Source organism: Engystomops pustulosus, chromosome 10 (assembly GCF_040894005.1).
Source record: "Engystomops pustulosus chromosome 10, aEngPut4.maternal, whole genome shotgun sequence".
NCBI lineage: Eukaryota > Metazoa > Chordata > Amphibia > Anura > Leptodactylidae > Engystomops > Engystomops pustulosus.
The window spans coordinates 70,585,510-70,710,387 of NC_092420.1; the positions used below are offsets into that span (position 1 = coordinate 70,585,510).

The 124,878-nt window shown below is 43.0% G+C and overlaps 4 protein-coding genes across 10 annotated transcripts; 1 reads left to right on the forward strand and 3 right to left on the reverse strand.

The window, feature by feature from the left end:
* Positions 1-1,553: 1,553 nt before the first annotated feature.
* Positions 1,554-5,517, reverse strand: RWDD3 (RWD domain containing 3). 2 transcript variants are annotated; one of them, XM_072127742.1, is made up of 4 exons: positions 5,364-5,517; positions 3,751-4,220; positions 2,194-2,309; positions 1,554-1,827 (listed from the first exon to the last, which is right to left on the reverse strand). In XM_072127742.1, exons 1-4 carry the CDS (start codon positions 5,446-5,448, stop codon positions 1,716-1,718), a joined length of 783 nt encoding a protein of 260 aa, XP_071983843.1. In that variant the 5' UTR covers positions 5,449-5,517; the 3' UTR covers positions 1,554-1,715. The 2 variants fall into 2 exon arrangements, with proteins under 2 accessions (XP_071983843.1, XP_071983844.1); XM_072127743.1 differs by having other exon boundaries at positions 5,292-5,394.
* A 16,046-nt stretch (positions 5,518-21,563) lies between these two features.
* HCCS (holocytochrome c synthase) lies at positions 21,564-28,452 on the reverse strand. Of its 3 annotated transcripts, XM_072127432.1 has the most exons (8): positions 28,281-28,452; positions 26,201-26,271; positions 25,943-26,065; positions 25,518-25,663; positions 24,602-24,750; positions 22,714-22,833; positions 21,971-22,057; positions 21,564-21,890 (listed from the first exon to the last, which is right to left on the reverse strand). In XM_072127432.1, the coding sequence occupies exons 3-8, from the start codon at positions 26,058-26,060 to the stop codon at positions 21,692-21,694; spliced, it is 819 nt and encodes a 272-aa protein (XP_071983533.1). In that variant the 5' UTR covers positions 26,061-26,065; positions 26,201-26,271; positions 28,281-28,452; the 3' UTR covers positions 21,564-21,691. The 3 variants fall into 3 exon arrangements, with proteins under 3 accessions (XP_071983533.1, XP_071983532.1, XP_071983534.1); XM_072127431.1 differs by lacking the exon at positions 26,201-26,271 and having other exon boundaries at positions 28,281-28,449; XM_072127433.1 differs by lacking the exons at positions 26,201-26,271; positions 28,281-28,452 and adding an exon at positions 28,124-28,274.
* A 9,991-nt stretch (positions 28,453-38,443) lies between these two features.
* TLCD4 (TLC domain containing 4) lies at positions 38,444-90,549 on the reverse strand. Of its 4 annotated transcripts, none has more exons than XM_072127585.1 (7): positions 90,470-90,549; positions 70,423-70,583; positions 66,063-66,152; positions 62,250-62,308; positions 59,204-59,298; positions 48,775-48,848; positions 38,444-45,914 (listed from the first exon to the last, which is right to left on the reverse strand). In XM_072127585.1, the coding sequence occupies exons 2-7, from the start codon at positions 70,575-70,577 to the stop codon at positions 45,599-45,601; spliced, it is 789 nt and encodes a 262-aa protein (XP_071983686.1). In that variant the 5' UTR covers positions 70,578-70,583; positions 90,470-90,549; the 3' UTR covers positions 38,444-45,598. The 4 variants fall into 4 exon arrangements, with proteins under 4 accessions (XP_071983686.1, XP_071983684.1, XP_071983687.1 ...); XM_072127583.1 differs by lacking the exon at positions 90,470-90,549 and adding an exon at positions 85,920-86,189; XM_072127586.1 differs by lacking the exon at positions 90,470-90,549 and adding an exon at positions 81,169-82,563.
* Positions 90,542-107,532, forward strand: ALG14 (ALG14 UDP-N-acetylglucosaminyltransferase subunit). The gene is made up of 4 exons (XM_072127587.1): positions 90,542-90,772; positions 91,701-91,852; positions 94,140-94,262; positions 107,011-107,532. Exons 1-4 carry the CDS (start codon positions 90,568-90,570, stop codon positions 107,239-107,241), a joined length of 711 nt encoding a protein of 236 aa, XP_071983688.1. The 5' UTR covers positions 90,542-90,567; the 3' UTR covers positions 107,242-107,532.
* The last annotated feature ends 17,346 nt before the right edge of the window (positions 107,533-124,878 follow it).

Here is a 124,878-nt window from a genome sequence, read left to right on the forward strand (position 1 = left end):
GACACTTTTTTTTTTTTAAATGCGGCGGTTTTTCCGAATCTGTCAGGTTTTCGTTCAGCCACACCAGCAATACAGGGAAAATTGAATAATTCGGTTAACCCGTCGCAAAAACGCGAATTGGGCCCTTAGTAAATGATCCCCAATGCGTTTTGATTGCACTTTCATACACATTAGAACAGCTGAGGAGCGGTGATTTGCCTAATTACATTATTGTCAAACTTGCATTTACAAATGTGATGTTATTGCACGTGTTAACAATGTGTTTTTGTTAACATAATGTTAACACAAGTGTTAAACACATGCATTGACACATTGGGGCTCATTTACTAAGGGTGCGTACGTCGCACTTTCGTCAGGTTTCCCAAATATTTCTATTTTGCGCCAAATTGCCCCGGGATTTTGCCGCACGTGATCGGATTTTGGCGCTTCGGCGCCGGCTTGCACGTGACAGAAATCGGGGGGGGGGGGGGCTGGCCGTTGGACAATCCTTTAAAAAAGGATTTTTGTCACAAGATGAAGCACTCACATGCACCAGGAAGAAGCAGGTGAACTCCGGCAGACCTTGGCACAGCAGCGACACATGCAGGAACTCGGACACACGATCTTAGTGAGTTGCGGCAGACCCAAATCCACGTGGGACAACGCACCACGGGATTGCGATGGGACCAGGTAAGTAAATCTGCCCCATTGTTAACATATTCGTTAATAGTGTATAGGAAAATCACCTCTCCGCATCTGTTCTAAAGTGTTTCAAAACTGGCCCTTTAATCAGTCCGTTGATTTCCTCAGCGCGGAGTAGACACAGGACATTTGTACTTATTATTATTATTATTATTATTATAAGGGTTGTAGATCTAGATGGCGGCCATCTTGGTGATAACTCCGCCTACATTAGAAAGCCCATAACATTTTGTGAATTATAAAAGCAAACTATTTAAGCTCTGTCCTGTGACCTATGACATTGAGTTTTGTTATATTCATTTATTTTTATTTATATGGGTTTTAGTATTAGACGTTCATATTCCCAAAATACCCCTTTCAGTCTTTACCGTTCCATAAATATAAATACAAGGTGCATAGTTTCAAGCAACAATGTGTTTAAAGTGCAACACACTTTGACTTTGTCAAGATGTGGTCTGCAGATCAGTCACCATGTACATGTCTGCTCAGCTCCTCCTGCTCTATAACACGCCGCTTGTTGATAGAAGATTAATTGTAATTATAATCTCTTCAGCTCCTCCTGTTCTATAACATGCTGCCTGCAAATTGTACATAGTATCCCATCTGCAGACAGCATGTTATAGAGTAGGTGAAGCTAAGCAGATCGTAATAAGCGTCCTATGTACAGGCAGCATGTTATAGAGCAGGAAGAGTGGAGAAGATTGTACATAATGTACTGTACTATATGTAGGAGCATGTTATAGAGCAGAAGTCACTGAGCAGATTGTACACAGTGTGCTATGTGGACAGCTGCTCTATATCAGGCCGCCTGCAGTTTGCCTAAATACTCGGTTAAAGGTGCCTAGAAATTTCTGAGAAAAAAAAGACAATGAAAAAATTCCTTTTTTTTATTTCCACAGACTTTTTCCATTCATTAAAATGCCCCATACAACAAAATTATAGCAGAGAGAAAGGAAAGAAAGGTCTCCCGTCTCCCACTGTTGCCCAGTCCTGGATATGACTTGAGGGTTTATTTCTTTAGTCATCAGTTTCTTCTATAATAAACCAAGTACAAATTCTGTGAAAAGCGTAGAGAGCCCGGCCAGCGCAAAATCTCTCTCCAATTCACTGGCTGCAGGGTATTCCTTCACTTCAAATGTTGTCAATCTGTAACACGAGACAAATAAAATGGCGTCATCTGCATTTTGGGATGTGGAATTACCCAACATGCCTAGGACTTTGATATTGATGATGTTCAGCTGACTCCATCTCGACCAGAATTACAACAAGAGAGGCTCAAAGTTACAGCACCATTCTCCTTGTAGTGGCTGACCCCTAGAACTGCAGCCCCAGTTTTACAGAAACCTCTCGTAGCAAACTCTGAAATAGAGAAGGGACCTTCACTCCACGCTTAATCTGGCCCCTCATTTGTAGTAAACTGCATAATCTATAATAAATAAGATTTTTTTTGGGAGGGGGGCACGTCTTCCGGCCACAGCAGGTGCTATTAGTTGAGCCTTGTATAGGACATACCTTTGGTGTTCAGGAGATAATTTCATTTCGCACAATACACTAATCATTCTTTCTTTACATTTCTTTCCAGTGGAATCCACATCAACTTTACAGGTTTTTTGCAGGACTAAATATTCCTGAAAAAAAAAAATCCAAATATTAAAAAAGCACAAAAAAAACAAGCAGTACATAGACAACTATGAATCTGTGGAATAGCAGAGCTCAGGTGCAAGGTCACAGCAGGGACAGCAGAGAGCGTTCCTTCCTTGGTTGAACTTGATGGACAAAAGTTTTTTTTTCAACTATGTAATAAAAATATATAATTTAAAAAAAAAACACAACAACAAACCATCATCTATTATTTCTTCTTCTTACAATGTGATCCCACAGGTGACAGATAACCCCACATAACCGCGTGCAAAACCCAGATGTGCCTTACCTCTAGCTTTGAAGCTACAGAAGTGAAGCTTACTATTATATTTTCTGTTTGACCCATATACTGATGCAAAATACTGTCCAGAAAAGTAAAAGTGACCTACATTTACGACTCAACTGTAATAAGTTCTCAATTTGGGAAAGTTTTATTTTAACCTGCCTCTCGTGCAGCACTTCACTCGACTGGTAAGGTAGTGTCCACAGTCACATGACCTGCCACAGCAGTCCCAGATGCAGGACAGGTGATGTCACTATTGAACTTCACCTTTCCGGAGTTTTTTTAATCAATACAAGCTGGAAAGCTGGGAACCTCTTTTATAAAAAAAAATATATATATAATAAGTCTATAAGGCACTGGCGGCACGGTGGCTTAGTGGTTAGCATTACAGCCTTGCAGTGCTGGGGACCTGGGTTCAAGTCCCAGGATCAACACCTGCAAAGAGTTTGTATGTTCTCTCCCTGTTTGCGTGGGTTTCCTCCAGGTCCTCCAGTTTCCTCCCACAGATTGTGAGCCCCATTGGGAACAGGCAAGCTCTGTGCAACGCTGCATAATCTGTGTGCACTATATAAATAAAGGAATTATTTATAATTAAGCCATTAAATATACAATCTCTAAGCTTTCAGTGTGCATAAGAGGAGCAGAGTTGTCCCAAGTTTGCTTGACTTTCCCAACCACACATGAGAATGGGTCCCCTAGCAATACAGATAAATAGGGGTCCTGTCCCCACTAATTGATGGGAGTGGCAGGTCAAGCTTGTGTCCTGCTGCTCCAGTGAATAGTATGGGAGTACTGGAAATTGCCAAGCACAGCTTTCTGCTATCTCCAGCACTTTCATAGATGGGTGAATGTGAGGATTAGAGATACCTGAGCGCTGTGATATGCAATTTTCATCACTTTCATACTATTGAATGGAGCAGCAGGACACATGCACAACCTGCTGCTCTATCAACTAGTGAGAACAGGACCAGATTATTGGGGGTCCCATTTGTGCATTCGGTGATGGCCCCCCACCGATCAGCATGTTACCCTCCGATCCACTGGAGAACAAGCAAATTTGCGACAACCCCTTTAAGAATCCACAATCAATTACTGTTCATTCTATCTTTAATAAGATCAGACGGGGCGTTTCCTTTCCTACTCACCCGAATGTCACTCTTGTCTCCTTGCAGAAGGATGAGTATTATCTTGCCCATGAACATCAGTTTCCCAGTCAGCCTCAAATCGGACGTCCATTTTTCTAGCGTTTTGACATATTTGTTCTTGGCTCTCATGTGATCTAAATGTAAAAGTGTTATCCACGTCCCATCGTCCGTCACCGCTGACAGAAGGTGTTTCTCATCTCGGATGGAATTCCCAATTACACTGTTAAAATTCTGCTGCGTCCACAAGACCAGGTCATGTATCATGGGCTGTGAGAGACGCTCCCGGGCCTGGTCCAGTAATTTGTCTCTAAGTACTTTACACTGAGCCCTAGTAAGTTCTTCTGAGCTGACAGACAGATTTGGTAGACAGGATGGATATGTGACTGGCAGATCAAATACAAGACGTAGCCGGATTTCAGATTCGGCAATCCTCCGCACATTGGTCTGAATCATTACGGTTATTCCATTCTCTACAAAACACGGAAACTCAATCAGCGCCAATGTAATATCCTGGAGGCCATAAATCACAGGGAAGGGACACGTTCTGACGCTTCTATGGGATTCCAGATATTAATGTAACAACATCTTGTCAATAATTTTTCTTTAGTGTTTTATTAAACACATTTTTAAAAAAATATAAGATCAGAGAAGGTTGGTAAATATGAAGAGCCTTGGATATGTGACTGCCAAATCCCATTGGACATATACAGAACATTCTAGAACAGCTGCACAGCCAGGACTTTCGGGTCACACCTGCTCAGTAGATAATGGACCATCTCTTTGTAGTAGTGGATATTAGATATATCTAAGTCCTATTGGATCAACAGGGACTGGGGACTGATAACAAGGAAATACAGGGTTAAGACCACCAGTAGATGGCGCACTCTACAGGTGACACCTCAAATGTGGCCAGAAATGTCACTGGTCAAATGGAGGCTGCAGGGGTCACAGGAAGGAGAATGCAGGTCTACATAACATATACCTAATGGCATTGTCTCATTCACACTATTATTTTCCAGTTTGGGAAAGTTGTTTGCCTCCATTATTTGTTCCCCAGATTTTATTTGGACACAATGTATAATATGCACAGTTCCTCCTGCTCTATAACATGCTGCCATCAGATAGAACACTTTTTTTTTACACCTACTCATCTTCTCTTGCTCTACAACATGCTGCCTGCAGATAAGACACTTTGTCAAATCTTTGCAGTTCCTCTTGCTCTATAACATGCTGCTGCATGACAGATTTCACTTGACAGATTTTCTTTAAAGGATATACAAAAAAACCTTCTGTACCAATAGGAGACACATTTCAGCTCTTGCTGCTATAGACTGTATTCCTATGTCCCTGAATGATAGGACTTATGTATCTATTCCTCTTATCATTTACTATTCTAGAATACACCCGGGAGGACATGTAGCCAATAATGGGCCAAATGAAGACGAGAAGTTGTGTCAGTGTAAGGGTCTCCACATCTTGTGTAAAGTGATGGCATTGAGCTCTTTAGACTTTGTTGTATTGAGTATATTAATGGATCTTACAGATAATACAGAGCACGTGCAGCAGTCCCAGGGTGTGTATTCAGATATTACCCCACTACTACAGAGGGTCACCTGAGCGGGAGAGGAGCTGCCATTCCCCCGGGTCACAGTATATGGCTGACAGCACCGATATCTCCTCCAGCGCAGCCTCTGACATCTCTCCGGTACCAGGACCAGGACTGACACCACATCACCGCCCCTTCCGCCTCCTGTACAGCCTGGCCTGCACCGCCAGCAATGTCCACTAGAGGGCGGCAGTGCCTAAGCTTCACCCATAACAGGAGATCCGTATAGAAGAGACATCACTATATAATACAATACAACCCATCACTATAATAATAATACAACACATCACTATAATAATAATACAACCCATCACTATAATAATAATACAACCCATCACTATAATAATAATACAACACATCACTATAATAATAATACAACACATCACAATAATAATAATACAACCCATCACTATAATAATAATACAACACATCACTATAATAATAATAATACAGCACATCACTATATAAGATATAACAATACAACACATCACTATAATAATAATAATACAGCACATCACTATATAAGATACAACACATCACTATATATGATATTACAATATAACACATCACTATTTAAGATATAATAATACAACATGTCACTAAATAATATATTATTATACAACATGTTAAGACATCACTATATAACACATGGAATATATAAGATATCAGTCACTCTATATCAAATGACTATAGAAGAGATTACTATATGAGACACCACTATATAACATCACTATACATGGCATTACATCAGTCATTACATGACTGGATCATTATAGAGGTTATTGCACATATGTATGTGCAGGGATATGCCACATATGTAACCAGATGTATCAGTCATGTTATGTTCACTGAGCCCTTTTAGAAATAACCAATGTGTTTATCTTTCCATTCGGTCTCTGTTCACATTTACATTCGGGTTTCCATTGCAGATTTCCATCATAGATCAGAACTTGTATTGTATTGCTCACAACTAGAGAAGACCTGCCGGAACGAAATATAATGGCTGGGTCTCAAGTTTTGGGTCCCAAAACTCTCTCCACTCCATGTGGCCTGGGGCGTAACTACCGGGGTAGCACGCATAGCAGCTGCTATGGGGCCCACAGAGTCAGGGGGCCCCGACATCTGGGGTATTTGGTGTGAATATGCTATATGTATGTATTTGTGATGTGTATTTGCTCCAAATGTGTTTGCATATGTGATATGTATATGCTGTATGTCTATGTATATGATGCATGGGTATATATGGTAGTGTATATATGTGTGTATATATGGAGTGTATATACTGTATGTATATTTTTAAGTGGTAAGTGGGGCCCCATTCAGAAATCAGCTATGGGGCCCTGCCTTTCCTACTTACGCCACTGCATGTGGCCTTAGGGGTCCCATAAATTGTCTCTTCCCCAAATGCACAGACCAGTGCTTTATACCTGAGGCCTAATGCACATGCACAATTTTTTTGCTGGGGACGTATATATATATATTTATTGCAGCCAGATACGTCCCTATAAACCGCTATGGTGCCCATACATACAGCCTGGACGCCATGCATTGCCTTGGAGAGGGGAGGGGTGAGCAGTGCTCACCAGCACGCTGCTATGTGCTCAGCAACACAGGGCAGTGTGAAAGTAACTAGAGATGAGCGAGCACTAAAATGCTCGGGTACTCGTTATTCGAGACAAACTTTTCCCGATGCTCGAGTGCTCGTCTCGAATAACGAGCCCCATTGAAGTCAATGGGAGACTCGAGCATTTTTCAAGGGGACCAAGGCTCTGCACAGGGAAGCTTGGCCAAACACCTGGAAACCTCAGAAAATGATGGAAACACCATGGAAATGGACAGGAAACAGCAGGGGCAGCATGCATGGATGCCTCTGAGGCTGCTTAATCGCACCATTATGCCAAAATTATGGGCAACAGCATGGCCATGACAGAGTGACAGAATGAAGCTAGATAGCATCTAAAACATCCAATAATTGACCCTGACACTATAGGGGACGGCATGCAGAGGCAGCGGCAGCAGCGGCAGGCTAGAGAGTGGCATGGCGACATACCCTAAATGGACTCAGGCTTCAAACCAATGGGTGGCAGAGAGGAACCAAAGGAGGTGAGCAAGAAGCGCTCAAATAATATCGGTACATGATAAAAGTTTGCCAGTATATTTTGTGGATTACACAGCAGGGTGGCGACAAAGTTAACATGGAAGCCATGAAAACAACCCAAAATTCTGCCTGACACAGCTCGTTTGATAAGGGGACCATGTATGGAGGCAGTGAACTAGTAGTAGATTAAAGGTGCTGCAGTTAAAACTATGTTAGTTGGATCTTGGCATGGAGCTGGCGCTCCGCTGCCAGGCGAGCTTTCGCCAATCCAAGCCCCTGTCTCTAGGCTACTCCCCAAACAGCACTTCTAAGAACCTTTTGTATAAGATCAAGTGTAGTAGCGTTCTTATAAGTTTAGGATATGGCGGGTGAGGGGAATGTAAACAGATGCGCAAGAAGCGCTGAAATAATATCGGTAAATGATAAAAGTTTGCAAGTATATTTTGTGGATTACACAGCAGGGTGGCGACAAAGTTAACAAGTTTGATGTGGAATGCCCTGTAATAGCTCTTGGGCAGTGTGCCTTTTATCGCCTAGGCTCAGCAGTTTGAGCACCGCCTGCTGTCGCTTAGCGACGGCACTGCTGCTGTGCCTAGAGCTACCGACTGATGGCGCCATGGCCACGGATGGTAATTCGGAGGAGGAGGAGGTGGAGGAGGGGTGGGAGGAGGAGGAGGTATACTAGACCTTTGAGACCTGGACCGAGGTAGGCCCCGCAATTCTCTGCGTCGGCAGTATATGACCAGCCCCAGGGTCAGACTCGGTCCCAGCCTGCACCAAGTTAAGTGTAGTAGCGTTCTTATAAGTTTGGGATATGGCGGGTGAGGGGAATGCAAACAGATGCGCAAGAAGCGCATGATGCGCATGGAGCTGGCGCTCCGCTGCCAGGCGAGCTTTCGCCAATCCAAGCCCCTGTCTCTAGGCTACTCCCCAAACAGCACTTCTAAGAACCTTTTGTATAAGATCAAGTGTAGTAGCGTTCTTATAAGTTTAGGATATGCCGGGTGAGGGGAATGTAAACAGATGCGCAAGAAGCGCTGAAATAATATTGGTAAATGATAAAAGTTTGCCAGTATATTTTGTGGATAACACAGCAGGGTGGCGACAAAGTTAACAACTTTGATGTGGAATCCATGAAAACAACCCAAATTTCTGCCTGACACACCTCGTTTGATAAGGGGACGATGTATGGAGGCAGCTATATGGACGACTTTTGGAGGTAGCAATGGAGACAACGTGTGGAGGCTGCTATGGAGACAATTTAATTTGGATAGTGCCTGTATGTGGCAGTCCAAAAAAGTTTTCAAACCAGAGGAGCAGGTAGGTGGCCCTCCAGAAAAATGAAATAGATTGAGTGCCTGTATGTGGCAGTCCAAAAAAGTTTTCAAACCAGAGGAGCGGGTAGGTGGCCCTCCAGAAAAATGAAATAGATTGAGTGCCTGTATGTGGCAGTCCAAAAAACTTTTCAAACCAGAGGAGCAGGTAGGTGGCCCTCCAGTAAAATGGAATAGATTGAGTGCCTGTATGTGGCAGTCCAAAAAACTTTTCAAACCAGAGGAGCGGGTAGGTGGCCCTCCAGTAAAATGGAATAGATTGAGTGCCTGTATGTGGCAGTCCAAAAAAGTTTTCAAACCAGAGGAGCAGGTAGGTGGCCCTCCAGAAAAATTGAATAGATTGAGTGCCTGTATGTGGCACTCCCAAAAATTGTTTAAAACAGAGGACCGGGTAGGTGGCCCTCCAGAAAAATTGAATAGATTGAGTGCCTGTATGTGGCACTCCCAAAAATTGTTTAAAACAGAGGACCGGGTAGGTGGCCCTCCAGAAAAATTAAATGCATAAAGTACTATAGCTAGAGCCAGTGGGCCCTGTCAAAAAATAGCCAGTTTCCTCTGCTTTACTGTACAAAGAGGAGGAGAAGGAGGAAAATGAGGAGGAGGAGGAGTGGATCAATTATTCAGGTTGAGCTTCCTTCACCTGGTGGAGATTGGAAATTATGAGAAATCCAGGCTTTATTCATCTTAATAAGCGTCAGCCTGTCAGCGCTGTCAGTCGACAGGCGTGTACGCTTATCGGTGATGATGCCACCAGCTGCACTGAAAACCCGCTCGGACAAGACGCTAGCGGCAGGGCAGGCAAGAACCTCCAAGGCGTACAGCGCCAGTTCGTGCCACATGTCCAGCCTTGAAACCCAGTAGTTGTAGGGAGCTGTGTGATCATTTAGGACGATGGTATGGTCAGCTACGTACTCCCTCACTATCTTTCTGTAAAGATCAGCCCTACTCTGCCGAGACTGGGGACAGGTGACAGTGTCTTGCTGGGGTGACATAAAGCTGGCAAAATCCTTGTAAAGCGTACCCTTGCCAGTGCTGGACAAGCTGCCTGCTCGCCTACTCTCCCTCGCTACTTGTCCCGCAGAACTACGCACTCTGCCGCTAGCGCTGTCAGAAGGGAAATACTGTTTCAGCTTGTGAACCAGGGCCTGCTGGTATTCATGCATTCTCACACTCCTTTCCTCTCCAGGGATGAGAGTGGAAAGATTTTGCTTGTACCGTGGGTCCAGGAGAGTGAACACCCAGTAATCGGTGCTGGAATAAATTCTTTGAACGCGAGGGTCACGGGATAGGCAGCCTAGCATGAAATCTGCCATATGCGCCAGAGTACCAACGCGTAAGAATTCACTCCCCTCACTGGCCTGACTGTCCATTTCCTCCTCCTCAAACTCCTCCAACTCCTCTTCTTCTGTCCATACACGCTGAACAGTGAAGGACTCAACAATGGTCCCCTCTTGTGTCTCGCCAACATTCTCCTCCTCTTCCTCCTCATCCTCCTCCACCTCCACCTCCTCCGATATGCGCTGAGAAACAGACCTAAGGGTGCTTTGGCTATCAACAAGGGAATCTTCTTCCCCCGTCTCTTGTGACGAGCGCAAAGCTTCCGACTTCATGCTGATCAGAGAGTTTTTCAACAGGCCAAGCAGCGGGATGGTGAGGCTGATGATGGCGGCATCGCCACTGACCATCTGTGTTGACTCCTCAAAGTTACTCAGCACCTGACAGATATCAGACATCCACGTCCACTCCTCATTGTAGACTTGAGGAAGCTGACTGACCTGACTACCAGTTCTGGTGGAAGTTGACATCTGGCAGTCTACAATGGCTCGGCGCTGCTGGTAAACTCTGGATAACATGGTCAGTGTTGAATTCCACCTCGTGGGCACGTCGCACAACAGTCGGTGAGCGGGCAGTTGGAGGCGGCGCTGCGCTGCCCTGAGAGTGGCAGCATCTGTGCTGGACTTCCTGAAATGCGCACAGATGCGGCGCACCTTCGTGAGCAAATCAGACAGATTGGGGTATGTCTTGAGGAAACGCTGAACTATCAGATTTAACACATGGGCCAGGCATGGCACATGTGTCAGTCTGCCGAGTTGCAGAGCCGCCACCAGGTTACGGCCATTGTCACACACAACCATGCCTGGCTTCAGGTTCAGCGGTGCCAGCCACAGATCAGTCTGCGCCGTGATGCCCTGTAATAGCTCTTGGGCGGTGTGCCTTTTATCGCCTAGGCTCAGCAGTTTGAGCACCGCCTGCTGTCGCTTAGCGACGGCACTGCTGCTGTGCCTAGAGCTACCGACTGATGGCGCCATGGCCACGGATGGTAATTCGGAGGAGGAGGAGGTGGAGGAGGGGTGGGAGGAGGAGGAGGCATAGTAGGCCTGAAACACCTGGACCGAGGTAGGCCCCGCAATCCTCGGCGTCGGCAGTATATGACCAGCCGCAGGGTCAGACTCGGTCCCAGCCTCCACCAAGTTAACCCAATGTGCCGTCAGCGATATATAGTGGCCCTGCCCGGCAGCACTCGTCCACGTGTCCGTGGTCAGGTGGACCTTGTCAGAAACGGCGTTGGTCAGGGCACGGATGATGTTGTCTGACACGTGCTGGTGCAGGGCTGGGACGGCACATCGGTCTCTACTAGCCTATAGTGCAGCATCTCCAGGCTAAGCAATCTGGAGATGTGCACATTAAGGGCTTGGGCGTGCGGGTGGGTTGCACTATATTTGCATTTCCGCTCCAGCGTCTGGGGTATGGAGAGCTGAACGCTGGTGGATGCTGTGGAGGATCGTGGAGGCGACGATGGGGTTTTTGTGGCAGGGTCCTGACTATCAGCTGACACAGGGGAAGGAGCAGTGGTGTGCACGGCCGGAGGTGAACGGGCTTGTTGCCACTGAGTGGGGTGTTTAGCATTCATATGCCTGCGCATACTGGTGGTAGTTAAGCTAGTAGTGGTGGAACCCCTGCTGATCCTGGTTTGGCAAATGTTGCACACCACAGTCCGTCGGTCATCCGGTGTTTCCTTAAAGAACCTCCAGACTTCTGAAAATCTAGCCCTCGCTGCAAGAGCCCTCGCCACGGGAGCTTCACTAGTTGACACATTTGGCGCTGATGCACCAGCTCTGGCCCTGCCTCTCTGTCTGGCCCCACCACTGCCTCTTCCAACCTGTTCTGGTCGAGGACTCTCCTCTGTCTCAGAAGCACTGTGTTCACCCGGCCTATCAACCCAGCTTGGGTCTGTCACCTCATCATCCTCCGATCCCTCAGTCTGCTCCCCCCTCGGACTTCCTGCCCTGACAACAACTTCCCCACTGTCTGACAACCGTGTCTCCTCATCGTCGGACACCTCTTTAGACACTTCTTCCACTACGTCAAGAAGGTCATCATCACCCACAGACTGCGACTGGTGGAAAACCTGGGCATCGGAAAATTGCTCAGCAGCAACCGGACAAGTGGTTTGTGAGTGTGGGAAGGGTCCAGAAAACAGTTCCTCAGAGTATGCCGGTTCAAATGGCAAATTTTCCTGGGAGGGGGCAGACTGGGGGGGAGGAGGCTGAGGTGCAGGAGCTGGAGGAGTGGCGATTTCGGTGACATGGGTGGACTGCGTGGAAGACTGACTGGTAGACAAATTGCTCGAAGCATTGTCGGCAATCCATGACATCACCTGTTCGCACTGTTCTGGCCTCAACAGTGCTCTACCACGAGTCCCAGTAACTTCAGACATGAACCTAGGGAGTGTAGCTCTGCGGCGTTCCCCTGCTCCCTCATAAGCAGGTGGTGTCTCACCCCGCCCAGGACCACGGCCTCTGACCCCTGCAGTAGTTGGACGCCCACGTCCCCGCCCTCGTCCTCTACCCCTAGCCCTCGGGTTAAACATTTTGAAAATGAGAGTTATAACTTTAATTTTTTTTTTACTTTTTTTTGTGTTTTTTTGTTTTTTTTTTGTGTTTTTTAGTTTTTAAAACCAAACGATGCTATCCTATTGCTATGGCTATTTTCTAGCCAAGTATGAAAGCACACTACTATGCAAGATGAGATGACACTGAGTTATTAAAAAAATAAACGTAAAATAAAAAAGGAAATGGCAGACTGTGCCTAATTGAAATCAAACCCCTAATAAATTTTCCCACTTCGGTCTTTGCAATGGATATGTGCGTCACTAAGCGCAAAACACAGCGGTCGCAAGTCTCACTACAAATTGCTCACAATTTGCTAGTAGATGCACTGCAGCAAGTACAGCCACCAGCAGATCAACCAGAAATCAAATATATATAACGCTACTGTAGGCGTAAGTAAGCCGTTTGGATTCTCCTATGGTTATTTTCTAGCCAAGTATGAAAGCACACTACTATGCAAGATGAGATGACACTGAGTTATTAAAAAAATAAACGTAAAATAAAAAGTAAATGGCAGACTGTGCCTAATTGAAATCAAACCCCTAATAAATTTTCCCACTTTGGTGTTTGAGGTGGATATGTGTGTCACTAAGAGCTAAACACAACGGTAGCAAGTCCCCCTGCAAATTCCTCACAATATGGTACTAGCTGCAAATAAAAAAAAAAAAGTATAACGTTATTGTAGCCCTAAGAAGGGCTGTTGGGTTCTTGGAGAATCACTCCTGCCTAACAGTAAGCTCATAGAACACCCTAACGCTTTCCCTGACCAGCAGCAGCTCTCTCCCTAGCGGCATCCAGACACAGAATGATCCGAGCAGCGCGGGCAGCGGCTAGTCTATCCCAGAGTCACCTGATCTGGCCAGCCAACCACTGCTATCGACGTGTAAGGGTACCACGTCATGCTGGGTGGAGTGCAGAGTCTCCTGGCTTGTGATTGGCTCTGTTTCTGGCCGCCAAAAAGCAAAACGGCGGGAGCTGCCATTTTCTCGAGCGGGCGAAGTATTCGTCCGAGCAACGAGCAGCTTCGAGTACGCTAATGCTCGACCGAGCATCAAGCTCGGACGAGCATGTTCGCTCATCTCTAAAAGTAACCTAAAGGTGCGGTTACACGAATTTAGAAACTGAATCAATGTGCAAGGGGTCAAGCCGCGGCCCGATCACATATGCGTTTTTTGTATTGTTAAAATGCAAAACACTGGGTGCAGCGCCAATGTGAAAGAGCCCAAAATCACAGCCTCTACGGTTGGCCATAGTGCGCTGGTACAGATTTTGCATTGGGAACCAGTTACGCCGTACAGGGAAACATTACTGAAATAAAAAGGTTCATAATAAGTTATTTCTGATGCTCCTGTGGAGTAAGAGAGGAGTGTGCTGCTCTGTCAGTGTGTGAATACACATTAGGTGAGGTTTAGAGCGCCTGCAGATTTGTCGCACTGTGTTATTTTGCAGTAAATCTGCAGTGTAGTACAGTAGCATTGTAGTACATCGCCCTTCTGAGAAGCCGGCAGCATCGCATATAAAAAACACTAAATAAGAAAGTACAAGGTCAAGTGATGGATTACACGTCTCTCCGCGATGCGGCCACGCCGTGCTTATTGACAGTGCTGGCCACAGCGTGCCTGCAGCCGCTGTCAGTTCGGAGAGACACATCCGGTCAGCACATGGTGAGCAGAAAGAGAGGCTGCAAACTACATGCTATAAGTGATCCAGGGGAAGGGAGAGGCAGGCATATATCTGTGAGATGTAGCAGAGCCCAGAGTGTAACAATGTAATGGTCTGTCAGCCTCTGTGTAATCTCGTGGATCTCTGATCTGTCTCATCTCTCTTTCTATGTGTCAGTGTGTTAGCACAATGTCAGAAGCCAGATGAAAGTGTATATACACCTGTACCCGGATAATGTAACCACATTGTCACCCCACAGATCTAGATGGGTCATAATGTGGCTGCTTAGAGTCCCCATCCACAGCCTGAGATTTTGCCTGAGGAGCCAGATGAGTGATAGGAGCTAAAACAGCAATTAAACTGAGTAAAATTTTAAAGTAAGGGGTAAAATGATATTTATTGTATTAACATCACTAATTGAGATGTGAGAATTTTCTTTCATGGAAAAACCCCTTTTAATGGCGGAGTTACACTATTCCTCATTGTGTCTTCCACCATGGGATTTTCCTGGGTAAAGTATGTTGAAAAGGCGACATTCAGTAGATTGTCCCTTTCCTCATCTCCTTCCACCATGACCCCCAGGTTATTTCTCAGAGGGCCCACACTCTCCGTTTTTAGTCTTATTTATATACTGAAAAAATAATTTAGGATTATTTTTACTTTCCATGGCAATATTCCTCTCAGTCTCTATTTTTGTTGCTTTCATCAATTTTTTTAACATAATTTATTTTTCTCTCTATAATCCTGTAATACCTCATCGCTACCTTCACATTTTATCACCTTAACCACCTCCTTACATTACTGGTTAACCACATTGGCTTTTTCTTGCATCTTTAATGCTTTTTCACATATGGTATGTGTTTCTCACAATTGCGTCCTTTTGTTTTTGAGAACATTGTCCCAGTTTGTGCCTATAAGGCCCTCCCTTTCTGCTGAAAATTTGCCCTCCTGAAGTTTAGTGTTCGTTGCCCCTCTACTAACCATCTTAGTAAAGCATTATATAAAATCATTGATGTTGTGGTCATTATTACCCAGGTTCCCCTAACATGTAATTTTGATATTCTGTCTGGTTACATGTCTTGTCCTCTTATCTGGTGGACAAGGCATATAAAGCCCCATTTCCACCAGTTTTGGTGGTTTTCAGAGCAGTTCCCCATATTTACTATAGATATATATTTGCTAGAGCTGAAATCAACATCGGATCAGATACGGGCTGCAGAGTGCCGTGGGGAATAAAGACGACACAAACGCAAGTCTTAATAGATTCCCTTATTGTGTTTAATTTTTGAAACACTGCAATTGGACAAATCCAACAATCCTTGTTTTGGAGAGTAATCTGCTGCAAAAAAAAAAAAAAAAAATTGTGTAGTGTGAACAGAGCCGTGAAGGAGTTGAGGCCCTCAGCAGACATTGCTAAAACACAAGAGGGAGTCTTTTTTTTTTTTTTACCTACGGCTTGTTCGCATTAAGTTTTGTAAAACATTGCCAACACTTGTTCATTTTATAAATGGCAGCATGTTTTGCATTTTAATATTAACCCCTTCACACTCTGTGCCATACACACATCCACTGCTAGCACCGATTGCGAGTATTAATCCTTGCAATGCTGCCAAATTCATTTAAAAGGCGGCAGTGCACGGTCGCCATCTTACGATCATTGCTCCCCGCAACGTCTTCGGAGAGCGACAATCGGTTGCCATGAAAGCCTCAGGTCTTAATAAGATCCGAGGCTGCATGGCATTGGCAGTTTCGTGGCTCATTGTTACAGTATGTACACCAGGGGTCTCAAACTCGCGGCCCGCGGGCCAACTGCGGCCCGCGGGACAATATTTTGTGGCCCCCACCTGGTCGCGCTGCATGGAGAGGGCTCAGCCGGTAAGTCTTTGCTGCATATTGCAGCAAAGGCTTACCGGCAGTGGCGTACCGATCGCGGTCGCAGGGGTCGCGACTGAGACCGGGCCCATGGTCAGTCAGAGGCCCGCACCTGACCCCTGCGCTGCGCTGATAACTCGGCGCAGCCCAGCGGGCAGATGTTTTAAATTGTGACAGCCGCGGGCCTTCCCGTTACAGCGCACGGACTGTTCTGTATCTGGTCCGTGCGCTGGATCAGGGAGGGCCCGGAGCTGTCCCAATTCAAAATAAGAACGGGCCCCCGATCCGCCCACCGTCCCACCCACCTCAGCGGCCGTTCCCACCCATCGCATCCATAGACGCCGACACGTCTGCCTGCGCCGGGTCTGCTGAGGTACATGACCCGGCACCTGACCTGGCAGACGCGTCATCAGCCGTCGCCTGCGCCGATCTGCAGAAGAGAGAGCGCGAAGAGGAGCGGGATAACTAGGTAAGAGTTTTATTTTTTATCTTGCTTAAGTATATGGGGCCCTGTTTCTATTTGGGGGGGCATAGGTGAAAGTTAGGAAATTTGGGGGGATATTATAATCATGGCTACTGCTGGGGGGGACATTAATTATGGCTACTGGAGGGGGGACATTAATTATAGCTACTGCTGGGGGGGACATTAATTATGGCTACTGCTGGGGGGGACATTAATTATGGCTACTGGTGGGGGGGACATTAATTAAGGCTACTGCTGGAGGGGGGGACATTAATTATAGCTACTGGTGGGGGGGACATTAATTATGGCTACTGGTGGGGGGGACATTAATTATGGCTACTGCTGGAGGGGGGGACATTAATTATGGTTACTGCTGGAGGGGGGGACATTAATTATGGCTACTGCTGGGGGGGACATTAATTATGGCTACTGCTGGGGGGGACATTAATTATAGCTACTGCTGGGGGGGACATTAATTATGGCCACTGGTGAGGGGGGACATTAATTATAGCTACTGCTGGGGGGGACATTAATTATGGCTACTGCTGGGGGGGACATTAATTATGGCTACTGCTGGGGGGGACATTAATTATGGCTACTGGTGAGGGGGGACATTAATTATGGCTACTGCTGGGGTGGGCATTAATTATGGCTACTGGTGGAGGGGGGGACATTAATTATGGCTACTGCTGGGGGGAACATTAATTATGGCTACTGGTGGAGGGGGGGCATTGATTATGGCTACTGGAGGGGGGACATTAATTATAGCTACTGCTGGGGGGGACATTAATTATGGCTACTGCTGGGGGGGACATTAATTATGGCTACTGGTGGGGGGGACATTAATTATGGCTACTGCTGGAGGGGGGGACATTAATTATAGCTACTGGTGGGGGGGACATTAATTATGGCTACTGGTGGGGGGGACATTAATTATGGCTACTGCTGGAGGGGGGGACATTAATTATGGCTACTGGTGGGGGGGACATTAATTATGGTTACTGCTGGAGGGGGGGACATTAATTATGGCTACTGCTGGGGGGGACATTAATTATAGCTACTGCTGGGGGGGACATTAATTATGGCCACTGGTGAGGGGGGACATTAATTATAGCTACTGCTGGGGGGGACATTAATTATGGCTACTGGTGGGGGGGACATTAATTATGGTTACTGCTGGAGGGGGGGACATTAATTATGGCTACTGCTGGGGGGGGCATTAATTATGGCTACTGCTGGGGGGGACATTAATTATAGCTACTGCTGGGGGGGACATTAATTATGGCCACTGGTGAGGGGGGACATTAATTATAGCTACTGCTGGGGGGGACATTAATTATGGCTACTGGTGAGGGGGGACATTAATTATGGCTACTGCTGGGGGGAACATTAATTATGGCTACTGGTGGAGGGGGGGGCATTGATTATGGCTACTGGAGGGGGGACATTAATTATAGCTACTGCTGGGGGGGACATTAATTATGGCTACTGCTGGGGGGGACATTAATTATGGCTACTGGTGGGGGGGACATTAATTATGGCTACTGCTGGAGGGGGGGACATTAATTATGGTTACTGCTGGAGGGGGGGACATTAATTATGGCTACTGCTGGGGGGGACATTAATTATAGCTACTGCTGGGGGGGACATTAATTATGGCCACTGGTGAGGGGGGACATTAATTATAGCTACTGCTGGGGGGGACATTAATTATAGCTACTGCTGGGGGGGACATTAATTATGGCCACTGGTGAGGGGGGACATTAATTATAGCTACTGCTGGGGGGGACATTAATTATGGCTACTGGTGGGGGGGGACATTAATTATGGTTACTGCTGGAGGGGGGGACATTAATTATGGCTACTGCTGGGGGGGGCATTAATTATGGCTACTGCTGGGGGGGACATTAATTATAGCTACTGCTGGGGGGGACATTAATTATGGCCACTGGTGAGGGGGGACATTAATTATAGCTACTGCTGGGGGGGACATTAATTATGGCTACTGGTGAGGGGGGACATTAATTATGGCTACTGCTGGGGTGGGCATTAATTATGGCTACTGGTGGAGGGGGGGACATTAATTATGGCTACTGCTGGGGGGAACATTAATTATGGCTACTGGTGGAGGGGGGGCATTGATTATGGCTACTGGAGGGGGGACATTAATTATAGCTACTGCTGGGGGGGACATTAATTATGGCTACTGCTGGGGGGGACATTAATTATGGCTACTGGTGGGGGGGGCATTAATTATGGCTACTGGTGGGGGGGACATTAATTATGGCTACTGCTGGAGGGGGGGACATTAATTATAGCTACTGGTGGGGGGGGACATTAATTATGGCTACTGGTGGGGGGGACATTAATTATGGCTACTGCTGGAGGGGGGGACATTAATTATGGCTACTGGTGGGGGGGACATTAATTATGGCTACTGGTGGAGGGGGGGGCATTGATTATAGCTACTGGTGGGGGGGGACATTAATTATGGCTACTGGTGGGGGGGACATTAATTATGGTTACTGCTGGAGGGGGGGACATTAATTATAGCTACTGGTGGGGGGGGACATTAATTATGGCTACTGGTGGGGGGGACATTAATTATGGTTACTGCTGGAGGGGGGGACATTAATTATGGCTACTGCTGGGGGGGACATTAATTATGGCTACTGCTGGGGGGGACATTAATTATAGCTACTGCTGGGGGGGACATTAATTATAGCTACTGCTGGGGGGACATTAATTATGGCCACTGGTGAGGGGGGACATTAATTATAGCTACTGCTGGGGGGGACATTAATTATGGCTACTGGTGAGGGGGGACATTAATTATGGCTACTGCTGGGGTGGGCATTAATTATGGCTACTGGTGGAGGGGGGGACATTAATTATGGCTACTGCTGGGGGGAACATTAATTATGGCTACTGGAGGGGGGACATTAATTATAGCTACTGCTGGGGGGGACTTTAATTATGGCTACTGGTGGGGGGGACATTGATTATGGCTACTGGTGAGGGGGGACTTTAATTATGGCTTCTGGTGAGGCGGGACATTGATTATGGCTTCTGGTGGTGGGGGGGACATTGATTACTGCTACTGGTGGATGGTGTTCAATGTTTTTATGCATACTGGGGGGGGGGGGCCCTGTTGGGAATTTTGCCCTGGGGCCCAGAGGACTCTAGTTACGCCACTGCTTACCGGTAACACCCGCGATCAGTGCTAGCACCGATCGCGTGTGCTTTCACAGCGATGGCTGCCGGCAAATAAAAAAAATTATTTTTGTACAGGAGTTTTTATGGAATGGAGTGTCCCTGACTGGGCTCAGTGCGGTAGGAGCTTGGGACCCCTCGGTACACAGGACGCGTTCATAGAGAAAACACGTCTCCCAGCTTGGGGCTTTCCTTGCACTGGGAGACGCCATGACATTTGAATCTGAATAATGATATTTTGTAAGTGCATTTTGTGTGGAAAACTTGATGCGGCCCAGCCTTACCCAGAATCTACCTCCAACGGCCCCCAGGTAAATTGAGTTTGAGACCCCTGATGTACACTGTGTAACAGTGCCATACACTGCAATACAGTAGTATTGCAGTATATGGTACAAAGGATAAGAACATCTAGGGTTAAAGTAAAAAAAAAAAAAAATTCCACTCACCCCCTTTCCCTAGAACCGATATAAAACGTAATAAATGTTAGGTTTCGCCGCATCTCAAAATGCCCAATCTATCAATATATAAAAACGGTTATTCCGGTCCCTTAATGGGTATGACACCAGAACCAGCCTGACACCTCCAGTTCCTTCAGAAACGTACGGTTCCAGGACTCTGCTGAATCCTCATCTCTTTCCCATTTATTTCCCCTCTTCTCCTTGTGACAGTTTTAGGGCACAGTAGGACATTTGTCCAGCTCCACACTGCAGGAAGATGGACTCGGCTTCTCTTCTTTTTGCAAAGCTGGAATTAAATTCTATTACAATTTGAATCTCAGCTCGAGCAGCGAGACAAGGATATTTCTGAAAACCACCTATGGGATCCCTGTCCTGGTGAAGATTAGCTTCCTCTAGGCTTCCTATACCTCCCCAACTTCTACTGTCAGACCTGCTACGTTACCTGACACTTTACTGGTGGTTGAATCAGAAGGTAACTCGTCTTAACATCCATATTTTAAGAGTTTTACCCCATTCACTTCATTGTACCAGAACTTTACAGTTTATTTGACCCGAAGTTTAAAAAAAAAAACCTGAAATGTGGTAACTTTGGGTATCCAATTTAAAAAAAAAAAAAAAAAAAAAAAACTATTTTAGAAAGGGTTCAAAGTGGCGCAAGAAGATTTGAAAATTTATACTGTTAATGTAAAGGTGGGGGCAGGGGTCTGTAATAGCAAATTGTATGGTGGTCGGATCGTTACAGCGTTGGGACTGCTGTTTAGTGGAAAAGAGACTCCTTGCATCATATTTTGATATGATGTAAGGAATCCGGTTTCCAGCCTGTGACACAGGACTCTGCACATGATCATGGACCAACCCCGACTAGTGTGACAAACTGAAAATGTAATAAAAGAGGGAGAAACCGGATTGGGGTCACTAGGACCTGCTCCACAGAATAAGGACATGTTAAGGGTTCAGGGATCTGAAACTAGGAGGCAGGTTTCCCTTTAATCATCTTATGATATACTTGCAAGAACTGCGCCTTTTTATATTCCCCAATTTTTTCTTGGATATAAGATCTTTTCTAGTAAAAGGACAAAATAATTTATGGACATTTATCCAGTTCCAAAATTCGCCTTACATATAGAAGCCATCACTTTACATTCAGAACTCGGCCACATTGCAGGTTTTTTTCATATATGGTTTATATTTTAAAGAACAATGAAAACTCAATTCAATAGTTTTTAAAATGTTTTTTTTCTATATACATCACATAAAATACTGAGTTGCAGTAACATTGGAGATGACACAATCTGGCAGTGCGGTAACAAGTGTTCAGATGTCTGACAAGCATGCCCGAAATAAATTAGGAGGTCCAGCGCCACCAGGTAACTTTCATTCTGTCCCAGACCGCAGTCATGGAGTCAAAAGCAGGGCGGACATCCAAGATTGTGAACTGATAGTTCTTATCCACTTCTCCTCCGTCGTAGTAATCAATAACATAGCGGACATCTTGTCCACAGCGATTTACAATCCAATCGTGACGGTCAAAGGGAAGTTCATAACTGTGGGAGTAAACAGGAAATCTCAGATGGGTTCTGTGACATGTGACCCAGATAAATAAGCAGAGGCCAAAATACTATACCCCATCCATGATCGGATCCTCGCTCTGGGGGATAACTCCTTCGCTTTACCACCAAACCGAACAAGACTCGGGCCACAAGGACATTCTCTGAAAGGTAAGAAAAGAATAAGGAGACATTTACATTTTTTCTTTATAGGTATTGACAGATTTGGGGGTTGCGGTGCTGACTTTGTTAAAGGGGTGATCTCATCTGTGGTGTTTATTGCATTTCCAGAGAAGATGGGGCCTCAGCTGCAACCAAGGCCTATTGCCCAAAAGTCTGATGTGACCAATTCACATCGTGTGCTAGTCGGAACGTTAGTTCAGTTCCAGTCTGGGCGTTCGGGCCAGACTATCCAACAAGAACACGATGCGAGTTTGATGTGAGTTAGTCGCATCAGACTCGCTTGTGGCCAATAGGCCAAAATTACAAATCAAACAAGGCCTCTGGGCCAAATCTATACCAAAACCTTATTTTATGTGGCCCATGAAGTCTTCAGCATGTGAAAACTGGATTTAGCATCAAGACAACCATGTCTGGATCTGCACTGGAGCTCATAAAGCTGTCCTTACACATTACAACTTGTTGGTTGGGTGCAAGTCTTTGTGGAAGAGGAGAATAAAAGGAAATGATGAGAGGAGACTGTTACATACGTAGAGTCTTACAAGTAAAACCTTCCCTTTAAAAGGAAACCTCTCCGCTTATGTGACACTGTGTAATCGAGTTTGACATCCTTGATGTAAGGAAACCCACAAAGTCTTACTTGGCATGGAGAGCTTCCCATTTCAGGATTTCTGTCCAGGCCTGTTCATTGTTCTGATTGTGAATCTTTATTATATTACTCATATCTTCAGGTTTGAGGTCATCTTCCTTCCATTTCCACCTTAAAAACACAAATAATGGTTATTTCTTTCTGAATTTGGAAGATTATCTGCATTTTTCACATAAATCTCCCCTGCACTACCTATATCTGAGTCTTAAAGATGAGCCTGTGTCTATTGCTTGATGCCAACATGATTAGAAGCGACAGCTGACTTTATAAGATGAGGAGGAGTAGAAAAGCCTAGATCTGTAATATACTGTATATACTTGAGTATAAGCCAACACGAGTATAAGCCGGGGAACCTAATTTTACCACAAAAAAACTGGGAGAACCTATTGACTCGAGTATAAGCCAAGAGTGGGAAATGCATTGGTCACAGCCACCAGTCAGTATAAAGCCTGCCAGCCCTCCAGTCATTGTGTGTACAGTGTTATTTTTTTTTTTTATAGACTTTTATATAACTCTGCTTATACTCAAGTATATACGGTACTTAAAATTCAACAAAATCGGGAATAGGAGTTGTTTTTTCTAGCAGAGTTTAATCAGTTTTCTGAAGAAGTAATGCTGCTGTGTAATCTGTTTCAGTGAATCATTGCTGTAAAAGTGAAGAGCGAGCCATTTCATATTTGAAATTAGGAGAGGATATCATCAGGACATTAAATATTTCCTTGGTAGCAAAAGGGTGAAAAGCAAAAGTATACGGATAGCATGGCCAAATGTACGTCAACTCTTGGCAACTGTTCACTACCAGGCTGTTTTAATGAACTGGGGTGTTTATTGAGGAGAGTGGAGCAGTGTATTGAGTTATGAAACTTTAAGGGGCTCTTATCTCTGTTTGTTTTGTCTTTTTTCGTCTGCTAGTATGGTCAACCTCCCTTTTTTTCCTAGTGTCAATTTTATTTTTTGTTTTCAGATCTCTTTTTGCAACATTTGTTACAAATGTCTCAAAAAATATTGCACAAACGTCTCAAGTCATTTCTTTCCATTTTCCTGTAGTATGGCTTTGTCTGGAGTTATTTGCGTCAAACATCTTGAATAAAAGATAAATGTGTCTTTGGCTGCATTCACACCGCCGTGAGAGGGACGTATATACGGCCTGTATACGCCCCCCATAGACTGCAATCGGCACACGTGCGGCACCGTGCCCGTGAAAAGATATGACATGTCCTGTCTTTTCTCGGCATACGGTGAAGTGCGCCATGTTCCTCTATAAATAGGAGCACTGGTGAGCAGCGCTCACCCCCTCCTTCTCCTCACCCCGGCGCCGCCGTGCCACGGTACAGCGGGCAACGGCAGTGTGCATGTAGCCTTACTGACAATAAACAACATTTCACAATGTCCACAAAAAAGGTGCCAAAATTGCAATGTACCAAAAATATGGCGCAAAATAGAGAGAGAAAAATAACAGGAAGAAAATAAAAGATAAATGACCACTAACACTTTGTGCAAGTCCTAGTAAGGGTATGACAAATAATTGCGGAAAAGACTGCGGTGCACATATGAGCATCACAGTCTCCTTTAACTGCTATTTGGATAGGGAGCCCTCAGTTTGCTGTGGTTAGACATTCCTGGTTGAATACAGCAACAATATGATAATAATAATGGGGACTGACAAGTAAATAGAAGTTGAGAATGATGTCAGCTATTGTGTTGCAATACGATGGCCTCAATGGTTCCTAATGAGGAGAAAGGTCTGCCAACTCATGCATTTCCGATTATATTGCTAGACCTCACAATTGCCACAATACTTTCACCCCATAAAGACACACATGGAGATTGCACATGGTTTGCAGTACTGATGCAGCTATAAGAATAATGAGCGACTTACCCCTTCCTGAGCATTGCATTCCAAAACATCTGCTCTGATGGATAAACCCAATTTTTATCTGTGTTTGCACGGGGTATTTTAGATTCTTCTCTGTTTAATGAAAGCGAGAAGGGTTGATCTGGTGCTGGAGTTTGGTTTGGAGGAGGCATCTGGGGAAGCAAACACATATTTACATGTAACTTGATTAGATGGATTTTCCTATGATAAATTATCATCCCCCTATCCTGTATGACATTTCAGGCCACCACTGTTGAAAAGAATTGGGGTTCTATTCCCCTAATTGAGGGATTAGCAGATCGAGCATGCATCCACCTGCTACTGTATGGGACTAGTCAAGCATAAAATAGATGTTATATAAGCTCAACACTATTTATTGGCAAAAATTTAAGGAAATCTACCACCAAAACACATCATGATAAACCAGAGACCCTTACTCATAGATCCAGGCACTGTGACTGTGGAATCTTCCTATATTTGTTATCCATGGCCTCCTTCCTTCTAAAACCAACATTTAACATTATGCACCAGAGCCAGAAGGGCTCTGGGGGGCATTTCCAGAGGGCCTCTGTGCTGAAGATTTACAGGCTGTTACAATGAGCATAGCATGCCTCATCCAACCCCCTTCTCCCCCCCCCCTCTGCCTGTCTAATCTAGGAGAAGCAGGAAGTGAAGGGGTGGAGTGGAGACCTGCTCTGCTCATTGTAACAGCCTGTTAAGCTACAACACTGAGGGGCACTGGAAACACCCACTTCATTAGAGTACATATAAAAGTTGTTTTAGAAAGAAGGTAGCCATGGATAACAAATATAGGAAGATTACAGTCAATGTGCCTGGATCTATGAGTAAGTGTCCCTGGTCTATCATGATAGATTTTGTTACATTCCCTTTAAATATGGAAGACATGGTCCCATCTTACCATATTGCTGGGGTCAATGTCATCTTTCGTGCTCGCTCTCATAGGGCACTGAACAAATTCATAGGCTCTTTCCTGATGAGCTGGACCAGAACAACTCTGGCTCTCTGCATTCTGGGGAACCTCCTTTTGCATAGGACAACCTGGTGCTTTAAATGAAACAAAATTTATACTACATTAATTCATAAAATATAACATCTGATTATAATATCATATACATAAATTATATTTTTATAAACATTCATCACAGTTAGACTCAGTTTACATCTCCAGTAGGTCTCCAGTTATGAACAGATAGGTCCTTCCATTATTTTTTACCTCTGTAGAGTAGCTGGAAAGAAATCACTCCTGGATTTGGATCACAATAACCAAAAACCCAATGGATATGTGAACTGGTCTATTATATATGATAAGAAGATCACAAATACCTTCTGGCTTTTTTTGATGCATTGGACATCCTGACGGGGGCGCTGCAGCAGAATGTGGATTTACTGATATTGTAGGTGGTGTTGGTGGAGTAGATTGGGCTGAGGTAGATGTGCCCATTTTTCCTATGGGAAAAACACACTTCGGTTATACAAAACATGATGTGGCTTGAGACAGGAGAGCTAGACCATAAATGCCTACATTGCTCCTAATAAACATTGTATAAACAATGATGATAACAATGGACTGTGCTGTTACACCTGGAGGGTCTACGGCCAAGAAGACAGTAAGAACAGCTGCACGTCACCGCTCCCTGAGGATTCTCCCAGATCTGGGGGAAGCAAAGAGTCAAATTACTTGTCCTGCAAGGATGAACCTATTGATTCTACAACCATCATCAGATTGGCTAAGACAGTATTGGAGGTGGTGTGGGGATGGGCAATGTGTGCATACAAGATGATCTTTAGTTAGAGGGCAGGGGAGGAAGTGCTCTATCTATACAGTTCCTTTGTCTCTGTCCTTTAGTTTACCTTCTATGTATATTTCCCTGTATTGTACACTCAATAAACCCCCTGTAAATATCCATTGTTAATTAAAAATTAAATGGCTCTCCAAAACAAAGCAGATTTTACACAGCACTAGGATATTTGTAGTTCATCAATCTATTCTTTAAAGAAGTTGTCTAAACCAATAAAACTTTTACTAAAAGCTGACTATACTATAAAGTAACAGGGCTGCTGCCATGTTAACTCTTCCCTCGCTCATGACCATCAGCCTTTATCTCCAGTAAGACCTGATGATGGTCCATACATAGGAACCTAGGAACTGGAGAGTTCTGATGGGAAAGTGAATCTCACTCTCCTCAAAGAGGTGACAATGTATCTATCAAAACCTGCTGGGAGGGTCACATGACCAGTAAAACACTGATGTGGGTATAAATAACAATGATTCAGATCAGGTCACTCAGCAGCACATCTCCCTGACAAGGCTACACTTGTGTGTGACCCAGGAGCCAGATTGTTCCTTTAACCGCCTATAGAACAATGTATAACCCTATAAACAAGGTCTACAGCTCAGTAACAATGGGGAAAACCCACAATCAAAATCAAGGAGTAGCAATTCCAGAAATATATTCCATTAAATATGTTTCCGTGTTTTATGGAATTTCCTATAAAACACTAGATTTGGAGACGGTCACAGGCTCCACAGGTTCTGGAGTATAATTGGGCCCTTTTGTTCGGGGGTCTATAATGTTAAACAGATCTTGTGACAAAGCTTTCTGAATGGACGGCACATGGCTGCACCGAAAACAATATCTTTTCAAGGATCAGTGCCCACGTTATTTTAATGTAGTAGGATATGTCATTGTCATTTCTTCGATGGAATGAAATTCGCAGAGAACTAGAAGCAATTCTCCAGGAAATAAAACAAATGGGGTTACCATTTGCCTTGACAAAAGTCAGACAAAATCTGCAATGGACATGGATTTTAACATGTTAATGACCAGTGAACAGTATGGGGTAATCAGTATCGAATCACATGGGGTCTGACATTTGACTGTCAGCTGTACCAGGCACACAGAGAGCGGAGCCCAAGGTAGAGTTCATGCTGAGGGGCAGCCATTACACCAAGGTGGGAAGATCACGCAGCAACCCAATACTGAGGACTTGTACTATGGAGCTCATCAGTATAAGGAAATCTACCATCACAATCCATCATGATAAACACTTGCTCATAGATCCAGGCACCAGGACTGTGGTGATCTTCTTATACTTGTTAACTACAAAACTAACTTGTATAGATATGCTAATTACCCAGAAGGGCTCCTGGGGCTGTTTCACTGTGCAGGAGCATTTAGCCATGAGGTTACAGCAGACTAAGGGGGTATGAAGGTTAGTGATGAGGGACAGAGAGACAACTTGTGAAGCTACAGCAGAGAGGGGCCCGGGTAACACCCCCTGGTCGCCTTCTGAATTATTCGCATCATTTTAAAAGTAGACTTTAGATAGAAAGAGAACATGAATAACAAATATAAGAAGACACCACAGTCACAGTGCCTGGATCTATAGGCAAGTTTCCTTTAAGCATATTGCACCGCTTTAAGGCTACATTCAGGCAGCACAGTCAGGACCTTTATGTTTCCCTCACAGGAGCGGACATCCTATCCTGTGTGCAGGGCATACCCTTTATGTAAGCTATGAGGTCAGGCAGGGGGCATGCGTGTCACAGAGGTCACGGTCACAGCCCGGCGCTCTGCCTCATACACTGCCGCCACACATCCGGATGAGCGCGCCCCCGCTGCACCGTGTGCCCTCCCGCGCCGCCGGCAGCTTCTCTTACCCGACACCGAAGATCAGTCTCCTCCAACCCTGCTGCACGAGGACAGGTCGCCGGCATATGACGTCATCAGCAGGTTTACCGCGCATGTGCTGCGCCGCCGGGCTGTGAGTGTTCCCTAGGCAACGCAGGCTCACGAAACTCCCAGAATGCCTTGCGGGCCTGCAGCACGCCGGGAAGTGTAGTTCATAACAGCTGAATGCAGGCTCCTGCGCTGCGGGGTCTCTGTTGACACCGGACAATGAATACACGTGCTGCATGGCGTCCGACTACACCAGGGCTACAGCCCAGTCTTATTTCAAGGGCTTATTCACAAAATCTGTGTCAAATGAGAGGAAACAATCTGAATTTGCCTTGGAATACAGGGCGTAGTCCTGGGCCCAAAAAGTAATGTCCTCACATCTCAGTGGGAGAGGGAGTAAGGACAGAGCAACCAGCAAGACGATGTTACACCCCAATTCCAGCCACCTGTAATACCCACTATAGTGGCCTGGCCACCAAATAATCCCCCAACTTTATAATGTCCCACCACCACTGCGGCCTATTAACTAATAATGCCCCCTCAAATATAATCCCACTTTATAGCCTCTCAATTACTGCCCCTTTCATTTACTCCTCCAACTAACAGTGTCCTCCCTTTTTGTAGAGGAGAGAGCCCCTTTGCTGTTTTCACAAATTAGGCCCGTTCCACACTTGCCAGTGTGATGAGATGAACTCGCAACGCATGCTGCCGTGATCGCACGGCCTGAACGCTGCAAACTGGAACTGAACTCAGCATGTCAGTTCACTCCTGGTGTGCAGCGTTTGGGCCGCGCGATTCTATGCGTTTCTATGGAAAAGCCTGCGATCGAGAACGAGACGCCAGTGTTTTGCATGCGATCGGTCCGCGGCCCGCCCCGGTGCGTGCGGTTGGTTTCGGCGTTTGCAAGTGCAGCCAAAACGTCCCATGTCACAGCGCCCTTTAACCCCTTCACGCTCCATGGCGGATATATCCACCACGGAGCGCAGTGACTTAGCGCTCAGTGGTGGATATATCCGCCACGGCGCTTATGCCGGCTCGGCTCTGGATCAGAGCCGAACCGGCATCGGGAAACACGGGGCTGTAACTAATAGCCGGCACCCCAGTGTAACACCCACGGTCGGAGTGGGCAACCCGTTAAATGCCGCGGTCAGCACAATCTAACATGCCTCTGGGGGTCTTTCCCCCACGATCGCCCCCCCTGAACCGTTTTCGGGGGACGCCGATCGCTGCTATGGAAGTGCTGGGGTCCGATCTGGTCCCCAGCACTGCCTGCAGGCACTGCCAGTAAGATGATTCAGATGATTGCTTGGTCATTTCCCATGGTGGAAAAAGTGAAAAAGTAAAAAAAAAATGTTATTCAATAAAAAATAAAGTAATAAATCAATAAAAATGCCCATAAGCCCCATAACATATAAAGAGACATATAACCCCAAAAAAGTCTAAATCATAACAAAAACCCCACATATATAGTATCACCGCGTTCGTAACAACCCGTAGAATACAAGTAAATCATTGTTGAACCCGTACGATGAACGCCGTTAAAAAAAACTATTGAAAACCCACCAAAAATTAACATTTTTACCTATTCTATCTTACAAAAAATGCCATCAAAAGTGATCAAAAAAACATATGTACTCCATAATGATACTGCTGCAAAGTACAGCATGTCCTGCAAAAAACAAGCCATCAACCAGCTCCCAAGTCAAAAAAGTAAAAATGTTATGCCGCTTGGAAGACGGCAATTCAAAAATGATAGATTTTTTCCCACATTACGGTTTTATTTGACAAATTTAGTAAAATGTAAGAAAATATATTCAGGTCTGGTATCCCCGTAATCGTATCGTCCCGTAGAATAAAGCTAACATGATTATTAGGCTAAACAGTGAACACGAAAAAAAAAAAAGTCAAAAATCCAGTACAGAATTGATGCTTTTCTACTCATACCCTCAAAAACAAGTTCCTAAATTTTCAACAATAGTTGATACCAACCCCAAAATGGCAACACTGGAAAAAGCATCTCATCCCGCAAAAAAAAAAAATGCCGTCACATGGCCCCAATAACGAAAAAGCGAAAATTTATAGCGTACAAAAGGGACCAAAGAGGAAACTAAAATCCTGGCAACTGCAGGTCCCTCCTTCCCTTCTGCGCCTCGCTGTGCACCCATAAAACAAGTAACGGCCACATGTGGGGGGTCGCTGCAATCGGGAGAAATTGCAGAACAAATTGTATGGTGAGTTTTCTATTTTTATCTTTTGGAAATGTGTAAATTTTAGGGCTAAATGAGCAATATGACCATTCTAAATTTCACCTCCATTTTGATTCAATTACTATGAAGATCTCAAGGGGTTAACAATCTTCCTAAAAGCTGTTTCTGATAGTTTGAGGGGTGCAGATTTGAAAATGGGTTGATTATATACGGGGGTTTTGATACTAAATATATAACATTTCATTCAAAACTTTATTTATCCCCAAAATAGTAAATTCTGAAAATACGGAAAATCGCTATTCGATTTGTAAGCCGCGTGACATCAAAATAAATTATCCAGACATTTCAAAAATTATGAAAATGTAAAGTAGACACATGGGAAATGTTATGCAGCAACTTATTTAGGTGGTAAATCTATCTGCCTGAAAATGTAATGATTTTGAATTTCAAAAAAGTGTGATTTTTCAAAAAATTCATAATTTTTTCTTTTTTTGGAAAATAAACGCAAAACTTATCAGCCAAAATTTACCACTAAAATGAAGTACAACATGTGGGGAAAAAACAATCTCAGTATCGCTTTGATAAGTAACAGTGTTCAAAAGTTATAACCATTTAAAGCGACGCAAGTCAGAATCCAAAAAATGGGGCTGAGCCTTAAGCTGTAAAATGGCTGCGTCCTTAAGGGGTTAAACAGTCCAAAAATGTGACGTGTGGCATCACCCTCACCCTGTGGCAGTTCTTCCTACTCAGCTGTCGCTCAAGTCTGAGGCCGCATTCACACATTGCATTTTGGTTGCGTTAACATTGCGTTTTGAAATGCATTACAACAGCCGAGGAGAGGGGATTTGCCTAATTACATTACTGTTAACATTTGTATTTACAAAACGCAATGTAAACGTCACCAAATCGCAATGTATAAACACGCCCTGAGACTTAGGACATATCTCACACCCCCTGGGACAAAGATACAGACTCCAAATTGAACAATTGGGAGGTGTGAATTTTCGGTATAGCTTACTCATAGCAAAAAGACCAGTGTGAACTAGTCCTTAGGCCGCCTCGTGTGTTACAAAATCCGCCCATGTTCAGTTGCTTGTTGTGTCTGATTGGCATGTAGTCATGAAAACCATGGTTGTGTGTATGAGCCCAAGAACGTTGCCAAAAACAGCATTTGTGTGCATGAGGGCTTGGGTTGGTATTTTTATAGTCTAGAGGGAGCTGCGTCCTAAGCTGGATCACATCGGCGGGCCCTCTGAGAGTCTGGGACACCATGATGCTGAGTGGTTTGAAACCACGAGGTGTGAGGATGATGACACACGTGGCGTTTTGAACATGGTTTTTGGCCCGTTTTTAAGCAATTCGTCAAAAAACCAGACCAGTTTGATTCGTTTTAACGGATTGCTTAAAAAAGGCCCAAAAACGGGTTCAAAACGTCACATGTGCCGCCGTCCTAAGTGTAATAAGAGATGTAACTCCTGTGGTGTCTGGGAGTGATGGAACATTTACACTTCACTCACGGACGCACACAGTTCTTCTGGTTACAACAAATTTGAAAGAAGTCTCATCATTCTTCTCCAATGTCCAGGCGGCCATCATGACACGGCAAATAGCTGTTTATGTTTTCACACTCAACTTGCATGAAAAAATGTTTTATTTTTTTTCCAGGCAGTGACCTTTTATAAAATCCTTCATGGGAATTAAAGGGGTCGTCCTCTATCACAGGCATCTGTAATGAAGCTTTATTATTAATTCTGGTTCTCATGACAACCCAACATTTTTAAAATTCAGTTGTCACAGAGACCAAAAATAATGTGTCTGGACCTACAATTATAAAATATACAGTTCCGACTTACATACAAATTCAACTTAAGTACAAACCTACAGAACCTATCCTGTACGTAACCCGGGGACTGCCTGTACATAAAAATGAAGATTTCTCAGCAATCGAGCCACATTCCTACCAAGAAAGACAGAAAGTCATATACAGGACTTTCTGGGATCTTCTGGTCCAGTGCATTTTTCATACTGATGACCTATCCTCAGGAACTCTGGAACAGCATCTTTTCTAAATAGGGACATAAAGAAAAACAAATGCAGGACAGTATAACAGTGTGATCTGCTCAGTGGTCATGTGTCACTGTTATTGTAAGCAACAACACTATAAATTCTGCCAACTTCCAACACTTTTTTTTAACTTTTATTTAGTTCTTTTTTCCATAGAAAAAAAGTTCAAGTTTAATAGTCCTATCTTTATTCTGCCACCAGATGGCGCCACATCTCTATGTCACTGCATCCTTTGGCTACAGAGAAAAGTCTTTTGAAAAGAAATCTACCATCAAAATCCATCATGATAAACCTGGGACACTTACTTGTAGATCCAGCCACCATGACAGTGGTAATCTTCTTATATTTATTATCCTTCCTTCTAAAATTATCTTTTAAAATTATGCTAATGAGTCTGAAGTCTGAAGGGCTGGTGGGGATGGAGGCTCTGTGCTGTAACTTAGCCCCCTTTAATCTGGGTGGAGTGGCATGGGGTGATTGACTTGCCTGAGACCCCCTATTATATATTTAATAGGGAGCCGTTCAGGAGCCAGAAGAGCCGACTCTTCTTAGTGAGCTACTGTGCACATCTCACTCTTCCCCCTCAGCACTTCCTCCCTCCCTCTGCCCTGATGTAATCTCACAGTAGCAGATGAAGTTGCATCATATGGTGGTCTAGTGAGACTGTATTCAAGGCCCCCCTCCCCCCCGTTTTCCAATCAAAAGGGGGGCCTGAGGGGTTCACAGTACCCACTAGCCCCCCAACTCCCAGGCCCTATATGAGGATAAAAAAAAACCTCTATACTCACCTTTCGGCTTCTGCTCCCCGGCTCCATTTTCTGCTCTTCGGCCCGGGCACATCACTATGATGCGGTGGTGTCACAGTTGCATGACGTCATAGTGTATGCGCCGCACAGGCCCTTACACTATGACGTCACGTGGCCACAACAACCCCGGCTCATTGTGATGCACCCGGGCCGGAAGAAGAAGAAGGAGCCATGGGGCTGGGAAGACTAGGTGACTATAGTTTTTTTTTCAGAAGGGCCCTGCTATGTACTTTACATTACTGGGGGGGCATCTGGCAGGACATTTCATTAAAGGGGGGAATCTTGGGTGGACATTTCATTAAAGAGGGGCATCGGCTGTGAGCTGGGGGTGGCTTACTGTGGACTGGGGAGAGCTGACTGTGGACTGGTGGAGCTATCTATATACTGAGTGGGCATGTGCAGGGGCTATCTATATACTGAGTGGCCACATGCAGTAGAGTAGAGGTCCTGTCTAGCTTGTCATGGTTTAAAATGTTTTGGTAAAAAAAAGGTGTATACAATGGGGGAATGGACGCCGGTGGTGGTGGGGGCAAATATCCTCGTGGTAGCCCTGGAGGGAAGTGTAATAGCTTGTGAAGCTGCAACACGGAGTGGCCCGGATAACGCCTCCTTCTGGCACATTAGCATCCACTGCCTGGTTCAATGAGCATGCACCCCTGGTTTTTGATGGTAGATTTCCTATAAAGTATCTGAAAGTATTTCATACTGAAAAACCCCACTAGTCCATGGATAGGCATGTAATACCACATGATACCCCATTCCTATAGAACCAGGATGTTTCATTTATATATGTGTGTGTATATATGCAGGCAGTCCCCGGGTTACATGCAAGATAGGGACTGTAAGTTTGTTCTTAAGTTGAATTTGTATGTAAGTCGGAACTGTATATTTTATCATTGTAGTTCCCGACAATTTTTTTTTTTGCCCCAGTGACAATTGGAGTTTCAAATTTTTTTGCTGTAATAGGACCAAGAATTATCAATAAAGCTTCATTACAGACAATTTTAAGCTGATTATTGCAGTCTGGGACTATTTTAAAGCATCCAGAGAGCTTCACCAGAGGTCACAGTGGGCAGAGGGGTCCGTCTGTAACTATGGGTTGTCTGTAAGTCAGGTGTCCTTAAGTAGGGGACCGCCTGTATATAAATATACACTCACCGGCCACTTTATTAGGTACACCATGCTAGTAACCGGTTGGACCCCCTTTTGCCTTCAGAACTGCCTCAATTCTTCGTGGCATAGATTCAACAAGGTGCTGGAAGCATTCCTCAGAGATTTTGGTCCATATTGACATGATGGCATCACACAGTTGCCGCAGATTTGTCGGCTGCACATCCATGATGCGAATCTCCCGTTCCACCACATCCCAAAGATGCTCTATTGGATTGAGATCTGGTGACTGTGGAGGCCATTTGAGTACAGTGAACTCATTGTCATGCCCATTCTCCTCTGACCTCTGGCATCAACAAGGCATTTCCGCCCACAGAACTGCCGCTCACTGGATGTTTTTTCTTTTTCTGACCATTCTCTGTAAACCCTAGAGATGGTTGTGCATGAAAATCCCAGTAGATCAGCAGTTTCTGAAATACTCAGACCAGCCCTTCTGGCACCAACAACCATGCCACGTTCAAAGGCCACAAATCACCTTTCTTCTCCATACTGATGCTCGGTTTGAACTGCAGGAGATTGTCTTGACCATGTCTACATGCCTAAATGCACTGAGTTGCCACCATGTGATTGGCTGATTAGAAATTAAGTGTTGGACAGGTTGGACAGGTGTACCTAATAAAGTGGCCGGTGAGTGTATATATATATATATATGGGAAGATTTATCTTAGGGCTCAGTCACGCAATGATTTGCAATCAGATCACTGCCCTCAAGGATTTCGAGGGCTGCCGGTCTCAGTGCGCTGAGCGTATGGTGCATCACTGCACCATGACCGTGTCGGACACTCTTCTATAGAGGGAGGAGGGGTAACGAGCGCTCACCCCTCCCGGCCCTGTGCTTGCCCTGGTCCAGGGGAGAACCTGATTTAACATTGATTTGCGCCTCAAAGGGCGCAAATAATTGAGCAAAAACGCTCCAGTCCTGACCATGTGTAGGAAAGACAGTAGTAGAGAGTAGTCCAAAAATGTGTATTTTAAAATTTACTACAATGTCTTTAAAAAAAAGAACCTGCATTTCACAAAGACCTGAGACTACAAAGACGCAAAAAAAAAAGGCAAGAAAAGGCTGGAAATCACAGCGAAAGAAAAGTATAATGTGATGAATGACTCTCAAAGTTTTATGTTTCAGAAGTTTCATCATTTCACTAGATCCATTTCTATATTTAGAGCCACCTCCTCCAGCTCAACCCCACAAGCAGAAATAAACATTGCCTGTCATGTTCCTGTAATACTATTATATTGCCTCGCTTAATGTCATTTGTGACTTTTGTGGTATTCACAAGCCGATGCTTCTAGGTCCTGCTTGTACTTTTATTACTGAAGTCAGGAACAAATCAATAAAAAGTGTAATATAGATAAAATATGTCTGTGTCCTCTACACAGGGCACAAAGGACCCTTCCATGAACATAAGGGAACTTCTCTGGACTTCTGCAGCCTATGGTCCATGTGGCAGCAATAAAAGATTGGGGCTCATTTACTAAGGGCTTTGCGCTGCACTTTAGTCGGACTGTTTCTGTTCTTCATGGCTATAACGGCTCGCCTAGGTATTTAAGAAGTGTGTGCACTGTGATTGTGTCGCACACGACCCTATTGTGGTGCGGCTGCGCTGGCTTCCATGCAGCGCAAATTAGAGGACGTGCCATCAGTCGGTCCAACTGATTCGGACCGAGCACCGTATATAACTTTCAAATTATGTCGCACGCCCTATGTTAAAGATGTACCACAAAAAAGATGGTGAACTCTGTCGGATCTGAGCAGGCAAGCGACGCATTCACGATTTCAGGCACACTATCTTAGTGAATCGCCGCATGCTGCATTATAGACGGACAATGCACTTTCTGGGAATTGAGTGACCGGGTAAGTAAATGTGCCCCATTCTCTCTAAATACTGTAAATAGCAACTCTATGACTGTAGTAAGAAATATAGACTATCTTTCATTATCTGAGGTTAATGGGGTGCCAGTAGTGTCTGATCCTTATCCCCTATGCACAGGATAGGGAATAACTTTCTGATTCGTGGAGTCGGAATGCTGGGGGTTGGAGAACTGATGTAGCAGTAGATGGAGCGCTGCTCCATCCAATACTAAGGGAGGCAGGCGCAGTGTAATGATGTCATGCTGCTGCCCACTGCAGAGACAGAGCTGCTGCGGGGCAACAGGGAACGTATACAGCAAAAAGGAAAGAGGGATCAGAGAGGAGTAAAATGTTTGGGGGGCAACAATGTGCAGGGGAGGGGGTAAATGAAAAGGTTATTCACAAGTAAGGCCCCTTTACACAAATGTTTTTGTGAGCCTGTATTTGCAGAGAACTAAGGTCTGTATTTTGTTAAAGGGGTTAATCCTCAGTGAGTTTTTTTTTTTACCTAGTGAAGTGTTTGCCGTCCTGTCCTATTTTAGCTGTTATTGCATCTAGTGCCTGCCTATAAAAGTCTATGGGGCTCCCATTTTGGGTCTCAGGTTTGTGGACCAATTTTTCGTTTTGTTGCTTACAGACAACACACATGTCCAGAAAATCATCACACTACCGAGTTTAAATAGAGGCAAAAAGCCAATGACCTCATTTAAGCCAGCTTCCCGTTTTTATGGATCCACAAAACCAATGACATACAAATGACACACAGACTTTTGTTTTGTGGACAAGAAATATTAAAACGGACAAAAGCTGAGTGTATATGACGTAAAAAACTAACATACAAGCCAAGTTTGCGGACCTAGGAAAAAAACATTTGCGTGAAAGAGGTCTAAAGTAGCATAACATTTGAGGGGTCAACAAAAAAGCTGTTATTATTAATGGGGTCCGGAGTTTAACGAAGAGGGTATTACCAGTGGAAGTTGTGACAGGAAGGAAGGTGTGGGTGGACTACAGGAAGGAAGGCAGTAATACAGAATGGAGGAGGGTATAATACTATGGGTAGGATAAGGGGCTTGCTTTATAGGGGTTGGCCACTAATCCCAATCTTTAACAGGGTAAGTATAAGACGTTAATAGTGTTAACCATATTATACTTACCCTGTTGAAGTTTGGGGCTTATCCCCAGGAGCTGTATCCACACACCTCTCCAACCACTGCTATGAGAGAGGTTATAATGAAGGGGGGCTGCACCTCCCCCTCCATTCGCTGGAAGCAAGCAGGACACACAGGGGCTTATTTACTAAGGGTCCGCGGACGCACTTTCGGCAGATTTTCCGATGTTTTACGGGATTTGCGCCGCTGTGACAGGTATTTAACTGGGGATTGTCACACGCGATCAGATTGTGGCGCACCTGTGCTGTCTTTCATGCGACAGAAGTAGGAGGGCAGGCCATCGGATTTAACTTTCAAATTGTGTCGCAAGATCAAGCACTTACATACACCAGGAAGAAGAAGGGGAACTCCGGCAGACCTGAGCGCGGAAGCGACACATGGAGGATATCGGGCACACGAGTGAATCATTCCGGTCGGACAATGCGCGGGGAACGCGCCAGGACAGTTAACTAAATGTGCCCCACATTGTTACAAATCCCAAGTCCTGCTGTCTAAATCACAAGACCTGAGGCAAACCCAAACTTTAACAAGGCTGGTATAATATGAGTGACTCTATTAGGTTCTTATACTTACCCTATTAAATTTTGGGATTATTGGCCAACTCCTTTAAGACATTCAAATTTTCCAGGCTGTGCTGTGCACACCACATCTTGTATCCCACGTGTCCATGGAAAGTGGTTACTTGCCCTATTGTAGTAGATGCTGGAGATTTTGCAGCATACAGAAAAACCCAAACCAAGTTGAACTTCATTAATATCATTGAGTCTTCAGAGAAACTTGCACAGTGTCTGGTCAGCTTTATACAATTCTTTCCAATTTATTTGAGGTCATCCCTCAAAATTTGACATCCTTTACAACGTATTAACTAAAAGCCACTCGGATTTAAAGAGAAACTTTTATTGCATTCATTATTCAAAATAGCATCATAATTCTTAAAGGGGCCCATGCGGCCCAAACGTGGTGCAACAAACTAGACAAAAATAACATTTAACCTTTCAAAATGTCATAATCCATTGCATCTAAGCAACCGTGTCATTGGACGTCAAGAGATTAAGAAAATAAAATCTCTGTTTATTTATTGCCCTCCTAGAATTAGGAAAAATAAATCAAGAGTAGTATTTTGTGTGCAGACACAAAAGTATCAAGTTTCCACGTTCTCTGGTGCAGTTTCTTCTTTACTGCTTCTGTATTAGGTGGAACAAAAACATATGAAACCATCAAAAAAAAATATGAATTTACAAGGTTTTTTTTTTGTTTTTTTTTAGCAAAGCACAATGAATCCTAAAATACTATTCGGAAAACTGAATCCCTTTGTTGAGAAGCTTTAATAGAGGCGATGGAAAATGTCCTAATGACCCTCCCATGTAAATGAAGGTGAACCTCATTAACTATGCAAAGCGATATCAATTATTTACAATCCTCGGAATCCACAATTTAACATGCTGGGATTATTCTCTACTAAAACCGTTTGATTTGTGAAGTGCATAAAAAACACACTATCAAAAAAACCTGAGTGAATATTTCTGAATACCTGGTGCAAACGCAAAGGTAAGCAATTTGCTTCTAAGTATCATTTCAGTAGGTTGGTGCATTATCTGAGGCTATACCTGTGCCACATGAATTATTCACAGCGTGAGACAATGGAATTAGTATGCAAGGCACCTGACTTCTTAACACCTTCAATGATGAGTGTACAATGCGCAGTCAAAATGCCCCACTTCTCTCCACACAACATCTGTCAGCCGCTAATGATCAAGTTTCAGTTCATAAACCCCGGCTTTTGCTGTAAGAATACTGGAATTGTCGCTGGTACCTATGGATAGTATAGCAAATCTGTTTAGACAAGGAATTCTCGTTAACATACTTCTAATATTAGGCTGGATTTGAAATTTTTGCATAAATGAATCATGCAAATGATAATAGTGAACTTTGTAATATACTCTATAAAATAACTATGTCCCAGTGTCCTTCTTTTTCCTCTGCCTTTCTTTCCTATTTAAGCCGTTTGTGTATATCAGTTTTCTTCCCAATATCCACTAAAAGCTAAGGGAACCCTGTTAAGTTTCTAATGACTTAACTGTTTAAAGACAGTCTCTGAATATTCTCTGTCCTTATAAAGTTGAATCATCAAGTGAAATATGCTTTATGTATGGAAAGAGTTAATCATTAGCCTCCTTATCTGTCTGAATTTAATGGACCTAAGAAGGTTTTTACATACACTGATCACTACAGGAAACAGAAGCAGAAAAGGGGCACAGAAAAGCTCAGCTACGCAATGAAGTATATAACACGGCTTACCATAATCCCATGCTCTATTCATTTATGTAATATTATAATTGCTCAAAGGTTTAGTTATGTTTTAAAGGTCAGCTGGTAATTTGGATATCTACAAACCTATCAGCGGTAGCTAATTGGACCTGGCTCTTTTGGCAAATACATGTTTTCCATATTAACAAAAAACTATTCTGGAACATATTTTTTTAGAACTCCACAATTTCTACCAAAAAAATTTCCTCTAGCAAGGAATAGGGTAACACCCAATTGTCAATTTATTCCTAAAGATTTAGAAGAAATGAAAGAACATGGATCTAGAAGAACATTTGTTCCAGAATTATTGTGTCATAGAGGATGCAATTATTTACCAAAGAGACAGATGGAAAATAGAGTTTTAGGGAAAAGTGTGAGTTTAGTTTTTGGCTGGAAATAGATTGTAAACTCCTACCTCTAAAGTTTGTTGCTAATGCAGTATATTCACATTTTATCAAGTATTTAGCAGGACATAAATACAATATACAGTAGGTGAAGCACCCCAATATAATGGATCCTAAATTCTTCACACCTCTTTAACATTTATGTTGAAAGAAAATTTCATGAAAAGGAGAACAGGCAATAATAAACTAGATTTTCAACATAAAATGAACGGTAAATACAATTTTTTCGTAAAACCAGATTTTCTTTAAAAAAACGATTCACCTACTTTACCTATAACAATAGTATGTTCTCTGTAGGAGAAATCGGTCTTGCTGTTCCTGGATGACAAATCCAGGACAAATTATGATGACAAATTACAGGAGAGTGTACATCGCAGCCAAGTGCAGGATCATCTCGTTGTTCAGTACTAAAGTGGGATTTATATGGTGCCTCTATTGTGTCCGCAACACCTCCGCCCGTCCCCTGGAAATTGCCAAGCGCCGCACTCAGCAATCTCCGTTTTCGCGATCTGTGGGGGTCTCAGCACTAAGACTCCCACTGATCAGCAACTTAGGCCCTATCCCGTGGATAGGGCCTAACTTGTCTTCGTGGGAAAACCCCCTTAAAGTGATCTATACTCCATAAAACCCATAAGCTAAACTACCTACAACCCTTCGGTAATCGAAGCTCCATACAACCCTAGAGTTTTGAGCTCCATAATGGTCATTTAGGCTCCTCAAACCGTTCTAGTGATCAAAAATCCATACAAGCCCTATGTTGGTCTAAGCTCCATACAGCCGCTTGGTAATGTCAGGTACATACTACATCAGAAGATCTAAGCTTTGTCTAACCCTATGTTGACCCCATGTTAGAAACCATTTATACAATGACCACTTTTCTAGTATTATGGTATCCTAGATGAGTGCTGCTGCTATGGAAATACAATAAAGTGCAAATTCAATCTGGTAGATTTATTCCTATCAGGGAATCACCAACTACAGATCCATAGCCCGTTACTACGCCATAGGCGGCTTTCTCAGTTTTCTGGTTAAAAAAAAATACAGTACTTGTGTTTACACTCTGTTCAGAAACAATATAAATGCCCAATACAAGGAAAGGTTTTCCCAAGACAAATATCACTATAGAATAGAACAGGAATATGATAACTGAAGATCTTATCGAGGAGTAAACCTTGAAAATCGTGATTATAAAGCAACTACAAGATCGGATTTCTTTGAAATAAATGTATAAGATTAGTGGATGACTCAATATTTCACATGATCAGAACAATTGAAAGAAAAGTAAAAATAGTAACCTATATTTTCTCTATAACTGTATGCACCTTTTTCAGTAGGTTTTTTTTGCTGAACAGAGAGCAGTGGGCTTCTTGAAGAGGTGGTGTTTTGTAGAGCTTTCACTGTACAGGCAGTCCCCCGGGTTACATACAAGATAGGGTCCATAGGTGTGTTCTTAAATTGAATTTGTATGTAAGTCGAAACTGTATATTTTATAATTTGCCCCAGTGATTATTGAAGTTTCAAAATTTTTTGCTGTAATGGGACCAAGAATTATCAATAAAGCTTCATTACAGACGCCTTACAGCTGATCATTGCAGTCTGGGACTATAGTAACATCCAGAGATCTTCACCAGAGGTCACAGTGGGCAGAGAGGTCCGTCTTTAACTTGGGGTCATCTGTAAGTCGGGTGTCCTTAAGTAGGGGACAACCTGTATATACATTGCTTATATGCATTGTTAAAGGGGTTAATAATCTTAACCACTTAGCCACAGGGTGGGAAATAAATATACCGTATAATTGCTGGGGGAAGGCAGGTTTAGGTGTGTCTGGGCTATAAGACCCCACAATCAGTAGAACAGGGATTGCAAGTTCCTCTGATCTGCTCTGGACTACTGGGTTTCGGCCGTTCAGTTAGAAGTCCCATGGAGAGACCAATGACAGGTGCCCCCAACTTAAGGACACCCAACTTACAATTCAACCTCTCTGCCCACTGTGACCTCTATGGACATTAAACATTAGTCCCAGGCTTCAAGAATCAGCTGTGAGGTGTCTGTAATGAAGCTTTATTGATAATCCTTGTTTCTATGACAGCACAAAATTTTGAAAATCCAATTGTCACAGGGACAAAAAAAGTTTTCTTTGGAGCTACAATCATATATACAAAGTCAACTTAAGAACCTATCTTGTACACAACCTGGGGATTGCCTGCTACATCTATGGGACTTCCAGATCAGAGAACAACGCAGCTCAAACCTGGAAGTCCAGAGCAGATCAGTGGGAAATTTGTATAAAATTCTTCAGCCTGTCAAATACAGTGAGGTGATGGATCTGACATGAACCCTGCACTGTGTATGGAGGTCTTTATATCTATAGATCTATGCTAATATAATATTGTTACCCTATTTTCATATCATTGCTGAATCCTCCCAACTTTAAATTGCAAATTAAATCACAATAAACTTTCTGTTTTTATTAATGAGGTTGTGATTGGCAAGGGGCTGGGGACTGAGACCCTCAGCTATCGCAGAATTTATCAATTGACCGATCTTACGAAAATTTTGGTCTCTGGATACCAAATGCTCTGATGGGGGCTGAACAAAACTGATCATAGGGGCTACACACTCAAGGCAGAGCGCTTTGTGCATGTTCTTCAGTTATCAATAGATTTCCACAACCACTGATCAGTACTACCGACATATCCTTATGGCATGTATAAAGGTTTTTTAAAAATGTTAGGTACCCTTTAAAGGCAATCTACCATCAAAATCAAGAATGATGAAACAGTGACACTTATTCATAGACCCAGACTCTGTGACTGTAGTAAACTTCTTAAATTTGTTATCCATGGCCTCCTTCCTTCTAAAATCAATGTTTAAAATTATGCTACCCTAGCCCCTCTGTGATCTGGCTTCACAGACTGTTGCACTGTCTCACCCTCCCCCCTGCGTCCTCGGCACCGAGTTTACAGAAAAGAGTGGTTACTGCACAAGTGCCGAGGAAAAGGAGGGAAGGTGAAACAGTGTAACAGCCTGTGAACCCAGATCACAGAGGAGCTTGGGTATCTCCACAGGCTCATTAACATAATTTTAAAAGTTGATTTAAGAAAGACAGAGACCATGGATGACAAATAAAAAAATCTACGCAAATGTCCCTGGTTTCTCATGCTGCATTTTTATGGCAGCTTTCCTTTAAATGAGGAATAAGATTTTCACACAATGGAAAAGATTTCTAAATGAGCGTAAAAGGAAATGCAGAACAGGTGCCTAACATGACTTTGTTACTTTAGGCTCAGACGCATAGAGGTGGCATTCATGAAGAATTGCTGAAGACAGCATCAAAAACTTAGTCCAAGCACATTTATATGCGTTGACGGGTGCCAGCTGGCAGAAATATGCTTCAGCAAACTAAAAATCATGCAAATTGGTGCCTACACTGCGACCCTATGAAATAAAAAAAATAAATAAGCTGCGTAAATAAAAAAAAAAGACTTGCACATCAATATTTTTATAGCAAATCTCAAAGTGTCAAATTGTATTTAAAGTTAAAAAAAAATACACGACCTTCTCTTTAACCTTTACCAAGTTCTGTTCCAGGGATCCACAATAACCAGCATTAAAATAGTCAATGTATTACACCAGAAAAACATTGGCTATAACACATTTTGCCATCTAGGGCATACCATCTTTTTCCCTTTTATGAGCATAAAGTAGTGGTTCACCACTGAATAATCGCCACATGTATATATTAGGGAATTCGATATAACAAATACCTTATATACTAGCATCCTCATTTTATACTTAACATAAAAGAGTAATTTCAATACCATTCATCTGATGGAGGCCAAGTGCCTCCTCTCTGTATGTAGACCTGCCCATGAGGAGTAGCCTCACCCAAGAGGAGCAAAACCGCCCATGAGTAGACCAACCCAGGAGGAGCAGAACCGCCCATGAGTAGACCAACCCATGAGGAGTAGACCCACCCATGAAGAGTAGACCCGCCCATGGGCAGCAGAACCGCCCTTTGGGACTCAAAGCAATAAATGATCACACATATATAGGTGTCCATGTCCTCCCAGAATATTCTTTCCTAACCTCTTTTACTTCACACTAATATGCCTTTGGTGATGCTCGGTTTCCCTCATCCTCCAATTTTGTAGTATTTCTTAGGTTCCAAGGTGTAATGTAATGTCATATATACCACAACATTAAACTGCAGCTAAAAAAATAATTTTCTCTTATTATACTTTGCAGTCCTGGAAGTTCTTCCTTGCCTGGGTTTTGTAAATTATGCAGAACTTTGCTTATTATTGTAGAACCAACGGGGGGAATTGTAGGGATAAAGTCATTATTATTTCAATACAAGAGTTGTTAAGGGTGAAGCTTGTATTTCAATGTGATAAATCTATATGACAGCTGTATAGTATCAAGGCCCCTTGAACATCAGATGTGGAACATCTGCTCTCTTGTACATATTTTAGATGAAAATAAGGATAGGATCATGGCTTACGTTTCCTTAGGGCAGTGATGTCGAACCTTTTAGAGATAGAGTGCCCAAAATGAGACCCAAAAAACACTAGCTTTTCCCAAAATGCCAACACAACAATTTAGGCAGTAACAAATTTATTGCTACCAGAATTTTGGAGCTCCAATCCACCCGTCCACACCTTTTAACACTTCGAACAGGACCAAGCAGCACAGGATGGGTCACTTTAAAATAGCAGGGCACTGCTTGGACTGCCTGCAGGATGATGCCACGTCTTGCAAACTGTGTGCCTGGGAGACAGCCCGTGTGCCCACAGAGAGGCCTCCGAGTGCCATCTCTGGCACCAGTGCCATAGGTTCGCCACCACTGCCTTAGGGGGTGTCCCCTCTTGGACAACAGCCAGAATGGGAGATAAGATATTAAAATACAAGTACAAGGGGTGTTATGTGCTTTCCACAACCAACAAGGACAAATGGGTTGTATTTTTCCTATGAATTAACCTTAGCTTAATCAACCTACCTCCATATTAGTACATAAGAAGCAAACACTGGTCACTGAATGTCAGGGTTATAGTGCAGACCCCAAGCCTCTTTGTCACTTTAGAACTTTAAAAAGTAACAATTCGTTTTTTTTACTTAGAGAAGAAGTTTTTCGCTCTTTGGAACAGTGTTTGTGGAAGTGCAGGGTGTGAGTATGAAGGAGGAACATGAAAAAGAGGGAATTATGGAAGTTCATTAAAATAAGATTTATGTTGGGGAGAAAAAAAAACATGCAAGTCCAAGCAGAGCCTGCAACATCTGATGGATGGAAGAATGGAAGACACAAGGAAGTCCGATGCTTCTACTCTGCTTTCCCATTTTTCTGAGTTTTGGTCAAAATCCCATCAGTGTGATAGAGGACTTTGTAACATCCCTTTGTGATTTTCATCATCCACATAACGTTCATTATATCCAAAGAGACACTGGAGATGATCCAAGCACACTGTGCCCCTATGCCCAGTCTATGAAATGCTTCTGTGCCAAAGGTAGAAAAGACACGGCCATAATAGGTAGGTATGACGGCTATTCTAACGATGAAGAAGACGACGGTCATCAGGACTCCGTTCACCATGTTGGGCAAGGAGTGTTTTGGGTATCCCAGCACTTCAAAGAACCACCTGTAAGATTTAAAAGATGCAATAAAATTAATGGTGGACAAGACGGATATGTACAGAAAGGTTTCCGTCCATAAAAGTAAAAGATTAACCTTGCAGTGACTGTGATAACGGATATAATAATACAAAGTGTGACCTTCTGCTTTCACATGTTGGTGCTCGTGTAGTCTAATGTGGAAGGAAACAGAGCAGAGTGCAATATAATCATCTGATTTATATCCGCTATAATGGAAGTGGAGTATAAAAGGTCTGACCAGAGACTCCATGACCTATTCATGCTGTTCTGTTCTTTCTTATGGTGTTAGTGTATGGGGAAAAAACCTCACAAAATACACTTTATCGAAAACAGGACCCACATTTAGCGGATTGTGCAGGATCCAGTTCTGGTAATCATTGGGGTCCCAGCAGTCAGTAAAGGGCAGATTAAGGCCTCTAGCACACAAACCAGTCTGATGTGTCAAACTCGCATTGTGAGCTCGCTGGAACGTCTGGCCCAACGATCAGAAACTGGAACTGACATGCTAAGTTCGGTTACAGTTTATGAGTCTTGGGCCGGATGTTCCAGGCATTTTAATCTGCATTTTAATAGAGTTTTCTGACTGCTGGGACCCCCACGATCACCAGAACTGGATCCTGGGCAATACGCTAAAAGGGTGGTACCGTTTTCACTAAAGTGTATGACAGTGTCAGAGGTGAACAAGAGCTGTGCTCTGCCATTTCCAACGCTCCAAAACAATTAAATGGAGTAAAAAGATGCATGGTCCCCCTGCCACTTCACCCAATAGTGAGAACATTCTCAGGATTCCTGCAGGTCTTATTAATATCTAGGTCCCAGCAGTTGGACTCTCACCGATCAGCTTGTTACCCTGCATGTTATTAGAAACCCTTTAATGGTATCAATGGGGCACATGTATCATAGTTTTTCGGCGGCCACATTTTCAAGTTTCCTGAAGTTGGCCTACTTAATCATTGCAATGTATCGTAAGATTTCCACTTTGTAAGTTTTCTCACAAAAAGTTGCACAAAAAAACAGGAGTGATACATGTCCCCCAATGACTTCAATGTCTGATTCAATGTACACCTATAGCTCAGCTGTTTGTGACAGCTTCGGGCGCTGGACCTTTACAGCAGGAATAGCCGTCCTGGAGTGCCATATCACAACCCCTAGACACTGTGTAGCAGAGAACGGCTTGGATGTTGAAGTAATGGTTAAGGACTAGAGATGAGCGAGTATACTCGTCCGAGCTTGATGCTCGTTCGAGTATTAAGGTACTCGAAACGGCTCGTTGCTCGGACGAGTATTTCCCCTGCTCGAGATCGAGCATTTCATTAAAAAAACACAGTGAAGAACAATGAAGAATAGAATAAAAACAGTGAACACTGTGAACACAGGATCATTTAAGTGAAAAACACAGTAAAGAACACAGTGAAGAATAGATTACAGATGTTCGGCACATCTGCTTACTTGTCGGGAGATACGCGCGAAACGGTGCGAACAAAATAGTATGTGAAGAACAATATATATGTGTGAAGAACACATTGAAGAACACGGTGAGCAGGACAGAGACACCGGGGAGCAGCACAGAGACACCGGGGAGCAGCACAGAGACACCGGGGAGCAGGACAGAGACATCGGGCAGCGGCACGGAGACATCGGGGCACGGAGACATCGGGGCACGGAGACATCGGGGCACGGAGACATCGGGGCACGGAGACATCGGGGCACGGAGACATCGGGGCACGGAGACATCGGGGCACGGAGACATCGGGGCACGGAGACATCGGGGCACGGAGACATCGGGGCACGGAGACATCGGGGCACGGAGACATCGGGGCACGGAGACATCGGGGCACGGAGACATCGGGGCACGGAGACATCGGGGCACGGAGACATCGGGGAGACTTCAGTGGAAGAAGAGCAGCAGATCCCGGGACAGCGTATCTCCCGACAAGTAAGCAGATGTGCCGAACATCTGCAATCTATTCTTCACTGTGTTCTTTACTGTGTTTTTCACTTAAATGATCCTGTGTTCACTGTTTTTATTCTATTCTTCACTGTTCTTCACATCTGCTAACTTGTCGGGAGATAATATACGCGCAGAACAGTGAAGAATAGATTGCAGATGTTTGCATACATCTGCTAACTTATCAGAAGACATTCTTTTTCAATTAATTAACACATTTTATTCCCGAACCATGGTCCCTTTGAAAAATGCTTGAGTCTCCCATTGACTTCAATGGGGCTCGTTATTCGAGACGAGCACTCGAGCATCAGGAAAAGTTCGTCTCGAATAACGAGCACTCGAGCATTTTAGTGCTCGCTCATCTCTATTAAGGACCCCACCATCTGGATATTGATGACCTACAAGTCATACATATCAAATTTCTAGAAAACTCCTTTAATGATTTTTTGCAAAGTATTAGCACAAGCTGAAGGCTTTCATTCAGTAGTGTATATTCAAAGCCAAAGACAAGACCAGAATCTATCCAAGGAATTAGGAAAGCCTTTCTCAAAGCAGACTTCCAGGAAGAAAATTCTGATCCAACAGTGTCTGTTCCTTGGCTCTCAATATTCACTTCATGTATAAGGCCACATCATGTGTGCATCAGTTTATAGAAATACATGATACATGAAACATAATCATAAAAATAGTCAAGCTAATCATGGATATCTTTGACCATATATGTGGAATGTCACCTAAATGTATTGCCTCATTCCACATGGGGTTCAGTCCCATATATCCTGTAAATATTGTGTTTATCATATACACTGTTCTTCTGCAATACACATTTGTCACAACCAGGGGACAGGATCTGCACAGAGAATACAAAAATGACCACACAATAAAAGCTTTTCACCTACCGTTGATTGACAAAAGGTGTAGAGAATTCAGCTAAGAGGCGGAAATTACCAAAATATGGCAACATTCCTTCACCCTGGAAAGTGAAGCAGAGATGTCAAAATATCTGTTGCAAAAATGTGTTATATGCAGTGCTCCCTCTTCACAGTACATGGCATATATGCTGGATTTTGATGCAGTATAATTTGCTCTACATAGAAGGAGTGAGATGCTACGCATGCTCAGTGTGTTACAGCCGAGTCCTGCTGAACCCCTGGGGCTGCCAGCGGAGGATCGGACCTCGCGTCTATGGGGTTAATGCCCGCGATCAGAGGAAACTCCAATCTCAGGTGCTAGAGACAGGTTCCAACTGTAACATACAGCTGGCACCCGATACTTCTAGTACAAGCTCCGTTCAGGAGCCGGTGCCAGAAGCATGACCTAATAGTACTGCAAAATGCGGGAGCGCGCCTCCGACCATGCAGTACTATTATGTAAAATGTCAGGAAGGGGTTAATAGCTTGGGGACTACTGGGACAGATCTACCCCTGTAATCCCCCTTATGGAATTGATCGCTCCGATAGAATTTTCAGGATGGCTTTCAGTTTGTATATGGGGGTTTCCAGGAATTCTGAAAAACTACTTAGGGTTGCTTTGGCAGCCATTTCTCTAGGTGTGCCGGTGTTTTCAATCTTTGACACCTGTGCCCATTGAAGTGATTAATCAGGTTTTATGACCCCCTGAAAGTAAAGAAGCGGCGCAGGATTCAGAGCTTTATGGTTGTTTTTTTGCCATGGCGGCCATTAAGCAGTTGGCAGAATTCCTGGTAAACCCCTATATGGGACACTTCATTCTTAATTTTGCCTGCTTTTCTGACTGAAATGTAAAACTCGTGTGAACAAGCCTTTACTTAGTGAGAACTGTGGCGTTTGAGGTGCATGTTATAAGTTACCTCACATCTCAGCAGCAGCCATTTTGTGAAGCATTACATACACCGCTGACCACATATCTAGGTCCTTAACATTTAGAAAAGAGAAAAGCTGCAATCAACCATTTAAGTCAGTCTCAATAAGTTATGAAGCCGAGCACCTGCCGCTGCCATAGTGAGAAGCCATAAGCCATCCATTGCTAGCGGCAAAATAACATCAAATGAGAAGATGACACATCTGCCATATTCTGGCGCCATTTCACGTACAACAAATACATACAGTCTTATGATTCGGCATAACAAGTGCTGCTACTCACCTTCCCATGTAGTAATAAAGAATATATAAGAGACATTATGAAGCTATAGATGTGGTAGAGTTTGAGGTATTACACATGGACTAGGAAAGTTTAGGGAGATATTTTGCTCCGCTATATTATATTGGCCTACAACCCTGAGCAGCATGTGTGAATACTCAGGAAAAGGCTTCTGTTGTTGTTCGTAGTCTTCGTTATTCCAGTAAAGATTAGGGCATGAAACTGGTCAGAGGTAACGTGATCTCAGACAACACAAAATGACGGCACTACACACATACAGAAAGGCCACAGACCAACAATGGTCATGTACAATGAAATGGATAAATGGAGAAAAAAAATGGTGAGAATTTTGGCACCAAGTTAAAGAGCGTTTCCCAGCAGAAATTGACCTAATAAACCACTACAAATATGTTGTCAAGCTGAAAACTTTTAGATCATATTCCAAATCTACCACAAAGTGAAACTAATTGGTTGTATAAAGTCATGGAGGCGGAGAACTCAGCACTGAAGTCCGGCTAACCCCGCCTCAGAATGCCCGCTCTGTTCTGAGTGACACAAGAGTGAGGGAGGCATTCATTACCAAGGTGGGAGAGCTGGGATTCCTTACTAAACATGATAAGCTATTCTTTCTATTGTAACCATTTTGGGGTATAAGTAATGAATACTGTACATTATTATATACGTATAGAACTTATATGATACATTGGAGAGGAGGGAGATTTTGCACAATAAAATAATACTATTTTTTTTTTAAATAATTGGTTTCTGGTTTTCAAGATATCTGTATGGGGAAGCTTTATTACTGTAGGGCTGTGGCAATTGTTAGCTCAAGTCCAAATGTTCAAAAATCACTAAAAGGATTGTTCAACCGGTAAATTATTATTATTTTATTTTTAACGGTCTGAATGGCATTTTGGCAATTCTTCTCTGGTCCCTCTTAACCAGTCATGGTAATAATAGGTCACCAGTGTGGCCTGTAATTGGCTGACCATGTGTTTGCTTCCCTGTAGCACAAGGTAATAGGAAGTAGAGACTGAGAGGAATCAGATCAGTGAGGCAGGTAGGACTTTTTTCTGTTTTGGGGTTTTTTTTGCTATTATGACCATTTGTACCACGCAGATAACCACTTTAACTTCTTATTTACTAAGATTTACTTAGGTTATTCTTACCCAGATGGCATACATCAATGACCCCATGGCGATTTCTACGCTAATAAGATGTACTTACTGGTCCATGACCAAACAGATGCCTAAAAAGCAAAAGGTGACTCCAACGCAACAAACATGAACAGTCTTTATACCAGTACTCTTACATACTGGTAAATCCATACTATGGTCAAGCGCTGACACAGCTTGGCTTATACTATTAGTACTACGGACAGACAAGTCAGTAAATGGCTTCATAAAATGTTTGTGGAAGCTGAACCATACAGAGTAACAACACAGTGCTGTGGTGTTAAGGATTGAGTACAGAGAGGGAGGACATTAGTGGGGATTAGTACTTTTTGAGACACATAACCATGCACTCGGGCCCTCACAGAAGAAGGATTTATGTAACGTGTATATGCAACGTTGAGAAGTCCACCTCATGATTTTTTTTTTAATGATTGCCTTAGTAGACTCCTCTATCTGTAGATAAGATCACCCCTGGGTCCAACAATTAAAGGGAACCTGTCAAAAGAAATTGACCCAATAAAGCGCTGCCTTCTTTTCTTCAAAACATCTTCCTGATCATGTTTCTTTCATGGACCAGTGTTGTGGATCATCCAGAAAATCAACTTTGAAGTGAGATGTAATTTGGTCGTACAAAGTCACATAAGCAGGACTTTAACACTGAAGTCAAGCTCTCCCTGTCTGAGGAAACCAACCCCCTTTGTTGTAACTGACATCTTGCACATGACTCTAGGAGTGCCAGTTAGTGATGTCCCAGAATGCAAAAAAAGTGTCATCTAGAGCAAAGGGGATCATTCTGAAACAAAGAAAGCTTAACTTCAGTACTAAACTCTCAACCTCCTTGACTTTAAGTCTCACGTCAAAGTTGATTTTCTGTATGAAGCCTCTACTCTAGGTCATGAAAGAAACATGATCTGGAAGGTGGGTTTGGTTTATTAGGTAAATTTCTACTCAGGGTTCCCTTTAAATTGAACCAATGAGGACAGGTAGTCTTAAGTGGACACTTATTTAAAGAATAACTAAACCTTCAAAGCTATTTTCTTTTAATAAAGAAAGTGATAATAGTACATTCTGTAAAATACTTCACTAAGAAAGCAGCTTCTTTGTGCCATTTTTCTGCTTCTTTCTTCAGTAGTGAGCAGTGTATCTGAAAGCCTTCTAAGGTCTATCTCCTTAAATCTCCTGAAAGACCTGCATCTTCAAGGGAAATACTCTAGGTATGGAAAGAGTTAATCATTAGTCGTCTTATTTGTCTGAAGTGGATGGACCTCAGCTTTCAGATACACTGCTCACTACTGGAGAAAGAAGCAGAAAAACGGCACAGAGGAGAAGCTTTCTTAAATAAGTGTATTACAAAGTTTACTATTATCATATGCACTATTCATTTATGCCATTTTTTTGGAGGACCATTTCCATCTTAAAGAAATGAAGGAGTTCTGTTAAGCTTCTGGATTTTAGCTGCTTCTAGGGAAACATTGTAACAGCTATTACAGCTCCCACAAACTTTCTAAAATTTTTACATGTCTGACAAGGTTACACACTGCTGCTAGACAGTCTGTGATACTGACTGACAACTACCCTCCAATTTATCCAATTTCCCTACATACAAAAATCAGAAGTTGTAAAGGGCATTTTTAAGGACTCCAAGAGGTCCAAGATTTTATACTTTCCTCAGTCCTACATGGTACCTCCCATCATCATTCCTCTCCAGTAGTATACAGAGGTTCAATGGTTTCATCAGGTTAATAGCCTAAGGTCCCTTCCACACGAGTGTTGTGGGGATTTACAGTGGGTAAGGAAAGTATTCAGACTCCTTTAAAAATTTTCACTCTTTGTTTCATTGCAGACAAGATGGTAAGATGCTTGTTAATGTACACCTCCTCTCAACATTAAAAAAAAACCTGAAATGTAGATATTTTGCTAATTTATTAAACAAGAAAAACTGAAATATCACATGGTCATAAGTATTCAGCACCTTTTCCCATTATTGAGTAGAAGCAACTTTGAGCTAGTACAGCCAGGAGTCTTCTTGGGAAGATGCAACAAGTTTTCCTCACTGGCATTTGGGGATCCTCTGCCTCTTCCTGGCAGATCCTCTCCAGTTCCCTCAGGTTGGATGGTGAACATTGGTGGAAGCCATTTTCATGTCTCTCCAGAGTTGCTCAATTGGGTTTAGATCTGGGCTCTGGCTGGGCCAGTCAGGAATGGTCACAGAGATGTTCTGAAGCCTCTGCAGTGTTATTTTAGCTTTGTGCTTAGGGTCGCTGTCTTGTTGGAAGGTGAAACTTTGGCCCAGTCTGTGGTCCAGAGCAGAACTTTCTCTAATCTCCCTACTGGAGCTCAGCCACAGTGATCTTGGGGTTCTTCTTTACCTCTCTCACCAAGGTTCTTCTCCCACAATTACTTAGCTTGGCTGGACAGCCAGGCCGAGGTAGAGTTGTGGTTGTCCCAAATTTTAAGCATTATGGAGGTTACTTTGCCCTTAGAAACCTTGAGTGCTGCTGAAATAATTTTATAAGCTTGGCCAGATCTGTGGCTAGCCACAATTCTATCTCTGAACTCCTTGGGCAGTTCCTTTGTCATACAATGTGAGGTCTTATATAGACAGGAGTGTGCATTTCCTAATCAAGTCCAATCAGTTTAATTAAACACAGCTGGACTCCAATGAAGGAGTAGAACCATCTCAAGGAGGACCAGAAGAAAATGGACATTGTGTGAGTTAAATATGAATGTCACAGCAAAGGGTCTGAATACTGAATAATGATGTGATATTTTCAGTTTTTCTTTTTTAATAATTTAGCAAAAATATCTGAACATTAATTCACAAAAAAAAGAACTATTTGGATCTTACCAATTTGCTGCAATGAAACAAAGAGTGAAAAAAGGGTCTGAATACTTTCCATACCCACTGTAAATGCGGTCGCACACTTGTGTGTGCATACTCTATTCCCTTATGTACGGCCAGGCAGCAGACATCATCATGGAGATGGGAGGGTTGAGCAGCGCTCTTCTCTCTGCCTCTCCAGTTGAACGTGTGCTACGCCTGTGCCCGGGCCTGGGTTTGGCATACGTTCGTGTGAAAGAAGCCTAATACAGGCTGTAGGGCAGGGTGAAACGCGTGCTATTGAAACGACAATGCCTAGCCGCTGGACCAGAGGTAGGTATCCATTTTTTTGGTATTTTTTCCCAACTTGGAGCCTTTAAAAAAAGTTTCTGGACAATCCCTTTAAAGGGGTTCCCTAATCATCATTGGAAATGATTTCGTCAAGTTATATTCTGGAAGACTTTGATTAGAGCAGTGGTTAGGTATAAACCCTGTCTATGGAACATACTGATATACCAAATCTATGACGTTCATATGCCTCTAGTGTGATCCTGTCCTAGGGAGTCCAGCATTCAGACCCCTACTGAGCAGACACATATTACCTGTCCTATGGTTAGGTGATACTTATATGGGATATGTATAAGCTTGTTTGAGCCTCTAGTTTAACTCTTTAGCCTTCTCATTTCATATGGAGCCATAACAAGGTCCTAATGTTGGACTTCCGATGAATACCAATTTTTATGGTATGGTGGGCTTTCTAACCAGGACCAAGACTTTTATACAGCTCTGTGCACATGGCTCTGCCGTGCGACTTCCAGTAGTTACAATAACGTCTGGATGGAAATATAAAGCTGAGTTTATCGGTTTAGAAGACATTTACCCAGTAGGTTCAGAGTACAATATCAGCTGCAGCTTATCACCCATAAATGACACACACAACTGTGTACATACCACACCCACAAGCATTTTCTCATATCAACACATTTTGATAACATAAAGCAAATGGAAGGGCGTAATAAAACATAGACGTCCAGATGGAAAACAAGCACTACACGTCAGCTGTATGGATTGTGGGTAATGGCAAAAATGTCTGGATATTACATATGTTATGGTAAATATAAATGATTAAAATGCTAAATATTTAACATGTAAATTTATTAATCAAATGTCCCAAGGGCCCTAAGGACTCTGCATCCAGGGAGCACACAGACTGCTCTAAAGCCCCAATTTTGGCTATAGGGTTTTTAAAGGGAACCTGTCACCTGGACACCCATTTTTAGCACTCCCCCAGTCCCCACAGAGCATAGTACATACACATAGTACATATAAAGTGTTTTTGTATAAAAAATAGGTTTTACAGAAAAAAAGATATGTTATATTGTGCCTTTCATTAGCATCTGCTGTGTGACTAGGCAGTTGCCAATTGGGAGGAGCTGGAAAGGAGCAGTTCCCCCCCACCCTTGGGGAACAGCTACTACATGTTACCTTTTCAAATATATGAAAACACCCATCACTGGGCTTAGCGACGCCCCCTGCTCCTCTACAGCCAATCCCGAGTGAGGGGATTTATTCATATTTTTGAAATGGTCACATGTTTCCCAAGGGTGGCGGGGGGGGAGGGGGGGGGACTGCTCCTTTCCAGCCCCTCCCATTAGGCAACTGCCTAGTCACACAGCAGATGCTAATGAAAGGTACAATATAACATATCTTTTTTTCTGTAAAACCAATTTTTTATACAAAAACACTTTGGCAGTGTATGTACTATGCTCTGTGGGGACTGGGGGAGTGCTAAAAATAGGTCTCCTGGTGACAGGTTCCCTTTAAGACCAAATATACTTGAGTTGTAGGTATTGTAGAATAATTTTACAAGTATGTAAGATGTATGATGAGAACCCCTATACAAATGTTACTAAGTTTCCTATCTCAATCCCAAAGCTACTACATAAAGTACAAGGCAATTACCAAATTCCTGTGCCAAGAGGCTATGCCATTACCTTTATGTACTTTTATCACTTTTATATTACTACAAAGTCGTCCTGACACTGTCACAAAGTCATAAACTACCTTATATACTCGAGTATAAGCCTAGTTTTTCAGCACAAAAAATGTGCTGAAAAAACCCAAACTCGGCTTATACTCGAGTCAAAAAAATAAATATATCTAAACTCACCTTTCCGGTGACCCCTGTATATCTTCTGTGCGATCTGTCCGGCAGCGGCGGCAGGCTATATACACTGGGGCAGGATCTGGCAGGCTATATACACTGGGGCAGGGTCTGGCAGGCTATATACACTGGGGCAGGGTCTGGCAGGCTATATACACTGGGGCAGGGTCTAGCAGGCTATATACACTGGGGCAGGGGCTGGCTGGCTATATACACTGGGGCAGAGCCTGGCTGGCTATATACTGGGGAGGCTGTGACCAATGCATTTCCCACCCTCGGCTTATACTCGAGTCAATAGGTTTTCCCAGTATTTTGTGGTAAAATTAGGGGCCTCGGCTTATACTCGAGTCGGCTTATACTCGAGTATATACGGTAATTTCTAGGAATCAGTATCAAACAAGGAATTGGCACTAAATAAGTCTGTGTTTGGCAATGATTTCTAACAAGTCCTGGCAATCCACTACACACGCCAGCTGGATACATACAGAACACATCAAACCCTGGGTTAATAAATATGTGGGATGTTGTTCAACAGTTCAATCCTGTATTTTATTACTGTTCATGTTGTTATTATATTAAGGGAAATGCATGAAGCTTATCTTTTAACATACTTTCCATACATCAATAGTACAGGGTGTGTACCCGAGGGGCAACAATATTTCTGGCCATGTCATTCTATATTTTTTTATCAGTTTTCCCATCTGCAAACTATCTATGATTTTCTGTTGTCTCAGAGTCAAGTTGTTATGCTGTTCCTATCGACAATGTACAGAAAAAAGGGATTCTGCTCCATATACTCTAAGTTATTATATATGAGATTATACAGGTTTATCCATTTATTCCTCTATTGAGTTGAAATAAATGGGTTTGCCCATAAAAGAAAGTTCTCATATTTGAAACCCCTAGGAATTTTTACACAATAATGATAATTTTAACCCCCTTACTTTTCAATTTTACTAAGCTTTATTGCTGTTTTAGCTCCTATGACTCGAGCGAGTAAGCGTGTGGGCGGGGACTCTCTAAGCAGACACTTCATGATTCCTCTGTGCTGTGAGATGCTGTGTGCTGTCAATGTGCTTAGATTATCAGGTTACAGGTTTATAAACATTTTCATTTAGCTTCGGAACATTCTACTAGCATCTTACACAATGAAAAAGAAAGATGGACAGATCAGAGATAAGAAATTATAAGATCCAGGAGATGGATATAACACACAATTACGTTCTCAGCTCCGCTAACTCAACTATAACATACACAAAGTCAGCTCTGCTATATGCCTCCCCCTCCTCTGGATAAAGATCTTGTCTGTAGCTTGTAGAGTGAGTCTCTTAACACTGCTGCTTTTCAACAGGAAGTACCTGTGTCTGAGCTAGTGTCATTGCATCGTGCAGACAAGAGAAGCTATTTATGAGAAGAATTCGACCATAGTCAGAACATTCATAGTCGGATCTAGGGGAAACCAAATTGTGTACACCAGGACTGATAGAGGGTGGTTGGAATTCTGTATTTTTGTAAAAAACAGTGAATTATAGAATGTGTTATTTATTGTTATTCTTGGTATATTTAAAAATCTTGTCTTTGTGGGAATATCCCTTTAAGAACTTGAAATTATATACAAAATTTCTTTCATCTCCACTCTCATTCACCTGACACCTACATGAACTTCAGTCCACCTTACTCTAGCAAGACGAAGTTCAGCAGAGATTTCAGTGTGAAAGTCAGTTTATCCAAGGAAGGGGGAGATAATTTATATTACCCTCTCGCATATTCACTTATACAACTTATGTCTACAAAGGTTGTTGAAAATTTAAAGGAAACCTGTCCTATTATTACTAGTATATTGTCAAGCAGTGGAACCCCTTCTAGTTTTTGTTTTTTTCATGGTCCTGTGTGGCTGCATCATCCAAAAAAATCAACACTGAAGTGATATGTAAATTGGTTTTATAAAGTCAAGGAGGCGGAGAGGTTAACACTGAAGTCAAGGTGGTTGAACTCTGAACACCTCCTCCTCTGTGATTGACATCAAGCATCAGACTTCAGGAGATCTGGTTAGTGACGTCTCTGGGCGGAGGACCATCAATTACAGTGAAGGAGGAGTTCTGAGACAGGGAAAGCCTAACTTCAGTGTTAAAGTCTCCTCTTCCTTGACTTTTTACAACCAACTTACATCTCACTTCAAAGCAGATTTTCTGGACGATGCCACCACACAGGGTCATGTAAGAATCATGATCTGCAATGTGTTCAGCTGCTTGACAACATACTGGTAGTGGTTTATTAGGCCTATTTCTGATGACAGGTTCCCTTTAAATACCATTCTATCGGTATGTTACATTTAGGGCAATAATCAAACATTTTATGCCTCATTGGCCTATTTTTATTGAAGAATAGAATACAATACACTTCACATCTTGGCACGTGCAAGCACGGTACGACTTATGAATACTTGTGACTCAACTAGTACATGCACATATAGGCTAAGCAGAAACTTTAACTATACACAAGCTAATACACCATGCACTAATGTTTACTCCAACTTTATACACCACTAGCATGCAGGAACACAAGTCATAATGTCATAGTAAAGAAGACAGAAATAAATATTCAGCATTCCATGCAAACATACAAGGTTCCTTCTCTGCCACCAGGACCCAACATGAATCACTAAGCAAGTCATGTCAGGACCTACCTGGCAGAAGGATGGGAGTTAACTCAAGCCATGTACAAAAAAGATTGACCAGGAATCAGCTTGAAGGCACTACAGGTTCATTTTTCATAATTTAGTTTTTGGTTTATTATTTACAAATGAATTAACAAAGTTTAAAACTGAAACCAAAACTCCAATTGTGACCGTTCCAAAAAATACAGATTTAATGAGCGTTTTAATCCTTTGATGAACTAATAAGGATTAAAGGTATTACATGGCATTATACCTCTTAAGTAATGCTGATCTATCATCAGATTAGATCATTGTGCCTTGAAAGTTCATTTGTGGCCAATGTTGCTCACTTGTCTGCTCGTACTACTGCAGTATAAGGTAATATGGCACTCACCAGTACATAGTAGTAAGCATACAGAGCTGCCACATGGTGCGTCACAAAATACTTATCACCTATCGCCTTCCAGTAGCAAATAATCAGTAACAAGTCTGCAAGAGAAGAAGCCAGAATGACTTATGATGTACATTGATAATATAACAAAAGGTCATAAGGGCATAAGGCGGAGATGGGGGGGGGGGGGGGGCGGTTGGCGGGGCAATCAATAATATGCACCCATACAGTATTTAAAAATCCGAAAAGCCTTAGTTTTAACCAATAGAATGTGAGTAACCATGTCGTAATATGGTTAACTGGCTGTCACTTCACTTACATACAGTGACTATCACCAGCTTTTACACAACTAAACCCCAACAGATGGGTATAAAATATCCTTTCTAGCACTTCATCCTTTATGTAAAAGCTCTCTCTGTTTACCATTTAGAAAAACACTTGCCTCCAAAGTCATATGCAAATGAGCTGTGAAGAGTCATTTTTTTTGCCTGAGATAAGTTACTTTTAGAGGCTGGAAGAGGAATGTCATCTCTTGGCCTCTATAGTACCCAGAACAATGATTTTATATGAAAGATAATAATGTCATCCATCTAATCACATCATTTTTGAGATTTAAAAGCTGTAACTGTATTGAATAAGGCACAAACTGGAGCCCCTTTAAAATCTAAATAATACTAGGACTCACATTGCCAATAGAGCAGACAATTCTATACCTACATCGGCAGCTCAGCAAATCTCAAAATGCAGTATACTGTGTTTTTTTACAGAGTCAAAATGATAGTTGCCCAGGCGATTCCTAAATCACACCAAGTCATGGATCCTAACATATGGGGGGAATTTAATTTATATGTAATCCACAACAAAAATATGCAGCAATCCCTATAGGCCAGTGATGGCGAACCCTTTAGAGACCGAGTGCCCAAGCTACAACTAAAATCCACTTTTTTACCGTGAAGTGCCAACATTGCATTTTAATCAGTAATTTATTGCTACCTGTTCTTCCACATCTTTCAATCGTATTAATTCCTGGGGCCACTATTACAGTTGAAAGAAGGAGGGCAAATTCAGACCAACATTATAGCTTCTCTCCAGGGTCTCTCTGTACAGGAAGAATGGTGGGTCCAGCAGGATGACCTCCAAAGATAATGCAGCCCTTTCCACACCTTCTCACTTTTCCCACAGTTCCAAACAGCCAATGAAGTGTCACTTTAAAATAGCGCTGAGAGCAGCATCTCTTAAGTTGCCTGGGACTGCAGGAAGATATGGTGGATTTGTTTCTGTCTGATGAGCTCTGTCCTGGGTTGACAACCTGAGTGCCCACAGAAATGGCTCTGAGTGCCACCTCTGGCACCCGTGCCATAGGTTCGCCACCACTGCTATAGGCTTATTAGCTGTAGTGAGAAAATATGTACCCGAAATGTCACCTGTAACTTTAGTTCTCTCCTTCCTCACATCTATAATCCATAAATAGTAACAAGCTTTCTCCTGGAGGTAGGTAGCTTATGAAATTGCTCTGCTAAATAAATCCTGGGCTTCACACGAACCTAAAGCATAATTAGTACAGAATGGTAGCACTGAAATAACATATAAAGACGGCTGGCACGCAGGATGCCCAGATATGGACTGCAGCGCCCTCTATTCATCAACCACCCCCAGCTGTGTACCCTCAAGCCCCTGTGCCCTGGCGTAGACTCTGCAGCTGCTCCAACCATCTCATAGATTTATATAAAGATACAGAGGAAACATTCAGATGAATAATAAGAGCTCTGTGTATTATATAATTGGAATATGTCGATTCTCATAAGACTAAAAGATATTGCTACCAGGACCAGAGATTGTGATCTGAAAGGGGTTTTCCCACAAAGACATAGATAGAGATAAAAGATAGATATGGATAGAGCCTAACTTGCTGATCAGTGGGGGTCTCCTTGTCGGACCCCTTGTCGCTTCGTCAGCAGGGGCGTAACTACATGGGGCCCACAGTGTCAGGGGGCCTCATCATCCAAACTGACACAATAAAGAATGGAGGATGTGCACCATTATATCTATATTGTACTGCACATGCCCAGCATAATATGTATATAAGATATACTGTGATGTATATATGCAGCATCTGTGATGTGTATATGGTGTCTGTATATACTGTATGTGAGTATGTTGCATATGGCACTGTATGTATGTGTTTATGCACATGAATGTATTTATACTTGTGAGTATACTAATATGTATATTTTTTAAGTGGGAAGGGGGCCCCATGCAGTAGCCTGCTAGGGGGCCCTGTCTCTCCTAGTTACGCCACTGTTCGTCAGAGTAATGGAGCAGACGGCCGTGCATGACCGTTCTGCTCCACTAATCTCTATGGAGCTGATGGAGATCGCCAAGCGCTTTACTATAGTCCCAGGCTGCAATGATCAGCTGTAAGGTGTCTGTAACAAGGTTTTGTTGATAATCCTTGGTCCCATTACAGCAAAAAATTTTGAAAATCCAATTGTCACTGGAGCAAAAAACTAATTTTGTCTGGAGTTACAACTCTAAAATATACAGTTCATACAAATTCTTACATACAAATTCAACTTAAGAACAAACCTAAAGAACATATGCTGTATGTAACCCGGGGACTGCCAGTATATCGTTAATTCTGTACATCACAGAACCATAAACCAGATGCGATCTGAAAGATGAAATGTATATCTTTGATATAATGACAATTTAGGTATCATGTGCTATAGAGCTTAAGACAGTGATGATCCACCTCTAGCCTCTAAATGTGATTCCTCTCAGGCAAAAAAGTGACTCTTCTCAGCTCAATTGCATATGACTTTGAGGGATATTTTTTTTTGGGCATGATTTAACATAAGAGAGTGAAAGAGTTCTATAAAAGGATATTTCATACCCTATCTAGGGGGGGGGGGGGGGGTTGTTTAATGGTGGAAATGCCGGTGACAGATTTCCTTTAAATTAAAAAATAAAACTAGATGGACTACAGGAAATTCAATTTACAGAAACAACCTTGCAATGTATTATCGATGTCATCGGAGGTGCCATTTACCTGAGATGAGGTAGCCAGAAGTTATTGCAACATTCAACTTCACCATGAAAGGGTCTCCCCTGGAAAGCATATTGCAGCAGGTTATGTATAGTTATACATTGACAGACATCGACATAGACATAAGCAAAATGCCACACGGATTTATAGAGTAACAAGGTGTCATTTACAGCAGTGCTGGCCAATGTCACCCAACACTCATATATCAAGAAATGATGTACACAGGTTCTATCTATATATAGAGAAGATATATAACTCCCAACTACTCCGCAGTATAAAATGCCTTCTACTTGTCCTATAGCAGTGATGGTGAACCTTTTAGGGACTGAGTGCCGAAATTACAAGCAAAAAGTGCCAAATGCCAATTTAAAGTAACTCATAGGTTTCCAACGTATTGGCGCCCTGAGGACACCAATACAGGAGTAAGAAGGAGAAATTCTGATTATTATTGTCGTTTCCATCCAAAGTCTCCTTAACAGAATGGATCAAGGGTCTGGAGAAGGGGCTACAATGATAATCAAGTTCTTTCCACACCTCCTTGATTTAGGTCTTGAGTCCTGAATGGTGACCTTTGGCTGGGTGATAGCCTGGGTTCCCACAGAGAGGGCTCTGAGTGCCACCTCTGGGACCAGTGCCATAGGTTCACCACCACTGTCCTATAGTGTCTCTGAATAAGCGAAAATGAAAAAAGTAGAAAATACTTTCACTAGTAATGAGCATGGATAAGCGGACCCGGTAAAGTTCTCTGCCGAACCTGAAGGTTCTGTTGGGCTTCGGGTACTGAACCCGAATGCATCCCCCCACGGGTAACACCCACGATCGGTGCTGATCCAGTCTCAGGTGGTGCCCTTTTAATTCCGTAGCAAAGCCGCACCATTTTCCTGAGGATTGACTCTTCCCGATGACGTTACGGGGAGTGTCGATCTTCAGGAATATGCGGGCGCAGCAATTAAATGCTGCCAGCACCGATCGCAGGTATTAACTGAGAGGGGATGAGCCAAATGCAGAAGCCAAACTTCTTGCCGAATTCCAGATTTGGGATCGGGAATACAAACCTGCAATGTTCGGCACTGATGTTCAGGTTCGCACATCACTTCTTATTACTTATTCATAGGAAAGGTCACTAGTAGGTGATTGTGGTGGTGTGACACTAGGCAGTCTGCTTCCATTTGCATCCCCAGTGGAGCAGAAGTAATTGGAGGGATTTTGTCGACTGCACCCCCACAGATGAACTAGTAATGACATGTAATGAACTAGCTCATTATTCATTCAAACCCTAACCAGATCATTTTTAATATTATGTGGGGGGGGGGGACAGATATTTTTCTAATATACTTCATCAAGAAATCCTGCTTAGGCTGGATTCACACAGTCGTTGCCCGCCGTACCGTAGCACGGCGGGCAAACGACAGTGTGCGGGGAAAGGAGGAGGAGGTGAGCGCTGCTCACCCTCGCCCTTCTCCATAGGGATACATGGCGCATGGCACAGTATGCCGTGAAAAGATAGGACATGTCCTTTTTTTCACAGGGTAAAAAGTTGTACGGTGCTGCACCTTACCGCTCCCATAGGGCGCCGTGCGCCCATTGCCGTCTATAGTGGACTTATATTGGCCGTATATACATCCCCCATGCGGCAGTGTGAATGTAGCCTTAGTATGTAAAATATAAGGTTACAAAGCTCCCTCCCATAAAAATCCGTATACCAGACTTTGTAATGTTTATCTATGGAGCTGACTATGAGCTCATATCTAATCTCCTTGTGTAGGTAAAGAGCTCTGAGAAGGAAGAACTAACCCCTTCACTTTCAATTTGATTGTTGAAAATAATGCTCATAGCTCATGCTAACAGGAAGGGTTAACATTCACTTGTTACATTTGTGTAAACTAACAGAAGAGAGACCCATCTTCAATCTGGTATACAGATCTACCATGGCAACAGAGAAGTAACACTGTAACTAAGGGGCACTTTGCTGCCTGTTTCTTTTCAATCTAAGGGTGCATTCACATGGCCGTTATATGGGCCGTGATCTGGTTGCATAATTTGAGACCAGATCATGGCCCCCAAAGACTTCTATGGCTCCTGATAACGGTGCAGTGAGCACACGGTGTGTCACTGCACCGCCATTGAGTTGACCTATGGAGGGAGGAGGGGTGAAGAGCACTCACCCCTCCCAGCTCCTACTCCTACTCCTGTGCTTGCCTGTGATCTGGTTCAGGCAAGCATACGGCCATGGGAAAAAGCCGTAATTAGAATTTCTCAAAGGAAATCAACCATTTTTTTTTTTTCTAAGTAAAAAACATCTAAAGATACTCACCTATGTTCCTCTTGATGTTGATCCTGGTGCTGGTCTTCTCTAAACATGACACACAGGAACTTATACTTAGCAGCACGGAGCGTGGGGACGAGCTGTCCGGCGCTCCAGGCTGCTAATTATGCACTTCCCAACATGGGAGAGGGAGGCATCTATCATGCTGGAAGCGTGAATTCACACCTCTCATGTAACTTCACCTCCTTCTCCTAGCATGGGAGAAGGAGGTGCGGGGGTGTGCATAATTAGCAGCCCATAGCATCGGACATCACATCCCTGCACTCCGGGCTGCTAATTATAAGTTTCTTTTCTAGGTGATCCCAGCGTGTCAAGCTTGGCTAATTTAAGTGCCGGGATCAACATCAAGAGGAGCAGAGGTGAGTATCTTTAGATGTTTTTTTACTTTTTTTTTTAAATGGTTGATTTCCTTTTATGAAGTATATTAGAAAAATGTTCACAACACTCTCCCCCTGCATAATATCAAATATTTTCTGAAATGAAGGTTACTCATTATGTCCCTAGAAAACCCTATTAAAGCTACCGGTAAATAACCTTTTAACAAGCTTGTGTTTATATGATGAATAACATTGCTTCTGATTATTAAGTGACATGTATTCATCATCTCCCAGCAGATTTCTCCCTTTGCATTTTTTCTGTGCTGCTGGGTGGAGACTTAGCTGCTCTGACATACTACTGCAACTTCCCATCTCTATATAGCTTCTATATAATCTAACAGTTATGCTTTCTTCCGTCCTTCAGCTAGTAAGTTGAAATTCAGTATCTAACAGCAGGTTTGCCCAGTTTATTAATGGCTACTGTATCTGAACGTTTTTAAAACACAGTGGAGGGAAATTTATTAAAGGACATCTAGCACCAGTATCAACGATTGCCAACCAAGAAGCACACTGACATACAGTATTGGTGCGTGCCCCCTCTGACAGGACCTGCTCTTATTTTGGCTTCTTATGCCCTAGTTTAAAAAAAAAAAAAAAAAGGCTTATAGAATTCTCCAAATGAGTCTGAGAGGCTATGGGCTCCATAATGGAAGCCAGAAGCCCCACAAGTTTTTTTGCATAATTTCTAAAGGGAACCTGTCACCAGGGACCTTATTTTCACTGAAGACAGGTTGCAGGAGCCCATTACAGCTACATTGTGTGCCAGTATGTCAGTGTGATTGGTTTACAATCCTTTATCCTGGTGGTAGATGTTCTTTAAAATTCCAGCTGCTGGTGCCTATCTCTACTAAGAGGCTCTAGCTTCTTAAAAGATCTGGAGCAAGCCATGTCTGAACTAGCGGAGTTTACTCCTAGTCTCCATTCTATGGAATATCAGGTGGGGCAGGCATTCACGCTACTCCCCCTGCCCCATTCCAGACACACCCAAAGTATTGTACGGGTCGGAGAAACGGAGGGGGGAATTTACATACCTTCTCTGCCAGAAAACTGGAGGAGGAGGCATAATGAATCTCTCGCAATTAATATTTCCTTTTCTGTCCTATATTTACTTACCACACGGGATTAGCATTGACGGCGTCATCATACACCAGGATATACAGGCAGAAACATCCAACCACCACTGCGTGGAATGTGGACACAGTTCTGTGCAGAAGATAAAGGGATGGAAAGGTGAATCAGGAGGATTACAGTGGGTTGTTAGCCATGTGAGTGATGCAGCAAAATATGGCTGTGGGACCGCAATGGGGGACTTATAAAATGATTAATAGGAGTTTTATTCTTCTTCTGCCTCCATGATGGCAATTTTAAGATTTTGGAAGACCCATTTTAATTACAATAGAATAACTCATCTGTTAACATGTACATTCATTTCAGTGGATGTTAAATGTTACTGCCTGTTTGCATCCATTCCTTCAGTTTCCTTTCCATTTGAGCGGAAAATTTGATGGAAGCAGCAGCGCTATTTCTGTCTCACATTACCCCAGCGCTAACGGAAGTGGTGCAAACACTAATGGAAGATGTTATAAGTTTACTGAAATAAATGAACACTTTAACAGATCATTTAGACGTCTGTTATATCATTAGTTACAGAAGATAATTATGGAGCTCTGAAAGGAGGTGTGAATGGGCCCTTGGATGCCGTAGCCCTACACATTGGCCAGGCGGACTCCGTACCCATCAGTACCAAGGTAACAGGATGCCAGTAGGTAGATGTCGCTGTGGGTTACATTCACTTAGTTATAATGTATGAATTACAATACATTTACTGAGTCATCTGGGGAAACATGTTGCTTACATAAAAGGCAATATTATTAGGATATTGGTTCAGGTCCAGGAGGACAGCATCTCCGATCAGAAGTTCAGTCTATTTGAGGCAATAACTTGTCATTCTATCGAAAGCTTCTATATTAACTTCCTATATACAAACACCTGTCCATGGTCATGTGATGTCACACAGGTGTAGGGCTCAAAAGCATCACACAGCTCAGATTACACTGGGGCAGATTTACTTACCCGGTCCATTCGCGATCCAGCGGCGCGTTCTCTGCGCTGTATTCGGGTCCGGACGGGATTTAATAAGGCAGTTCCTCCGCCGTCCACCAGGTGGCGCTGCTGCGCCGAAAAACATCTGAACACGCCAGAGTTCACCGGCTCGGGCTGAGTGAAGGTAAGCGCGTCCCGAGCGACACATTTTCCGTTCTTAAATGCAGCGTTTTTTCCGAATACGTCGGGTTTTCGTTCGGCCACGCCCCCCCGATTTCCGTCGCGCGCATGCCAGCGCCGATGCGCCACAATCCGATCGCGTGCGCCAAAATCCCGGGGCAATTCAGGTACAATCGGCGCAAATCAGAAATATTCGGGTAACACGTCGGGAAAACGCGAATCAGGCCCTTAGTAAATGACCCCCACTGTGTTTTACAGCGAGCTGTGCACCTGTGTGACATCACATTACCATGGACCGATGTTTAGGTACAGGAAGAAAACAATGAAGCTGTCTGTTGCATGACAGCAAGGAGAGATCTTGGAAACCGAGAAGAATTGAAACAGAAAGTGTATTTGGAAAAAATGTATAACTTTTCATTACACAAACAATATCAATTGTTTAGCTGGAATGTGATTAAAGTGGACAACCCCTTGAAGGCACAGAAATGACAAAATGATTAGTAGTTGCTATGAAAGATGTCATCATAGCCTGGCACTCAAACACAACAAATCTTGCTTCAGGATCTCCTACACAGCCGTCGTCTTTCCTTCAGCTCTGCATCTCAAAGAGCCACATTAACTTGCTTGGTTGCCAAGACAGAGGGGAAAGCTACTTTAAATTCCCCACAGGCACATCATATTACACCCAGAGATACCAGTCAGTGAAATTCAAAGCTGAAATGTACTTGTGCATTGCAGGCAAAGCCAAGCCAGGAAACGGCTTGTTATAAAACTTCGGAAGTTCCCAAATAATCGGATGCTTAATCTACATCCCATATAGCGATCGAGGCTCATCTAATCAGTCTGTGCTCAGTATACTATTGTCACGTTCTAGCAGATGACACATATCATACGCCTGTTATATAGCGCCTGACGCAGAGTAAAATGTCTCTATAATAATCTATAAATAGGATGCTATGAGGGAATTGTGCTCACCTCGCTGAGTAATGACAATGCACGTCAGGCAGAAAACATAGAGGTAAGGAGACAACAGTGCAAACTAGTTCCCCCTGGTACTTTCAGCATGACCAAGGATGACCCTGAAGAACTGCGTGACGTGCCATGAGATGATGGGATTGGAGGAAATTATAACATACGTTAAATATACTATAATCAGCCATGACAAATAGCATCAGAATTGGTCTAAAAAAGTAGTTTCCCCAGGGTGGATATAAGGTGAAGGATGAAAGTTTACTTATGCACTGAAGGATAGGAGTAGCAGTACTGTGCAGTCCCAATATATACATGATAGGAGTGATAATACTGTTCTGTGCTAATGTATCCAGGATAGGAGTAGCAGTAATGTGCTGTGTCTATATATCCAGTATAGAAGTGAGTAGTAGTACTGTGCCCATATGAACACGATAGGAGTGATAATACTGTTCTATGCCCATATATTCAGGATATGAGTAGTAGTACTGTGCTCTGCCTATATATATAGGATATACTCCAGAACTGTGCAGTGCCAATATATACAAAATAATAGTAGTAGTTTTGTGCCCCTATATTCAGGATAGGAGTAGAAGTACTGTGCACTACACATATATAAAGCATAAGAGCAGTAGTACTGTGCTGTGCCCATATATTCAGGATAGAAGTAGTAGTACTGTGCTGTGCCCATATATACAGGATAGGAGTACTAGTACTGTGCTGTGCCCATATATTCAGGATAGGAGTACTAGTACTGTGCTGTGCCCATATATACAGGATAGGAGTACTAGTACTGTGCTGTGCCCATATATTCAGGATAGGAGTAGTAGTACTGTGCTGTGCCTATATATGCAGGATAGAAGTAGTACTACTGTGGAGTGACCATATACACAGGATATAAGTAGTAGTACTGTGGAGTCCCTATATATACAGCATAAGGGCAGTAGTACTGTGAAGGCCCATATACTCAGGATAGGAGTAGTAGTACTGTGGAGCGCCCACACATTGTATATCTCTCTCCTTTCTTCCTTCTCACTGTGATATGAGACCGGAAAAAAGAAATTATATTTTACAGCATTAAAATAGGCTTAGGATTTTTTTTTAAACTGAATGCCATGATTGGTTGTCATAGTGATCACATAATTGGGGACTGTAGTAATCAGGTCCCTATGACATCTACAGAATCAGAGCTTGTTGCTAAAATTGAGAATTGAGCAGCCGAGACTGCCGTATGGGACACAAGTGCAGAATTGGGCTAAATTCACACCTCTAGCATGTGCTCCTGTTATGTGCGTTATTACCCTATTAAATCGAAATATAGTAAATATTTCAGCGGGTGCCCCTGGAAAAGGTTTAAACGGAAGGCGTCAACATAGATTGCGCCATTACAGCAGTGAGAGTCGTCTACTCCATTGCTCTCATGGAGCGACGAGGGGTTTGACGGATGTAAATGGGACCCCATGTTTTCGTGATATGTGGATAGGGCCTAACTTGTGTGAAACCCTCTTTAAGGAGTTTGTCTTATAGAGCTTCTTAAAGTTCTATGCAGTACAGGGCTTTTTGTCAGGGGCTTTTGTCTCCTGTTAAAAAAAAATCACCTAAAAATGTACCTCCTTCCTGTGCCTCTAATTATAAAACCTGCAACACATACTAGCCAGAATAAACATATTGGCAATTGATATTCATAGGACAATTAGGAGATTCACTATACACAATCTGAAAATAGTTTGAGGAAGGTGGGGGGGGGGGAGCAAAAAATATTTGGGTTGACAAACATACACAATGGGGCACATTTACGAAGGGTCCGCACACGCCATTTCCGTCGGGTTTCCCGACTATTTCCGATTTGCGTCACATTTAACAGGGGTTTTTGGAGCACGAGATCGAAATTTTGGCGCAATCGCCCCGACTTTCATTCGACACAAATTTGGGGGCGTGGCCATCGGACAACCCAACTGATATGGACTAAGTGCGGGATTTAAAATTCAAATTGTGTTAATGCACTCACATACACCGGGAAGAAGAAGGTGAACTCCGGCGGACCTGAGCGGGGAAGCGACACATGCAGGATCACAGGCGCACAATCTAAGTGAATCGTGCCGGATTTCATCCTTGTGGGACAACGCACCTCGAGGATCGCGACAGGAGCGGGTAAGTAAATGTGCCCCAATTAATTTAAAATTCTTAAAGCTGTACTCATCTAGGAGGCAAACTGCAGTGTGGATTGGCATAAGTGCTCACAGCAGTGTAAGATATACAATACTCTTCCCATCACTTGTACCTGGAATTCCATTCGATCTTCTGCTTTGCATTGAGCTTGGTGAAGCCACAAGTAAATCGCGTGGAGAGCCAACAGCTTCCGAAGTGAAACAGGAACTGAGAAACGGCAAAGCTGGTCGCAGTGATACACAGTGTCAGCGGGCTGAAATTAGGCATGGTAACCTACAAGAGAAAGAGATTACATCCAGCATGCTTCAGATATGGAATATGCTGAGCTTTCGCTTTATAGCCGACATTACTTCCAGTGCCAACAGCGCATTTCTTTGTAGCAGTCCTCTAAAATGCTGCATTGTTGATACTCCTTGACACATTAACTTACTGCCTTGAACCAAGCCAGCATATCTGAAGGAGGGATTGATTATACATACCAGCGGATTGATTTACCTTACCAAAATAGCAAATGATGCATTGCAGATATTGTAACACTTGTCTGTGTTATATTGTATTAACCAGCTCTACAAAACACAAAGTCACTTGGGGGGGGGGGCTGAGCAAGTTATCGAAGACTTCACCATAATTATATACGGAGGAAGGAAGCTGAGAGGAGTGAACATCGTGTCCTAACTGCAGGCGGCATGCTATAGAGCAGGAGACACTGAGCAAATGGTAAATGGTGTCTTAAATGCAGATGGAATGTTATAGAGCAGGAGGAGCAGAGCAGATATTTTATACTGTCCTGTTTGCAGGTAGCATGTTATAGAGCAGTAGGCGTTTTGTAGATTGTACAGGCAGTGTGTTATTGAGCAGGAGAAGTTAAGCCAATTGCACAGAGTGTCCTATCTTAAAGCAACATGTTATAGAGCAGGACTACACATTCATCCCATTGAAACCACCTAGCTTGTTAAAAAATAATTGGCCGGACAAGTGGTCAAAGTGTTTAGATTCATAATGCCCTACTGAGTGGTCCATTACGCATGACCTTTAAATGACAGCTTCCCATTAAGCTCTTTAAAGAGAAGCCTTCTTTTAGCTAAAAATTATTTTCCCAACATCCATGGCAATCAATGTCCTGCAAGGCTGGCCCCTCCAATCTACTCATCTCCTTCCTGTTCTAAGTATTTAGGACTTCAGCTCATGTGACCAAGGTGATGTCATCCAAGGTCCTATTACATCTGCAACGTCTACCCCATGTATGTATCGGATCACACAAAATGGAAGGTGTAGAAGTCAATGGAGTATGGGGAGGAGTAGAAATCTATGGAGCTATGCTGTGATTCCATGTGATCAGATACATAAATCAGGTAGGTGTAACAGGACCGTACATGACATAACCCTGGCCACATGACTTTAAGTGCCTAATGATGTAATATCTTTCTCAATGTTCCATACAGCAGCACGTGATAGAATGAGACCTGCCAATCAGGAACAAGGAGGCAGGGCGACGCAGTAACCACTGAATACTAAGCCTCGGGGGAGTGGGCCTCTAGGACCCTAACTGGTTCACACATTGGCCTCCAACCACCACCTATAGAATGACAGCAAACAGACATCCAGAAAACTGTGAGGAACTGACACATGAAGTATATTGGAACGTTGTATCATTTTTTTATTACACAAACAATTATTTGCTTAAAGTGGACAGTCCCTTTAAGGACTTACATGGCGGCTGGCAGAAACCATCACCATCAGGTTTTGCCACTTTTCATAAATTTTATCCCATGAAGTAGAAATGATCAAGTATTGGTAAGATAGATCCATTCACCACTTTTTATAACCTAGCATCAGAGATTAGCTCTCTCCAGGAAATATTGTTTGAAAGCAGAGGCAGCACCCAAATCCACTCCTCAACAGAGAATAAGCTGTGAATGATATAAATAAACACACATTTGGCGAGCGTACAACCACGTTTCACAATCTCATTTAAATGAAGCGCAGCAGCATCTGCTCGGCAAGGTGACTGTTTCCATAGAGTTGAGAAAGAGTCATTACAAATTTGGAAACTCATAGGCTTCCCTTGAGCGGACATACAACACAAGTTTTCTCACACACAAATTTTAATATACGGTACTTTAAATGGCATTTTGTTAGAGTGCAACAAAGGGTAAGTGAGTGAACGCCTTCATTTTGGAATAAGTTTAAATTGTATTTTATGTGTTCCTGTTGTATGTGTTTCCCATATACTAAAAAGGAGACTGGTTGTAAACCTAACAAATTAAAACTTGTGGTTACGACCCATTTCATCTATATACATGTATATAAAGTAACCCGAGGTTACCAGAAGCAGCCTGCAAGCAACTACGGCTACCATATACACGGACAAGCAAAAGGGTAACAATGTTTTGAACTTTGGGCATATTTTTTGCAACTCTAGACAGAATGGCTGCCTCCATTTTAAGGACATCTCTCACATCCAACCCTTTCTCAATCCAGAGGCTACAAAGTTGCCAGTGTCCTCATCATCTCCCACTTGGACTATTCTTCTCTGTGGTCTCCAAGCTAACACTCTAACAACCCTTCAATCCATCCTTAAAGGAAATCTACCAGTTCAAAAAAAAACCTAAAAATACCTACCTCCATTTGTCCAAACTACAAAAAAATAAACATTTTATAGCCTGTAACATGTAGATCTGCCCTGAATGGCTCTATTCCATGTCTGGCTTTGTGCCTATAAAGCAGTCAACACCACATATGGGGCTTCCTCATATTCTGGAAAAATTGGGTATCAGTTTTCATTTTTAGCCAAAATTAATGTATTGTCTAAAAAAAAATAGAGCTTGTAAATTACACCTCCATTTTGTTTTAACACCTGTGAAACATCTAAAGGGTTAACACACTTTTTCACACATTGAAGGGTGCAGTTTCTAAACTCTCATAATTTACAGGGTTTTGCTGCTATTTAGGACTCTCAAAGTCTCTTAAAGCTGAGCAGGTGCCTCTAAAGAAGGTTTTTGATGACTTCAATAAAAATTAGAAAAATTGCACCCACAATTCTGAACCTCCTTACAGCCTAAAAAAGAGAGAGGATGCATAATAAGCCATGCCAATATAAAGCGGCCATTTATGAAATGTTAGTTATAAAGTTACTTGGGTGCTATGATGATCTGCCTGAAAAGCAGAAAATTTTGAACTTTCAAAATGAAATTTTTTGACAATTTTTTGCCAAATTTCCATTTTTTGCATTGCTAAACACAAAAGATATCAAAATGTTTCTATTACGTTGAAGTACAACGTGTGACGAGAAAACAATCTCAAAATCCCGTGGATATGTAAAGCGCTACAAAGATATCACCTCCTATAATGACACAGGGCAAATTTAAAAAAAGAAAAAATCAGGCTTGGTCCTAAGGTCCTACTATTTATGTGGATGCTACAACAAGAATAAGATAAAATTGTATTTTAACTCGTCCACTCCTAGGTATAAACTTTCTGATGATGTACCACATTATAATGCAGCGGTCATGGGTTGTAAACTGCAGTCACTAGATTACCACCAAATAGTTAATTAAGCAATGACACAATATAGGTAGAAGTACAATGTAGAGCAGAATGTATCATACAGGAAGCACTGTCATTCTATGTGATAGGTCATATATCGTTACAGCAAGTGCATCCATAATTTATGTATATTTACTATCATGGAAATGACACCAAATTTATCTTTCCATCAATTTGCAGTGAATCAATCTGCCTGTGAAAGTAAATTTTAACACCTCTGATGAGCAGAAAGCTGCCTTGTCCATCACTGTCACGCTGGAGGACAGAGCTTGTGACATGATGCTCTCCACATTGCGGTATATTTAGGAATAGTAAAGCCCCGCTGTCACTTATTAAGGATCTTATGCTTGAGAATCTCTGATGTAAAGAAGAAGTCTATTATTAATGGATCATTAGCATTTCTAAGTAAAGAAGAATGATTCTGAAAGGAATGTCCAGACTTATGAATAAATCAATGTGTAATAAAAAGATCTGTTCACTGATCCCGTCTACACCTGACTCCATACAAATGCATGCAAATCTTTTTGCTAAAATGTGATGTATGTAATCTTTAACAAATGTAAAGAAAATGCAAGAATGTTTAACTACCCCCCCCCCTCCACTTTCAGCACCCAATATGCTAAATAGAATCTAAGGGGTGCAAAGATTTGGGGTTGGTGGAAGTAATTAAAGGTCTTTGTTAAAATGTCCATTGGATTGGAGGGAAACTACAACACAGAATTTATATATTGAAATAGTTCCCCCTCTCTTTATATCCACCTAACAGCTTTTCTAATAAAGAATCCAAGATTAAGGTGGAAATTTTATTGAATTCTAACAAGCAAGCAGAGCCTAATAATCACTGATAACTCATATAAAAGAAGTACAGATCAAACCCCAGGTCTCATCTTTTACAAAACTAGTTCTCAGGAGATACAGATGATGGATGTCAGGCGAGGATGTGGCAATGGTACAGATGAGAAGGCCCGGAGGGTCAAAGGTTTATACCAAGAAGGCAGAAAGGCATTGGCTGTAGGTGCTCGGTATATACTGTCTATGGGGAATGGCCGGGATGAGCTCTAGGTGCACTTTGAGACCAAGACCTCTACCCAAGTATCATGAAATTCACCATTACAACATCACCTCGTTACATATCTTATCATTCCACCTACTTCTGGCTGTCCTGAATTATGTATCATTGTCCAAACCTAGACATCATCTGCAATGTATATGGACTAACATGGGAATCCCAATCTCAATTATCAAAATCCATACGAAGGGTGAAGAATGAACGGGTCTCTTGATCCACAGGACAGGGCCTAACTTGCTGATCAGTGGGGGTCTCAATGATGACACTCCTACAAATCACAAGAACGTGGGGGTTCGATGTAACCTCGTTGAGAACCCTTGTTGCTCTGCTATCTTCGTCAGCACCATAGAGATTAACGTGCAGGCTGGCAATGCACGGGTGGCTCCTTCACTCACTTGGGGGAGTAACGAGGCCTCCGACGTGGGTACGTCAGATGCCTCGTTCTCATGATCTGTGGGTGTCTCTTTACCGAGACCCCCACCAATCAGCAAGTAAGGCCTAACTTGTTTCGTGGGAAAACCCCTTTAAGGATAGTGGGACTGCCCCACAAGAATTCCCATTGGAGCTATTACTGTTTACATATTGAACTACATATATACAACCATAGAAAATAAATTTTAATAAACCACAATCAAGTGCACAGCAAAAATATGTGATCCAAAAATGAACCCAAGTTTTACTCTACAAAAAATGTTTAAACACACATAAAGTTCACATCATTTGTATTATTCTGTAACTAACAGAAAAACACAACTTTAATAAGTGTCTAAGAACATTGAGACTTCTAGGAGAGTAATATTCTACGAGACCATAAAGGTATAAGGAGCGCTGGTGAAGCATGATCAAGAGCGCACCAGCCATATGGAGTATTTGGAGAAGGGAACTTGTGGGCCCCTGTGCTCATGATCCTTGGCTGGAAAACTCCATTAAATTGACACATGACTCTCACACAGTTGTAGTTTTTCTGTAAAATTAAAAAATAACCAGCACCTACATAATCCAAATTCACATCTACTGGAGTGTGACTGTCACATGTCACATAAGAGTCACACCAAAGTCACAAGGAACGTTGTTTAATGTATATCTGCTGAAAATGTAGCCAGCTTCAACTAACACATATTGAGTTTTACCTGGAGAGAGAGGTTACCAAAGCATGACAGGAGCGGAAATCACTGAAGACGTCCAACCATAGTAACATCTACACGATAAGCGCGCAGGACAAGTTATATCATATTCATGTCTGATAGGAATCCTGACAGTCAACAGGCTGATCAGATATCATTGCACAGTCATAGTGCAAGAAACTCGAGTAATCCAAGGAACGTATTTCACAACATCTGCAGAGAAGGCCGGCGTATATATGGTACAGAACATGGAACCAGCCTATCACTCTATACAGCAAGCAACTTGCTCAACAGGTTTTCTCCCCTCGAAGGTTAATGGGGCCATAAGTCACCAGGAAAAACTTACACTTTTGTTGTGTTGCACCAACTGAGATCATCATAAAGCTTTGGCATAAATCAGAAATAGTTCATACTACTTGTTTTACTAAAGAATCGATAAAGTGTAACATAAATATTCTTCTAGTAGGTTAAGAAAATAGTTCTTCAACAGCATGAGATTGGGACACAATTCAACCCCATCATTTTAAAGCAAACAGACCCAAAATCTGTCCATGCGTCCTGTCCACAGTCATACTCGAGTATCATTTTTCTTGGTATAAAAGAAAGAAACTATGCTTTCCTCTGTCCATAGCTCTGGTCAAGTTCACTGTCTTACACCCCCGCTGACCTCTGCCTCTGGCTGTGGTCTGTATTAGGGCTCATTCACATGTGGATTATGGGGGCAGAGATCTGATCCTGTTCCTGTTCACGTTCACGTTGCGGTCAGCACACGTTGTGTCATACTGTAGTATATGGTAGGATTATTGAGACAAACTAGGTTTAAAGTACGCTGAGGGCTCTGAAAAACAGTAAAAATTAAAAAATCAAAAAATCAAACTCCTTTTCCTAGAACTGATAAACTTCTGTTTATCAGTTCTAGGAAAAGGAGTTTGATTTTTTTTTTTAATTTTGAACAGGACCAGGACCAGATCTCTGGTTAGGTATTACCACATCCCAAAATGTGTGATCAAAATATTAGAACAGTAATTCCCGACGTTAAACTCCATAACGGAAAATAGCGACCAAAGGTCAAAAACTTCACTTTTTCGCCATTTTGCAATACATAAAAAGTTTTTTAGAAAAAGTGATCAGAAGGCCGTACAGTCTTTGAAATGGTAGCAATGAAAACGTCAACTCATCTTGCAAAAAAGTGACACCAGCTCCATACTCCGAAATATGAAAAAGTTATTGGTGCCAGATGATGGCAAAGGGAAGGTTTTTTTTTTTTTTTTGTACAGAAGGTTTTAATTTTTTTAAAAATATTAAAACACAATAAAACCTACGGTATATATTTAGTATTCTCTTGAACATACTACCCAAAAGAATAAAGGAGAATTGTCATATGTGGGCACAGTGAAAGCCATAAAAATCAAGCCACAAGAAAATGGAGCAAATGCCTTTTTTCCCTAATTTCACTGCATTTGGAATTTTTTACCGCTTTTCAGTACACAGTATGGAAGATAATATTCCAACACTACAATGTGCAGTTTGTTCTGCAGAAAACAAGCCTTCAAACAGCTCTTTACATGGAAAAATAAAAAAAGTTATAGATTTTTTAATGTACGGAGTGAAAAATGGAAACGCAAAATCGAAAAAGAGCATCGGCGGGTTAAAGTATATGGAAAGATGATCTGAATGAGCGACAAGAGAGACACAGGTATGGAAATAGGCCGCTGCAGCTTAATAGACATCTTATGCCTCCTATTTAGATTTACTGTTCTGTCCATCTGTTTATTGCTCTATATGATCCTGCTGTTGCTTCCTATAAAAGGATTACTTATGGGGTAGATTCTTCTAAAGCGCTACGGAATATGATGGCGCTATATGAATAAAGATTATTATTGTTATTATTAGACTTTCGATGTGCCACGTATGGAAGACATCATAACAGCTGGTCTCCACTGGCTCAGAGACAACTGAGAATTAGAGATAGAGCCCACAGAAGGGAAATCTGGTATACAAACCAACCACACCTACAATGTTCAATGTAAAGGGAACCTACCACCACGATTCTACCTATAAAGCTAGAATTCTGCGCATGCACAGTAGCTCCGGCTTCGGAGCAGTGGTTGCGCAGCCGTGTGCCAGTCGTTCTGCGCATGTGCAGAATGCCGGCTTCCCTCGTAGCTGCGCACCGAAGATGTCAGGGTAGGAGGAGAAAAGAGACTACTGGGGCGTGGAGCATCCGCGACGTGTAGCCTCATGTCCAGCTACTCCACGCCCCAGTAGCTTCTTAAGAAAATTAACATATTAGGGTATTAAAGTTTTAAAAAGTTAGCGGGGATGTGAGGATTACCGTATATACTCGTGTATAAGCCGAGGTTTTCAGCACAAAAAATGTGCTGAAAAACGTCCCCTCGGCTTATACACGAGTCATACAGTCATAAAAAAATCTTTAAAAAAATAATAAACTTATAAACTCACCCTCCGGTGGCCCCGACCTGCAGCGCTGCTCCCCCGTTGTCCGCGCGGGTCCTCCTCTGGCTTTGGCACCCGTCTTCTGTCTTCACTAACTTCATGCCGGGCGCCGCCATGTTTTTCCTCCAGGCGGCGCCTAGTATGACGTCAGCAGCGGTGCGTCATACTAGGCGCCGTCCAGGGGAGAACAATGGCGGCGCCCAGCACGAAGTTAGTGAAGAGAGAAGACGGGCGCCGAAGCCAGAAGAGGACCCGCGCGGACATCGGGGGAGCAGCGCTGCAGGTCGGGGCCACCGGAGGGTGAGTTTATAAGTTTATTATTTTCTTTTAATGCTGGGCTGGCTGTATACTGCTGGGGGCAGGCTGGGCTGTGCTGTATACTACTGGGGGCTGTGCTGTATACTACTGGGGGCTGTGCTGTATACTACTGGGGGCTGTGCTGTATACTACTGGGGGCAGTGCTGTATACTGCTGGGAGCAGGCTGGGCTGTGCTGTATACTACTGGGGGCTGTGCTGTATACTACTGGGGGCTGTGCTGTATACTACTGGGGGCTGTGCTGTATACTACTGGGGGCAGTGCTGTATACTACTGGGGACTGGCTGTATAATACTGGGGGCTGTGCTGTATACTACTGGGGGCTGTGCTGTATACTACTGGGGGCTGTGCTGTATACTACTGGGGACTGTGCTGTATACTGCTGGGGGCAGGCTGGGCAGTGCTGTATACTACTGGGGGCTGTGCTGTATACTACTGGGGGCTGTGCTGTATACTACTGGGGGCTGTGCTGTATACTACTGGGGACTGGCTGTATAATACTGGGGGAAAGCTGTATACTACTGGGGGCAGGCTGTATACTACTAGGGGCAGGCTGTATACTACTGGGGGCAGTGCTGTATATTACTGGGGGCAGTGCTGTATACTACTGGGGGCAGTGATGAATACTAATGGGGGCAGTGCTGTATACTACTGGGGACCGGCTGTATACTACTGAGGCCAAGCTGTATACTACTGGGGGCAGGCTGTATACTACTGGGGGCTGCTGTATACTACTGGGGGCTGCTGTATACTACTGGGGGCAAGCTGTATACTACTGGGGGCAAGCTGTATACTACTGGGCGCAGTGCTGTATACTACTGGGGGCAAGCTGTATACTACTGGGGGCAAGCTGTATACTACTGGGGGCAGGCTGTATACTACTGCGGGCAGGCTGTATACATACTGGGGGGGTCTGTGACTAATGCATTTCCCACCCTCGGCTTATACTCGAGTCAATAGGTTTTCCCCGTTTTTGATGGTAAAATTAGGGGTCTCGGCTTATACTCGGGTCGGCTTATACTCGAGTATATACGATAGCTCTAAAAAGGGCTATCCTCATGTCCCATACATCCACCTACCACCCGTTCTACCTTTATAGGTAGAATCGTGGTGGTAGGTTCCCTTTAAGAAAAGAATGTCTGCTATGCAGCCATAGTCCAGACACTCTATATACGAATACATTGAAGGTCATTGGTTTTCTTGTCCAGATAAAGAACGAAAACAATTATTTGGAGCATGTGGCCAAATATTTTCTTTGCCTGTCAGGTGTAAAAGGGGTTATCACGCAAAATATAAGATGAACAATAAATGTAAAATCTTTTAGACCCTCACAATTGCTAGAATTCATGCAACAAAGTGGCCCCCATCAATCAGATTATAATCCCATATCCTATGAATAGGGGATAAAAAAAAGCAGTGTGCTGTGTAATATGTGGGCTACATAAATAAATAAAGTAATTATTATTATAAAAAGGATTGAATATGATTAAAAATAAACATGACTGGTTTTGTCCACAGGCTGAATGTTGAATTGCAGCGCACTCCTATTCATTTCAATGGAGCTGCAGTATCAGATAGGACCCTTTGACAAGAAAGGTGCTATGCCTGGATGAAAGCAGTAGTGTTATCCTAAACCTGGACAACCCCTTTAAACATGGAGTTACCTCTTTATTGTGATGTGCTTCTTTATTTAGAGATAGCTCTACTCGGTTATGTTCCTTAGGCTGCATTCACACGATGTATGCAACATATGGCCTGGCGCCACATTCCGTCGAAAGATAGGACATGTCCTATCTTTCTACGGGCAGCGGAACGGTACTTTGTGATGTATGGTGGTATACGCCATATATATGTCGGCCACATATACGTCCCCATATGTTCATGTGAATGTAGCCTGAGTCACATAGACATTGAACAATCTGCAGGGTCAAACTTCACAGGTTTGTTACCTTATTACACTGATGTAGATTGTTTTTTGGTTAGTTACCCATCAGAGATGCCACATAAATGTCTGTTGCGGCCCCAGATCATGAGAATAGGGGTAACAAGTATAGTAGATGAATGATGTGCCTCTTTGTCCATTCACTTCTATGAAACTGACTACACAGTGGTCATTTTTCACTCATTGTTTCATTGCAGCCAATTGGTAAGAACAAAAGAGTTGTTTTGTGATCATTAATGTACACTCTGCCCCCATCTTGACAGAAAAAAAATGAAATGTTTAATAAAATAGAAAAAATATCTACAAGAAAAACTGAAATATCACATGGTCATAAGTATTCAGCCCCTTTGCTCAGTATTGAGTAGAAGCAGCTTTTGAGCTAGTACAGCCAAATTGTTCCCACCTGGATTTGGGGATCCTCTGCCTGTTCCTTGCAGCTTCTCTCCAGTTCCCTCAGGTTGGATGGTGAACGTTGGTGGAGGCCATTTTCAAGTCTCCCCAGAGATGCTCAATTGGGTTTAGGTCCGGGTTCTGTCTGGGCCAGTCAGGAATGGTCACAGAGTTGTTCTGAAGCCTCTGCAGTGTTATTTTAGCTGTGAGCTTAGGGTCATTGTCTTATTGGAAGGTGAATCTCCAACCCCTGCCAAAGCACTCTGAAAGAGGTTTTCATCCAGGAAATCTCTGTACTTGGCCACATTCATCTTTTTTTCCATTTGCAACCAGTTGTCCTATCTCTGCCCCCATAGTCCTTCTTCTGTTTACAAACTGTATGTGGCTTTCATATGTCTTGCACTGAGGAGAGGTTTCCTTCGGCTCACTCTGCTATATAGCACCAACTGGTGGAAGCTGCAGTAATCGTTGACTTTATGGAACTTTCTCCCATCTCCCTACTGCATCTGTGCATCTCAGCCATAGTGATATTGGGGTTCTTCTTTATCTGGCTCACCAAGGCTCTTCTCCCATGATCGCTTAGTTTGGCTGGACAACCAGGTCGAAGAAAAGTTGTGGTCGTCCCAAACTTCTTCCAGTTAAGCATAATGGAGGCCACTGTGCTCTTAGGAACCTTGATTGCTGCAAAAATTCTTTTTTAACCTTGGTCAGATCTGTGCTTTGCCATAATTCTGTCTATGAGCTCCTCGGGCTGCTTGACATGCACTGTGAGCTGCGAGGTCTTATATGTACAGGTATGTGACTTTCCTAATCAAGTCCAATCAGTTTAGTTGACCACAGCTGGACTCCGATGAAGCAGTACTTTCTCAAGGGGGATCGGAAGGAAAAGGACAGCATGTGAGTTAAATATGAGTGTCACAGCAAAGGTTTTTTTTCTTAAATTAGCAAAAATTTCTACATTACAGTTTTTTTCTGTCAACATGGGGGCAGAGTGCACATCAATGGGCAAAAAATAACTATTTTGATCTTACCAAATTCCTGCAATGAATCAAAGAGTGAAAAATGTAAAGGGGTCTGAATGCTTTCATGTCATACTGTCAGGTACAGTATGTGAGGCTGTCACAAAATGTCATAAGATGCCATATCTGTCAGTGACCCTGGGCATTGGGTGCTTGCTGTTTCCTATGTTATCACAGATAAACCTCATTGTGCATAAGATAAGTTACCAGTTGCAGAAACGCCTTGTTCGACGTCAAGAACTCATTGTCCCTGTGTAACTCAATTTAAGCCAAAAAGGTGTGGAAAATGTGCACAATTTCGGAGTGCGCAATTCAACCTCCACTATGCAAAGGTTGAGCTGTATCCACCTTTTGCAGGGAAATTCATTGCTTAGAGACACAGTACAAACCTACCTGTTCTAAACATATCCTTTTAAGTATCAGGTCCATTTCAGGTGAAAAGTTTCAGGAACAACATATGGAGGATTCAGAGGAACAATGGACTGTGGCAGTGTTACCCAGGCTCACTGGCGGTCATTTATAATTTTTGTCGCAGGATCCGTTTTTTTGACGCACAAAATGTGTGGTTTATTAGACTGGGATTATAGATGGTGTTGCAAGGGCTTAATAAATTGATGCAAGTGAAAAGTGTCTAAAATGACTCCACATGAAGGTGAAATAGAATTTAGTAGACCAGCTTTTGGTTGGTCATATTATGTGCAAAAAAAGTGTTGGGAATCTAGAATTGCAGGAAAAGTGTCAGGATTCAAAAGCTGCTCTCAAATCGACAAGAAAAAAACAAAGGTGAGAGTGTCGAAAAAGAAGCAAATTCTGGCGCTGACAAATAATAAATATGGCACACAAGGCGCAGAAATAAAGAGAAAAAAAGACATCCAAAAAACTGGTGGAACGTGAATAATAAATGCTCACTATGGTTTGGTTCACATGACCGCAGTTATTATGGTGGAAAATGGACCATGTTTCGCGGAGTGAACATGGTCGTAAAAAAATGGTCTCAGGTATTAGGCACGTAAACAATTTTCTATCTAAGTGCTGTATGGCAAAAAAAAAAGCGACCCATTGGTACATGGTGTTAAAGGGAACCTGTCACCACCTTTTTCCAAAAAAATGGGCATTGACAGGTTCTCTCCTCACAAATAGGTAAAATTTGGTTTGGTATCCAGGCAGAGAATCCAGCAAGTCAGATGGGGAGTGGCCTCCACGGCGGTTCCTCCTCAAAGTAATCCCACACCTCCCCAGCAACGTCACCCGGCTGAATCACTGTGCCTGTGCACTAGTTTCTATTGGCTGCCATGTGCAGTGAGTGTCAGAGCGGGTCCGCATCCTCCGCCCCACTCACTGCGCATGTGCTTCATCCTGTGAGCTGTTGACGAGTGCTACGCAAACTCTGTAGGTAGTTGTGTACCAGTCACTACTGAGCAGTGAGCATGATGCGGCGCATGCGCAGTGAGCGGGCGGAGGATGCAGACTCACTGCCAAGCTCTCTGCACATGATAGCCAAGAGAGGCTAGCGTCCAGGCACAGAGATTTGGCTGGCCGGGTGACATAGCTGGGGAGCTGCAGGATTAAAGAGGAGGTGCTGCCCGACTCAGCCGTAGCGGACACACCCTACACCTGACTCCCATGTACATGGGACATGTTTAAGTACAGTAATCACATGGGCAACATCTCTAATAATTTTTGAAAATCAGTTTTGATGAATGATGGAACTTTCAATAATCAACTTTCTGTGGGAACAGCTCACTTTCACGTTTCACATCATAATGCTGCACAGTCCAGCAGTGTTAGGTTACATGAAGGCTTGGCTTCTATACCTAAAGCACTTTTTCCTGACATGTCTGTTTAGTAAATAAGTAACATATTGGGGGGGATTTACTAATTGTGCCGCAAGGACGACTGTTGGCATCTGAGATCAGTCTCTGTAAAGCACAGCCCAATGTATTAAAGCGGTGCACGGCTGTTAGTGATTACTGGGTAGACGGAATTAATCAGTCATGCGCCAGAAAAATGCCGACAGTAATGAAATGTGCGCCAAAATCTTTCATGAACTGCGCCTTCATTTTGCTCTGACCAATTTTTTCCTGGTCTATCGTGCGCCAAAAATTGCGCCTAAAAATGCAGACAAAATACACATAAATGTGGAGGATAATGTGGAAACATTAGGCCACGCCCACTTGCGCCAAAAAAAGACGGAGGTGTTGGGTTAGTCGGAAACATCTGTTCTTTCTGGCGCAAACTCATTATAAATCATCCGCAACAGTTCTGCGCCAAAAAAACATTAAAATACAGGCATTTTTTTGGCGCAGATGCGATAATACATGTGCCCCGTTGTATCATCTTTCTAAAAACTCTGCATCATGTTGTTCCTGTTATTCCTCCTAAAAATTTATGAATGAATTGCCAACTGGGCGTTACCATTCTCTTAACAAAGTGTATCCATCAGCATTGATTGGAGCAATTCATTGGAGACACGGGGGACATTTATTATTGACTTTCCGACAGTTTTCTAGGTAATTTTTTTTGCCTTTCTTCGCCTTATTTGTGAAGTGTTCGCACCACAATATTTGTCCTTTTCCGACACAAACGCTTTTTCTTTTTTGAGGTGCACAATTTGGGCAGTTTTGAAATCCCTACACTTTTCCTAAGCTTCTTTTTCCCCAAACACTGTTTTCAAAGCAATTTTTTGGCGCACACTCCTATGGAGTTTTATGTAACCATCATGAATGTGGAGAAACTTCTAAACCTTTCCGGTCCTGCGCCAATTCATTAACCCCATGCACCACAATCTAACATCCCAGTGTAAATTTATAGCACGATTCAGGAAACACAAAACCCTGCGCCAAAATTGATAAATACCCCATACAGGTCTCCCATGACCTTCCCCTCTGCAGATATGCAGATTGTTTGTATGAACCTGGCCTAAGTAAAATGCATGTGTCAAAAGAGAGCACAATTCCAGGTCCCCGGGTTCACACTTGGGGGCTTCATTGCAAATTCCATTTAATAATCATAGCGAAAGGAGACCTCCAAAATAATGGACCAAACTCCAGTCAACAGGATTGTGTGATCTTAGTTAGCACTTGTTATGTCACAGAACAGAACTGGAGTGAACAAAACCCTCCAAACATGATTAAGTACACAAAAACTCTTGGTGCATGAAACTGTGCACCATTTTTATGACAAAGTTGCACCATTTCCCCAAAATTGTCCTGCATATTTTGGCATGACAAAGTTGCTTTTAGACACATATTTACCAAAATAATAATAATTGTTCAAAAATAAATGGATGTACACAAGCGTAAGCCAGGCCCATTGTGGACCCTATATGGATAGCCAGTGCCCTATACCGGGAGCACAGTACCCAGACTGACACTATCCAACAATGCTCCAATTGAAAAGAGCCATTGGACTGATACTTGTCCCCCACAGCGTTATCACGGAGGACGACTGACACTTCTCCATGATGACAAGTGTGGGAATGTTTGGGGAACAAAGGAAGCAAAAACAAGGCAGGATAATGGTAAATGCACTCACTGAAATGAATTTGTTGCTGAAATTTCTGAATGGGGTAAAAAGAAAAAAGCACATGGATTTTTTGCAAACCTCATACGTATAGGATGAGCAGGCTGCAACAAATCCTCTGCATGTGAATATAGCGCAATAGATAAGTATAGATAATGCAACATAGATGCATGCAATATGAGCATTGTACATCAGGAGGCCTAGTAGGCAAGCAGTGCGTTACCTGTGGGAGGGGGTCCTGCATACAGGTCACTATGAGGCTCTGGGGGGCTCATTGCTGTCCTGGCTGTAGGGGGACCATGCTGGCTGCTGTATTCAGTGCTGATCCAGGCACAGAAGCTTCACATCCAGGATATGGCAGGAGCTCTGCTCATAGACACTGCTGTATGTGAGTGAGATCTCTGCCCCCTCCCTGGGCCTCACTGAGGAGGAGGAGGAGGCTGAGAGCTGAATAGGGGATGCTGGAGGAGACAGGGCTATGCAATGTATGGCAGCACAGCTTACAGGAGGCAGCTGCCAGCTGCTGTGCCAATGACATCTGCACCACCTTTGTAGCCAGCCCTGCCCATTCATAGCAGCAATGTACCTGTCCATGTGCTGCTGCAGCACTGCTACATAATCCAGTGTCTACACACAAGCATTTACCTGGAGGGTTAATACAGACCCCCCCCCCCCCCCCTCTGGGTGTATGCAAATACAATTTTAGATATTTTGTAGATATTATATAATTATTTTACCTATTGTAGATTGTAAGCTCTTGTGAGCAGAAACCTCATTCCTATTGTTTCCTCTGACAATGTTAGTGCTCTGTAATATCGTATTTTGTTGGTATATGTTCCTCATAATCTGTAAAGGTTTTTGGACTATTATGGCACTATAGTATATGTATATACAGACAGTCCCCGGATCACTTACAAGATAGGTTCTGTAGGTTTGTTCTTAAGTTGAATTTGTATGTAAGTCGGAACTGTATATTTTATCATTGTTATCCGAGCCAAATATTTTTTGGTCTCTCTGACAATTGGATTTTAAAAATGTTGGATTGTCATAAGAACCAGGATTAACAATAAAGCTTAATTGCAGACATCTTTGATAACTGTTTTAGCTGTATATTGTAGCCTGGGACTAAAGTACAGTAATTTATCAACATCTGGAGGCCCGTTTGTAACTAGGGGTCATCTGTAAGTGGGGTGTTCTTAAGTAGGGGACCGCCTGTATATAAATATTTTTATCACTATTATTATGAATCCACCTAAACTATTTAGTATTCACCAGAAACAAAAGGGTTAATGTGGTGTTCCTGCTTTAGCAGTACAGTGCCACCTAGTGGGGGGAAAATACCATCACCAAGTACTTGTGCTATGACACTGCTGGACCTGTCTGTCTGTCTCTTTGTCTGTCCTATCTAATTTAGAGTCAGGAAAGATATTTCCCCTTCTATCTAATATGGATTGAAAGAAATGGCAGCGCACTATGGAGCAGATTTATCTTAGTCTGATTCGCCTTTTTTGGTTGTATTTTACTTTTTGAGCACATTCGGGTATTTGCACAATTTTTTGCTCCTTTTTCCAGCAGTTAGCAGTGATCCTTGTTTACACCTAATTCGTCTTTGTATTTCTCCTTCTTCCAGATGTGTGCATCTTATTTAACATTGAGCCTTTTTCAAGGTGATGTAATAAAAGTTCACTATTTTTCATCACAACTCTTGGGGTGCTGCCATTTCTTTGAATCTATTTGAGGAGGGCCTGAAGCCTGGTCCTTTGTGAACATGCAACCACCATTTTGTTACTTGTTTTTGAGGGTTGTTTTTTGTTGTATTTATCATATCTAAGTTTTTTTCAGTTGCAACCCTAGTTGGCCAGAGTGCGGGGTTAGTTTGTACCGTGAAACTTGCTACATGCGCTTGCGTGATTTGCTGTTCTAAGCCTCTTTGCATGTCTGTTGATGTCCAGTGATTAGACGTTTGGTCCAAGAAATCTGGAATTAACTTGTGGGCAGCCGGTCTTAGTCTGGTTCCCCATTCCAGCAGTATAGCCAACAGATCTTTTTTTGATATCGGCAGACATGTGACCACTGAGGATTGTCAGTGAAATCATTGGTCAGGGGAGAGAAAAACTGATAAAAGTCACCCTCCTGTGACCCATGGGCCACTGCTGACAATCGAGGTCATCCAGAGATGTCCACAAGGGTCTGGAGGGCGATTCCTGGAGTCTGGAGGGCGATTCCTCTGTAACACGGAGCTGCAGCAAGAAATGGAGCAGAACTCGAACCTAAAACAATAATTTTAGAAGTCTAAAAGATCAGTTAAAATGTCCATTGCTTCCAAAAGATTGTTGATGTCTTCTCTTACTGTCCATCTGCACCATTCCTTTTAGTGTAACCACTATCTGAGCGGAAAATTGTACAGAAGTTTCAGCGCTATTTTTTCTGCATTTTTTTTGTGGTGATTTTTTGTGAAATGTGAAAAGAGGAAGTTCCCCAATTTAACATTCTTGAATCTGGCAAAATCTGCTTGCAATCAATAGTGGGAAAATATCACATTAATTTGCCAAAACTACAGAAACCAGGTGAATGGAAATGCAGAGAAAAAAGTGGCCATGAATGTGAGCCGATGGTGAGTACCTGATGATTTGAAGTGCCACTTGTACATGTGTATGGAGAGCAGGAACAGATGTACGAGGATTTCATGGACCAGAAAGCTTGGTCGCTGTATTATAATCAACTACTGGTGAGCACATATCAATGAGAAGTGCTACTACTTTTTTTACTCCACTTTTGGTTTTGACATCAAAATCTGCATCAGTAAAACTAAACATGTGAATGCACCCTAAAATGTGTGCTAGCCCAAACCCAGATATGGTGCAAAACACATACTGGGGGCATTTTTCAATTTTAGCAAAGGGTCCTTTTTTGGTGCACGATTTGTACTATATTTTTCACTAGGATGTCAGATAGTGGCGCAAGGAATTAATAAAGTGGCGCAGAACCAGAAAGGGTTGGAATGGTCTCCATTCATGAAAGTGACATAGAAATCTTAGACCAACTTTTTGTAGTGCTATTTGTGCACCAACAATTCCAACCAAAAACATGAGGACAAACTAGATGTGCAGGGAAAGTGTCGGACTTCCAAGTGGCGCCCAAATTGTGCGCCAAAAAAAAAAACAATTTGTGAGTGTTGGGAAAGTTCAATTTAGGACAGTTAGCTCAGGGTGTGTTATTATGTTTGATTGCATTTTGAGACACAATGAAAGTGTGAAAGTGTTATTGCAACAGCTAAGATTTATATCTCAGTAAGATTTTCTCTGACCTCTCTGTAGGTCACCTGCACGTGGTGGTGATGTCCTAGCATTCACCAACATATATGGATTCACTGGTGTAGAGTTACACACTTATCAGTCTGTCCTTATTCACACAATATTACAGGGGTTGTCTAGCCACATCCAGTGCCATATCAAATTTTCCCCATCAACAGAATAGAGGATAATCTGCTGACAGGTCAGGGTGCTAGAGGTGGGATCCCCACAGATCATGAGAACCGGGGTCTGTTATTCCCAAAATGGGCACGATGGAGATATCTGATTGTGGTACTCAGCTACTTCCGACAGTGCAGTGCCGGTATTGAAATTAATGGTAGCCAAGGACAGGGGTAGATATCGGCTGTAGCCTGAATACCCTTACTATAAGAAATATAAGAAGATACCACAGTCACGGTGCCTGGATCTATGAGTAAGTGTCCCTGGTTTATCATGCTTGTTTATGATTATTTTACTTTCTCTTGCATTCGGTTGGATCTTCTTTATCAGGGAGATAAAGGGGGGACAGGCTAGAGTTCCACTGTCACCATAATCCTAGGTTTTTAAGGTAGTAGACCTTAATACTGATAGCTTTTTGCAATGTTTTGCACAGTGAGGCCACATGCACACAAATATATGGGGACCCGTGAGTGGATCACGGCCATCATAGAGGTCACGGTGTGGTAAGCACATGGTGTCTTACCACACAGTAACCGAGGCGGGCGGGTGCTGTGCGAAATATAGGCCTCTCGTCTTTTTATAGCGAGGGAAGGGGTGAGGCCGTACGCCATAGCCCGGGCTATATGGATGTTTGCTTGAGGCTGAAGGAAGTGAATGCAGTCCCCACATTCTTGCTCCCACAGAAATGTGGGGACTCCTTACATCACATCTAACTATGAAGCTTGGACTCCTGTCCTTGCAGCAGTGTTCAGCCCACCATGTGGCCCTTCTTTCACGGACCAAGCACAATGGTGTGAATAAGCCCTGAGGTGACATTGCCTTTGTCTTCTGCAGGTCTAACCACTACTGGGGGTAATACCTTCTCTTAATGTGATATGCCTATGGGGGATATGGATACACACTGGGCTGACCCCCTGCTCGCCCATAACCTCGTGTACAATACAATGACTGCACAAACCATAGGAATAATCTGCGATCTCTCCAGTAACAACCTCCGTGGGGTGTATCTCCCAATTTATTTCACACATCATGTGGACAGTAACCTATAGCAACATGAAGGCAGCGATCAGTCCTCAGTTTAAAAAAATCAGCAGGGTGTGAATTAGCCTCTGTTTCTTTGGTTTCTTAAGTAGCTTGTAGAAGCACCAGGTGATAATCACTACTGTAACCTCTTTACATTTGACCGTATTAGACGGCATCACACCACCAACAAGATCTGTGCCACCATTACAGGGACACACTATGGAGAAGATTGATGCTACGACATGCGGTCTATACGATGTGCAATGGGGATACACACGTGTACGACTTTAAGAAGACGATGGGCGGGTATGTGACGTCACGAGCCAGCCGCCCAATGGGTGTGTTGAAGCGTCTCCATGGAAGGAGGCTCGTCTCATGACATCACCAACCCGGAAGTGCCGTGCGTTCCAGGGCGGCCTGGTGGTCACAGGGAGGATGGAGCTGCTGCTGGCGGCGGGTGCGGGCCTCCTGATCACTGTCCTGGTGCTGGGGGTCCGGGTGGCCCTGGTCCTGCGGGCGTCAGGGGGAAACAAACCTTGCAAGAAGGGGCATGTCAGCCTGCTGGTGGTGGCGGGCTCTGGTGAGTGCATCACTGGGGCTTCCCTATCAGGGTCATCGTCATGTTCGAGTCACTAGAGCTTTGGGGATTAAAATTTAAAGGGCCTTTCCTAAAATCTCCTATTTATATATGAAGAGTTAAGATCCAGACCCCTGGGACCCCAATCAGTTACTACAGTGGGGTCCATGGAGCCCAGAGCCTGATCACACACACACCGCTTGCATTGTGCATTGTTTGTAGGGTCCTCTCTGTCACTCCCATAGACTTTCAATGGAGTGTTGGTTCTCATATGTGACCACTGCACCTGCATGGTTCTTCCCTCTGCTGTCATACTGTGAGGAGGACTGGAGGGGACGCAGAACCCCAAGTGATGCCCCAAGCACCCCCACCCATCAGATCAGAGCAGTGAGCAATGTCCATAAAAATAAATCCTTAATTATATAGCGCCATCTTATTCTGCAGCGCTGTACAGATCATGAGGTACATATACAGACAAAATAAGACATCTTCAGGTTATACAATGATAATCATGCAAATCTATACAAATTAAGGTCCAGCTCACAAGAGCCTAAAATCTATGAGTTTTTGGCCAGGAGACTAGTTTGACAAACTATCTCTGTACACTTGCAGGGTTTACCTCCAGGGCTGTGGGGTTGGAGTCATGAACCCAACTTAAAAATATATATAATAAATTGTTACAATTTCCCAAATGTCCTGAAACCGCAGATTAAAAGCAGACAGAGGGGACGTATTCTCCATTTCTCAAGATAAAATATTGATTATAAAACAGTGTTGTGCTCATGATATTAAAGGCTATAGGAACCTGTCTGTTCCTATAAAATCTACTGCAGGTCTAAAATGAGCCTCTGTTATTCCATCTACTGATCTCTTACATTGATTAATTCTTCATGTGAAAGTAATATATACTCCTGTAATATCTACTTTTTAGGAGGTCACACTACTGAAATTCTGAGACTTCTCAGCTGCCTGTCCCAATCCTATTATCCAACTCATTATGTCTTGGCTGAGACAGATAAGATGAGTGAAGAGAAGATTCATGCATTTGAAACTTCTAAGGATAAGACGTCCACAAACCCAATGGTAAGTAGCAGGCCTGGTTTCTGATGATGTGTGCAGGTTACATTGTGCATGTGCTGGCTGTTTTCTCCATATTACTGTTGTTTGTAGGGGTTGGCCACTTTAGCTCATGTTTTGTAATGTGTGTGTAATTGTGGGGGGCAGGTCATTAGGTAATTTGCCAATGTACATCTACTAAAACTTCTGCACTGCTTTCTTGATATGTAAAGTGAAGCCTCCTGTCAGGTCATGTGATCTATATCTCTCTACAAACAATCTCCTGGCAGGACCTTATAATGAATATAAGATCAAGGTCCTGGCAGGGCAATTGCTCATGATCAACAATCACATGACCCTCCATCTGTGGCCATTTTATGGTCAGGACAGTCTGAAGACGTAAAAGACAGGAGATTTTACGTATCCAGAAAGCAGTGCAGAACTTTTAATATTTATATTGATAAGTTACCTAATATCCTGCCCCCGCTCTTACACACAAAAACATGAGGTAAAGTGGCCAACCCCTTTAAGCCTGTTACTTCTGTCAATGCTTCAAAAGATGGCAGACTGAGGGTTACTGATGCGGTTAACCTCCTACTATCAGGGCTGGTGAAACATCACCATCTCTCGCATGCGTGATCTACAGAGAGAGAGCCAGAGACATCGCCATCTCTCGCAGGCGTGATCTACAGAGAGAGAGCCAGAGACATCGCCATCTCTCGCAGGCGTGATCTACAGAGAGAGAGCCAGAGACATCGCCATCTCTCGCAGGCGTGATCTACAGAGAGAGAGCCAGAGACATCGCCATCTCTCGCAGGCGTGATCTACAGAGAGAGAGCAAGAGACCTCATCGACCCTCGCATGCGTGATCTACAGAAAGAGAGCCAGAGACATTACCGTCTCTCGCAGGCGTGATCTAAAGAGAGAGAGCCGGAGACATAACAGTCTCTCGCAGGCGTGATCTAAAGAGAGAGAGCCAGAGACATAACCATCTCTCGCAGGCGTGATCTAAAGAGAGAGAGCCGGAGACATAACTGTCTCTCGCAAGCGTGAGAATAGCTTTCCTTGCTCTGCCAGCAGTGTAGAAGTGCAGAAGTGAAGCAGTTCTTGCACACATGCCTGATCAACAGAGAGAGACGGTGACATCACCGGAACTCGGCGCAGTCTGTTTGCAGTACCGGGAGGCACGAGGGTGTGAGTACATTAGATGGCGGCGGAGCTCTGCACTGCACCTTGGGTTGATTTGAAGATTTTGTAAACTTTTTTTATTTTGACAAATAGCGGCATTCAAAGTTATAATTAATTAAAGTAGATCCATGCTACCGGGACGGAGAGGTGAGTAATACAGCGAGGTAATCTGATGGTAGGTGTCCTGTGTGGTCTGAGGACAAAACCCTGTGGCTGCCAGAACGAGGTGTCACTTTTTGTCCCTTGATCACTGATTGCCCAAAGTGGGTCCCGTAAGCTCACGGCACATTCTGCCTGAGCGATGAGGGTCCTGGGAGCCAGAGATGGGCAAGTTTACCTTGTAATTGTAAGACCCCCAATGTACTGTGAACTTGTACAATGCTAGTGAAATCTAGAGGCAGAAATGGATTCATTGTCTGTAACTAACATAACATCTTTAGCAGTAAAGAGCCAGACGTGCCGAAACTATGGCTGATGCACATAACATAGGAGTAGCCCTGCTGCCCCCTGTCCACCCAGACATACAGCCGTATGCATGTGAGAGGAGGTTAAAATACAAAACTAGCTAAGTGGGAGAGGATTCATCTAAGCTGTGCGCACCCTATATGGCAATTTATTCACCACTTTTATTTTTTATATTAAAACACCTCACTGTAGTTACCTGACCCGCAGCACATGGCAAACCATTTATACAACTCATATGCCAATTCTCACAATTCTATTGGTTGTACTTCTCATGCTCCGGTGTCTGTCTTGTTTTTTGCCACTAGATGGCGCAACATTCTAATGTGCAAGTGCAGAGGATGGGCCTTTACTTGGTGGAGGAAAAATCCTTTTAACTCATTCCTGTACTCAGACACCCATACTCTTCAGCACTCAGCTTTTCACCATTACCTGTAGTTCTTTCCTTGAAACATTATGTCTACAGCTCTATCTCTGCTTTTTGCTCAGCTTATCACCTATTACTGTTACATTTAGTGTTTTTTTAGCCATGTATAAGTCCAAAATGTCCTTTTTTTTTGTCCCCTCCCAATACTATCTTATTTAAGAATCCCTGACTGTATTCTATGATCTTGGTGGTGTTACCCTTTAACTAGTTTTGTCTGTTTCCTGATTGCTTTTGCAGTACACCATCCATCGCATCCCCAGGAGCAGAGAAGTCCGACAGTCCTGGAGCTCTTCCTTTCTGACCACAATTCAGTCCTTATTTTATTCTCTTCCATTAACTTTCCGGTTGAAGCCTGATGTGGTATGTGTCATTATATGTTTTATTTGTTTTATATTTAAAATTATTATTCAAGCAGACTTGTCAGGAAAGGTGACAGGTTCTCTTTAAAGGAAATATACCATTTGTTTTTTTATGCAATGTGAACCAGACATATATTGAGAATGCTGTAGCGACACTGATGCTGAAACATATCTTGTTTAATCCCTGAGTGGTTTTGATAAAAAAAAATTATTATAAAATTCATGGGAAATGGGAAAGCTGGGTGCAGGCTGGCTGCCATGCATAAACACATTATTTCCACATACACGGGAGCTGCCTGAACTGTCCAGACTAATCAATCTGAGCTGGATGACTTGTACAACGCTGGTGGGGGATGGTGCAGCGATTGATTACTTCTGCCTGTCAGGTAAAACATAGTGTTCTCGGTTTATGCTGGGCAGGGCAAGGCTCATGCAGTGCATAATTAAGGTGCAGGGAGCGCAGGCACGACAACCTCGTAATTTTATAATTGTTTTTTCAGCAAAACTACTCAGTTCAGGGATTATTTGTTTTTGTATCAGTGTAGCTACAGCATTCTCAAGGTATGTTTGGTTCATAATGCATAAAAGCAAATGGTAGATTTCTTTTAACTCTGTGGATTTGGAGCTCTGTATTATATTGATGGGAACAAACCTATTGCAGACTGTAAACTATAAATTTACTCTGACACATTGTAGTTTAGCCTTCACTGTTCCACCTGCACTCAAATACAATAAATTCCCCCCATCCCCCAGCGGCGTCCTGCTGCCTGTCATGTGCGGCATCTGCTGGGTACAATGGCTGCAGCCTGCAGCGTGCTGTATTGTCATATGGCCTCATCATTTACTGTCCTGTCACTGGTTGTAATAGGAAATCATACTGGTAATGAAACAAACATGTCTAGTAGAATAGAATTGTGACAAGGAACAGCAGCGCTCATGTATGGATCTGTCACCACAGAAAAAGGGTGCTGAAAAATTGATAGTCAATTTTACCACTAAGAAGTTACTATAATATAACATAATAATAGCATACCATACCCAAAATGGCGTAAATATGTGTCAACTGCATTTCAAGTTAATAGTGTTTAATGTTTTGAAAAATTAGTTGAATCTTGGATGTGGCGCTCATCTCGTCCAGTCTGATAAATTGATTCTAAGGACATCTGATCCCCGAAGAAGTTCCTGGAAAACCCCTTTTTTCATATTTAAATTTTTATTACATTTTTAAAACCGTAAAAGAATCAGATCCTGGAATACCCCTTTAACTGAGTTGTGAAGGCTTTCTCTTAGTGCTATGAAGCAGCACACATGAGGGCCAGGAGACCCCCGTCTATGTGGATTACACCCCAGTCCTGTGGATAGGTGAAACATTCGTATGTGGGGGGATACTTTATGACAGATCTACATGAGGTCGGAGTGTAAGCAATGAAATTATCAGTCGCGTCATGTTGCGTCTCTCCATTATTCTATTGTATGACACCTCACCCATGGATTGCCCTGTAGCTTTGTATATCCCTTTGTTGTACAATTGTCTGTCTTCCTAGTATATAATGTGGGAGCAGTATACACTTTGGTATTTTCCGCCAGGTAGTTATGACAAGCCTTTTTAGAGGCTCTGAATAACACAATGGCGGCTGAGCCGTGAAATGCTGCGGGTCCTGTTCTTGTACAATGCAGAATACGGCCAGTAACATGTCAGCTATAAATAGGTAAAGAGTAATATCTGGCTTCCTCCTGATGCACCTTCAGCAAGTCTGAAATATTGTTAAAGGGATTTTAAAGTCCTATCATTTAATCAGTGCTTTATTGTATACACTATATATGGGGCACACTTGCATACATTCGCGCTGTAGTTCACCGAACGTTCATAGTCCGACGATAATGCACATCTGCCGCGATTCACAAAGATTGTGCGCCCGATATCCTGCATGTGTCGCTTCCCCACTCAGGTCCGCTAATGTTCACCTTCTTCCTGGTGAATGTAAGTGCTCGATCTTGCAACACAATTTGAATCTTAAATCCCGCACCCGTCCGACGGCACGCCCCCTCCCGATTTGTGTCGCAGGGATGCCAGCGCAGCTGCACCAAAATCAGATTGCGTGTGACACAATCCCAGCACAGACACCTGTTAAATATCTGTCCAAGCTGCGCAATCCCTGAAAAAGGTGCAGAGTCAGACGAAAGTGAGTAGCGCAACCCTTAGGGTAGATTCATACAGCCGAGTATGAAGCCGAGGAGTAGGTGACCCCTCCATAGAGAAAGGCATGGGCACGGCCGCACACACTGGGAAAGATAGAGCGCCCATGTACAGCGCGGATTGGTGCCAAACGTGTGCCGTCTATGGGGACGTATATGTGGCCGCATATACAGCCCCCCAGACGGCCGCGTGAATGCACCCATAGTAAATAAGCCCCTATATATGGATTATGTTCAGAGGTTGCTGAAGACACTTGTATTAAACATTATGAATCATTTCACCTCACACTTTCTTATATTGGGCCCCATTGCCATCGCTGTTAAAGTGTATGTTGGATTACAGGATCTTCTATGTATATGTTGGAGGAAACATTACTATATACAGGCGGCCTCTGTGGTAGGTCTAGTTGCCCTTTAAGGAAAGGAAGCTGTAAAGCGTGACCTGCTGCTGGTATTTGGTGCTAGGTTTGGGAAACACTGCTCTATTCATCATTTTTCCTCATGTTTAGCAGTAAGTGCAGAGGCTTCTACTACACGGAATAATCGTGGAATCTTTCTATACTGTGTGTGCGACCGATGGTAACGTTAGAATAGGTAGATGTATGAGGTAATATATATAATATATATATATAATATATTATACTCACAGTATATAGATTTATAAGTAATAGCCAAAAAAATAGTTCTATAGACACTAAGCAAATGTAGTTGTCCAATTCCAGGAGTAATAACAGAGGAACGGCACAATACGACATATTTATTTTAGGGGAGTATAATTACAGTATTATCGGACTATAAGGCGCACCATCAATAAATGCCTGCTAAAATGTCTAGGTTCATATATAAGGTGCACCTGATTATAAGGCGCGCCTGATAATAAGGATGAATGACCAGCAGGTGGCAGACCTGCGCACAGTACAAGGCAGCTGTTGTCTGTAAGTAAGGTTCATATATAAGGCGCACTGGACTATAAGGCGCACCTTTGATTTCTGAGAAAATCAAAGGATTTTTTTGTGCGCCTTATAGTCCGAAAAATACGGGTATATTCCTGTCAGATCTGTCAAATAGGAAAGTCCCAAAAAGTACGGTATTTTAAAGGTCAGCAACATTTTTTACAATGCTAGTTGTTTTGGGAATGATGATGATATAAATTCCTTGTATTGGGTTTGCTGCTGGGGCATGTGCAGTGTATGCTGCTTGTGCTGTCTATGAGACCTTTGTTGTATTATAGAGCACACTGGAAAATGTTTCTGCAGCTGAACTGATAGTAACATCTTGTTCCCAGCTCTGACATTTGGAAAATCTTATATTCCTGTGTTGTGGATGATAAGTATTTGTATAATGTTCTTCCCTAAATAGGAGTCTTCTGAGAGCTTTTTTGTTTGTCTTTTTTTGTGTTCATTCTTTGCCATGTTTTTTGTGGGGCAGGACTCCTTTCAATCTCCTTTCTGACTCCTTTCAATCAGCTGTCGCTCCTGCCTTATCGTCCTTAAAGGAAATCTACCATTTGTTTTTATTCATGAACAAAGCACACCTTGAGAATGCTGTAGCTACACTGATGCAGAAACATATCTTGTTTGATCCCTGATTCTAGTGGTTTTGCTCAAAAACAATTATAACATTCAGGGACTTGGGAAAGCTGGGTTGCATGCTGTCTGCCATGCATAAGCACATTACACTGAGCTTGCTGAATTGTCCAGACAGGACTAATCAACCTGAGCTGGATGACACATACACAGCAGCTGGGAGGATGGTGCAGTGATTGATTACTTCTGCCTGCCAGGGACAACACAGAGATTACATCATTCTCTGGAGCAGTGCATAATTAGGGTAAGAGGAGAAGTGCGGAGCAGCCACAGGAGCGACAAAGCTTCATTATCATAATTTTATGATTGTTTTTTCAGCAAAACCACTCGGCTCAGGGATTAAACAAGATATGTTTCTGCATCAGTGTACCTACAGCATTGTTTGGTCCACAATGCATAAAAGCAAATGGTAGATTTTCTTTAAAGGACATTTACCATCAGATTTATTAATAGTAGGCTGTCCTAAGTGCAATGTTTGTTACTTTAAGCCTTAAAGAGAACCCGTCATGCAAAATAACCCCCCTAAACTAAATATATTTTCATAAACTGCCATTAGAGAGCATTGCCTCTACCCCTTCATTGTCCCTCTACATGCCTGTAAACCTAAGCAATGAGGTCCTAAAGCTGTATGCAAATGACCTGTGAAATGTCCAATGAAGCATTAGCATATTCAAGCTGTCCACTCTATTCATGAGTGGGAGGCACAGCCCCAGTGCATGACTGACAGCCTGTATAATGATGTGAGGCTGTATAATGATGTGCTTGCTGGTGCCTCCTGCAGCCTGTGTGTGTATAGGAGAGATACAGCAGCTCCATGCAGCCATGTTACAGCAGAACATGTCAGATTCATGTGTAGCTGATGTCTGTGTCTCTGTGTATTAGGAGGATGCAGCATGTCAGCAGATGCAGCACACACACTAGCAATGCTTTACTATACATTACACACAGACATGAGCAGGGGGGGGGGAGAGGGGAGGGGTAACAGGGGTGACATCACTGCCTCTGACCATGTGACCAGCCTCATTTACATAGTAAAGAATAGATGATTTTACAATGAATAATTTATGAAATAACTAGATAAAGGCTGGGATGGGATCCTTGTGAGCTGCTCCAACAGGTAGAGGTGACAGAAACAGTGACACAGACCTGATGACAGGTGTCCTTTAAGATATATAAATGTGCCGGAGAAGCTCCGGCCGACGTCACCGAAAGGCCTTTTGGCTCCGGCCGCTCATAAATTATATGCGCTTTCCACAACAAAAATTCACTCGCTAGCGCTGCAGACACCCTGTGACGTCAGCTGGTTGCGCTAGTTTAGTGTTACTGCACATGTGCGAGACTTGCAGACATCCAGGTGATGCCACTGGCTGTCTGCAGCGCTGCCGGGTGGTACAAAAGTGAGTTTTGATTGTGGGGGTGACATCATTTCTGTGTGTCCGGAGGCCGACGTCACCAGAGCGACATATTTTTATAAAGTTAATTTATCTGCAACACGAAGGTTGAGAAGCCTAAGAAAAAAGGTGCCCAGACCCCTCTAAGGTAACGAGGACCGTCTACTATCAGTATCAGAAGAAACCCCCTGAAGAAAATAACAAAATTAGATTTTATTTATGTCGATTTCACTAAAATTGTAATTTTTTTCAGCTTCTCAGTATATTATGTGGAATCGTAGATGTCATTAGGAAGTACATAAAAATAGAAACTGAAGCAGACACAGAATTTTATTAAAATTGATTAATTTATAATTAGTATTTTTTTTCGGCTAATTATTACCGTAAATTGGATCCTAAAATGACCAGTTTCTGCTATCCCTGTAATGCCATGTGGGTAGTCTACAAATTTCTGTGACCTGAGTCTAGTATAATAAATTATTAGTGTGGCCTTTATAGCAGCTGCCTGACGCTAGTGGATAAGCAGAGATGCTGCAGGACCTGTTGAATGCCAGTGACGGAGCTCCCCGTTTTTGGCAGGGCGTCCACATTTTAATAATTTTTATACAGTAATCATTAGACATCTTTCACCCGTTCCGGATATCCTTTTAGCAGTGAGCCATAATTCTATTCTAATTCTTAGTCAATGGACATATATTATTCAAACCTTTTTAGTTCTTCAGTATCAGCAGGTTTTGTTCTTGCTCTGGATAAGTTTCCCTTGGAATACAATAAGTTTTAGTATGCAACAAAGATCATCATTTACGGCTTATTTGAGTGCTACATGCCTCATGATTCTCATGTACACTGACATGCACTGTGATCTGTGAGGTTTTATATAGACAGGTGTCAGCCTTTCCCAATCAAGTCCGATCAGTGTAGTTAAACACAGTTGGACCCCAATGAAGGAGTAGAACCATCTCAAGGAGGATCAGAGTTAAATATGAGTGACACAGCTAAGGGTCTGAATACTTATGACCATGTGATTCCAGGTTTTTATGTTTAATAAATTAGCAAAAATATCTACATTTGTTTGTTTTTTTGTCAAGATGGGGGCAGAGTGCACATCAATGGGCAAAAAACTTGCCAATTGGCTTCAATTAAAACAAAGAGTGAAAAATTTTACTATGCTAAATTTACAAAATTTACATCTGTTAGATGTTTATAGGTAACCGCAGTGCACTGCCTCCCACTATATAGGTAGCCCAAGAATACTGCTGCCCAGTATATAGGTAGCCCCAGCCCACTGTCCCTGTATATAGGTAGCCCCTGCGCCGTAACCCCTAGTATATTGGTAGCCCAGCGCCCTGACCCCGCCAGTATATAGGTAGCCCAGCGCCCTGACCCCGCCAGTATATAGGTAGCCCAGCGCCCTGACCCCGCCAGTATATAGGTAGCCCAGCGCCCTGACCCCGCCAGTATATAGGTAGCCCAGCTACCTGACCCCGCCAGTATATAGGTAGCCCAGCGCCCTGACCCCGCCAGTATATAGGTAGCCCAGCGCCCTGACCCCGCCAGTATATAGGTAGCCCAGCGCCCTGGCCCCGCCAGTATATAGGTAGCCCAGCGCCCTGGCCCCGCCAGTATATAGGTAGCCCAGCGCCCTGGCCCCGCCAGTATATAGGTAGCCCAGCGCCATGGCCCCGCCACTATATAGGTAGCCTTAGCACATGCCCCCGCCAGTATATAGGTAGCCCTAGCACATGCCCCCGCCACCATGTAGGTAGCCCTAGCACATGCCCCCGCCACCATGTAGGTAGCCCTAGCACATGCCCCCGCCACCATGTAGGTAGCCCTAGCACATGCCCCCGCCACCATGTAGGTAGCCCTTTAGAAAGTTCTTTGGCCGCGGCATGGGTCCGGGTGTTAAGTGGCCTGACAGTTGGGGACCACTGGCCTACACAAATGTTTCTGTGCTGTAAATGCTCCCACAGGTAATGATGTAAGGTGGGGGTTGCATCAGTGTGTGCCATAATTTACCTGATGGTTATCCCTTCTTTACCATACACATGCATACTTGGTTTATTCAAGCATGCATGTGTTCTCAATAGGGAGAAGGGCCTTAACCACTGCAGGATATGGGATGGGGATCTCATCTCTTCTGTAGGAATTAAGCTTTGATATTTGGCAATCCTAATCTTTTCAGTTCCCGGAGAGGAGGCCACTTGGACTTGCTGAAGTCTTTGGGGCAGAGTATTAAGACTGTGTGCTAATAATTACATCTCAGATGACATGATAGATACATTGACCTCGCTCTTGACCCTATTTCTGTGTACAAGTGAAAAGTTTCTTCCACAAGAAGCCTTGATCTGCCATGTTGTAGTCCCTGCGCTCTCCACTATATTCCCTTATATAGAAAGCTGAGAGGTTACTGGACCTTCAGACACAGGCTCCGTCTTCTGTATATATAACAGACATATGGTCCTGATTACCCAGACTCGCTAAAAATGTAACAAATTCTTGCGTTCTATTTTTATTCACCTTTTTGCAACCAAAGTGTAAATGTCAAATCTTATTAAATCCAAATATATGCCCAGGCTTCTCGGCTACAGTAGAGCGATATGTCAGTCTGTGGCAGATTGTAGGAAACATTCCAGAAAACCCTTTATTCATAAAAATGTAAGAAATTATTATTATTTTTTTCTCCATAGTACTTCTACTATTTTGTCATGATGCAACCCCCTTTGTGGACCTGCTGCTCCATTAACTTGGCCCTTGTAATTTATCATTAGACGGGTCCTTGCATCAATTCTATGGGGTTTTTTTTTTGTTTTTTGGAGCTGCTATCAGATCAATTAAAGTGGCTTTGGCCCTGGATGAATCTGCGGGCTGTGTCTTCTGCTATGGGGGATGTTTGCATAAAGAGACACAAATAAAAAAAAATCAAAAGTCGCAGAATATAGAGCAGGCTGGGGACTGGCGTCAATTTGCACCAAAATCGAAAGTCACAATTCCTTAATTTTGTCCTATTGGGAAAATTGTCTATGCACAGAATGTATTTGCTACAGGCAGAGTCTATGTCACAGTGCGTTTCCATTGCACCGAATGAACATAGGACAGTGCAAAGTTGCAAAATAGCATTTGCAACGGAACTGTGCCAAAACAACCCCACACATAGACAGAACATAAACAGTAATACATCAACCCCATTTTTGACATTATGTTATATCTTGGCTCACATATCCAATAATCTGATTGGGGGTTTGCATCATCTTGAAAATCAACTTTGAAGAGAGATGTAAATTGGTTGTATAAAGTCATGAAGGTGAGCACTGAAGTCAAGCTCTCTCCACATCAGAACGCCCCCTCTGCTGTGATTGACATCTTTCATCAGACTTTTGGAAAACCAGTTATGATGTAGCTGGGTGTAGGGGTGTCAGTTACAGCATAGAGGAGATGTGGGGAGAGCTTGACTTCAGTGCTAAACTCTTATTCAACCAATCTGATTTTCTTGATGCTACCACATTGGACCATAAAAGAAACATGATCTGGAAGGCAACAATCGACTTGTGAACTTACTGGTTGTGGTCTATCAGGTCAATTCCTGCTGACTGGTTCCTTTTTAAAGGGAGCTTGTGTGCAGAATTTTCACAACAAAACCAGAGTGTTTTGTGGGGGGGTTTGTATCTCATGTAAATAAAAACTACCCCCTTAGGGTTTTCTAATTTTAAGCCATCCCCTTTAAAACCACATGCACCCTTAACTGTGCCACTGCTATGTAAAGTGTATGGCCAGATTTTCTCTTATTCCCTTTGCTCACCAGATGTCCTTCATTAGGGGCAGTACCAAATAGTTCTTGTTCTTTCTAAAAATAGCGACCTGGGCCATTCTGAGACTGAAAAGCTGTAAAATCTTCCATGTTTTCTGCATTCCTGAAATCTCTGGGTGCGATAAAGTCACTCTCTGTGACCTGACGTCATTCGGCTTATCAGTCCGAGCTGATCTGGTTTCATCGATCTGGCAGCGCGTCTGAGGAACTTGTCACATGTGTCTGGACTTCCAAAAAAGGCAATGTAGACCTTTCTCCCCTTCTACTACCTTATTCATCAGTTTTCTTAGTTTTTAACCAGATAATGAAGAAACAATGTTCCTACAAGTCACTACAAAATCTGAGATTAACTCTGGTAATCCCCTTAAATTTCGGAGTGACACAATAGCCGCTCTGGTTATCTCCTGGTATGGTGCAGAACATGGTCTGGTAATGCGGTTAATGGGCTATGTGTAAGGGGAGATTGTTTCTGGTTCGGGGCTACATGGGGATTTACGTCTTATAGTCAATGAGAAAGTGTATGTTGTCATCATGTTGATTTGTTACACGATCGGTAAAATTGTAGGATTACATGTAGGGACAGTAGCCTTAGGTGATCTACCAAAGTAGCTGTGACACTGAAATATTCCCTAGTGACTGATGCAAAAAAGCAAAAGACAAAGAAAGGGAAGGTAAAGAAGACCAGGAGTCCATAGTCTCCCATACTAGGAAGAATCTTTAGATCATACATTTTTTTTGAGTTTTATTTCACTCAATCCATCCATATGATATTTAAAGGGTTATTGTGAGGATTAGGAGGTGTGTTCTGTAAATGTAAGGCTATTGATATTTATAGGATACATTTTTGATCCACTTACTCAAAAAGACCCCAGAGAATGTACAAGTCATAAGTTAGTTGCGTTTTTGGTAAAATCCTTAATACGGAACTTTAGTGATTGGCTAAACCTCTGACACCATATACTGTTGCTTAAATGGAACCTGTCATCAGAAATTGGCCTAATAAACCACTACCAGTACAGGCAGTCCCCGGGTTACGTACAAGATAGGGTCCGGAGGTTTGTTCTTAAGTTGAATTTTTATGTAAGTCGAAACTGTATATTTTATAATTGTAGATCCAGACAAAAAAATTTTTGGCCCCAGTGACAATTGGAGTTTAAACATTTTTTGCTGTAATGAGACCAAGGATTATCAATAAAGCTTCATTACAGGCACCTTACAGCTGATCATTGCATCCTGGGACTATAGAATAGCATCCAGAGAGCTTCCCCAGAGGTCAGAGGGGTCTGTCTGTAACTATGGGTTGTCTGTAAGTCGGGTGTCCTTAAGTAGGGGACCGCCTGTATCTTGTTAAGCAGTTGAACAGCTTCTAGGCTTCATGTTTCTTTCGTGGCCCAGCTTGGTGGTATTATGCAGAAAATCAAGTAGGATGTAAGTTAGATCTATAATGTCAGGGAGGAGGAGAGTTTAACACTGAAGTCAAATTCTCTCTTTCTCTGAACACCTCCTCCTTGGGATTTTAACACTGAAGAGCTTGACTTTAGTGGTAAAATCCCCGCCCCCTTGACTTCATAAAACCAATTTACATCTCACTTTAAAGTTGATTTTCTGGATGATGCCCCACACCTGGCCATGAAAGAAACATGATCTAAAAGCTGCTCAGCTGCTTCACAACAAACTTCTAGTGGTTTATTAGGCCAATTTCTGATGACAGGTTCCCTTTAATATTGAAAACGTTTTGCCTAGGGTTAATGCCCCCATTTTCAGATGTCCGGGTCTGAGAAGGTGGATGACTTTGTAGAGAGGCCGGTTTCTATGTAGGCATTTGTCATGAAAAAATATTTGACCCAAGTAGGCCAGTTAAAACAGTGAGTGATATATAAGGTCTAATTTATTTAGAAGCACATTTTGGGCATAAGTGACTGTGAAATTTGGGGCAATCATCTTCAGTGGTTTGGAGAGTGGATCACTTGTGTTATAGTGCCAAAACTATCCATATTATGGGCCCCTCCTGGTTACAACTTTAGAAGACTAGGTCGGCCTAGGTAGGGTATGGCAGACCTGAAGGTAGAGTATGTGTTCATATAAAGGAATCCTTCGCTAAGTTTATTGGCTTTGCCCATGATGCGATTGGGGTAACTTTTACATCAAAATGAGATTTGTTTGTCTTGCTATACATAGTATTTGGTCCGGATGTATCCAATATTGAAGTACATAGAACACTTTCCATTGGGGCGTTACATATCTTATTGGAAATAGTTTCACATCTAATTTTGGGTAATAGAAAAAAAAACCAATAGAAGTTTTCTGTTTTTGTACAGATTTCCTGGAAACTAGCAGACATTGCTGTGATTAATCTCACCGCCTCCCAAGTGTCCATGCGTGTTTCATGCCTTTTATCCTCAATTGACCAAACAGCGGAGCTTACGTGTTTCTTAATGGAAGCAAATTACTTTTTCTGGGACGTTCGCAGCCTGTAATTATTTTGTCATGAGACCAATGTTCGAAGATCAATCCAACAGGGAAAGAATGGGGTCAATTATTCTTATCTTAATTGTAGATTTAAGAGGAGCTCTGCATACTGATGTGCTTGTCAGCGGGGTTAGTATGTGTTAATCCTTGCTAGTAGAAGCTTTATCAGTCATTGTATGGACATATAGGTCAAGGTATGACATCCATGTGAAATAACGCTGAGCATCAGCTATAAGGAGGCTCAGGCAGAGGAGAGGGAAGAAAATCCAACTCTACTAAGGGGCATAAGGGAAGGAACAGAATCTGGGTAACAAAAATAAAAAAATAAGCTTTTAAATTTTTGACACATTTCATTCGTCCTTTCTGTTGATTATGAAAAAAAATTGTGTTCAGAGTTATTTATCAATTTACAAGATGATTGGAGCAACATTGGTTCAGACGTAAATTGACTCTTATGAAAAATTTGTCAAAGCTTCAGCGTATCAAACCTAATTAAGATTGACATCTCTAATCGCAGAGATCCCAACAGGAGACAGTGGTCATGGCCCCTTCTACCTAGGAGGGATTTTTTAGAGCGTAGTTTTTCGGCCCCCCCTTGTAATGAATGGTGACATAACCACAGGATATCTAGTGACATCGCCCCATATTCTTATGGAGGATTTTTTTGATGCAGTGTTACTAACTGCGTGTTATGTTACAAAAAGTAATAAACCCGTGTACTGGCTTAATTTCTCCTCTTAAAGGGGTTTTCACACAAAACAAGTTAGGCCCTATCCATAGGAAAGGGCCTCACTTGGTGATCAGTGGGGGTCTCAGTGATGGAACCCCCACAGATCACTAGAATGAGGGATTCGATGTACCCCAGTTGAACCCCTTGTCGCTCCCAGATACATGCAGAGCAGCAAGACATATGTGTCCGTAGTGCCGCATTCATATGTATGGTGTATATGTATGAGTATGGTACTCGGCAATCTCCGTCATTTCCATAGATATGAACGGGTCAGCCGGTCGTGCGTGTCCTGCATGATCTGTAAGGGTCTCATCACTGTGGATAGGGCCCAACTTGTTTTTGTGGAAAAACTAATAACTAATAAAAGGGTCAATTAGTGTTACCACGATTGGGCTAGTATTAAAACTATACCGGTGCACACCCATGGGTAGCACGTAGCTAATTATATCAGTGGTATCGTGCCAGAGAAGTTGACGTGTCGTAATGTAATAACCGGTGTGACTGATGGATAAATGACTTGTCCTTTGTCACTCATTATAACGTGTGTGACTTGTATTTCTCTCTTCTAGATCTTATGCAATGGACCCGGAACATGTATCCCAGTCTGTTTCTCTGCCCTTCTTTTTGGCATTTTGGGTCTAAAGAAGATAATCATTATTTACGTGGAAAGTTTATGCCGAGTAGAATCTCTGTCGTTATCTGGGAAAATCCTCTACTATTTTGCAGATCACTTCATCGTCCAATGGCCTCTTCTTACGGAGAAGTATCCAAATGCCAAATACTTGGGAAGAATAGTGTGACCACTGACCGTAAAATGATCGCGGATCAATAAGCATTACCTTCAAAAAACCAGACCTACCACCCGCTGGCTGTTCTGGAAGCTTCTCGGTACCAGAAACTAATGCTTCCATCTGCATCCAAAGCCATTGCATCCAAAGCGGATTGAGCTGCAAACCGGGCAATGAACATTACACAGTGTAATAGATTGAGACCTAAGTGAAATATTTTTTTTTATCAGAGAAGCTATAAGTTTCTATAATTTTATACTTGTTAATGTTTTATTTAATTCAATAATATTGAATTGCAATGTTCTTCCTGTTTTGTGGAGATCTCTTTTCAGTAGTCATCTCAATCTCATCGCAGGCAGAATTACAATTATCGGTATCAGCCATATATAAGACACCGGAGCAGTCCATTCACCTTAGCTCCGCACCTTCTCCTCCCTCCATGATGACCTTGGTCTCTGAGGATGTACACGACTCTCACATCCACGCGCTCCTATGGGCAGAGTGGATGCTGTAAAGAATAGTGATACAATTGGGCACATTTACTTACCCATCCCGTCGCAATCCCCGAGGTGCGTTGGCCGATGAGGATTCGGAGCTGCCACGATTCACTAAGATCGTGTGTCCAATTTCCTGCATGTGTCGCTTCCCCACTCAGGTCCACCGGAGTTCACCATCTTCTTCCCGGTGCATGTAAGTGCATGATTTGCAACACAATTTTAAATGTTAAATCCTGTGCATTGTCCAAATCTGTCGGATCGTCTGACGGCCCGCCCCCCGATTTGTGTCGCGTGAAAGCCGCCGCTAATGCACCAAAATCCGATTGCATGCGACCAAAAAGCCCTTCTAAATGCGGCGCACATCGGAAATCGTCGGATATTCCAACGATGGTGCGGTCCGCAGACTCTTATTAAATGACCCCCATTATGTTAAGAGCCTTATTGATGCAGCTGACCGCTATCCCTCCTATATACATGCACACTTGACATGACTGAGTGTGCATGTGTTGCTATTAGAGAGAAAGGAATAGATCTGAACCAGACATCTCTGCCGGCAGCTTATTTCTCTCATCAAGAACTGTGCATGTCACAAACCAACATAGTCCCAGCGCTCAATGTAGAAGAGTGAGGACACCCTCGTCTGCACACCCATGGTCGGCTGCCCCCCCTCCCTCCCTTCCCCCGGCCAAAGTCAGAGGGTTCAGGTGCTGTGATCCAGGAATGAGAATACTTTTCATCGTTCTTCTTCTGTGACCCGAATCTCCCCCGTTGGTATTTAGGGAGGCAATAGCTGATAATACCGCTGACTAATAACATGATTAGGCTCCATGGTGGATCTGCAGCAGGTTAGACGTATCTGGGCTCTGCGGTCACACAATGAGGCGGCTGTGTCTTCTATAAGAGAAACTCTGTTCAGAGAGAAAGTATCATTATAGTAATTGTACGGCTCTTTGTGTCTAAGCATAGTCTTTTGGGGTAAATTATACATTGCTCTTCTTTTATGAACCTGCCAAATGGTTGTTCCCAGGGATTCTCTGCCGTCCCATTAAATCCATTTGTAGTAATGTATCAGACTGTTTAGAGCAGAGCCATCTCCTCTATAAGGATGATACTGTATACGATCAAACACCAGGCACATCCACTGTATTATACTTCCTATAGGACAGTGAGAACCTTTTAGAGACCAGGTGCCCAAACTACAGCCAAAACACACTTATTGTAAAGTGCCAGCACGGCTATTTAAATAATTTAATGCTACCTGTTCTACCATAATTTTCAATCATATTGGTCTTTTGAGGACAACAAAACAGTTGAATGAAGAAAGGCAAATTTGGACAGATGTTGTAGCATCTTTCTACGGTTCCCCATGTACAGGAAGAAATGTGGGGCCTAGAGGAGCTTTAAAGATAATCCTCCTCTCTCTAAATGTTCTCCCTCTTCCTGCAGTGTTGAGTGTCCCCTGGGACTGCAGGATGATTCTTTGAGTTCTATGTCGAGTGCTATGTTGATGGCTTGGGTGCCAAAAAAGAGTGCTCGGAGAGCCACCTTTGGCACCCGTGCCATAGGTTCGCCACCACTGCTATAGGAGGTTTGCTATGCTGTATACGAAGGCTTCCAGTCCAGATGCTAAAACTGCTGATTACATCACTTACATGCCAGAAATGGTCTGTAAACTGGAGGGGTGCAGATTAACCCCTACCAATTATAATATATGATGACATATTTATACATCATCATGTGACCAATATGCAGATGAATACATGTATCCTGGCTTCACAGCACTGTAACCAGCTGATCAATGAGGCTCCGACTGCTGGAACTACAAGAACTGACCCGTAGTGATCCAGAGAACTGAGGTCCTGCTCTCGATAATGGGTGGAGCTGCAGGTCGAGCATGTGTCCTGCCAATCCATTCGTTATTATACAAGTTTTGGCTTATTTCTGCCTTACTGATTCATTGTCTGCGAGTCCTGGAATATACCTGGACGCTGTGCTCGGAAATTTCCGCCACTCCCATACTATTGAATGGAGCAGCAGGACACGCGCTGGACCTATCACCCGATCAATCTGTTCTCTGGACTGCTGATTGCTGATCAGAGAGTTGTCCCCTGCCCTATGGAGAGAAGTACAACCACTTCTGTCATTCTCAGATTACTCTTGGAGTTACAATATCTTCCTATTGTAGGTGGGTCTGTTTCTGTTTGACAATATTTAACTTTTGTGGAATGCTCCGTATTTGTTTTGCGGTAACCGACCAAGCAAGAAAATGAAGGTAAATAATCTCAGCGGGTCAATCTAAACACTAGCGAAATGGGACAATGATGTTATTATTATGGGCTGTGTGCTTTGTTATGTGTGACGTAGATCTGCGGAGCAGTATCCTGGAGTACGACAGTCTGAAAACTACACAAACATCTATAAGGCCCTGTCTTTTCTTACAATATTGTATAATGCAGAATCGGATAAATGGAAACTCTATACAATATCCTGTGCACCAAAAAATCATAGATCCACCTCCCACCATACGAACCTAGGACAGACCTGTCTCTATCTGTAAGGCACCAGGAGCCCTCCCCCAATATTCTGGCTGTAATGGAAACACCATTTGGTTGTCATGTGCAACATTCTTTGTAGCTTTTTTATATTTGAGGCTTACAGGGGTCTTTAAAGGAAATCTATAAACAGATGCAGGACCCACCTTTTGTATGACTGGGTTCACACCACATCGTAGCCCTTTGTGGTAGAGAACCCACTTAATGTACCCTTAAAATGGTGGGCTAGGATGTATCCCACTGAACCAGTGATTGTCTGCTGCCAATGTTCAGAGTGTTTCCCCAGTGATGTCACTGTCAGTGAACTTTCAGTGGAGGCCTGGGATGGATGCAATACTTTACATCTGTCCCTTATAGGTTCCAATGGCCTCCACTGAGTGTACATGTCACTCAGCAGGAGGGAACAGGATGGAAAGATGTCGGTTACTGTGTCTTTCCATCCTTTGTTTTCCACCATTCAAACAGATTTGGGTTTGATAAAACACTATTCTTCTACGGTAGGTAGGTCACTCCATGGTCCCACCTTTCATCAGATATTTATAAAATACCCTTATTGATTTAACATTATACAAGAACAACAAAGAAACTCTTTATAGTACGTCCACTGGACGTTGTGTCTCAGGCAACAGATTTCCATTGGTTGGAACCACTTGGAAAAGGAAAATCCCACGTGATTCATTACATCCTGGTTGTATGGAGGACGGCAAAGACCATATTGTGTCAGTGCTTTGTGCCAATGCCTCACCCACTGGTTTTAGCACAAGGCGACAAGTGATGCGTAGAAGTAGATCAAATGCAAACATTAGATGAGCCACAGATGTTTCGGTCGATTTTGGCTTGTACGGAGCTGGGCGAGGGGTGTTTTGGAGCCCACATGAAAACATGTTGAGCACTTTGAAAAAACTTTTGTGTTTCATAACAAAAATGTTGAATAGCAACCCAATTTAGCATCAGGATAATATATCCCTGATAGTTGACCCCCTATGTGGCCAGAAACCATTAGGTATGTTCTCTTTTCAGTTTTTGCCTCATTTCCCTCTTAAAAGGGAAACTGTCAGCAGTTTTAAACGCACAAAGGGGCTCATTTACTAAGGGTCCTGAGGCCGCACTTTGGTCGGATATTCCGACAATTTCCGATTGCGCCGGGGATTGAGTTGTACGCGATCTGATTTTTGCGCATCGGTGCCGGCTTGCATGCGACACAAATCGGACAACCCGTCTGATTCTGACTACGCGCGGGATTTAACATTTAGAATTTTGTCGCACTTACAAACATCGGGAAGAAGAAGGTGAACTCCGGCTGACCTTGACGGGGAAGCGACAGATGCAGGAACTCGGGTGCGTGAGCTATGTGAATCGCGCCGGACTTCATCTTCGACGGACCGTCCGGATCAGGGATCGCGACAGGACCGGGTAAACCGGGTAAAACCATACTTTTATGTTGTTAGTAGCAGCGGGACTGTAAAAATACTTTTCATATTCCAACAATGTAACTGGTGGCGTGTCCTCACACTGCTGTGCTCCCTGCATTCAGCTGCTCCACAGACCCTCCTCTCTGCTTTGATTGACTAGAATGCAACCAGAAGCCTACTGCAGATTTTACTGAGATTAAGCCCTACCGTACACGTTTGTGTGGAGCCCATGGATTCAGCCCAGCCCCACAGACTGCACACCTCACAGAGGATGGGAGTCTTTTCTTTATATCAAAACATGATGCAAGGACTTCTCATCTATGGGATGGACAAAAGCGCTGGCACAGGATTACATGTTTAAGCGCCAGCTCTGCAGTCCAGCTAGCAGACGAGAAGTCCATGCATCATATTTTGATATAATGAGAGTACCGTACTTAAATCCTCTGCAAGGTGTGCAGTCCATGGGGCCAGGCCGACATACTGGTCCATATCCATGGACTCCACACGGTGATGGACTGTGGGCTAGAAAATGGCAAAGCAGTGTGAGTACACCCGAAAAAGCTCAAATCCTGGAATGATTGTGATTGTCAAAACTGACAGATTCCTTTAAGAGAAAAATAATTTACATGGAGCCCAGGGCTAAATACTTGTAATACATATCCACAATTATGACACACACTATTCATATCAAGTACATATGGCAGTGATGGCGGACCTTTTAGAGACCGAGTGCCCAAACTACAACCAGAATCCACTTATTTACCATGAAGTGCCAACAACACATTTCAAGCAGTAACTTATTGCTACCTGTTCTTTAACATCATTCAATTGTATTGGCTCTCCTAAGGCCACCAATGCAGTTGAAAGAAGGTGGGCAAATTCAGACCATCATTGTAGCTTGTCTCCAGGAAGAACAGTGGGTCCAGCAGGATGACCTCCAAAGACAATGCAGTTCAGTCAACACCTTCTTACTTTTCCTGCAGTTTCAAACAGCCAGTGAAATGTTGCTTTAAAGTGCCCTGAGAAAGGGCTCCGAGTGCCACCAATGGCACCCGTGCCATAGGTTCGCTACCACTGACATATGGGATACATCAGAAATCAGAGGGAAGAGAAGAACGTCTGAATATGGTGTTCACATCTAACATTCAGATAACTGGAAAAAAACAACCTGGATGAAAACATATTCTACCAGCTCAGAATGATTGTGTCTTAAAGGGAACCTGTCAGCAAGAACAGACACAATAGACCTTACTTGCCCCCAACTGTGCCCTTGTTAAAAAGTGCAAAGCCGGCGTTCCAGCCTAACTCTATCTCTTCCCACCAGTAAATCATTCCTCAAACTCTATCTGCTTTTGTCTCTGTTGGCTCCTCCCACCGTCGCTCGTCTCTCGCCAGATGTGTGAAATGGAGAGAAGATTTCCCACACAGGGCTCACCATGCCGTGAGAAGGACAGCATTCTGGACAGGACAGTGGAGAGGACTTCCTGTCTGCTCAAACTGAGATCAGAAGACACAGAGCTGTCAGTCAAAAAGAGGAGGTGTGCTTCAGTGGTATCGTGGAGGAAACATGACTCTTCTCTTAAGGATTTGACTCTTTCCTTGTCATATAAGGAAGAGGGCAGTAATTAAGGTACAGTGCATCAGTGGCAGATAATTTTAGGCGATATGGGGAGGACTTTTAACCCTTTACCAATAGGTATTAATGGTGTGAGGGGTAAGATTCTTAAAATAACTCAAAATCATAGGTGAATCATATGATTGGGCAGCCCCCAGTCATATAAGCAAATGGCAAATGAGCCCAGCAAAAGTCACTTACCAATAGGCACCATGACAGGTCTAAGGGCAAAGAGCCATCGGGGGAACCAGACAAAATGCACTCGACACCAGTTTCGCTTCTCCAAGCTTTATCCTTCGGCTGATATTACAAATGGATCCTGAACTCCGGAAGGGTAAAAGATTTCTCACCATAAGAGAAGCCCAAAGCTAAACATTGCCAAATCATTAGAGGTTCAGCATCTTAGCTGATTTTAGAGTTCGATTTCTATTCTAATAAGCAAAAAGTGACTTGAATAAAATGTCTGCTGATGGTTTGCAGGAATAAACTGGAGAGCATGAAATTCTGGACAGGACTTTATGTCTATATTGAGAAAGATCCAGATGTTACAGGGAGTTCTTCAATAATTACAAGTCTACTTCAGCCATTGTTGTTTCAGCTACTCACCAGTATGTTCCGTTAGGTTCACTGAAAGTACTAAAGTACCAGTATTCCGAGGCCGACAGAAAAATTAGATTTATTATTATAAAATTATATATATATATATATATAGGACTTCTTAGTGCCTGCGGCCCCTCATGCCTCTCCTCTTATACAGTAAAGATATCGGACGCTCGCCGGACGGCGGTCATATTTTTGTGACATTTGTTTGTATCTATTCTATTTGTAGTAATGGTTGTACCTTTCATCTCCAAATAGGAAAGCAGATGTCACAAAGGCTCAGGAAGGAAGGTAGCGGGTAAAATAAGAGATCGTATTCCTGTAGGACGCAGGAGGAGGCCCTGCTGCTCCTCAAGCCTCTAGAAATATATTGGGCTTGAGTCCAGGTCTGAGAGATTTTACACTTGCCGGACACATTGTATGAACACTGTGCAGAATTTTACAAGTATGGATTATCTCATTAATAACGCATACTCTTGTGGACATTCTGCAGACAACACAGGGTTAACTTCTCACTGATTCTTCCCATTCTGTCTGAAAGATAGCTAAAGGGGCAGGAGTTAAAGGGGTCTTCCATTCCAATAAAATGATACTTACATTTACCCTAAAAATATAATCCATGCTCACATGGTTCCCTACCCTGTCCTCATCCCTGATCTGGTCCCCTCCCGCTCTGCAGCCATGACAAGCTCCTATGTCAAAAGCAGCAACACATTTAAACATGTTCCCTTTTTCCACCAATTCAGATGCTGTCAAGGCATAGAGAAAATCCTGAACTGAGGTGGGAGCAGGTTTTACACCACTAAACTAACAGTACCCCTATTTTTAAGTTAAAATTCACCTGTTTAATTAAATTTAAAACAAAATTTTTAAAAAATGCCTCCAAATTCATATGCAAATGAGCTGAGAAAAGTCACTTTTTCCTGAGATAAGTTATTTTTAGAGGCCAGAAGAGGAGCAACACTTCAGAAATCCCTATCCTGGGCTCCTTATCAGCTTTTGGTATCGTAGTAAAGAAATGAATTTCACCTTTTAAACTGTGTCAGGCCTGTAATTCTGTGAGCTTCAGAACTGATCATACACATAGGGGCACATTTACTTACCAGGTCCTGTCGCGATCCATCGGCGCGTTCTCCGTTGAGGATTCGGGTCTTCCGGCGAGTCGGTCGTGCGCCCAATGTCCACCAGGTGTCGCTGCTGCACTGAAGTCCGCCGGAGTTCATCATCCTATGCTGGATGCAGGTAAGCGCGTGTCAAGCTACATATTTTTTTTAAATACTACGGTTTTTCAGAATCCGTTGGGTTTTCCGACGGCCACACCCCCCGATTTCCATCGCGTGCATGCCAGTGCCGATGCACCACAATCCGATCGTGTGCGCCAAAAACCTGGGGCAATTCAGGGAAAAACGGTGCCAATCGGTAATATTCCAGAAACCTGACGAAAAATAGCGATTCGGGCCCTTAGTAAATGACCCCCATAGTTACATACATAGTAATAAATGTGACATTTAGTTCCAGTTCTTTAACTGGCTGTATCTCCTGTTCTGTTTAAAAAAAAGTCTGATCTAAGATAGGGGCGTCTGAAGAGATGCTCCACTCCAGCTTTAAAGGTGGCTCATCTCAGCTCATTTGCAAGTTTTATTTAACATAAAAAAAATGAGTAACCCAAATTAATCAAGACAAATTGCTACTTTATTAAAGAAATTGCTTATGAAAGCACAATACACATCCCCCACAGACTACAAACCTCATCGAGGGGTAATGAGTATAAAAAATAATAAAATAATTATTTAATGGGGTAAAATCTAGTGACTGAGTCCCTTAAAAGGGGACCATGTATTGGATGAATGTGACTTTTCACATCCTGAGAGCTTGTTTTGTTTTTTATTGACAACCTCTCTAACTACTTTCTGTATTCCTTCTCCTCACTAGGGGTATACGTGTTCCCTGAATGTAAAGTCGTCAGATAAAGGATATGCCCACATGTCCAAAGCTTTTAGCGATAATGCTTTCTTCTACTTAATAATGGATGTGTCCCTTTTAAGGACACACAAGTCATGTTACACTGGCTAAATGGCAGTAAACCCAGCACTGCACCTACAAGGGCCATTAGATGTATACTCCCTTCTGTAGTCTCTGGTTTATGTTAAATATCGAACGCCTCACTTAAAGTCAGGTGAAAATGAGCAGAAAAGAGTCTCCTTTAGAGGCTGGAGGGGGAAGCCCAAATCTTGGGCTCTTTTAGATTCATGATATATTGGGTTCCCAAAAGTTAGAGCCTAGATCCAGCAGGGTCCTTTGGCCCTCTGGAGGACCAGTCAGTCTCTGATCCAAAATTATGTGGACACGTGAACATTTAATCCATTTGCGCTTGTTGGGTCTTATTCCTGAACCATGGCCGTTCATTTGGATTTATTCTACAGCATTGTCTCTTCTAAGATGTTTGTATATGACAAAATACACATCCCTTCAGAATTAGTGACGCTGAGCACTTATCTTGGCTTGACTGGGGCTTTCCTATGCGTCCTACATTTTTTTTCAATAGGATTAATAATGATTCCTTAGGTTCTTCAGAGATGTATTTTTATAGACCTTAATTTAGTCATGAGACCATTGTAATGCTGAAACATTAAAGTGATTATACGCTGAGAAGATTGTTCTTTACTAGGACAAAGGAACCAAGCCCAAACAGAGACAATGGCCCCAAACCATTACACCTCCTCCCCAAGCTACAGATTCAGAGAGGAAGTCAGGCCCCATTAATCTACATGAATTAGCTATAAGGTAAGTCATGTTTCCTTGTACTACTCTAGGGTCCTGTATCAGCTTGTTCATTAGCGATTAATCTGATGCCTTCTATTAACGGCAATTTGTGAACTTGAATCTCCTTCACCTTGTACTGTTGCAAGGTCTAGGTCAGTGAATGTGAAGCTTTTAGAGACCAAGTTCCCAAATTATAACCAAAACTCACTTATTTATCGCAAACACGAAAATATTTCCATCATATCAGCATTCTGAGGTCACCAATACAGCTCTTTTACCTCTTGTGTCGCCCTCTCATCCTTATAGAGTGTAAGCTCTTGTGAGCAGGACCCCTCACTCCTATTGTTCTATATGTCTGTGTATAAGATTATTATTATAATAGTTGGAAGAAGGAGGTGAAATTTGATTATCATTGTAGCTCCCTTCCAGGACTCCTTAAAGGGAACCTACCACCACAATGCTGCCTATAAAGGTAGAAAGGGTGGTAGGTGCATGTTTTGGACGTGAAGATGGCCCTTTTTAGAGCTAATCCTCATGTCCCCGCTATCTTTTTAAAACTTTAATACCCTAATATGTAACTTTTCTTAAGCGGCTACTGGGGCGTGGAGTAGCTGGATATGAGGCTACACGTCGCGGCTACTTCATGCCCCAGTAGCCTCTTTGTTCCTCCTACCCTGATATTTTCGGTGCGTAGTTTCTCAAAGCTGCGCGCCCTCGACTGAGAAGCCGGACTTCTGCGCATCCGCAGAAGGCTGGGTCCCTGGAAGAGGGCGCGCGGCTACGAGGAGCTGCGCACCAAAGTCCAGTCTTGTGGTGTGTGTTGGTTTTCTATTTGTCCATTAATATTCTCTAGAAAACCTCTTACATGACAGCTGTAGTTATACTGTATATAACTCCTCCCCCCTCCCCCCGCACCGAAACCAACATGTCCCCCCAACGTGTCCACCCAACGACACCACCCCAGCCCGTACTGACCCCCTTTAATTAAATGTCCACAGCAGTGTCCCCCCCTCTACAAAAATGTCCACAGCAGAGCCCCCCCTTTAATGAAATGGACAGAAAAGTCCTCCCTTTAATGGAATAGCAACATCAAAGCCCCCCCTTTAAGGAAATGTCCACTGCAGAGCCCATTTGTATGTGAGTACCGCGCATTTATGGCTTTCCTGTTAAAAAAATATTAAGAAAAGTTTTAAGGAAATGATTCTTTGGCAACAGGTTATTGGTAAGTGCTTTACTACAAGTCATAATTCAACACCTTCTGTATGTAGACTTAATGTTATGCACCTGTAAGGGGCGAAGCCGATGTCACTACACCCTGTAATTACAAAGGGTGTCCTACCAATGTAGTGTATAATAGATGCTGTCCCAGTTAAGATATATAGGCATATTAATATTTAACAATACACATGATAGTATAGCGGATGTCTATATGTATCCAGAACACCTACTGTATATGTAAGACATGTAAGATGTGCACCCATCCATGTGTCCCCAGTGTAGGATGGGGGCAGCTTCTAGCAGATGTTCTTCATCCAGACATCAGGACACATTCCGGTGCCAGAATTCCATATACATAGATCTATATGGGAAGAGCCAGCAGCAAGTAATGTTTAATCTGGCATATGAAAACTATGCTAACAATGTCCACAGAACTGTAATGTAAACTCTACGTGATCCATGAAATATGTGGAATTTGTGTCACTCTAGTAATAAGCAGTATCCAGATGGGGGGATTATATTTGATTGTACTCACCTGAACATCTATGTCATAGCCATGGGCACCAGCTGCCATCTTCATAGTCTACCACATACCAAACACAATAGAAAACATTGTTGTCTCCCCAATGCACAGGGGAAGCATTTCAATCATTCTTTTTAATTACTAGTATGGGATGTCTATTTTAAGCACACCTACTGTACATACGGTAGACATACAGTCGACAAAATGTCAACTTTTCAATAGGCATTTATAGTCAACAAACCGCAACCCTGGCTTGTTCATAGGCTCCCCATCAGGTCTATCCTAAAATGGCTACTGACCTCTTTACTGAAGCTATCAGTCACAGACACAAATCAGATTTTCCACTAGAATCCTTGGTGTGTGTTCATCATCCAACGGAGCCTGAACGGTGACATTATGAATGTTCTTTGTACATGCGAATATACCTGGCTACCAGTGCCGGACCAGCCCACCAGAGTACCAGAAGGTTCTGCAGTGTGCCCAGGCTGTAACCCAATAATATGCTCCAGAGGTCCAGCAGAAGACAACCTAGTTTGACATTATATAGGTTCTACTTCCTAGGGCTTGATGCACAGTGGCATTTTATGTCGTGGGACCAAGGAACCCCAGTCCAAAGATGTCAGTAACATCGGCATGATTACATTTGCTTATGATTAATCCAGTTGAGGTGACCCTTCATCACCAGATTGTGACAAGATGTCACCAGAATTCCTGATGAATTTTCAGTAGAAGTCGATCTCCCTTGTGGACCACTTTTGGGACAAATTTGTTGGATGGCTCAAAGGTTTCAATGTTTATATGGTACATATTAACAATTTGACACCACTTCAATGAGGTGTTTTATATACCAAGTGTATGTGAATTCACTTTTGTTATGGGACTACTATGTGTTTAACTTACTGCTTTATTGGCTATTTGCCTTTGTTCTTTACGATAAGCTACAAACACATTGTACAAGCTGTTTTAAAGAATTACAAATCCACATTAAAGGAAGATCATAGGATATATGGGGCCAAAACACAGATGCTACAGTAAACTATACTGTAATACTTGTTCTTTGGAAGTTCCATTCACATGTTCCAGAACATGGCATTAATTACCTCCATCCATCCCTGTGCACATGAGCAAAGTTTATTTTTGGCACTGAAATCTGAAATAGTCAAACTGACTTTTTTTGGTCCATATTGGTCCAAACCATGTTCCACTTATAAGAATAGAATCAGCTTGTAGTGACTTTAATTGTACTATGGATTTTAGGGCCAGAACAAAGGAGAGAGTAGTAACCTACCTAAGGCAGCACTTTCCATCAAAGATAAGGGCTGCAATTGCAATTAATAAAGGATGTATAGAGCTAGAGTCTAGGGTGGTGCTACTAGAGGAAAGTCCTACCAGTTAGCAGCTCCTCTTCAATCAATGGCACCACTAAAACTGCTAGGCACCATCATTGCTCTAATTACCACTGTGTATGGAAGTAGGGGAGCGGCACCTATGAAAAAGTTATTGGAGTTGGTGAAGGTGGCATGAGGATTTCTTTACCTCTACTTCCATGGATGTGTAGTATCTTGCAATCACCCATAAGCATTGGGGCACATTTACTTACCTGTCCCGTTGCAATCCCTGATCCGGAATGTACGACGAGGATTCGGGTCTGCCGCAATTCACTAAGATCGTGCGTCCAATTTCCTGCATCTTTCGCTCCCCCACTGAGGTCCGCCAGAGTTCACCTTCTTCTTCCCGGTGTATGTGAGTGCTGATCTTGCGACACAATTTGAATTTTAAATTCTGCGGTTTGTCCGAATCAGTTGGGTTGTCTGACGGCCACGCCCCCGATTTGTGTCACATGATGTGCCACAATCCGATCGCGTGCGCCAAAAACCCGGGGCAATTCAGCACAAATCAGAAACAGTCAGGAAACCCGACATTATGTGGTCCGCGGACCCTTAGTAAATGTGCCCCATAATATAGAAATTGGCAATCTCTTGACATAACGCAAGTAGTTGGAGGACTGTGATTATTGCAGCTCCCATACACTTTAAGTAACAAAAGAATCGTAAGCTTAGGCTGGGATTGGACAGTGTACAGACCATGTCTAGCCTCCATTTGTTTACAGACTCACCGTAAAATATCATGACACCATGCACTTGGCAGACAAAATCTGAGAATACCTCACACATCTGATGTTGTTCAAGACCTCGGGGGTTCTGACTGAAGTGATGACTGATTTTGAAGAACATTCCTTTAGATTTCTTGACACACAGAAGCTTCTCAGAAGGTTTGTAAATGAGGTATAACCCAGACGATGAACCTGCAGACAGGATATGTCGGAGGACAGAAAAGTGACAACGCTCTTAGTCATAGATGGAGCGTGTAGTAGGTGTCCAACAATTTACAATGTAAGTGGGAACTTCACCACAGCTACTGTACAATCTAAAGACAAAGGTACAGACTGTTTTCCCGAGAAATATCTACTGCAATATCCAAATGATATATACAATGAATCAAGGTCCCCCATGAAGGTAGGAGACAGATCCTTGTGAAGACACTTTGTCTGGAGGAGACAGAAGATTTAGCAGTTAAATGAGTCCTGTTTCCCACAGTGTTACTGAGAGGGTCAAAGGTCATAGTTCATGGGATATGGTTAAAAGCATCAGTGATTGGGATGCAGTTTCATGTATTTGGTGTACAGATGTTTTGGACAATGATCAATAGGAAGCCTTTCTGACAGTCACCACCATTATGTGTACAACTTTACTAAGATAAAAGCCATAGGACAATGTGTTCAAATTATTATGATAGTTTTCTGGCATTAAAAAGTCACAGTTTTTAGCTTAATTAATTCTGCACCAGATAGAACAAAGTTTCCACTTTCTAAAAAGTAGGAAGGACGGGACATGGGTGGGAAGGAGCAGGTTTGTCGCAATTTCATATTTATTATTATAATTTCTGACCGGAAAGGGTGTAATTTACCTTAAATGCAGACATCATTGCACTAGACTAGAATCATGATTTTTTTTTTCCTTAAAGGGGGTTCTACACTGGTAAAGACTTCCTTCAAACTACTACATTATTGTATATATATATCAAAAACCCAATGACATGCTTTTAGAAATAATCCAGAATTCTCTCAAAATAAAATATATCATGTCCTATTGTCTGTCGCGCATGCGCTGTGTTCTCTGCCTCCTCACAAGTTCCGCGTCTGCTTGTACCTCTGTTCACTGTGAACGAGCCCCCGCGCTGAATGCAACTGCACGCACTTCATTGTTCATAGCAGAGTGGAGCACAGCGCCTCCTCTGCTCATGGGAGGGATTGCGCATGCGCTCACAGGCTTTGCACTCTTATTCAGAAGGCAAAGTGGTTTGGTTCAATTATTGTCTCCGCCACATAGAGGACATTGCAATACTGCATAGAGAATGTGCTATGGGGGAAAATATCTGCACAAGATACAATTAGAATGGGCTATTTGTCCAATCCACCAAACACTCCTCGGATGCAACACACAGCCAGATGCTAAGCAGTGCATAATGTGAACTATCACTGTCAGCGAAGAGGAGGAAATGCATCTTGGGAATTGTAGTAGAACAACAGAGTGGGGCGGCCATGTTTGACGAAAGCGGCAACAAGTCACAGTCAGTATAATAACTAAATTGTTCAAAGAAACAAAATTCTCAAGGACTGGTGGTTTAATAATGATTTTGAAGAGGACAACAATATTATTAACTGGAGAACCCTTCAATCATTGTGTCCAAAAATAAAGAAAACTACCCACCCCCAATTCTAAACTAAGGCTACCCACACATGAAAAATGCAAAAAGCAGCTGTGAAAAATGCATGTTAACGTAATAATCAGTCTGGAACTTGTAATTTATGAGTGATCTGTGAAAGACAGGTCTGCCTGGGAGACGCTCTAATTTCTATTGGAATGGGTCACTTGGTCCGTTTAAAAATTGCGGGTGAAACCAACAACAATAATTGTCTAACCCACTGCATTTATGGCCCATCTGTCCTAAAATGTGAATATGACCAAAGTGAACTTGTTTCACAGGGGCAGCAGGGCAGTGTCACTCAGGGCTGAGTAGGAGGGGCTTGTGAAGAGAGAGTGCACCGATCCCTTCAGCTGTGGTTCACCAAAGTGCTCATTTGCATATAAATACTAGTGTGGATTTGACGTATATATGTATATGTTGACTACATAGACATATGTTAAGTGTATATCGTATGTTGTCCAGAAGCAGACAACAAGGCCGAGTATATGTTGAGTAGATACAGGAACGTCTGTGGTGATTATGTCTCTTGAGGCCCAGGTGACTGTTACATAAACCATGTCATGTTTGTAATGTCTTCACTGAAAAATAGGAAGAGAAATGAAGATATGTGACAGGGCACGCGGCCTAGCCATCCATCACCTGAGGTAACATTCCTGACTGACATGGAAGGAGACGTATGAGGTCACCACCGGACGCTTGCTATGTGTCTGTGTATTTTCGTGGAGAGGTAACAGATTGCTGAATCACAATTACCTGACACCTCCACGATGTGCTGTTCTTGTGGAGCATTTCCCAGAAGGATTGTCTTTATTATATCAATAGTCCAAACAAGACTCAGTGGAAATTTGTAAACTTTTGTAGTTCTTTACAATCAAAAGGCAAGAAAAGAAAGTAAAACTCACCAAATTCTGCAGGACTAGACAAATGTGTAAGAGGCCCTGGAAATGATGAGATGTTTCTATGGGCCAGTAGTGGTTTATAATATAGGCCGTTACGGGCCAAAGCCTTATAGGGGGCCTATGGCCACCCAAACCAACCACCAAATTTTATACTGAGAAGAACCTTCACCAATAAAATCCTCATACATCTGTTCCTGTTTACAATACACATGTGCACTAGAGCCATTTCAGGACATTTGAAGGTCCTCCAAAGGTCCTGAAACTGCAGATTGGGAGCAGACGAAGGAATGCATCCCTCTATTCCCCAAGAAGCTTGATCCTAGTACCATATGTAGGAAGTGATTCCAGACTTGTAGGTGCTATAATATGCAGACAGCCCAGGGCCCATTGCAGTCTTAATATGACCCTGGACTGGTCCTTATGGATTGGTGATTAAGAGCTCCAAATTGCCCTGGGCAGGGAGCACCAGAGATGGGTATAAAGCTTTTTTTTTAATAGCAGGCACAGAGGGACTAGCTAAAGGGCAATTTTAAGGATCTATGGGTGGCTTAGTGTACCAAATCGCCCTGAATGGTCCTTCTACAAATTACAAGTAACTACGGTAATACTTACTTTTTCTTTCTTTGTGGGGGACTTGTACCAAAAAATTTAAAATATTGCTGAAACCAGACTTTAGGCCCTACTTAGATATAATTCTGAGCACTATCACAGCTGCCACCCATGGCTCCTACTAGGTGCATGGCTCAAGCAGTTAAGCATGGTCCAGTGTTTGGACCAGTGAATGCAATCCACACATAGACTATGCTGCACTTACTGAACTCACCCTTAAAGGAAACATACCTTTTGGTTGGCTGTAGCTACACTAATGCTGAAACAGTTCTTGTTTAATCCCTGAGTTGAGTGGTTTTGCTCAAAAACAATTATAAAATTCAGGACCTTAGGAAAACTGGGTTGCATGCTGGCTGCCTACATAAACACATTACACGGAGCTTCCTGAACTGTCCAGACAGGACTAATCAACCTGAGCTGGATGACTCACATACAGCAGCTGGGGCATGGTACAGCGATTGATTAATTCTGCCTGCCAGGGACAACATAGTGATTACAGCATTCTCTGAAGCAGTGCATAATTAGGGTAAGAGGAGAAGTGCGGAGCCACGCCCCCCCCCCCCCCATTTTCGTCATGTGCATGCCAGCGCCGATGCGCCACAATCCGATCGCGTGCGCCAAAAACCTGGGGCAATACAGGGAAAATCGGCGCAAAACGGAAATATTCGGATAACACGTTGGGAAAACGCGAATCGGGCCCTTAGTAAATGACCCCCAATATGTTATAGTAGTAATTGTCTGAACACTGCAGTCCACCTCCTCCTCAGGTTTGGGAGTGCTCCCATAGCAGGCTATACTGGAACAATAACCCTGCATCAGCAGCTCTGAGCTATACATTGTGGTCTGTGAATATTGATGACCAGCACATAGGACATTCCTCACCTACTGCATACACTCAGTCATGTGCTTTGTAGCTTAGGTAATAAGACAAACACTTCTCAGAAATGACATGTTGTGGTTGTCACAACATGTCGCGGGATAATCAGAAAATATTAAACATTTATATTTTATTACATTTTCATCGCTGAACTCTCTAGTATAATGTTAGTCCATGGGAATATGGGCCAATAAAACCAGTACAAGTGGTTTATGGTAAGGGGTTCTTACAAATTCTGAACTGTTATGTTAGAGAACATTTAGTCTTTCTTATTTCTATGCCTCTCAAACTATATATTATTGTTCTAAGTGAATCC

Bases quoted from the DNA above. Each gene is read 5' to 3' on its own strand.
- HCCS (XM_072127432.1), bottom strand. From the start codon at position 26,060: ATGGGCACATCTACCTCAGCCCAATCTACTCCACCAACACCACCTACA. The intron at 22,058-22,713 runs GTAAGACTTTGT...CTTACCTTTCAG, and splicing joins TGGGAAGCTCTCCATGCCAA to AGAATGTCCTTGTGGCCCGA. The intron at 21,891-21,970 runs GTATAGTATTTT...TTACTCCCACAG, and splicing joins AGGATCCGATCATGGATGGG to TTATGAACTTCCCTTTGACC.
- RWDD3 (XM_072127742.1), bottom strand. From the start codon at position 5,448: ATGTCAGAGGCTGCGCTGGAGGAGATATCGGTGCTGTCAGCCATATAC. The intron at 4,221-5,363 runs GTGACCCTCTGT...CGTGTTTTGTAG, and splicing joins GCAGCTCCTCTCCCGCTCAG to AGAATGGAATAACCGTAATG. The intron at 1,828-2,193 runs GTATGTCCTATA...CTCGTGTTACAG, and splicing joins TTATCTCCTGAACACCAAAG to ATTGACAACATTTGAAGTGA.
- ALG14 (XM_072127587.1), top strand. From the start codon at position 90,568: ATGACATCACCAACCCGGAAGTGCCGTGCGTTCCAGGGCGGCCTGGTG. The intron at 90,773-91,700 runs GTGAGTGCATCA...TCTACTTTTTAG, and splicing joins GCTGGTGGTGGCGGGCTCTG to GAGGTCACACTACTGAAATT. The intron at 94,263-107,010 runs GTATGTGTCATT...TCTCTCTTCTAG, and splicing joins TCCGGTTGAAGCCTGATGTG to ATCTTATGCAATGGACCCGG.
- TLCD4 (XM_072127583.1), bottom strand. From the start codon at position 85,940: ATGCAGGACCCCCTCCCACAG. The intron at 66,153-70,422 runs GTACAAGTGATG...TCTTCTGCACAG, and splicing joins AAGATCGAATGGAATTCCAG to AACTGTGTCCACATTCCACG. The intron at 62,309-66,062 runs GTAAGTAAATAT...TATGCTTTCCAG, and splicing joins GTCAATGCTAATCCCGTGTG to GGGAGACCCTTTCATGGTGA.